The 144179-nt window shown below is 47.7% G+C and overlaps 3 protein-coding genes across 4 annotated transcripts in view; 1 reads left to right on the top strand and 2 right to left on the bottom strand.

Moving 5' to 3' along the window:
• Positions 1 to 7659, bottom strand: part of WNT9B (Wnt family member 9B) — a 23940-nt gene extending 16281 nt beyond the window's left edge. The window contains exon 1 of the mRNA XM_030966481.1: positions 7552 to 7659. Within this exon, the coding sequence (XP_030822341.1) occupies positions 7552 to 7628 (77 nt within the window). The 5' untranslated portion in view covers positions 7629 to 7659. The remainder of the gene's footprint in view (positions 1 to 7551) is intronic.
• A 22639-nt stretch (positions 7660 to 30298) lies between these two features.
• On the top strand, positions 30299 to 62193 carry WNT3 (Wnt family member 3). Its single transcript, XM_030966471.1, has 4 exons — positions 30299 to 30460; positions 50380 to 50621; positions 58491 to 58756; positions 61440 to 62193. Exons 1-4 carry the CDS (start codon positions 30381 to 30383, stop codon positions 61917 to 61919), a joined length of 1068 nt encoding a protein of 355 aa, XP_030822331.1. The 5' UTR covers positions 30299 to 30380; the 3' UTR covers positions 61920 to 62193.
• A 3402-nt stretch (positions 62194 to 65595) lies between these two features.
• Positions 65596 to 138592, bottom strand: NSF (N-ethylmaleimide sensitive factor, vesicle fusing ATPase). 2 transcript variants are annotated; one of them, XM_030966441.1, is made up of 21 exons: positions 138554 to 138592; positions 124675 to 124760; positions 118322 to 118421; positions 115513 to 115552; positions 110993 to 111159; positions 109181 to 109288; positions 108534 to 108609; positions 102843 to 102998; positions 92508 to 92707; positions 90015 to 90180; positions 89484 to 89558; positions 88737 to 88924; positions 85243 to 85338; positions 84355 to 84511; positions 82827 to 82960; positions 81378 to 81444; positions 81109 to 81188; positions 72913 to 73047; positions 71971 to 72084; positions 67532 to 67587; positions 65596 to 67170 (listed from the first exon to the last, which is right to left on the bottom strand). In XM_030966441.1, the coding sequence occupies exons 1-21, from the start codon at positions 138563 to 138565 to the stop codon at positions 67155 to 67157; spliced, it is 2229 nt and encodes a 742-aa protein (XP_030822301.1). In that variant the 5' UTR covers positions 138566 to 138592; the 3' UTR covers positions 65596 to 67154. The 2 variants fall into 2 exon arrangements, with proteins under 2 accessions (XP_030822301.1, XP_030822300.1); XM_030966440.1 differs by having other exon boundaries at positions 65596 to 66982.
• Positions 138593 to 144179: the final 5587 nt, after the last annotated feature.

Raw genomic sequence — 144179 nt, 5'->3', positions numbered from 1 at the left:
GGCAGGGATCGTCCCAAGGACGTCCCCACCAGTGGGATTTAGGAGAAGGTGGCATTGCCATTCTCCAGGCTCTGAAGGATGTTGGGTGCTGATATTTGTAGAAGAAGGGCACCATAAAAACCTTTGGAGAATTTGATTCAATTTCCAGAGCAACCTCAATAGTGCACAGCAAATACAGCCTGGAACCACACACAGAGATACTGAGTCTAATTCATCATTTTCACCATTCAAAGCAAAAGCTTCATGGGAAAAACACTTCCTAAAACTGGATCCAGCAATACTTTAAATTCTGAAAGAGGTAATGGAACATCCTACACAGATAGTTGGCTGCACAGGCAAACTTACTTAATTTAATTTTAATTTTAATTTTTTTTTATTTTAATTTTTATTTTTTAGTAGTAGTAGTAGTAGTAGTAGTAGTAGTAGTTGTTGTTGTTGTTGTTATTGGTGGTGGTGGTGGTTTTTTATTATTGTTGTTGATGTTGTTGTTATTGTTGAAATTCTGAAGCTGCAACACTAAGAGTAACTTGGTTTTTCTCTAAAAAAGAAGGTCAGAAATAACCAGATTGGTAGAACACAGCTGATGAAATAAGCAGTAAATTGGTAAATCCAAGTGGCTAACCTACCCAGAACACACCTATCTGTGACAGCCTCCCTTGTGCAAACTCTCACACTTGTCCCCTGAGGTAGGGCAATGTCAGCAGGAAATAATTATTTAAATTACATCAATAATTCCATCGCTGTGCTGGAGGCTCCCAGGATCAGGAGTCTCACGGTCAGAGCACAGATGCAGCTCCCAAAACTCATCTCTCACCCAAATTTCAGCTTAGACAAGCAGCAGAGGGATTCAAGGAAGTGCCATGCAGATGGCAGGGGCACAGCTGGGAGCAGAAACCACTCTCAGAGCCAGGACAGCCCCAAAAATTGCCCAGAAATTGCTTTGCAGGCTCCCACCAGAACTGTATTTCATCAGGGCAGAGCCAACACGGGATCTGATGGAGATCAGAGCATGCAAACATTTGTACAAGATTAAATACAAAATATGCAGATATTTGCAGTCAGGCAAACTGGATGGTTTTGGATGATTTAGAGTTTATTATCTACAGATCATACAGCAAAGAAAGTGAACTCTTTGAATTAATGCACACCTGCTTGCAATCTGAAAGAACAATAAGGATCTCCCAACTTTATTTCTCTCTCCTTCTCTGCCTAAGCCCTTTGCTAAATTCATTTATTTCCTTTAATCTCCTTCCAGCCACATTCCAGCTTCTTAAGAGACTTTTAATGAGAGCCTGTTCCTGTGCAATGCCCAATGTCCTCTGGATCTGAAAGGTCTTAAAACCCAGTAAAAATATGCCTTTCCTACCTCTCCCAAGTAAGGAGAGAATCAAAGCAGCCCACGACAGGGCTCCATATCTGATTTCAGGGGCCTTTCATGTTCCACAGGAATATCTGCACCCCACAGAGAGCTGCAAGGAGATTTCAGGAAGGGCTGAGAGAATGTGGGGCAGGACAGACGGAACCAAGGGCTGTGCAGGGCACAGAGGTGCCCAGCTCTGTCAAAAACCAGAGTTTTCATCCTTTCAGAAACAGCACAATTTAATGCTCCCCATCTTTCCCTGGAGAAGGGATGGGCTGTGAGTGTTGCACTCACAGGATGGTTCCTCTGTTTGCACCCCCACTTCCTGCAAAGGAGGTGGCAGAAATCCCCAGAGCACCCAAACTATAAAACTCCATAATCAATATTGAGATTTAACAGTTGCTATCAAAGCTCTTCACTTTCCTCTCTCAGAGTTGTCATCTCAGCCCCTCAGGTGTCTCTATACCTGTTACCCTCCAGGTTTGCTATCAAGTTTCTGCTCCTCACAATGAGAAAAAGCTGGAATTAAAACCTCAGATGGGTTCACATGATGCTGTGAGTCAGAATCCTCCGAGATGGATTGTTTGCTGCAAGCCCTCCCTGGGAGCAGTAACAGATGATGTGTCCAGGTCCAGACTCATTTTTTAAAAAGATTTCTCCTGAAATTCCACAGAGAACAGGATATAAAATTCCTGCATCAGAAGAGCTGCCAGTTTGGGAGGAGAGCAGTAACCAGGGCAGGGCTCTCCACCCTCACCTGCTCTGGGCATCCTTGGTTTGACTCCTTCCATGAAGGAAAATGAAATATTTCCATGTGGATCCCAATTCCAGGCCAGTTCCTGTTGGGGTGTTTGTTGCCAATCCCTCAACTTCTGGGACTCACGCCCTCTCAGGGGGCTCCCCTGTTGGGGGAGACCCTCCTGGGGTGGTTTTGTGTCAGGAAAGAGAGACACACTGGATTTTTTCAGTCTTCAGGTTCTTGTTTATTACTATCTTATCTAAAGTTTTGCATGCTGTCCATACCAGGCTCAGCACGCTGGAAAAGCACCACAAAAATGGCCAACAATCTCTTGGTACAAGGTCTTTTAAAGCTAAACTATCCAATGAAGAACTGACACCTAGATTATTTCCCCTTTTAACACAATAACTGATCCCAGTGTGGACTTTTCTGCCCAATTACAAAATGCCACCCAAACCCATGGAGAAGAAGGAAGAAGAAGCATGAAGAAGAAACCCAGGATGACACCCTGTGCCCTCCATCTTGCTTCCATCCACAGCACACTAAAAATCCCAAAACCTCAATTTCTCACCCAGTGATACACCTACACTGCTCTCTATAATCCATTTCACACTTTTGTGGATTCCAGTCTGTCTTGAAGTCTGGGAAACTTTCTCCATGAATGAGGGTCAAAGTCAGAGCTCCCCTGGGGGTCAGGGCACCCCAGAGCAGACACAGAAATACTCCCTGGGTTTCCACAAGTTCCAGGGCTGATCCCAGCCCAGGGCAATGCTGGGCAGTCACTACAGAGGAAAGCAGATTTTCAGTCTAACTCTGCACTGGCCACATTCCCCAGATCATTCCTGGCATGGAACACTCAGCACCCAGTGGGATGGGTTTTTAGAACCTGTGCTACACTAAAATAGTGACTAAAGAGAGTCTGGGGGCTGGGGAAAATCAAAAATCATCCATGAAAATCCTTTCCCTCTGCCCTTCTGCTGGCTCACCACAGACTCCATCCTCAGTCTCCCCAGATCTCAGCTGAAAGTTTCCTTCCCTCTCCCTTTCTGCTCTTTCTCTCTCTTTTTTAAACCCCCAGTACTGTGTGACTGACAGTGACAACAGTGATGCTGGAACCAACCTTCCTGAAAGAGGATTTGTCCTTTGAGGAGCAATGGTGCAGCCTGTAAATAATATCAGCATTTCATTATCAGCTCAACAGGAAGAGAAATTTCCTCAGAAACCATTCCAGGAGCGCTCAGAACTGGATAACAGAGTGTCCAGTTATTTGAGGTGTGTTTGGTCCATCAGATTTATCAGGGGAGTGCTGATATAAGACATTTACCAAGAAAAAATTATGGGATGTGGTAACTGGGCTAATGGGATGGAAACCAAAGCTAGCTGGACACCTCTAGGAGGATACAAGAGATTTGAGGACAGTTTTTTTAGGGATGATCATATTTACTTTATGGTATCATTTTGTGCTGTTTCCAAAATTATGCAAGGTCCTGCTTCAATAGCCCGGCAAGCCATGAACTACTTTTACCCTCTAACAGCCACCAAAAAATCCTTCCAGCAGGGAATGAGCAAAAATTGTGCCTTTTTTAACCTCTAACAGCCCCAAAAATCCTTCCAGCAGGAATGAGCAAAAATTGTACAAGATTAAATATAAATGAGCAAAAATTGTGCCTTTTTAACCCTCTAACAGCCCCAAAAAAATTCTTCCAGCAGGGAATGAGAAAAAATTGTGCAGGAATTTCAGGGTGAATTCTAAAGAAATCTGCCCATGGAGCAGGGGCCAGCCTGGCCCATGGGTGAGACAAGTCCCAGCCTGCCCCACAGGAGAAGACTTTGATCAGCTTTGGTGCTTCCACCTTCCCACCAAACCTCCTGCCTGGGGTGGGTCTGCTCTGGATTCTGCCCTGGGAGAAGCTCTTTGCCCTCCAGCACATCCCAAATGCCTTTTCACCTTGTGAAATGTGAACAAGGAGACAGCAGGAGGCTTTTAGAGCTTTTAATGAGGTCTGGAGACATTCCCAGCACCTGAGGAGCTGAACATCATGAGAGGAAAAGGAAGAAAAGGAGGGAATGCTTTACAGGGGGGTGGGGGAGGATTCAAGCCAAGGTGGAAGCAAAACCAGCTCAGAGGGACCCAGGAGGTGAGGACAGTGAACACTCCTGGATTCCTGCATCCAGAGAGCCCAACACAACCCCAGCAACAGCCAGGCCAGGTTTCACGCACAGCTTTTCTCTCCCTCTCCTCAAAGCAGGGTTTAATTTCCCCCCTGTGACCCAGCACCAGGACCTGCTCAAGCACAGACCCCAGTGAGCCAAAGCTCCAGGCACTGGGAATGGGCTCAGAGCTAAAAAATTTGTCCTAAAAACACAATACAAAAATTGCTACCCATTGCCAGAGGGAAGGGATAGGTGAGATATTGGGAATTAGGAATTGTTCCCTGTGAGGGTGAATCTGGCACAGGGTGCCCAGAGCAGCTGGGGCTGCCCCTGCACCCCTGGCAGTGTCCAAGGCCAGGCTGGATGGGGCTTGGAGCCACCTGGGACAGTGGAAGGTGTCCCTGCCATGGGCACTTTAAAGGTCTCTTCTAACCCAGCCCATTCTGGGTTTCTCTGGATTTCTCCATTGTAATGCTGTGTTCACTCTGGCAAAGCTTTGTTTTGTGTATTTAAAGGTGAGTTCCATTTTTGCTGCACTATCCCACACACTTCATGCTTTACCTCTGCCCTGATGGAATCAAACTTGGCATTTCCTTCACCTTTTGAACAAGCAGTGCTTCACCTTTGCCACATCCCCAGCAGAAAGGGCTCAGCTCCTGTCTCTGCACGTTGCCACCCAAAAGCCTCCTTCATTTCTTCTTAAATCTTTGCAGGTTTTATCCATGAAGTGTTTGGAAAGCCAATATTTGGCTCATGGCCTCAGTCTCTTCTCTTTGGCTAAACACAGAAGCAGACCACTGACCCAGGGTCCCCACCAGTTCAGTAATAATTTAGGTGTGAAATTGGTTTTCTCCCAAACAGCTACATCAAACATTCCCTTCTAAAATATTCAAGTCTATCAGCTCAATTTTGTATCTGAAAGCGCCCATGTATCACACTGCTCATCACCACCAAACTCACTGAGTTCTTAGATTTGGGTTTCTCCTTTTGGTTTTCAGATGAAGAGGTGAGAATACACAGGACACACCTGTGCCAGACCCCTCAAGGGAAAAAAAATCCACATTGAAAATTGACCCTACAGCCTCAGATCCTGAGCTGTGCACAATAAAGAGGCAGCACACACAGATTTCAGGTGCTTGTACCAAATAAATTCTTAAAAAGCCACATCAAACATTCCCTTCTAAAATATTCAAGTCTATCAGCTCAGTTTTCTATCTGAAAGCACCCATGTATCACACTGCTCATCACCACCAAATCACTGAGTTCTTCTTTTGGGGTTCTTATTTTGATTTTCAGATGAAGAAGTGAGAAGACACAGGACACCCCTCAAGGGAAAAAAAACCCACATTGAAAATTGACTTTACAGCCTCAGATCCTGAGCTGTGCACAGTAAAGAAGCAGCACACACAGGTTTCATGCGCTTGTACCAAATAAAATTTTAAAAAGCACATTTAAAATAAAATAAAAAAAAACCAATAAAATTAAAAAAATAATTTAAAAGCACATTTAAAACCAAATAAAGCACACAGTTCTGTGTGGCTGTACACACAGAAAGCTGCTTGTACCAAGCAAATCATTGACACAGAGCAAAGGATCACCCAGGCTGCTTTAACAGAGTCCAGCCTGATCAGTGGTCAGCGACAGCTCTGTGCTGTTATCTGCACAAATTCATCCACTTCCCTGTGCCTGGAAAGCCAAACTCTCCCTGCAGCCCAACTGTGGGCTCTGATTGTGACAGCATGAATTATAACATCTGTATTGTCTCACATGGCCTTCACATGGGCCTGGAAATGGAATAAAAGTTTTTAAATTCTTAAAAAGTTTTAAAAATTTAAATTTTTCAAAGTTTTTAAATTTTTTAAATTTTTCAAAGTTTTTAATTTTTTCCTCTCAGTTGCCCCAGCTCTGGGTCAGAAAAGGGATTAATCCAACACCCAACCCTTCAGGGAGTGAGTGCTGACACTGAGTGAGAAAGGGGAAACCCCCCCAGCAGATGCTTCCATGTGAATTAGGCTGAATGATGCAATTAATACATTTAAAATCCAGATTATTTTATGCAGCAGGAGTGAGAAACCAGTCGTGTCCCAGGTGAGAAGTGCCAAGCCAGCAGAGAGTTCCCAGCATGTGGAGCAGGACCCTCCACGTGTGCAAGGCAGGCCAGAGCAGCCCTGAGTGCTGCAACCACTGAGTCACAAATCCTCCTGTCTATTCTGCCCTCGCTGATGCGTGCACCAACACCAGAGTCTGGAAACCCTGCCTGAGGAGCAGCTCACACAGAAAACAAGGCAAAAACCCCCTGAACACTCTGCATGGGGAATTTTGCATTGACCCAGCCTGTTACAAACCCATCTCTGCCTTTATCCCGAATAAATTAAAATGTGTGGGGAGGACACAAACCCAGGGACAGCTGTGCCCGAGTGATTCTGAGCCTGCAGTGTCCCCTGTGTCCCTGTGCCCCCTACGCCCCCTGTATCCCCTTTATCCCCATGCTCCCTGTGCCTCCTGTGTCCCTGTGCTCCCTGTATCCCCTTTGTCCCCGTGTCCCCTGTGTCCCCTGTGTCCCCCGCGTCCCCGCCTGGTCCCAGCGCTGCCCGGGGATGCTCCGGGGGCGCTGCAGGTGCGCGGCTCGCCCGGGACCCCCTCGCAGGGACGGGGACGTGCCCGGGCACCGGGACAGCCCCGCGGAGCCGCCGCTCGCCCCGCGCAGAGCATCCGCGGGAACAGCGCTGCCACAGCCCGCTGCTGCACCAAAGTACGCCCCAAATTGTCCCAAAGGTCACCCCGACCTGCCCCAGCTCACCCCAAACTGTCCCAAAGGACACCCCGACCTGCCCCAGGTCACCCCGACCTGCCCCAGCTCACCCCAAACTGTCCCAAAGGACACCCCGACCTGCCTCAGGTCACCCCGACCTGCCCCAGGTCACCCCGACCTGCCCCAGGTCACCCCGAACTTTCCCAAAAGGACACCCCGAGCTGCCTCGCGAACACCCCGAGCTGCTCCAGCTCACCCCGAACTGCCTCGGGACACCCCGAGCCGCCCCATGAACGCTCCAAACTATCCCAAAGGACACCCCGAGCTGCCCATGAACACCCTGAACTGTCCCAAAAAACACCCCGACCTCCCCCACGACACCCTGAGCTGCCCCATGAACATCCCGACCTGCCCCAGCTCACCTCGACCTACCCCATGGTCGCCCCGAGCTGCCCTAGCTCACCCCGAGCTGCCCCAGGACGCTCCGTGCCCTCCCCGGTCCCGGTGCCTCCCCGCGCTCCCCCGGTGCCCGCGGGCGGTGCTGACCCGAAGTAGGCGGCGGCGGGCGGCGGCGGCAGGAGGAGGATGAGGAGGAGGATGCGGCAGGGCTTGGCGGAGCGCATGGTGCGGGCGGTGCCGGTCCCAGCTCGCTGCCGGTCCCAGCTCGCTGCGGGCCGCCCGGCGCCGCGGCTCTTTAAGCGGGAGGCGGGGCGGCCCCGTCCCGTCCCGTCCCGTCCCACCGCCGCCGGGAACCCCCGGGGCTCCCTGGGGACCCGCCGCCCCCCCAGCCCTCGGGGACACCGCGCCGGGTCCGGCCATCCCCGCCGGGTGCCTCCATCGCCGCGCAGTTCCTCAAATCTGGCGGGATCCCTTCATCCTCGCTGGTTCTCTCCATCCCCCCGGGATCCCTCCATCTTCTCGGGATCCCTCCATCCCCGCCGGGTGGCTCCATTCCCATGGGATCTCTCCATCCCCGCCGAGTCCCTCCATCCTCTCCAGGTCCCTCCATCCTCGCGGGATCATTCCATCCCCCCGGGATCCCTCCATCTTCTCGGGATCACTCCATCCCCGTGGGATCCCTCCATGCCTGCCCGTGCGTCCATCCTTTTGGGATCCCTCCATCCCCGCGGGCTCCCAACATCCCCGTGGTATCCTTCTATCCACTCAGGATCCCTCCATCCCCATGGGATCCCTCCATCTCCCCGGGTTCCCTCCATTCCCTCCGAGTCCCTCCATCCCCGCGCAGTTCCTCAGTCCCAGAGGGATCCCTTTATCCTCGCTGGGTGTCTCCATCCCCCCCGGGATCCCTTTATCCCTCCCGGGTCCCTCCATCCCCCCGGGATCCTTCCATCCCCTCGGGATCCCTCCATTCCGATGAGATCCCTCCATCCCCGCCGGGTGGCTCCATTCCCTCGGGATCTCTCCATCCCCAGGGGATCCCTCTATTTCCCTAGGATTCCTCCATCCCCATGGGATCCCTCCCTCCCCCGGGACTCGGCTCCAGCCTCCGGGATGCCCGCAGTGCCCCACGGAAGGACAGCCGTGCCTGTGGCAGGGGAACTTCCCCTTTCCAAGGCTCAGCGCTGCCTTCGGGCACTTGTTAGGGCAGGGAAGAGGTGAAGAGGCACCTGCTGCACCCAGCAGCCCCCAGCACATCCCTCCTGTGCTCCAGCTCGCTGCTCTGCTGCTCATGGAGGTCTATCCAAACACGTCCCAGGTCCCTCAGACACGAGTGACCAAACCTGCATTGCACAGGTGACATCTCCTGGAAATGCTGGGGGCAAGGAGACCCTTAGAGGGCTCCAGACAAACCTCCCATGCCGAGACAGGCAGCTGTCAAATCTAGACAAGGGTGGCTGAGTGCCCTGCCAGGTGTGGGGATCCTTTGTCCTGCAGACCCCCAAGGATCCCCACACCTCTCAGGGCACTCATCCTACAGATGCACAACCCTACAGGGGAAGGGGGTTTAACCCAGCCTGATTCCTCCAGGGGAAGGGAATTTAACACCCTCCAGGGGAAGGGTTTAACACCCAACCTGGTCCTCCCAAGGGAAGGGTTTAACACCCAACCTGATCCCTCCAGGGGAAGGGTTTAACATCCAGCCTGATTCCCCCAAAGGAAGGGAGTTTAACACCCAGTATGAACCCTCCAGGGGAAGGATTTAACATCCAACCTGATCCTCCCAAGGGAAGAGTTTAACACCTAACCTGATCCCTCCAGGGAAGGGTTTAACATCCAGTCTGATCCCCCCAGGGGAAGGGGGTTTTATATCCAGCCTGAATCCTCCAGGGAAAGGATTTAACGTCCAGCCCAATTCCTCCAGGGGAAGGGGGTTTAACACCCAGCCTGATTCCTCCAAGGGAAGGGAGTTTAACACCCAGCCTGATCTGCCCAGGGAAGAGTTTTACACCCAGCCTGATCTCTCCAGGGGAAGGGGTTAAAAATCTAGTTAAACCCTCCCAAGTGCAATCACACAAACCTTCACAGAAGGGCTCAGTAGCAAATTTCCAGACCCCCAAAAGTGGCCATTGGGATAAAGGTGCAATGCCTACCCTTGAAAACACTCCCACAAAATGCCAGCACTGTGGAGCTGCAGGTGTGGAAGGGTCTGGACAGGCACTTGAAACCAGCCAGGCAATGGGTGAGTGTAGGAAATGGATTTGTATTGTAATTAAGAAATAGTTGGCTTTTAATTGTGATGGCATTAATTATAACATCTGTATTGTCTCACCCTTCCCATGAGGATGAAAATGGAATAAAAGTTTTTAAAATGCCTCTTGGTCACCCCATCTCTAGACCAGAAAAATCCAACAGATGAGGAGGGCTCTGTGCCCAGCTGGAGGTGCCCTGGTGCCCATCCCACCCTCCTCCTGACCCCAGTGCCTGGGAGGTGCCTGGCACCAGCCTCTGTGTGAGAGGCTGACAAACCCAGCACGTCCTGGAGCAGAGAATCCCAGCAGGATCCTCAGGATGTGGAGGGACAGGACCTGTTCTCTGCTCCTGGGACCAGTCTGCACCTGGGCTTGTCCTTTTTGTTTCCCTTCTGGCCCACCTTTGAAACAACAGTTCAAAAGTAATGCGTCCTTCACTGAAATTGAAAGTGATTAAAGAAAATTAAAGACATATTGCAAGATTTGATCAGCTTTGTCCAGCATTTATGGGCACCCTTAAAATATGGGATCTGAGCACACATCACCTATCTGAATAAGTTTGTTTCAAGTTAAAGCTTGTTTATTAAATAATATTTATGCACTGTTAAACTTCAGAGGGAGAAATATTAAACCTATTACATTATATAAATAACCTATAAATATTATATTAAAAATGTAATATAGGCACCAAAATTGGCTGAGCATCCTGAGCCTTGTCTCTGCCTGGCTGGCAGAGATGACCTGTGTGACAAATATAAATTTGTGATTTTAGGTGATTTTAGGAAAGGGTTTGAGGTGAGCAGGGACAACATCAGCAGTCAGTATCTCACACCAGTCCTGCTACAGGAGGAAGAGGAAGATCTGCACTCCTACCCTGCTCTGTCCTGAGCTGGGCTGTGCCCCTGGCCCTGGTGGCACAGGGAGTTGAGCAGGGCTGTGGTTTGGGAAGGGAAGCAGAGGAAGGTGCACGGCTGGTTGTCACAAAAATCTGTGGCTTCACACAGGGGGCGAGACGGGAGTAGCAGATACCACGAAAAATGGAGAGAAGAAGGGCAGTGTAACTGTGTCAGCCCTTTCAGAGTTGCCCAACACCCAGGACTGTCCCAGGACCCTCCTGACTGCCCATGAACTGCTCAGCTGCAGCCTCATCTCAACCTTGGTGCCCAAATATTCAAGGAGCAGCAAAGTTCTATCTCTGTGCCCTTCTGAAAAGCTTTTCTCCTCCCTGCTCTTGGCAGGGCTCATCGGGTGAGACACAGAGATTTGCTGATTTTGTCCCTCCTGTTCAGGGATATTTGCATTTTAAAAAACCCACTTTTGATGCTATTTTTCAAAGAATCAAGAATGGTTTGGGTTGGAAGGAACCTTAGAGCCCAGCTCACTCACTCCCCTGCCATCTCCCACTAGCCCAGGGTGCTCCAAGCCCTGTCCAGCCTGGCCTTGGACACTTCCAGGGAGGAGACATCCACATTTTCCAGCCAATTGTACAGGAATGGCTGGGAGAGGGAGTTGCTTTTGACAACCTTCTCATTTTCGACTCCTTGCTACCACAACCTTAGGAAGAGGATACAAGACCCCAGGTGAGACCCCAGAGAGGAGGAGGTGACAGGGGAGTGCCACCACCATCCAGCCCTCCCCTCTAATTCAGACACAGTTTCCTTTCGGCTCTGTGCAGCACAGAGCTGGCAGCCCCCATCCCCAAGAGCTAAGCAATATTTCACATTTCTGTCATGCTGGCAGAAGTTTGTCCATCCCAAGGGACAGCTCAGATCTTCTGCAGTAATTCATAATCTCCTTCCTGCCCCTGCCAGCAGCGCTGCCTGGGCACAGCCTCACACAGGATATTTACAGCAATAAAAACCAAAATTCAGGAGGAAGGCCTGAGGGGTTCCCTGATATCCCAACACCCTCAGAGTCTGGGGCATCCCATGGCACTGCCACCCCAAATGTGGGCCAACAGGGAAGAAAAAGCACGCATCTTCCCTGGAGGGAACCCCTCAGGCACCAACCTGCTTGTTAGGGTGAGAAAAAAGCTTCTCCCAGCATGCCTTGCTGTCACATGCAGATGAGATTTATCCCATTGGTCCTTCCCTTTTGCTCCGCCCCTGTGCCCTCACCCCATTGGCCCCAGTGTTCTGCCCCGCCCCTCGAGATCCCTATATAAACCCCTGCTTTCCTCAGTGGCTCTTTGTTCCTGGACTCTCTCATGGAAGCTCAGTAAAGGCTCTCCTTGGAACGCCTCACAAAGATCCCAGAAGAGCTGGAATCACCTGGACTGAGCCCAGCTGTGCCTGCGCTCCCAGGTGTCCGTTTCCAGAAGCTTCCTTGGGAAGGTCATGGTGCTCTGACACCCAAAGACTCCTCCTGAGGCACCTTTGGCCAGCTCATGGTCCTCTTGTTTGTGCTGAGCTCAGCCCCTGTCCCAGCAGTGTGGGGACACACCTGGACCGTGACTCCAGGCCTGGGGGTGGCCTGAGTGTGCCCAGGCTGGCAGAGATCCTTCCCGTGGCTGCCAGGAATTACAACCAGCATGAGTAAAATTGCATTCATCCCTTTGAGAGAGCCCAGCTGAGGAGCTGTTGCGTTGTGATTTCAGGGTTTACCCCAGAACCCCGGGTCCGTCCCCTGATAATTCCCTCCCAGGTGTGTCAGTCACCTCTCCTTTCCCCTCCCAGCGCTGTCTGTCAATCTTGGAATTCCAGAAGGGCATCGAGTGATTGGCAGATTCAAAGGATGCCCTCTACCCCTGGGGGGCATTGGGCCATCCAGGTGTCCTTTGTCCCTTGAGACCCTCTCCTGTCCCTGGTTGGTGGCTCCCTACCCCTTCCCTGCCCCTCTCCCCGGGGTTCAAAGGAGCAGCAACCACGGGCTCAGGGAGTTCTGTTGGAGCTGGTGCTGCATTCAGAGGCCTGTGGGCCAGAATAAAGCTCTGGATCCAAACCCTCCATCAGAACCGACTCCTTTCCTTCACCATCGCCTTAAAGCTTCTCTGCCACAGGGAACCCCAAGGAGCAGCCCCTGTTATGGGGGGAAGCTCCATCCCAGCACCACCAGAGCTCCTGCAGGCCTGGACTTGTCCCCATGAGCCCAGTTGCAGCACCCAGCCAGCCAAAAGTGTCTGTGGGGTGAAACACCACACACCCAGCCAGCCCAAAGTGTCTGTGGGGTGAAACACCACACACCCAGCCAGCCAAAAGTGTCTGTGGGGTGAAACACCACACACCAGCCAGCCCAAAGTGTCTGTGGGGTGAAACACCACACACCAGCCAGTCAAAAGTGTCTGTGGGGTGAAACACCACACACCAGCCAGCCAAAAGTGTCTCTGGGGTGAAACACCACACACCCAGCCAGCCAAAAGTGTCTCTGGGGTGAAACACCACAGTGCTGCTGTTTGGTTCAGCACCAAGGCCCAGACAAGCTCAGGCACGTCCCCATGGCTATATTGGTAATTGTTCCAATAAGGAGCTCCAGGGCCTCTTCAGCCATCCCATCCCTCAGGACCTTTGGTTCCCTTCACCACAGCTCCCAGCACCTGGCCTGCATCTTCACTGGCAATGAGGAGAGCACAATGGCAGATATTCCCTCTATTTTTTCCTGTTTTGGTCCTGTTCTCCTTGCTGACCACTCAGGAGGTTTGAGATGATCTGTTTATAGAAGGCTGTGCTTAATTAAGCCCTTGTTGTTAATTGGGAACTCGTTGTCCATAAGGAGGTGATGAATTAGCTCAGATGTCAACGTTCCCACCCCAGACACAAGACAGATCCTTCCTCCCAGCCCCACTGGCCTGCATCATCCTGTGGTGCTTGGTGCTGAGGAGGGAATCAACCCCCAGCTCATTGCAGGGAATGTTCTGGAGCTCTGTAGCCTCACCAGAACTCAATGGCTCTGTAACCTGGATGATTTGGGGTTTTTCTCTGCTCATCCTAATGGCAAAGAGCAGCAGCTGTTGCCCATGAGCAGCCTGATTTCATGGTGCTTTAATAGAGATCAGATCAGGCCTTCTCCCAGCTCCCACCTCAGCCAGGGGTGCTGGGGAACAGAGAAAAGTGTGGAGAGTCACAGCAGCAGGATCAGAGCCAGAGATCTGGAGAAGGAGCTCCAGGGTTGGGATCCCTCAGTTTGGATGACACAACAAATGCAGGAACAGAACTTGACCAGACCTCTCTGATAGAGAATGGACAGGAACTCACAGTTATTGTGACATTGAGTTAAGCCATTAAATGGCATTTAAAATAGCTCATTTAAGATAAAATACCCCCCTCTCCCAGCCCCTACTGGATGCTGTCCCTCACATAGCCAGGACATTGTCACCAGGAGCTCTGGGACTGCAGGTGACACCAAGTCACAGAAGCCAAATGTTCACATGCAGTTTAAGGAGCGGCCATGTAGATTTATGGAAGGAAAAACCCCTCACTGTTACTAAAGCCATCAACACTACCTTGGGCTGGGGAAGTCCCTAAGCTGCAAATTCTTGCTGTCTGGGGAATTTTTCAGGAGAAGTCTCGTTACGTGCACATTCTGTTCCTGTGATTTTCCCAAGGAATCTGCTTTTGCACAGTGTTGCTGCTGGGCAGGAGCCAAATTTCAAAATCTAAACAGAAAATCGGGGAAATTGTGAAACAGATCAAAAGAAAAATCAAATTACAAAGGTGGCGGAAAATGAAAGCGGGGGGGACATGTCACAGATCAGAAACATGCAAGCCTGGGGAAGATGAAAGGCAGAAGGGAACATGATGGGACTCCTTGGGAAAAGCCCAGTGCTCCCTGACAGCATGCGAGGACCTGGTGGGGATTTCCTGACGTAGCTTTGTCTGGAGATGGAGCAGGTCAGGGTTGGAGCCACAGTCCCCAGAGGGGTGGGGAGTGCCCCATGTTCCTCTTTGTGCCATGGGGAGCAGCTCAGCCAGGGCAGGGCACACTGCTGCCACAGCAGGGTCCAACCTGCACTCAGTCACAAGTGGAAATCCTGGATTTCCAACTTCTTTTGGCAGGATATTTTGGTCTCAGGACATTTTGAGGTGAGCCACGGTGGTGTCACTTGTCCTCATGAAGGGGACAGTGGCCTGTGTTGGGCCACCCAGGAAGGGTGGAGAGGCTGCAGCCTGGTAGGGAGGCATGAGCAGGTCCCTGTCCACAGCATGGGGCTGGAACTTGATGATCTTCAAGGCTTCCTTCAACCCAAACCATTCCCTGATCCTCTAATGAGGACCCAAAATGAGGAGGAAGCAGAGCTGCATCTCTCAGTTCTGATCAGACAAGGGTTTAAACTGAAAGAGTACATTCAGATTAGATATAAAGAAAATAATAAAGGTGGGGAGGCCCTGGCACAGGTTGCCCAGAGAAGCTGTGGCGGCCCCTGGATCCTTGGAAGTGTCCAAGGCCAGGTCACACAAGGGTTGGAGCAGCCTGGTTTTGTTGAAGATAACCCTGCCCATTGCAATAGATGGTCTTTAAAGGTTCCTCTTTTAAAGGATTCATCTTTAAAGGAGGATCACCTCCTTTAAAGGTTCCATCTTTAAAGGTTCCATCTTCAAAGGATGAAAAAAGATGGTCTTTAAAGGTTCCTCCCTACCCAAACCACCCTGTGATTGCTCAGACAGGACTGGGGAGCAGGGGCAGGATAGTCCTTGCACACCCTGGAGAAAACAGGAGAAGAGAGAGGAGCTCCTCCACCCTGGTCAGTCTTTCTGAGCTCCTAGGAAAAGGCCAACAGCCCAGAGAGGCCTTGGTGGAGGTCTCTTGGCTGGATGGAGAAGGATTGTTGATCCCAATTAATAATCATTCCACAAGGAGCTGCTGGGCTGCAGGAAGGGAATCAATGACAAACTGAGCCTGGTGCTGCTGCCTAAAGAGGAATCACCCTCCCTGTCCTTTCTTCATCCCCGTCTGCTCCCAGCTGCAGCCCTGAGCACTGTTTGACACCATTCTCTGCATAATTCTGCACAATCAGGGACCTGAACCAGTCCATGGAGAGCTCTGTGGGCCCCAGCTGGTTCCAGGGGGATGTTTGGGTGGACATCCAGCTTTTGGCAGAGAGGATGGGCTGAGCTGGGCTGAGCTGGGCTGGGCTGGGCTGGCTGAGCTGAGCTGAGCTCACCCAAAGTAGCTCTGTCAGCATTCAGGAACACATAATCACAGAATGATTCTATTCAGGTTCTTTTATTGAGAGCTCTGGGTATCAGGGGTACAGACCCAAATCCAATTCCACCATGGGTTTGGGATGAACAGGTTTTAAATTCTATCATTATATAATTTACATATTAATTATTAAACTTACATTGTTCTATTGATGTTACAATATCACAATACAATGTTCTATTACATTGCTCTGTACATTGATTCCATCCAAGCATGGGTTTCTCGTGATCCCCCTCAAACCCCTAACATAGTTTCTCATGATTCTTTCAACAAAAATGATATCTAATCCCATCTAACAATGATATCATTTATCATATACTGGTTACACAGGTGAAGTTTCACATGATCTAGCAAACACAAGATCATGTGAAAAATACATTTACATTTTTACATGTATTTTTTACAAAAATACAAATACATTTCCCAGGGCCTACTAAGCCTAACTTTCTAACACCCCAAATTTTCTGTGATTTTAAAATCTTTTACTATCAGCTCCAGCTGGCTCCTTTCCCCCATGAGCCCAGCTGGGCCTGCAGCTCCAGGTGCTGCCCTGGGATGAACTGGTGGCTTTGCAGGGAAGAACAAATTGTAATTCCCAAAGCACTGAACACACTCCTCATCCATCAGGTGCATTTGGGTGGATGAGTCAGGCTGAGGAGAGCAAAAATCCAGGGGGGTGCAGCCAAGCAGGGCCTGCCTTGCCCCTTTACCCATCCTCAACCAGTTCCAAGAACAGGATCAAGTCCTGCATCATTTTTGAACACATATCACTTAACAGATGCTTTTGGGATCTGTGTTTTGAGTCCTCTGGGTTTGCTGCCAACCACAGTTTCCTGGCCACAGTGTGTGGGCCAGTGGCTACGTGCTCTGGGCTTCCTTCCCTCCAGCCACTGCTCTGTGGAACGGCCACGGAGGGGACAAACGGGAGCAGGGAAGTGATTAAGAGGAAACAAAGTGGATGTGGATGCCAGACTGGAGGGTTCTGAGAGCAGGAATGAACTACAAACAGCCTCAAATCGATCATCTGCTATTGCTTCAGCAAATAAATGGAGCTGGGGTAGGCTCGGAGGCGAAGCACGGCGCTGGGAGGAATAGAAAAGGACAGAACAGGAATAAATTGGGGCTGAGAGGGAAGGCAGGGTGTGCTGATGTAATGTACACCCAGAAAAGAAGAGGTTAAGGGCTGAATAAATTAATATTTAAGCTTACAGATTAGTAAGAAACCAAGGAAAAAAATGATCATGAACCTTCCCCCCAAATTTGGCAAAGTGGGTCTGTCTGGGGATTTTCTTTCCTTCCTTCTGCAGGTGGAAAAACATCACAGCCCGAATTTACCACCCCGAAACCTCCCCCTCGCGGGGATGCGTCGAATTTAAACTCTAAATGTGCAACCTAAAGGTGTTAAATTGGACCGAACTGACAGAAAACGTGAGTTCTGATTTGATTGCGGCTAAAGCCGAGCTCGCTGCCCCTCTCCCATCTCCGGCTCCGCTGCCCGGCGCTGCCAGCAGATGGTACTGCGCCCCCGAGGATGGCCGAGGACGGCGGATGCTCCGCCAGGGATGCTCCGGAGCTGGGCAGAGGCGTTTGCGGCTCTTCCCGAGCCTCCCGACTCACCCCACCGCCCCTCTCCGAGCCCCCGAGTGTTGTGTTCGATAATTGTATTAGCGACGAGGGGAGGGAATGATGCATCTGACTCCACGGGTATCAAAAGGCTAATTAATTACTTTATTATACTGTATTATTCTATACTATGTTACTCTATATTACACTATTACTATATTACACTATATTATTACTGTATTATACTATATTACACTATATTATTACTGTAGTTTACTATATTACACTATATAATTACTATATTACACTATATTCCCTGCTGCGGACGAGGGGAGGGAATGATGCATCTGACTCCATCTTATCAGATGGCTAATTAATTACTTTATTATCCTATATTATTCTACACTATATTACTAAACTATATTACAGTATTACTATATTACACTATATTATACTATATTACACTGTATTATACTATACTACAGTAAATTACATTATATTATTACTATATTATACTATATTACAGTATATTACATTATATTATATATATATTACACTATATTATTATTATATTACACTATATTATACTATATTACACTCTATTATTACTATATTGCACTATATTATACTATATTACACTATATTATTATTATATTATAATATATTACACAATATTATTACTATATCACACTATATTATCACTAGATTACACTATATTCTCTCCCCCCGACAAGGGGAGGGAATGATGCATCTGACTCCATGGATATCAGAAGGCTAATTAATTAATTTATTATACTATATTATTCTATACTATATATTACACTATTACTATATTACACTATGTTATACTATATTATAATATATTACACTATATTATATATATATTACACTATATTACACTATATTATTACTATATTATACTATATATACTATTATTACTATATTATACTAGATTACACTATATTATTACTTTATTACACTATATTATTCTATACTATATTACATTATTATTATATTACACTATATTATACTATATTACACTATATTATTACTATATCACACTATATTATCACTATATTACACTATATTATGCTACATTACACTATATTACACTATATTATTACTATATTATACTATATTACACTATATTACTCTATACTATTACTATTACTGTGTCGAGGCTGTGAGCAGTCACAAGATTTTATTATCATTCTTCTTTGCTAGCTTTCTGATGTCTCCTTTCCCTTTCTTTAGTACAGTTTTAATATATCACTTTCTTTTAATAGAATATATATCATAAAATAATAAATCAGCCTTCTGAAACATGGAGTCAAGATTCTCATCTCTTCCCTTCGTCCTGGGGACCCTCGAGCACCACCACACCCGTGCAGTGACAACAATGGCTTCCTCCTTATTGCAATGTGTTTTTTAAGTTTTATAGTCCTAACTAAGCATGATCATAAGTCACTAGTTACATCAAAACAGCTGATTGTATTCATTGGACAAAGCAATAGCTCATTGTATTTTTATTGCTCATTGTCATTTATTGGTATAAAGCAATTAATGTCAATAATTAATTGGCATGAATTTACAGCAAATTATTATGGCACATGCTGCTCATTAAGGCAGGTATCCTCTAACTGCAAATATCCCTTATGTGTCTATTTTGTTTCCATGCTAACAGCCTTGCTTTCTTCCTTGCTATGGATAAATTCATATTTTATCAATTTTTTCTTCTGCTAACTCAGTTGTTTGGCCTGCAGACCATCTACAGGCTTGTCCTTCAGGTGTGGTTCTTCCAGACTGATTGTTCCCCTGCACCCTCAGAGCTGGGACACCCCAGTTCCCCAGGACCCCCCAACCTTGGGGAAGGTGTTTTTGGGGATAGACTCTGTGCCAGGCTTGTCTGTGCTGGGGCCAGGGCAGAATCAGTGACCCAGGGCTCCAACCCACACCACAGATGGACACAGAGCTGCTCTGGCTGCCCCTGCATCCCTGGAATGCCCAAGGCCAGGCTGGACAGGGCCACCCGGGATCATGGCAGATGTCCATGGCATGGGATGCTCAGCAGGATCCCTTGCCATCAAAGTTCTGTGACTCTGTGGTGTCACAGCCCACTGGGTGGCACTTGTGTCCCACTGTCCCCAGCTCTCCTGGAAATGTCCCTGTCCAGCCAAGCTTTTTCCCCAGGATAGGGAGCTCATCTACTCAGCAGGAGGGACTGCACCACCCTCACTGTACTTTAGGAGAAAATGCCAAATTAAGATGATCTTTGAGAAACTCAAGTGATTGAGGGTCAGCCACTGGTTGCAAAAGGGTGAGCAGGACACAAGGTGTGCCATTTCTGAATCCCAAACTCAGACTGTGATCACAGACAGAGGGATCCTGCTCCAACACACAGAAACCCTCCCTCCTGAACACATTTACCACCAAAAATGTGATAATAAAATAAATGGAGGAGTAGATAAAGGTGGTACTGAGGTAAACAGAGATTTTTTTCCCCCTAATAAAGGTTATTTTTACAGCTGGGATTCACCACTTAGCTCCACAAACAGGACACCAGGGTAGCTGAGGGGGTAATCCTGGAGGGGGGAATGTGTCTGTGGGGACACAGGGACACAAAAGCCAGAGCAGTGACCAAGGAGAGCCTGAGGAGCTCTCACCTGGGGAACCCTCACCTGAGGAACCTTCACCTGAGGAACCCTCACCTGAGGAGCCCCCACCACTCTCTCTGCATTGGGAACACTGTGGGATGGGCACAGAGAGGACCACACTGATGGAGGATGCTCCTGTTGACTTTTTTTCCTTGTTATGGAGCAGAAGTGGATTTACAGGCATCAAAAGTGAAGCTCTGGTATCTCTTTAGCTCCATGAAGTTCCAGCTTCCCCTGCAGCAAGTCCTCCAAGGGTGGCACACTTGTCAAACTCCATGACAGGAAGGATGATGCTCAGACACTGAGGGGTGCAAGTTCCTTTTATTTTTCACTGAAGACAGCAGGAAAAGCCCTGCAGAAGTGCCAAGCACAGAGCCTGAAAATTATCAGCTGCTCTGCAAAGCAGGAGCTGGGGAGGAAGGGGCTGGGAGCAGGGTGGGATGCAGGGTGGTGTGTCCAGGGAGCACAGTGGGAGCAGGAGATCCAGCTCCAGTCTGTCAAAGGCAGCACAAACCTGTCTGCAAACATTTGTCCAGCTGAGTGTCAATTGATGCAGCTGCTCTTCATTTAAAGATATTAACCTGCCTTCATTTAAGGTCAGTTCTTCCTGAGCAGGGAGGTTCTCCACTGGGGTGGGGTGGCTGATGGGGGGCTAAGGTTGAAAGATTTAGCTGGGCGTGTGTTCTATTGCCATCTGTTAGAGGTGGGGCAGTTCTGTTCATTGTGCACTTTCTTTATCTCTCCCACAACCCATCCTCCCTCCAGGAGATATCTTCTGTTAACGGGCCATTAATTATTAATTATCTTCTGTGATAATTAATAATTATCCCAGAAGTGAGTGTCCCTGCGTGGCTGATCAAATTCCATCATCCCATTGGATGCCAAGCATTCCTACCTGGATACAATCTGAGCTTTGGGACACCCCAGCAGCCTTTGCCCACTGCATTCCCAGAGGAGCAGCTTTCTGCTGCCCTGCATTGCCAGAGGGAGCCCAGGCCCATCTGCAGCAGCCCTGGAGCTGCAGAGGAAAACTCCCCCCTTGTGCAGGATCCCTGCTCCAGCAGCAGCACAGCTGGCACTGCAGGAGGGCTGAGCCCCCATGGGATGGGGCTGTGCCACCCCCTGACACACAGGGGGGCAGGACATGTGCTGACTCTGGCACTTTCTTTTTTTTTTTTTTTTTTTTTTTGGTATTATTGCATTTTTATTTTAAATTTTCCTTATAAAGACCTGTTATTCCCATTCCCATATCTTTGCCTGAGAGCCCCTTAATTTCAAAATTATAATAATTCAGAGGGAGGGGGGTTTACATTTTCCATTTCAGGGGAGGCTCCTGCCTTCCTCAGCACACACCTGGCTTTCCAAACCAAGTCGGATTTTGGCTGTTGGGGAGCTGGGGCTGGTGGGAGGACAGACAGACAGACAGTGAGAGCTGCTGGCCAGCCCTGAGCAGAGAAACATTCCCCAAGAGCAGAGCAGGCAGGGGAGGAGGGCTGTGCTGGGGGAATAATGGGCTGCAAGAGGCAGAGATCTGCCCCCCAAGGCAAAGGATGCACAACTTGTCCTAAATTTCCCTCTCCCTTTTTTTTTTTTTATTTTCTGAGATCTGAATGTATAATTGCAGGAGGGTTTTTTATTACAATTACAAGAGAGAAAATGAGCTGAAGGCTCGTAACTGCAGAGGCCGGTCCCTGTGAGCAAAGGGCCACATGTCCCCTTTTATGGCCAGCCATAATTCCCTCCCTGGCTCAAAGGAGGCTGTGAAAAGAGCAGGACTGGTTCAAACTTCCTTGGGGTCTCCGTGGCAACCAGCCCTGCAGGAGCCTTTTCTTCCTTTCCCCTCTTTCCTCTTTTGTTGTTGTTGTTGTTGTGTCATTAAAACTTCCCGGATTGAATCCCCACCAGGCTGGGCAGGATCCAGAGCTCCAGTGCCCCTGCAGCCCCCAGCCAGCTGCCCTGCACCAGCAAAGCCCAGCCCAGCAAAGCCCAGCCCAAACTCAGCCCCAGCCCAGCAAAGTAAAGCCCAGCAAAGCCCAGTCTGAGCTCAGCCCCAGCCCAGCAAAGCCCAGTCCGAACTCTGCCCCAGCCCAGCAAAGTAAAGCCCAGCAAAGCCCAGTCCAAACTCTGCCCCAGCCCAGCAAAGCCAAGTCCAAACTCAGCCCCAGCTCAGTAAAGCCCAGCCCAGCTTCACACCAGGATATTTTTCCTCTCCCATTCCCTGGTATTTTGGCTCCTTGCAGCTGAGCTCATCCCCAGAGAGCTCAGACAGAAATGGGAACTCTACTGGGCCTCTGGGAGGGGCGTGGGGCACCCCAGCCCTGGCACTTCAATTCTGGTGCACCCCAGCCCTGGCACTCCCATTCTGGGCCAGCCCAGCCCTGGCACCCCCGTTCTGCAGAGCCCCTCCTGCACCAGGGGCTGAAGGGGCTCTTGGGGAGCTGCAGAGCCCCTGCCCAGGCACAGCAGTGCCAGACCCAGCACCCACCGCCCCCTCTGTGAGAGCAGGGCACAGCCCATGCAGGATCTGTGCCCTGTGCCACCCATCCCTCCCTGGCACAGGAGTGCAGGGGATTGGAGCCAGGGAAAAGCAAACCCCTGTGGATTGGAGCTTCTCCTGTGCCATGCTGCCTGTGCTGGGCTGTGCCACCTCCCCAGGGGCATGGCCAGGGCTGGCTGGGGGCAGATCTGGGCTCCATCTCTGCTCTCTGTGACAGTGACAGGAGTCAGGGGATGGATGGAGCTGTGCCAGGGGGGTTTAGGATGGAAATCAGGGAAAGGTTCTTCCCCCAGAGGTGCTGGCACTGCCCAGGGAATGGTCCCAGCCCCGAGGCTGCCACAGCTCCAGGAGGTTTGGACAGCACTGCCAGGGATGCCCAGGGTGGGACTGTTGAGCTGTCTTGTCACCCTGATTTTTTAAGATTTTCTAAACTTGATGATGTTTACATTCTTGTAATGAACTTTCTCACACACTTTCCGTAAATAACCTATTGTTTTACGTTCTTTTATAGAAGAGAAATTTGATGGGCTGTTGGTTTGTCCAGTGTCATTGGAGGAGAGGTGGCGCTTTTACCCTCCAATCTACTGTCACTTTTGGAAATCTATAAATGTTAAAAAATAATCTTCCCTTTTTTCACCTTGAGAGCAGCAGTGTGTGCACTGGTTTTGTGTCCTACAGTGGCTGGGCAGGGCAGGAGCTGCCCTGGGCGATCCTTGGGGGTCCCTTCCAGCTCAGGACATTATTTGAGTCTCATCCATGATTCCAGGTGGGAACATTTTCTGTGGGCACAGCAGCTCAGTGAGGAGGAGCTCTCCAACCCTCACAGTGCTCCAGGGCACTCCCAGCCAGCCACAGCCCACATGGAAATCCATCAAGCTCCTTTTCCTCCACTCACCCACATCACAAGGGCTCCAGCTACAACATCATGGAAAAAATCACAGCCTGCAGCAAAAAAATAGCTGCTCTCATTCTTTTACCAAATTCCAGGATCCTGCTGGGCTGGAGTGCTGGGCAAGGAGAGAAGGAAGGGCAGGAATGACTCTGCTGCTCTGCTCCCCATCCCTCCCCCTTCCCTGGGATGCATTCCTGCAGATGTCAAGGTAGAGCTGCCTCCAACAAGCCCAGGACCTGGGGCATAGTTCCTTCATGTGCTCAGCTCGTCCAATTAGTCAGATTTACTGCAGCCCTGAGAGGCAGCTCAGCCTCTCCCATGGATCCAGGCTGCCCCAAACACCAGGTGAAAACTTCACTTCACTTCCAGCTTCAGAGGGACACCACAAATTGGCTCTTTTTGTGCAGTGGAGCTGCTCCAGGAGACCCCAGAGCTGTCATCACACCTCTGGCACATCCTCACCCAGCCCTGCTCACCCCCAGACCCCTCACACACACCTTGGCCGCTGGGGCTCTGCACATCCCACTCATTTCTCCCCTGGATCCCCAGCTACTGCTTCAAACTGGTGCAAAAATCACATTATTGTGCAAAAAACCCTTCTGAGACCTTTCCATGCTGACGCCTTTCCTTAGTGGCTCAGGTGAAGCCTGAACAGAGCCCTAAATGGCATCTGGAAATAATTTTCCCACTAAGAACTGATGGGAAAAGTGTCCTAGAGGACCAGACTTGATTTCCCTTCACTGCAGAAGAGAGTGGGGATGATTTGGAGCAGGGACAGAAGAGCAGGAGGTGAACAGAGAACATTTTAAAGTGCAACCCAAGCTCTGTCAGCCCAGAGCAGTGACCCCACATGATGCCAACACTATTCCAGTCAAACATAATAAAGTCCTTGTGTTTCCTGAAGTTTGAGATGGTTTCATTGCTCACTCTCTGTGCTCCACGTTGCCATAGCCACTAAAACCCATGAGTTAGGCCTTCATTAGGGCTGGGTTTTTTGGGTTTTTTTGGGTTTTTTTTAACATCTCCTTGGCAAAATAGAGCAAAGATCTGAAATGTAACAGAGTTTGAAGGAATTGAAGTGGATGACATGAAAAAAAAGGTGTTTTTATTGACAGTCTGTAGCTGCTCCAGCTCATGGGCACTCAGGCTCTGAGGTGAAGTGTCCTCAGAGCACTCAGCACTTCCCTCACTTCCTGTGATCCACAGAGGATATTTGTGACTAGAAAGGACAACTGAACCCCAGGCAGCACCATTTCTCCTTTTTCTGCCCCAAAAGGAATGAAATCTGGGGTTCCAGTTCTGCTCCTCTGCTCAGAATTTATCCAGCCTGAGATTCACAGCTGGCCCTGGGAGGCAGCTCCTTCCTGGAGCAGCTAATGGGATCCACACAGAAAATGTGATTTTTCTTCAGGTTTATAAGAAATCCAGGGGTAGATAAAGAACCTGGGCCAGCAAAATCATCTGAGGAACTCTTGGGAAAGTTGAGAAAACAACACGAGTTTCTTGATTTGGATCTGAGAACAGGTTCTACAGCAGGTTACATGGCTGATGTTTTAAAATGCAAGCTTTCCTTTGTAATAAAAATATATATTTTGGGTTTTTTTTTTTAAACTCAAATTTTTAACAAAAATACATCTGTTGTTTTTCCTTTTTAAAGGGAAAAAAGAAAAACCGCAGCAAAACAAAAAAAACCCTCAAAAAAACCAAAAAAAATACTCCCCACACAATTTAAATAAATAAATAAATAAAAAACCCAACCCCTCCAAAAAAAAAACCCAAAAACAAAAAAAAAAAAAAAAAAACAAAACCAACCAACCAACCAACCAACCAAAAAACAAACAAACAAACAAACAAACAACAAAAAAAACAACCAACCAAAACAGAAATCCCAGGGCCTTGGTCACAAGACTGGGAAACTGCAGGAAATTATCTGAAAAGAGTTTCTACCATCACCAGTAGACAAAAAATATCCCAAGTGGAAGAATTCTACTTAGAATAGTTTATAAATAAATGGAGTGGGGCCATAAAGTTATTGCTAAACCAGTAAAAGCAGTGGCAAAGGGTTTTGGGGAGCAGCCCAGGTAACACCAACTCACAGCATCCCCAGCAGAGGTGAAGAGCCAGGAACAGCAGAAGAGCAGAGCCTGAAGAGCCAGAGGGGACACAAGGATCCAGGAGAGAGGTTTGGCCAAGAAAAATGAGAACTGGGAAGTTTCAGAGGGATTGTTTTTGTTACCTGTCACAGGTTAGGAGCAAACAGAGCCCTCAGGATTTCAGGAGTTGAAGATGGAAGGAGTCAGTTCAGCAGGTGTGGATTTTCTTTAGGACTGATGAGTACTATGTCATTTCACCTCCACTTTCAGACTTATAGGCTTGAACCATCAAACCCAGCTTGTTTTATTTACTTTAATGAAGTAAATAAATAATTATTTACTTTAGGACTGATGAGCCATCAGAGTACTAATGTCCTATTTCCCCTCCACTTTATATTCTAACAACAAAATTTAGGTCTTCAAACCATCAAACCCAGCTGGTTTTAGGACTTGCTAACCCTTAAAAGACCATTGTCCAAGAGATCCAGAAGGAGCCAGACAGTTCAGCAGGCTTTGAGGGATGATTTCCTCAGCTCTTCACAGATTTTCTATAATTATTTACTTCAGGACTGATGACTACTAATGTCCCATTTCACCTCCACTTTAGACTCTAACAACAAAATTTAGGTTTTCAAACCAGCAAACCCAGCTGGTTTTAGGACTTGCCAACCCTTAAAAGACCATTGTCCAAGAGATCCACCTCCAGCTCTGCTCCTGGCCACCCCAGACCTGAAATTCAACCTCAGCACCCACCTGTGCCACCCTTCACTGTGACCTGCGGTGGCCCTGCAGGTCCAGCCCTCTGACCCCTCTCACTGCACCACAGGCCTTGTGCATCCCCAAAACTCTGAGCCAGGGCTCTAAACCCCCTCTGAGAGCTCATCCATCTCTGTCAGGTGTGGGTTGTCCTCTGCACATCCACCCTGACCCTGGGGTGGCTCCACCAGGAGGGCTCTGAGCTCCTGGAGCTCCTCAGGGGTTCCTCAGGTTGAAATCCACGCCGAGCACAAATCCAGGAGTCTTCATGGTCCCATCACCTTCCCCAGGCACTTGGTGTCTTCCTGCTGGTGGGTTCAGATGGAGAAAAGAGGAAAAGCTAAAAGAAGGCAAAGTTGCACAGTTAGAGCCCAGGGGGAAGGAGAGGCACGTTTCCAATGGGATCACAGTGCTCCTTTGCTGGAATAAACCAAAGATCCCCTCCAGCAGTGCCACAATGTCCCACAACACACAAGGACCTCTGTGCTGACATCGTAAAGGCAGCAGGACTTTTCTTGAGCAGCCAAAACCTCTCTGACTTCCTCAATTCCTTTCATTTCTGGGCATATTGAAACTGGGCTCTGAGAGTCAATATTGCCAAACTAGACAGAGTGATGTGATTGAAAAGACCCTCAGTTAATAAAACTGTCACTCAGCAGCACAAGGAGGTATCTATGAGGGAAATTTTGAAATTGTGCTCTTTTGGGGAACTGTCATTTGCTCTTAGAAATTACATTTAAAATTAATGTTTGGTGTAGAACTTATAAATATTTGTTCAGGCTAGCATGAAATATGCCCAGGATAATTTTAGCATGAACGCATCAGATTTTCATTTCACATCAGAGGAGACTCAAAGTGAGTCTTTTCCCTTCACGGCCAATGGAGTCTTCATCCCTGGGAGACGGATCCTCCTCCTCCTCCTCCTCCCTGGGGAGCCCTGCCTGCTGCCTCAAGGCTTGGGGGATCGAGGCTGACACAGCTGAGAGCTGCCATTGTTTTTCTGCTCCTTTCACTGGGAGAAACTGGGAGCCAAGAATCTCCTGGAGTTAGATCAGGGACAGGCAGGACCTTCTGCTCCCAGGATCTCCAACCCAAAGCAATTAAAACACACCCCAAACACAACCTCCTCACCAAAGGTGGGGCAGCACAAACTCCTTATGATGCTGGGACAGATGTTCAGAGAGCAGTGGGATGGAGAAGTGGAAGGATTTGGGGGGATGAGCATCTCCATAGACTTCCTCAGAGCCATGCCCATGAATTCAGGGTGCTTGGGATCAGCCCTTCACATCTTTGAGGACCTGCCCACGGCCACATCAGTGTGTGAGAGCTTTGTGTCCCTGCTCTTGCTGTAGCACACTGAGATCCCTGCCCCACCACAGCAGCAAATAAACCTCTGAATTTGGGTCTGGGGTCACTTTCCCTCCTGGTTTCTGCAGAGGAAGCACTTTGTAGCTCATTATTGGCTTGGTTTATAAATAGCAGCACCCAGAAATGGATAAGGAGCCTTTTGTGCTCCCCAATGTCTGATGGACAGGAACGTCTCAGCCACCACGGAATCACTGAAGTTGGAAAAAACCTTAAAAATCATCAAAGTTCAACCATTAACTCACCACTGCCAGGTCCACCCAGACCTTGATGATGGTCTCCAACCAACAACACTTTGATTCTGATTTCCCCAGCTGGATTTCTACCAAAAAACCCCATTTCTGAGGTTCTTCTCCTCTCCCACGGGCTCAGCCACCTGCAGTACCACCTGAGACATCTCACTTCACTCTCTCCGCTTGCTGCCTCTCTAGCAGCGACACTTCAACCACAAAAATTCTGTCCCTTGGCACTTTTAATCCTTATTCTGTTTGTGCAGCTCCAAAACATCCACCAGCACAAACCTGGGCAGCATTTCCAGTTCTGCTTTTGCCAGAGGAGCTCACAGACACTTCAGTGCATTTCACACAGCCCAGGGCTTTCTTTGGGCAGTAAGGGAAGAGTGCCTGGGACCATTCCCTGGCCCTGGGATGAGGCACACAGGGACACCTTCATCCAGAACAAGTGGGTCAAATCTTAAGGGTCTCTTTGGAATATTTCCTGCCCCTGTCTATTTGGAATATTTCCACACTAACCTGAAACTGTGACTAAAATCTCTTTAGGGCTGGGTAAATTGGCTGGGCCAGCTCCACACCAGGGTCCATCTTCATGGTTAAAAAATGGGCAGTAAATGTCAAGATCTGGGGAAGATTTCCAGCTAATGTTAAATTTACTGGAGCAGCTTAAATCCACGTGTCCCCAAATGTCATTGGACAATTTCTGCTTTCTTAGACCCAGTTCAATAAAACCCATCTGGGTTCCAGGAAGATTTGTCAGGACAGGCTACACCCAAAAGAACAAGAATATCTGGGATTCAAAACCCCCCAAAAGAACAAGAATATTTAATATCTATGGTGGGTCACAGTCAGCTGGAAAGGCCATTGGAGTAAGCCTGGGGAAATTTGGCCTCACCAGGAAATTTCACCTCAGCAGGTGCAGGGAGAGATGGAGAGGGAAAATGTGAGCAGCTGCTGTGTCCTCCCTTGGGTGTGCCATGGCCAGGACAGCACCCACCCCTTCTGAGAGCTGCACTGCCCCAGCTCAGCACCCAAACACCAAAATCAGGCAGAACTGGCAATCCAGAATGGCAGGAGCAAGAGGCAGGTGCATCACAGGATCATGGAATGGTTTGGGTTGGAAAGAACCTTAAAGATCATCTCATTCCCCCCCTGCCATGGCACGGACACCTTCCACTGTGTCCAGGCTGCTCCAGCCTGGCCTTGGGCACTGCCAGGGATCCAGGGGCAGCCAGAGTTTCCCTGTGCCAGTGTGTGATTAAACACAACGAGGAATTTGTTTGTGCCCAGAGCTTTAAGATCCAGAGGAGGTCTAGAGCTTTCAAAACCATGAGATGCCTTGAGCTGCCCAAGACAGGACCTTGAATCTCCATTATTGCCACGGCTCTGAAATAAACTGATTTGTTGGCTGCTCCTAAAGCACCTGATCTCAAGCTGGTTCCACCCCAGGGCAGCAACAGAGCTGTGGTTGCTGAGATGCTTTAGGAGAAAAAGCAACTTGTTTGGCTTCTCCCATTTCTTTGTCCCATTCTGTCGAGTCATCTCCTCTGGCTGCACAATAGCTCCTGTTCAAACAGGCTCTCTACCCAATAACGAGGATTTTTAAAGTAAAATCTTTGTTGGGTCTATTTGCAAATCATGAAACTGATTAGGGTTTTTTTTAGGGTTACATGTGTGGGGTTTTGATAACATTTTCATCTTCCTGCATCCAGAGATGCACTTCACAAGCAATCCATCCGTGGGACGCGTCCCCATCTGCCTGCTCCCCTCTCACCACGACATGGCATTTTTTTTCTCAATAGAAATCCACGCTGCCCCTGCTCCCCCCTCTATCCATCACCCCCATACATTGAAAACCTGAGAACTGCAGGTTTCATTTCAACTTTATCACCAGTTTTGCCCCCATTATCACAAGCAGAGGATTTTCTGCCCCTCTGTGCCCCCCATCCCTGTCCATCTGAAGAGCAAGTTCTGTCTCACTCCCTGTGTGAGACTAAGCCACCCCTCACCACAGCCACCCTTCATCCTTACCTTGCATTCAGGGGCAGCACATCCTGGGCTCCAAGTGAAAAAAAAAAAAAATTGAAAAAAAAATTGAAAAATTGAAAATCCTCACCCCAAATCCCAGTGCCCCTGTGGAGTGTGGTGCACAGAGGGTTTGTCCGTGGCAGCCAGGCTCGGAACAAAGTTGTGGGGTGGAGGGGGAGGAGAGGGTGATTGACAGCCCTGGGCTGAGCCTCATCCCTCACCTTGGGCCATGCGGTCTGATTGGCCGCCTGCTGACATCCCCGAGCCCTGCACTTTTTAATAGACGCTTTTGGATGATCTACGGGGGAAAGGCTTGGAGAGGTGTGTTTCTGACAAGCCACAAAAAGTCACCCGAGCCACGAGGGACTTGGCTTCACTCTTTTTACCCCCTTTTTTTTTTTTTTTTTTTTTTTTTCCTGGGAGGAGGGGGATTCTTCATTTTGGCACTTCATGTTTTTCTGAAAACTTCGCGGCGATTTTTTCCCCCTTGCACCAGCCTGGACTGATGGATTACCACCTGCTTGGACTAATTCTGTCTTTTCTCTTCAATGGCACAAAGGTCTTAGCCGGTTACCCAATTTGGTGGTAAGATTCCTTCCTCCCCTCGCCCTTCCTCTCCCTATGATTGATTAATGAATTCATTAATTATTAGCCATGGGAGCCGTGTGTTCCCTTCCTTTTCACCCCTCGCCCTGCGGAGCTGCATGCTGGAGTTGAAGCGTAATTTCTTCAGATTTGACCTGTAATTAATGAAATCTGTGAAAAGTTTGGGGGTTATTTTGAAAGGGCCATGCCTGGGTTTCCCTTTGCACAAATGGAGGCTTCCCTACCACTCTTAATTTCTCCATTTTCGGCACTGTGGCGATGGGCTCTTGGTTCAGATGTGAAAGGATGCGGTTTTATTTCCTCGTGCAATGGGAATTTTGTCTCTCCCATCACTCTGCCACAGGGATTTTCTTCCTTTCCATGAAACTGCAATTGATCCTTTAAAAAAAAAAATTTAATTCTATTTTCTGTTTGGTTGCTGCGTTTTTTTGGACTTCTTTCCCTTCTTTTGTTGTATTCTGTCATGTGAATTTAGTCCGGCAAATAACGTAAATGGCACCTGAGAAAACATTCATTAGTAAAATTGCTCAAAGGTGGATTTTGTTCATTTTAATTATGGAAATGTCGCTAATTTCCTTGCACCAACGAGAAAAATAGATTTTAAAAGAATTTGTTGTATCTTGTAATGAGGCTGATAAGTATCCTGAGTTACTTATTTTAAAAATAAATCCAACTCTATATAAATGAATACAGTAACAAAATGCAATTGGAAGCCCTTTAGAACAAGAATACAGAATTAAACATTCCAGGTAATATAAATCCAGCAGCCAGTGAGTTGCATAACAGAATATTTCAGTTTATTTCTGTCTTTATGTAGGGTTTCTTGCTGGAATATCTCTTGTTAAGTTTCTGTATGTGCCAGGTAGGGGCTGTGAGCCTGATGATCCGTAGGGAAAAGAGGGAGATGGTGGAATTTGGTGCTACTGAGATTCTTGGGTTATTTTCGCCTTTCCAGAAAAGTCTCTCTTCTTTATTACTGAATCAGATCCTTTCAGTGCCAACATGGAGATGGCAAGAAGTAGGTGGGAGTGAACTTGGGAATGGACTGCCATGTCTGGGAATATTTAGAATTCAGGACGGAAAATACGAAATTTTTTAATTTTTTTTTTAAATAATCCATTTATTAGCGTGGACTTTGGGATGAGAATGTGCCTTTCCAGAGGAGAAAGACTGAGAGCACAATGAGAAGTCCCCGCTCAGGAAGCGTTTCAAAGCTCCGCAGGTTCATGAAATGGCTAAATCACAGCAGGTTTTCCTGGAGAATTAAATGATTTCCTCGCCCTGAGCGTGGCTGCCGAGCTTCAGGCCCTCAGCCCTGGGCAGGGGAGGCTCCTGGAATACAGAGAGCAGCACTTTGATTCCTTCCATCCCTTTTCTGCCCCACCTGGGCGCGGGGCACAGGTCAGGATGCCAGGGCTGGGTCTGAGCTGCCTGGGGCAGGGACATCTCACCATGGCATCAGCTCATCCCACCAGCCCCTGAGCTGCCTCAGGCTTTGATATAAATCAGGATTTAACACCCAAATCAAGGAGGGTTTCAAGTCTCAGAGCATTTCAAGTCTCTTTTCTTTTCTCCATGAAAAGGTCTCGTTTTCCCCCGTGAAGCACAAATGTCCCCGTGAAGCACAAATGCCTCCTGTGCCTGTTTGCAGGAGCAAATGCTGCAGACAGGTGTCTGCCCCATGCCCTCCTCCCAAACCCCTCTGAGTTCACCCCAAAGGAACAATACAGAGGATGTAGGGCACGGACAGCAGGGGCATGGCGAGCAGCATCGCTGGGAGAGCAGGGAGTCGAGCACACTCTGCACAGAATTTCATCCACAGATCCAGGCTTTGTGAATTTTTATGTATTTTCATAGATTCTGGCAGCACCAAAGTGCCAGAGAGTCTCTGCTGCTCTGGAGGGACGTGAGGAGTGCCCCATGTAGGGTGAGGTTGCAAATGCTGTGGGGTTTTAGGGGTTTCTTGAAGGCTGAGGGAGCAGGAGAGCAGAAATACCTGGGCCAGGGCTCAGGCACAGACAGTGCTCCCAGAGCACACAAATTCAAGGTTTCCTTTGGTCCCATGGAAGGCTTTCAATGTCTGCTCTGTGGTGGATTCTAGCACGGTGATATCTATGCTCTTAAAAAATAATTTTCCAATTGTCTTCCTGATCTTCTGCTCTTGAGGCAGGCACAGAGGAGGCTTTGGGGGGACGAGCCCCACTTGCAGGGTTCAGCACACCCCAAAACAGGGCAAGGAGAGCAAAGGTGGGGCTCAGCATCAGCCTGGTGCCCTGTGCTGGTGTCCTGCAGGCTGCCCTGGGCTTCCTCACCCCCAGTTAAACCCATCCCTGCTCAACTCAAGACTTTCAGGGGGGCAGTTCATGTGGCAGAGCCTCAAGGATGCTGACAGGCAGTGCCCTGTCCTGCTGGCACCACCTCCCTGGGGATTTTCCTGCTGGATAGGGAATATTTTGGCAGCAACATCCAAACAGATCCTTTCTGCTGTGGGACAGAAAGGAGAAAAGGGTTTGTTTATTCCTGTGGTGGAAGTGTCTGTGTGTGCCCTAGGAAAAGGAAAGTGATGAGAAGGGGGTCTGATCACCTTATAAATGGGTTTGGAATAATCCAAACCCATTTATATATAATATAATAATAATATATATATAAATAATTTTTATATATAATATAATAATTTTATATAATATAATAATTTTATATATAATATAATAATTTTATATGTAATATAATAATTTTATATATAATATATAATACTATATATTATATATTATATTATATATTATAATATATAATTATATAATCTATAATTATATGTTATATAATATATATAAAATATAATAAATATCTATAATAATGGCTGGAATGATGTTGCTGCCCCACTGTGAGCCAGACAATGCCAGGAGCTGGCAGCAGTGACACTGCAGGGAATAAAGGCAAAGGGATGGAGCTGCTCAGGGTTTGTGGGATGTGTTTTGTTGAAGGGCCAGGGAAGGATGTGGTCCTTGACATTGTCCAGAGGGAGGAGAGCCCAAGTGCAGCCCTGCAGCTCTGCAGGGAGGTCCTGCCCCAGCTCCCTGTGCTGCAAACCCAGAGCGTGGGGTCCAAACCCACTGGTGGAACAGGATGGAGAAGCCAAGAGGGGGTTTCGGCCCAGCTGGGATGTTGGAAACCCCCTGGCATCGTCCAGGCAGCTCTGAGTGAGCTCCAGGGGTGGCTCAGGCTGTGGATGGAACCTCCAGTGAGGTATTTTGACACAGGTCCAAGCCTTCTTCACATGCTGCCATCCCATCAGAGCCCTGAGAGGGAACAAACGGGGCACAGATGGGAAAAGGTCACTGAAATGCTGCCTGTGAGTGCTGACAGGAGGAGCTGGGGCCAACAAAGCTCCCTCAGAGACGTGTCCAACACTTGGGCTGCCTGCTTAGTGCTGCTAAAAGAGAAGGAGGAGATGGGGAGCTGTGGTGGGGCTGCAGCTCCTCCTGACCCCCCAGGAGTGCTGGGGGTGTGGGCACTGAGGGGCAAAGCTGGGCTCACCTGGGGCTGAAAACAGCCCTGAGTACCTGGCTGGCCATGAGTGTTCAGGAGCTTCTGTCTCTGAAGGGTTTTGTGGGCTTCAAGGTTTTCTTCAGCGTTTTTCCCAGCCAGGTTTAGCTGGGGAAATCCCTAGCTGGGATGGGCAATCCATGCCATGGAAAGCAGAGTCTGGGAGCTGGGATTGAGGCGGATCCCAAATCCTGAGCAGCAGGACATTGCCAGAGCAGATCTCCAAGGATGCACAGCCTCAGGAGCTGGCAGAGGGCTCCAGGTGACATCTCCTGCTGGTTTTGTCCCTGCCCTGTGCAGAATCTCATCATGGTTTGGGTTGGAATCAGCCCTGAAGCTCCTTCTGTTCCACTCATTCCAGTGGAGTCCTGAGCTCAGCAACAGCTTCAAAATGCTCCCAGGGCATGGCAGCTCAGAGCAATCTGCACTGTCACACTGCTGGCCTTCGGGAGGTCTCAATCCCTCAGAAATTAACCCCTTGTGTCTCCAGGACAAGACCAGGGCAAGCCTGGAGCCCAGGGAGAAGGGCTCTGCCTCACTCAAGAGCCTTTCTGCCCTTAAGACACAAATCTCTGTCTTGTAAGTGAAGTCAGAAATAAATTTAAAGTGGCCACCAGGAGCTCTGAAGAAGCTGCTTAATTGCAACCAGTTCCTTATCTGGCTCCTTCACTAAAAGCAGCGTTTGCCAGAGTGAAGCTGTTGCTAAAGGCACCTCAAGGGAGGGCCCTGGGAATTCAGGAGGGATTTTTGGCCACCCCACCCTCTCAGCTGGAGGTGCTGGGGTAGAGGAGGCCACAACCCAGTGATTTCCATGTCCTGCCTGCTGAGCCACTGCCCCATCACCCTGATGGGGTCAGGGAGGAGCTCAGACCTGGGACAGAGGCAGGGGGATGCCCTGAGAAGGCTGAGCTGAAAGATAAAGGGCAGAGCTAAAGAATAAAGTAGAGATTTATTAAAACACCTCAATAAATCCACCTTGGGTAGCATAAGAGCCCAGCCAGGGCTACACCCCAGGTGAACCCAAAATGGTCACAAAATGCCCCACAGGTCACAGGGTCTCTCACTTTTATAAGCTCTGCTCCATTTGCATAATTGAGTTAATTGCCCAATTACAGCTCCAGCCCATCAAGTCCCAACCTTCTTGTTTTTCTCTCTTCTGTTTGTGCTCTTGGGCCTGAGATATGAATCATTTGTCCTTGGTGCACAGCTGGAGCAGGAATTGTTTTGTTTCCCTGCTCTGTGCACAGAGCTCACCATCCCCTCATGTGAAGCCCAGACTCACAAAAGCAGCATTTTGATATTAAAAACATAAAAACTAAAACCTGAGGCATCAAGGGGATGGCGACATGAAGGAACAGAACTCACAGCTGGGCTCCCCCCAAACTCAGAGAGCTGAGGGGCACCTGGGGCCCTGCACAGCTCAGGAGGATGCAGAGGAACTGGAATGGGGCTGGAAAGGTGGAAAGGGGGGTCCTGGGCTGGTGCAGGGTGACCAGGGAGGTGAGAGCTGCTCAGGGCAGCTTGGAGGGCTCTCACCAACAGCACAGGGCTCATCTCTCCTCTCCAGTGCTGAACAATTAACAAAGGGCAATTGTCACCTGAGCCAGAGATGACACAGAAGGCAAAATGGCAAAGGCCTCATTTATTCCATCCTCTTCTCTTTCATAGCTTAGTTCACTACAGGTGGACCTGATTGGACCTGACCTCATTTAATCAACACATTTTTCTTGACAGGCTAATTAACCAGACACCCATTTGTAAACAATCTTATGAGAAAAACAGCAAAACAGATTGTTAGAAGAACACCCCCTGCAGGTTGTTTTAACATTTTGGCTCTCATTGTTTATCCCCAGCTCCCTAAATCTTCCCAGGCCCATTCTGGGGTAACTTACCTGGCTTTCTCTCTCTCTGACCAGGCTGTCACATCTCCTGTGGCTCCATTGCTGAGGCCAGGGCCACCAAAGGTTGTGCTTGAGGTTCCTCCTGACAGCTCCAGGTCACTCTGTTAGTGTTCAGGAACACAAATCACAGAATGATTCTATGCAGGTGCTTTATTGAGAGCTCTGGGTGTCAGGGGTACAGACCCAAATCTGACTCCACCATGGGTTTGGGATGAACATGTTTTTATATTCTATCATTATATAACTTACATATTAATTATTAAACTTACATTGTTCTATTGATGTTACAATATCACAATACAATGTTCTATTACATTGCTCTGTACATTGATTCCATCCAGCCATGGGTTTCTCGTGATCCCCCTCAAACCCCTAACATAGTTTCTCATGATTCTTTAAACAAAAATGATAACTAATCCCATCTAACAATGATATCATTTATCATATACTGGTTACACAGGTGTAGCTCAGGTCTAGCAAACACAAGATCATGTGAAAAACACATTTACATTTTTACATGTATTTTTAACAAAAATACAAATACATTTCCCAGGCCCTACTAAGCCTAACTTTCTTTCTAGCTCTCTAAATTTTGTGATTTAAAAATTTTTTACTATCAAATCTGTTCCCAGGGCACATTTAATGGGGGTTGTGCCATCACCAGGACCTTGAGCAGCTCCAACTCAGGTGCAGCCCAAGGCTCCAGTGCAGCCCCAGGACAGACCTGGAGGTCCCTCCTGTGTCACCAGGGATGACACAAACTCCAGATCAGGAGTTAAAAGCAGCCAATTTATTGAAACCCCTTATTTTATTCCCTGGTCTGATACAGGTAGACCTGACTGGTCATTTAATCAACTCATTTCTCATGTTTGGTTAATTAAGAAGACACCCTTTGGGGAAAACAACCTGTTAGAAACACCACTTGCAGATAGATCACAATTCTTTCTCTCTGCCTCCCTAAAAGTTTCCAGACCAATTCATGGCAAAGCTTCTCTAGCTTGCTCTCTCTCTCTGAACAGACTATCACATCCACATTCCTGATTTTTGAATTTCACCCTCTAGCTGGCACTCAGGGGGTGTTTGATTATTCCTGTGGCACTGTCATATTTTCTGGAAAAATCCCTTCGCCAGGATTTCTTCTCCTGGGAAGCTGAGAAGCCTCAGAGAAAAAGGAAAACAATAATTATCTGATTTGCTTCTCCTGTGTTTTGCTGCTTTGGAATGTGGTTTGGACATTGTTTATGCAACATGTGAATTGTTTTTACTTAATGATCAATCACAGCCAGCTGTGTCAGACTCTGAGGAGTCAGTCACCAGTTTTTAATTATTATCATGTTAGGCCTTCTGTAAGATCCTTTCTCAATTCTTTAGCATAGCATAATGTGCTATAATATAATATAATATAATATAATATAATATAATATAATATAATATAATATAATATAATATAATATAATATAATATAATATAATATAATATAATATAATATAATATAATATAATATAATATAATATAATATAATATAATCCCTGGGAATGAACAGTATTCCAACTTTTCAATATTAATTTTTAAAATATTAATATTTAATATTAATTCCTGGGAATTAATATTATTCCAGATTTTAAACATATTATTTTTAAAGTTAACATTTAATATTAATTCCTGGGAATTATTATTTTTCAAGCTTTTAAAATATTATTTTAAATATTAATATTTAATATTAATTGCCAGGAATCAATAGTATTCCAGCTTTTTAAAATATTCTTTAAAAATATTAATATTTAATATTAATTCCTGGGAATTAATATTATTCCAGCTTTTCTTACTATTAATTCCAGCTTTTCCTGGGATAAGCTTTCCCCTTAGGACAGAAGGATCTTGAGATCCCCCAGTTCTCCTCCTCCATGAACCTTCTCTTTCTGGGACCATACCCAGGACTCCTCAGAAATCCCAAATTAACCCCAAAACCAGGTGTTTGTTTGCACACCGTGGGGTCTTTTACAAACCCTGCTCATTGCTCTGGCTGGGGTCCCTCTCTCCAGTCCCACATCCAGACACCAGAGCTGCTGCTGAGGCAACAGAACATCCCCAGCAGGGACTGGGAGCCTTGGCTGGAAGGGATTCCAGGCCTGGAAATGCCTGTTCATCACCAGGCCTGTCAGTGCTGTGTTATTTCTTCTTATGTTTAAAGTAAAAAAGTAAGTTTTTGGGATTTTGGGGGGTTTTAACATGTATTTTTTATAGAGGAGTGTTTAATTTTTTAGTGGCAGTTTTGTAATTTTTAAAATGTTTTTAATATAAAATTATTGCATTTTATTTTTTGATTCTGTGAAATATATATGTTAAGAACTATATATAAAATTATATTTTATATAGCTATTCTACATTAAAATTGTATTTTATATATAATTTTAATGCAGAATAGTAAAGTGCCACCCCTGGAATATGAAAGGACCACGCTCTGAAAAGGAAATTTGCCCTGATAAAGGAGCCAAAATCTCTAACTCCTTTTCTGAAGATGCGTTTCCTGATTTCCTAATTTGCTAATTAGTCTTGTTCACAATTCACTGAACCTGACTGCTTTTAATTAATCTTACAAATCTAATCAAGTCTAACTGGCACCTTTCCCAGTGCTCACAATTTTAAACGAGAAACTCTTTCCCTCCAGCCCCACCCTGGCTCAGGCTCCAGATCTTCTGCCCCCTTTTCAACAAAAGGATGATAAAACCTTCAGGGTTTTTTATTCTGGTCCCATTTCTATGTCACAGACTCAAGTTTCCTGCAGTTACTTTCTAGAAATTGTGGAGGTTTATAATTAAGAAATTTGCAGTGAATGTCTCAGGAGTTTCTTGCAGCCAGGGGCACATTTGAAAGGCAGATTTTACCTGCAGAGGTCTCTTAGATTTGAGGGAGGGTTTCTTGTTGAGTTTTTAGGGGTTTTTGTTGTTGCAAAATATTTCAATTGTGGTTTTAAATTCTGATTATTGCTCAGGCCTGATTAGGTTTGGTAACAACCAACTCCCCTTTAATAAGTTTTTAAATGAAATTCACCTGTTGTCTGTCTGGCAGAGTTTGTGCAGAACACCAAGCCATGGCTGTCTCCATAGTTTTATTTTTCCTTTCAATTTGCTCATTTTTACCCCTTACAAACCTAAAAATAAGATCTCCAGACAACAAATCCTCACATATGGTTTTGGTGGGGCTCAGGCTGCTGCTGTTGGTGAAGTGAGGATGTAAAAAGAGTGGATATAAAAGAGCCTCCAACAGTGGTGCAATCTCAGGAGCACAGTTTTGGAGGCAAAACTCCCAAAGGAGACCCTTCCCTCGTGTGCTGGGGCTGGGGCTGTGATTTTCAGATCCTTTTGGGAGCAGTGGTACCTTTGCGACATCCCTCATCCCAATGCCAGGAGGGTTGGGAAGAGCCAGACAAGACGGGGACAGCACCACCAGGGACACTCCCAGAGGCTCTGGAGGTCGCCAAAATCAGCCTTTGGTGCCCAGAGGACACAGATGAGCTGCTCAGAAGTGCTGTGAGCCCGTGGAGTGCAGATGTTTCCTCCCACCACAGCCCTGCTCTGCAGGAGCTGCCTCTGTCCAGCCCAGTCCAGTAATCCTGGCTCAAGGGGTTTTAATTTCAGTCCTAACACTGTCCATGGTCCTTGTGTGTTGGATTTGTGTGGTGCCCCGTGGCAGGAAGGAATGATGAATGTGATTCCATGTTCTCAGAAGGATAATTTATTATTTTGTGATACTATATTATACTAAAAAATACAATACTAAAGAATACAGAAAGGATACTTACAGAAGGCTAAAAAGATAATAATGAAAATATGTGACTTTTTTCCACAGTCCCAACACAGCTTGGCCCTGATTGGCCAAAGAGTCAAAACAACTCACAGCAGAATCCAGTGAAACAATCAACTGTGGGTAAACAATCTCCAAACACATTCCAAAGGAGCAAAACACAGGAGAAGCAAATCAGATAATTATTGTTTTCATTTTTCTCTGAGGCTTCTCGGCTTCCCAGGAGAAAAATCCTGGGCGAAGGGATTTTTCCAGAGAATGTGAATGCCACACTTGTGGGACAGGAGTCTTGGTCTGTGGTGTAAACTTAAGCTGAGCTTTAGTTGTGGCTCCTCCTAGAGCCACTGTGCCCAGCACCCAGCTCCTGAGGCTGCTCCAGGGACCAGGGATTGGTGCAGGAAACATTTGGGTTCCACCTCAAGCATCAAGACCTCAGCTCAAGGTGTTCCTTGGCTTCTCTGCTTGGCTGTAAACACACACAAAGTGGAAAATCAGATTTCTGGTGGGGTTCTGAAGGCCGTGAATTCAAGGCTTGCTGGGGAAATGAAGAGCTGGGGGTAAAATCTCCCCTGAGTGCTGGGATGAATTACATTAGGGAAGTGTTCTGTGGGACAAGATGCTCAAAGAACATTTGCCTTGAGGTTGGGCTTTCAGGTTCTTGAGTCAGATCAGGCTCGAGCAACTCCCCAGTTCCCTGGCCTTACACAAAATTTCACCTGAGGGAGGATCCCCTTCCCTCACAGCCCCTGAGCAATAATCCAGAGCCAACCTTCAGCTCAGGCCACCCTGATGCCTTGTGCAGGCTGGCCTAGAACAGAGACTGGACAGAGCTAAAGAATAAAGTAGGGATTTATTAAAAGGACTCAATGGATCCACCTTGGGCAACACAAGAGCCCAGCCAGGGCTACAGTCCAGGTGAACCCAAAATGGTCACAAAATGAACACCAGGTGAGCCCAAAAGTGTCACAAAATGAACCCCAGGTGAGCCCAAAATGGTCACAAAATGCCCCACTGGTCACGGGGTCTCTCACTTTTATCAGTTCTGCTCCATTTGCATCTTGCTGTTCATTGTCCAATTCCAGCTCCAGCCCATGCAGTCCCATCCTTGTTTTTCTCTCTTCAGCCCACGGTGTTTGTGTTCTTGGGCTGAGATTTGGATCATTTGTCCTTGGTCCCCAGCTGGAGCAGGAATTGTTTTGTCTCCCTGCTCTGTGCACAGAGCTCTCCATCCCTAAATATGAAGCCCAGACCCACCCACTAAAGCAGCACAGAACCTGAAAAATAGAAAAGCTAAAACCTGAGGCATCATAACTCACATCCCATCCCTGCTGGGACCTGAACTGAGCTGAGCCAAATTTTACCCTTGCCTTGAGTTTCCTCAGAAGGAGGCAGCAGCACCCACACTGAGCTGTGGAGCAGAGCCAGGGTGGCACATGGTTCAGTCTTTCCTGCAATATTCATGGCAGTTTGTGTCTCACACCTTTCCAGAGCCCAGAACCTTCCACTCCAAGTGCTTTGCTCTCCATGGAAAGAGGATAACAGGACCCAGTAGTAAAGCAGCCTCATTTTTCACCACAAGAAACCACCAGGACTGGTTCTAGGCCTGGTTTGTACAAGATTCAATTTGGTTTTTCCCCACAAGAAACCACCTGATCCAGGACTAATTCTAGCTCTGATTTCCACAAGATTCAATTTGGTTTTTCATCACCAGAAACCACCTAATCTAGGACTAACTCTAGATCTGGTTTCTACAAGATTCAATTTGGTTTTTCCATTCTGGATCTTTAAGTTCCACTTTAAGTTCCACTTTCTCCAGCTGAGACAGAACTGGTACCACAGTGCCCAGGATGGGCAGCCCAGCTGACCACTGTCCCCTCTGTCCCCTCTGTCCCCTCCCTGCCAGGCTCCTCCTTCCCCAGGCTGTTCATGGGAGCAGAACCAGCCTGGGCGCTCCAGTCCTGGTCTCAGGGCTCAGAGAAGGACTCTCCAAACAGAGGCAGCCCAGGGATCCCCCTTAGATCCCACCCCAGGCTGTGGCACAGCTGAGTGGATGTGGCAATTCCCACCCACGGGGTGTTTTCCTTCCGTGATGTTTGGGTGTTGGGAAGCTGCTTCCCAGTGCCAAACTGTGACTCACCATGGGTGATTTCGGCACAGTTGGCACCAAACACTTCTTGAGGCCACCCACCACCACCCAGGGACTCCCCAAAGTGGAATTTGCCTCTCCAAAGAGACTCCCCAGACTCGAGTTTGCCTCCCCACAGGGACTCCCCAGACTGGAGGCATGGCTGGAGGGCTTGGCTGACCAGTGGGAGATGACCAGCACCCTCGCTGGCCTCAGTGGAGAGCTGTTCCTTCCTTCCCTGGGTTTCTGATGCTCGTTCTGGTCCCAGTGTCCTGCCCCCTGTCCCTGGCAGGACACATTTCCCTCCCCAGTGCCAGCTTTGGGAAGGAGGCAGGAGAGGAAGGTGAGTGCTGCTGGGAATGGCTGGCAGTGGCAGCGAGGGGACAGCAGCCCAGGGAGGTGACATGGCCTCACTCACAGCCCTGCCAGGACCCAAACAAACCCCAGCATCTGTCTTTGGAGGAAAGGTTTTACAGCACTGAATATCTCACTGTGTTTACTGCACTCACAGCCTGGAAGCCTGAATTTGCATATGCAAATCATATGCATTTATGTAAATTCCAGGTCGAATAATATTATCACAGTCCCTGCAGAACAGATCCTCTGCCATGGCAAATCAGTGGATTGTGTTTTCCAGGCGAGAGTGGCGCTGCTTTGAGCAGGCATTGCTGAACAGAACATTTCTGTCTGGGGGGGGGAACAATGCAGGACCCGCTCCTGGGCACACCCGGTCCCCTGGCAGCAACTTCATTCAGGTTCCTGAGGAGGAGAAGTGGCTCCAGTCCCATCCCCATCCATCCCCAACCCCAGCTTTAGCCCCATCCCCATCCCCAGCCCTGTTTCCAGCTCCATTCCCAATCCTGGTCCCATCCCCAACCCCATTCCCCATCCCCATCCCCATCTGTGCTGGTGTTCACAGGGGTCCCAGGCAGAGGGAAGACATGAGGATCTGACTCCATGTTTCAGAAGGCTTGATTTATTATTTTATGATATATATTATATTAAAACTATACTAAAAGAATAGGAGAAAGGATTTCATCAGAAGGTTAGCAAGCAAGAAGAATGGAATGATAACAAAATCCTGTGACTGACCGAGACAGTCTGGACAGCTGGGCTGTGATTGGCCATTAATTAGAAACAACCACAGGAGGCCAATCACAGATGCACCTGTTGCATTCCACAGCAGCAGATAATCATTGTTTGCATTTTGTTCCTGAGGCCTCTCAGCTTCTCAGGAGGAAAAATCCCAGGAAAGGGATTTTTCAGAAAATATCATTGCCACACCCATCCTCATTCCCAATCCCATCCCCCATCCCATCCCATCCCATCCCATCCCATCCCATCCCCGAGCCCATCCCCATCCCATCCCCACCTCCCCTCTCCCAGCACGCCGCTCCCAGCCCATGTTCGATGCCCAGACAAAGCTCTGGCAGCAGATGCCAAAATCACCTCCCAGCCCATGACAGAGCCCTGAGTCACCCCAAGAGCAGCAGCTCCCCCAGAACGGGCTCGTCTCACTAAAGTGGAGTTGCTGCAGCAGCCCAAATCCGCAGCCAGTGCAGAGGGATGAGGCACTGCCCCACTCATGGGGGCTGCTGCTGTCCCTGCTGCTGTCCCTGCTGCCACTGCCATTTTCTCCAATTTGTGGAGAAAAGAATTTGTGGCTGAGCAAATAGGTGACATTTTGGGGATGAGACTTTCTCCCATCAGAAAGTTAATGGCTTTTAGGGCAGGATTTTTCACAAGAGATTTTGGGTGTTAGAACCCAAACTGGAAATGAAAGGCTTTTGGGGCCAGGTGTTCAAAAAAGCAGGAGGTTGGGGAGTTTGAGATTTGGGATCATTCCCATCTCAATATTCACTAAGGAGGACACAGGAGGGAAAAGGGAGAAAGGAGAGGTGGGGAGGAGGAGCTGCCCGAGTGTGGAAAATGGATTTGTAAAGAATTTTTTAAACTTGATAAAAAGTTTATATAGATCTGTATATTTGAATGTAAACACTGGGAGAGAAATGTCCAGAGTGGGTGATACCTCAGGTCTTAGTTTTTCTATTCTTCAGGTTCTGTGCTGCTTTAGTGGGTGGGTCTGGGCTTCACATCAGGGGATGGTGACCTCTCTGCACAGAGCAGGGAGACAAAACAATTCCTTCTCTAGCTGGGGACCAAGGACAAATGATCCAAATCTCAGGCCCAAGAGCACAAACACCGTGGGCTGAAGAGAGAAAAACAAGGATGGGACTGCATGGGCTGGAGCTGGAATTGGACAATTAACTCCAATTGTAAATGGTGCAGAACTTATAAAAGTGAATGACCAGTGGGGCATTTTGTGACCATTTTGGTTCATCTTGGGTGCAGCCCTGGCTGGGCTCTTGTGCTGCCCAAGGTGGATCCATTGAGGTCTCCTAATAAATCCCTGCTTTATTCTTTAGCTCTGTCCAGTCTCTGTTCTAGGCCAGCCTGCACAAGGCATCAGTCAGGGCTAGAGCAAAACCCACAGGCTGGGAGAATTAGGGCTGTTTAGCCTGGTGAAGAGAAGGTTGCATGAAGACATAACAAGTTTTTTCCTAGAGAAGCACAAAAAGAAGAAGAGAAAACAATTCTCATCTCTACTTGCTACTCCTGTTATTTTCACACATGTAAAATGTGTTAAGAAAATTATTTACCTAAATTAATTTAGTTAATTGAACAGCAGTAAAAGTTATTTTATTGCCTTAACCAATTAAATCAAAGATATATCCTATCTCAAACAATCACAAATTTTTCTTTAATATATAGTATAATGTATATAATGTGATAATAAGATATATATGATATGATATGATGTGATACATATAATATAATATAATATAATATAATATAATATAATATAATATAATATAATATAATATAATATAATATAATATAATATAATATAATATAATATAATATAATATAATATAATATAATATAATATAATATAATATAATATAATATCTCTCTAACATAATTATAATAAATAGAAATATAACATAATATAATTTTAAATACAAATTATTCAATCTTCTAAATCAATAAAACCAAATACCAATCATTCCCTACACCAAAAACTCCCTAAATACAATAGGGAACCTCTATCCTTCCTCCACCACGGGGGAGCCTGGGATCCCTGTGTGCCTTGCAGTTACCACAATTATTATTTGAAATTTGAATTGCCTTGGACTCATGGTTTGCACAACTCCCGTGCCCTGGCCATGCCCTGCAGAGCTCAGGTGTTTTACCAAAGGCTGCTGGAGGACTTTAGCTTCAGTCAGAGAATATTGATATATTCAGGAATGTTGATAATATTGATCCCTACACACACAACAGCTCCTGTGCCATTCTCCTCTGCTAGCACAGGCTGGATTTGGGGACGCTCAGTGTAAGAGAATCTCCAACAAGTGTTGGGCACTGGTGTTTTGCTTTGAGGTTTGTGCCTTTGCACCCCCCTGGTCTGAATTCCCTCTCAGCAGCCATTGTCCTGCCCTCTCCGGCTGGACACAAAGTCTTAATCTTCCCCTTCTTCCCACTGTAACTAAACAATCTCTCAGAAGTCTTTCCAATAGACTGATCAAACTGTCAGCATAAGCCACTGCCTCAGCTCGCTGCTGTTGCTCCTTTGTCCCCTGCCCGTGTTTAACATCCCATTTACAACAGGGAGGAGGCTTAAACCCACCCCAGCTCCTCCAGCAGTGCTTGAAGGAGAGCTTAAACCACCCCAGCTCCTATAGCAGTGCCTGGGTGAGAGCTTAAACCACCCCAGCCACAGCTCCAGGGGGAAACAGAAGGACAGAACCACCCTGGACACGTCCAGGAGGGAAGCTGTAGGAAAATCCAGAGCTGAGGAATCCAATTTCATCAACACCACCCTGTCCTCCTGCCCCTGGATGTCTCTGCTGAGGGTGAGGGGGTGGCTGCACTCCCCTGGAGACGCCACTGAGGCTGTGCCACGTCCTGCCTGCTCCCACAGAGGTGACATTTGTGACATTTGTGGCTCACACCCCCAGACACCTCACCAGGCTCCTCTGGCAGCATCTCCTGGGCTTTGCTCAGTGCCAGGGGGTCACGATGGCTTTTTCTGGAGCTGGTCACGCCTTCCCCAGCTCATCCTGCCTGGTGCTGGAGGAGAAGAGAGGTCCCTGCTCCCCCCAGACCACCAGGAGAGCATTCCTGATCCTCTGGCATCCCCCATTCCTCTTGTCCTTTCAACAGGAATTTCTGAGCCCCCCCATGTTTCAAACACAGCTCCAGTTCCAAGAGTTGGACTCTGCAGCTCAGGTGCCCTCTGGGGGTTGGGTTTACATCTCTTCAGCCAAACTCAGCTGGTTTCCACCCAAAGGGCTTTGACGCAGCAAGGTCAGGGTAACAATTCCCCCTCTCAGAAGGGCTCAGACCTGCAGCTCCATCTCTGCTCCCTTTGAGGACACTCAGTGTAAGAGAATCTGCAACAAATGTCTTGGTTTGAAATCCAGGTGTGTGCTGAGGAGGGCAGGAGCTTCCCTTGAAATGGAAAATGTAAACCCCCTCCCTCCAAAGTATAATTTTTAAATTAAGGGGCTCTCAGGCAAAGATATGGGAATAGGAATAGCAGTTTTTAATTAGGGAAATAAAAAATAAAAATGCAACTGTACAAAAAAAAAAAAACCATAGAGTTAGAATAGACCTGCCCCCCTGTGTGTCAGGGGGTGGCACAGCCCCATCCCATGGGGGCTCAGCCCTCCTGCAGTGCCAGCTGTGCTGCTGCTGGAGCAGGGATCCTGCACAAGGGGGGAGTTTTCCTCTGCAGCTCCAGGGCTGCTGCAGATGGGCCTGGGCTCCCTCTGGCAATGCAGGGCAGCAGAAAGCTGCTCCTCTGGCAATGCAGTGGGCAAAGGCTGCTGTGCTGTCCCAAAGCTCAGATTGCATCCAGGTAGGAATGCTTGGCTCCTCCCCTGGGCGGAGCATCTCCCCATGGGATGATGGAATTTGATCAGCCATGCAGGGACACTCACTGGCCATGGACAGAAGGTAATTAATAATTAATGGCTCATGAACAGAAGAGAGCTCCTGGAGGGAGGATTGGCTGTGGGAGAGATAAAGAAAACTGAGAATTCAACATTCAAACCCCACATCCCATTCCTGCCCTGCCCTCACCCTGGCTGGGCCATCAGCCTCTAATGCTCAGGCAGCTGAACCTCCTTTCACAAAATGAATTTTTAGTCTGTTTTGGTGACCCCCAAGGACTGCAGAGCTGGGTGGGGAGTCTGTGGTGACACAGGTGCCCCCTCTATGGAAAAGCTCCAACCTCCAGACTCGTTCAGAGGGGGATTCCTGAGTGGAAAGCTGCTATCCAGTCCCTCTCCTCATTGGAATTCTGTCAGGTTGGGTCTGTTCTCCACATTTAGTCAAGACCTGACATTTCCCCTCTCAGTTGTGAGCATCCATTGCATGCTTTGACTTGCAAAACTTTCCCTGCTGCTGCTCCTGATCTTCAGGCAATCCCAAGAATTTTTGTGTTCCCCTGCCCACAAAGGGCTGCAGTCAGCACAGCACCAGAATTAAAACAGGTGAATATTGCAGCAGGTGTGATGTTGAGTTTGCTGGGGTCCCCAGGACGAGGTGAGATGTCTCTCTCAGCAATGTCTGTCCTGTTCCATGACATTTCCAAGTCAGCATTTCTCATCTCCAGGTTTGCACACAGATGCACACTGGGTGAGCCTTCTGCCAGACTTGGAGAATTCCCTACAAATCCGTTTCCCACACCCCTAGGAATGGTTGGAGCAGGCTTAGGGGGATTAGTGGCACCAGGACAGGGCATGGACAGGCATGGGGGGGTTCCCCAGCCCTGACACTGTCCCCTATTGATGCAGGGTGGCCCTAATGTAGAAATAATGTGTTCTGACTCCATGATTGAGAAGGATGAACAATTGCTTTATTAAGCACATAATATATAATATATAATATATAATATATAATATATAATAAGTATAAGTATTTAATATATAAGTAGAGAATACATATAAATATAGTATAAGTATATATAAGTCTATAATACATATATATATTAAGAATACTACACTACACTAATACTATACTAAATTACATACTAAAGAGATACTATACTAAAACTACTAAAGAAAAACCCATGACTGTCTGAGACAGCCAGGACACAGCTTTTGACTCAGTTAACCAAGGAATCAAACCAAATTCCACTGGTGTCTAATTAACAAATCGCTTTGGGTAGACAATCTCCATAACGCATTCCACATGTGCCAAACAACAGGAGCAGTGAATAGAAATAAGAATTGCTTTCTCTTCTTCTGTGAGCTTCTCTATAAGAGCCAAAATGAGAGATGCAGGACTCCAGGTGGCTCTCCAAAATGCAGTTTATTCCATCCAAGACGTTCCAGCAGTCTGGGTGGCAGAGCCTGTGCCTACAGCTGCCAGCTCCAGCTGCAGGCAGGCCTGGACAGCCTTTGGTTTTGGTTACATTGCATTATAGACTTTTCTTTGCTGAGCATCTTCATACAGTAGAACCAATCTATACCTTAACTTTTATCTATAGCCTATCATAACTACTGTAATTACCATATTCATGTTACTGTTCTCCAATCACTACAAGTTAGTACATTACAGTTTAAGCTGGAAGTTGTTTTTCAGTTTTCTTGCAGTGGAAAATACTGAGACCTTTTTTCTACTGACTTGTTTGCCTGTGCTATCTTCCTGCTTGGTAAAAACATCTTCTTGTTTGAGGTGGGATTATCCTTTGCTCTAAGTCATAAAAACCCCTTCTAACTAACATACTCTTAGGAAAATTAATCTACAAACACCAGAGGTTTATGTCCAAAAAGGAGACAGAGGAGTCCTTTGACTTTATTCCAATAAAGGGAGAGGCCATGGGGCACTCCTCTGGGATCTCTCAAATTTTTGGAGGACTCAGCCTCCCTTTTTATCCCTATTTCCCACATTTCCCTCTCTCTTTCCCCATTGGCTGAGGCACTTGAGAGGTTCAGACTTCCCGGAACGCCTGATACCAAAGATTTCCCTCTAATGTATAACCCTCCCTTTTAAGGTTTAATTCTTATAGAATTTAGGACTTTTTCTTCCCCATTGTTTTTTCCATCTCTCAATGTCTAATTTCATTTATCAGCAAACCTAAAGTTTATTTGTGAAATCAAATATGTTTTTCCATTCATCAATCAGTGGAATCCTTCCCATTGTTTCTTTTATCTCCCAGTGCTGGTTTTATCTACCAGCAGACCCACAGCTTGTTTGGAAAGACAAATCTGCCATTCCTCTCAATATCCTTTGCCTCCTTGGTTGGGGCTCTGTCCCAAACACATTTTATGAAAAATCCTTTCTTTAGGATTTTTCCTCCTGAGAAGCTGAGAGGCCTCAGGAACAAAATGCCAACAATGATTATCTGCTGCTGTGGAATGCAACAGGTGCATCTGTGATTGGTCTCCTGTGGTTGTTTCTAATCAATGGCCAATCACAGTCAGCTGGCTCGGACTCTCTGTCCCAGCCACAAGCCTTTGTTATCATTCCATTCTTTTTCTATTCTTAGCTAGCCTTCTGATGAAATCCTTTCTTCTATTCTTTTACTATAGTTCTAATATAATATATATCATAAAATAATAAATCAGCCTTCTGAAACATGGAGTCAGATCCTCATCTCTTCCCTCATCCTCAGACCCCTGTGAACACTGTCACAGGGCTCAGCAATTCTTTTCTTCTATATCAAAACTTGCTTTCATTTCTATTCCTTCTTCAGATTCTGCATTCAGAAGAATGCTGCCAAGCACACATATCTGTGAGACCTTCTTGTCAAACTTTCATCCTTCCCAACTGTAGGAGTGTCAGGGGTAGGACGGTCAGGACAGACGGAGATGAGAGATCTCTGCAGCCAGGTCAGGAATTTGGGGTTTATTGCAAAGGGCCTGGGTGCAGGGCCCTGCTGGGAGCTGCCAGCCACAGCTCAGAGCAGGCTGAGAGAAGAGAGGGGTAGAGAGGATGAGAGGGTAAGAGAGTAAAAGGGGTAAGAGTGAAGTTCCCATTCCAATACAATAAATCTTCTTCTGTGCTGAATATTCTCATTCTCACTAACCAATCTAGTACAAGATACAAATCCTATAGCATTTCCATACAGCCTATAAGAATCATTACATTACCATCCTGTGTTACATTTCAAACCCTAAAAACTCCTCTTTGGGCCCCTTCTGCCAAGCTGTAGGGGCTGCTCTGACCCTTGGGCCTGTCTGCAAGCAGAGGGTGTTGTTCCATCAAAAGGGGATCACCTTCAGCTGGCCACACCATTGTTTTCCAGTTGTTCAGTAACTGAGGAATCTCAAAGCTTGCTTTCATTTCAATCTCACTTATAGTTTCTATATTCTCAAAATCTTTTGCCAGACAATCATATTGATAAGGCTTTCCTGTTTCATCTTCCCCAACACCCAACACTTCCCGCTGCTTTCCCCTAAGAGAAACCCTTAGGACTCTGTCAGTGACGAGAGCTGCTGTCCCTGTCCCTGCAGGTCCCTGGCCCTGGGCCAGCAGTACAGCTCCCTGGGCTCCCAGCCCATCCTCTGTGGCTCCATCCCCGGCCTGGTGCCCAGGCAGCTCCGCTTCTGCCGCAACTACATCGAGATCATGCCCAGCGTGGCCGAGGGGGTGAAGTTGGGCATCCAGGAGTGCCAGCACCAGTTCCGGGGCCGCCGCTGGAACTGCACCACCATCGACGACAGCCTGGCCATCTTCGGGCCTGTCCTGGACAAAGGTAACCCTGGGGGGCAGCTGGGCTTTGGGGTAGGGCTGGCACAGCTCCCCTGGGCTTTGGGGTGCACCAGGATTGGGTATTGGGCTCCTCTGGGCTTTGGGGTGCACCAGGATTGGGTATTGGGCTCCTCTGGGCTTTGGGGTGCACTAGGATTGTGCATTGAGCTCCCCACAGCTCCTCTGGGCTTTGGGATGCTCCAGGATTGTCCTGCTGGACAGGGAAAGGGTCTAATGTGTCCTTGCAGTTGTGTAATAATTAATATTGATTCTATGATTGCAAAATATTGATTAATTGTTTTATTATACTATATTATTAAGAAGCTTGTAACTCGTACAGACAGTCTGATACAGCTTCGACTTAATTGGTCAACTCTTCAAACACCGTTTGCTGTCCAATCCTTTGGTAAACAATTTTCATAACACATTCCACATGTGCACAACAACAGGTGTGGCAAGCGGAGATAAGAATTGTTTCCTATTCTTTTCTCTGTGAGTTTCTTCCCAGGAAAACCCTGGGACAGAGCTGTCTCTCTCTGTTCATTACCACACTGATGTGCCAGCTTTCAACCCCGATTTCTCCAATTTCCTTCTCTTCCCAGTTTTTGGTGTGTTCCCATCACAAGGAGGGAAAGGGTCCCATCCCAGGAGCTCAGAAGGGCCAGGGAGGATAAAAAGGAGGGGAAGGTTTGGCCCCAAGCACTCTCACATGTTCTGGGATCAGGAACTCCACCTCCCTGTCCATTTCCAAACTGGGTCCAGCAGACCCAGGGAAAGGAGAGGGGCTGTGGTTGAGCTCTTTGGGATCAAGGCAGAGCCCCTGAAGCACAAATTGCCCACCCCAGGAGATCCCTGGGCTCAAGTTTCCTCTCCATGGTTGAAATCCATGGTCCTGATCAGCCTTACTTCAATAAATCTTTTTTTTTTTTTCAATGGGATTTCAATGAATATTTTCACAAATGAGCCCAAAAAGCAGGAAATAAGGAGAGGTTATAAATTCATTTTCCCTCTCTTCTCTCCAAGCTCCTCTTCATCCCCTGCTCCTGAAATGCCACTTTTCTAAACTGGCATGGATCAGGCGCACTGGAGCATTGATGAGGCACCAGAAAATTGGGATTCCAAATAAATGATGGGGCATGGATAAGGCACCAGAAAATTTGGATTCCCAGTGAGATCATGGCCATTCCCAGTGACATCATAGGGCATTGATGAGGTACCAGAAAATTGGGATTCACAGTGAGATCATGGGGCATTGATGAGGCACCATAATTTTGACATTCCCAGTGACATCATGGGCATTCCCAGTGAGATCATGGCCACTCCCAGTGACATTGTGGGGCATTGATGAGGCACCAGAAAATTGGGATTCCCAGTGACATCATGGCCATTGCCAGTGAGATCATGGGGCATTTCGCTGGAAAAAGTGAGAAAGGGCCCCAGAACAGCCTGGAAGGAGAGGCTGGAGGGACAAATCATAAAATCACAAAATTCCCTGAGTTTGAAGGGACCACCCAGCCCAGCTCCTGCCCTGCCCAAACACCCCAGCAATCCCACTCTGGGCATCCCTGGCAGCGCTGTCCAAACCCTCCTGGAGCTCTGGCATTCCCTGGGCAGCCTGGGCAGTGCCAGCACCTCTGGGGGGGACAGAACCTTTCCCTGAGCTCCATCCTGACCCTCCCCAGCACAGCCCCATGATAATCTCAGATGTCCCAGAGCCCAGATGAAAAAGGCATCCCCACAAATCTGAACCAAGTGGTGAATTAACAACTCCCAGTGGATAAAAATCTCCATTTTCTCCCCTGGATTCTGTTCACTCTGTGCCACATTCAGCACAAGGGACATCCACAGGTGATATCTTGGTTTCACAGCTTTGTGAACACAACAAAAAAACATTTCCCCCTCCTCTTCCTGGGCATTGACACCACTGGGTCCCTGCAGCCCAAAATCTCTTTATTGCACAGAAATTATTGTTTCCAGTGGTGCTTTGGAAATGGGAATTTTATGGTACAGACTTCAAGGAACTGGAGAAAGAGGGGTGAGAGCAGGACTTTGAACTCTTTCCCGTCAATCCCCTGCAGAATTCAGGAGTTCTGGTGAATCTTTCCTTCAAAGCCCCAAAAATTCTGCAAAGAAACAGTTCATACAATCCTTTTTTTTTTCAAGTTTCAGCCTCCCAGTAAGGGTAGGTATCGTTTCAGATCCCAGAAATGTCAGTTGAGAATTTCAGTGAAAATCATTGCTTTGTGTTAATGTGGGATTCTTTGCAGGAGCCAGGATTGTCAAACCTTATTAGAGCACTAATAGGCACCATGAGATTCATTTCCCCTCTGTTGTGCCAGGCTGTATTTTGGGGTAACTGTTGTATTTACTACCAAATAACTTGTCAGCAGGGCTCAACACATTCTGATTTTCTGCCTAATTAAAGCCTGTCCTAAATTTCAGCACTTAAAAGATCAGAAAGTTTTAATTTTCTCTAAAAACGGTCACTAAGAAACTGTCATAAAACTTCTAAACAAGTTATGAAAGAACTGCTCAAGCACCGAGACACTGAAAATCTCTCAGCACCATTTCTGTCAGCAGGAAAGCACTTAAAGATCAGATTTGAGCCATCCTCCCTGTAATGAGCAAAGTGAACTTTGAATTTGTGGAGAATATTTTAAGATTCTTTTCGGCTGCAGGGACTCGAGCAAAGCCTCAAGTGTGGACTTGCCTCAGCATCTCCACACACCCCGAGCTGACAAGGTAAAATATCACCCAGAGCTCTGAAAATCTTCTGACAGATGGAGAAAAATGAGCGAGCACGTTGGATATGTACTGATTTTCCCACTCCAGACAGCCCTGCCAGGCTCCCAGGGTGGATTTATGCTGGTGTCTCACTCACCTGTAAGTGGAGCAGTTAAAAATAAACAGCATCATCTGCAAAGGAGGACACATCAAAGCCCAGCCCATCTGATGCTGGGGATTATTCACATTTTTTTGAACCGTGCTCGTGTCTTTTCCCTGCTGCCTTCAAAATTAATGAGCAGATTGAGGATGGGATTGGTGTCGCTGTGTGGCACTGAGGAACACAGGGAGCCTTTGAGATTCCCAGGGTGGAGCAGAAAAAACAGAACAGCTCCAGGCTGTGAGGGAGGAGAGAAGGGGATGTGGTTGAGCTCAGAGGTTGGTGACAGAGCTGAGAGGTCCTGGCAGAGGTGAGCAGGGTGGGAGCAGCTCTGATCATCCCTGGGGATGCTCCTGGGCCTTCAGAGGAACAGTCTGAGCTGGAAGGGATCTTTAAAGAGCATCTGGTGCCACTCAGCTTCTCCCTTGGATGGAACAGGAGTCACAGACGGGGTTGGGTTGTGTGACCGTGTTCACAGGGGTCCGAGATGAGGGAAGAGACGAGGATCTGACTCCATGTTTCAGAAGGCTGATTTATTATTTTATGATATACATTACATTAAAACTATACTAAAAGAATAGAAGAAAGGATTTCATCAGAAGGCTGGCTAAGAATAGAAAAAGAAAGAATGATAACAAAAGCTTGTATCTTGGACAGAGAGTCCGAGCCAGCTGACTGTGATTGGCCATTAATTAGAAACAACCACATGAGACCAATCACAGATGCACCTGTTGCATTCCACAGCAGCAGATAACCATTGTTTGCATTTTGTTCCTGAGGCCTCTCAGCTTCTCAGGAGAAAAAATCCTAAGGAAAGGATTTTTCATGAAAAATCATGGCTACGGGGTTGGGTTGGACAAAACCCACCCAGTGCCACCCCTGCCATGGCAGGGACACCTTCCACTGTCCCAGGTGGTTCCAAGCCCTGTCCAGCCTGGCCTTGGGCACTGCCAGGGATCCAGGGGCAGCCCCAGCTGCTCTGGGCACATGTGCCAGGGCACAATTCCCAATTCCCAATATCCCATTCATCCCTGCCCTCTGGCACTGGGAGCCATTCTCTGTGTCCTGTCCCTCCATCCCAAGTCCCTCTCCAGCTCCCCTGGATCCCCTTTAGGTGATGCTCAAACCAAGAGTTTTGGGCCCATAATCTGGATAATAATCCATAAGTATGGATTATATTATATTATATTATATTATATTATATTATATTATATTATATTATATTATATTATATTATATTATATTATATTATATTATATTATATTATATTATATTATATTATATTATATTATATTATATTATATTATATTATATTATATTATATTATATTTATTATATTATATTTATTATATTATATTCTGGATCCTGTGGCCACCACTGCCACGTTCCCTTTTCCTGACCTCCAGCACACCCAAACCAAACCCAAACCCAAACCTGGACAATCCCTGTCCCAGCTCACACTCTGCATTTGGCCAACACAGGGTTGGGGTTTCACCTCACAAACACCTGGGGGAAATCCCCTGTCAGCTCCCACTTGGATCATCTCAGCTGCTGCTCCCTCAGGTAGATTGAGGCTGTTTTGGAAAAGCTTCAAAGGTGCAGCTCCCACTACAGCAGCATCAAAAATCTCTTCTAATAGAGCCTGAAAAGAAACTGGGGGTAATTTCATTTTAAAGGAGCTGCAAACACGTTAACCACGGTCACTTCCAGTGGAGGAGGGCTCAGCTGAGCAGACCCTCGTGTCCAAATGTGTGTCCAAACCTCCCTGGGCTGCTCCTCCCTGGGGCATCCTCCAGGCTGTGAGCTCTGCTGCCACTGTGGGGGCACAGGGCTGCCCTCCCTGAATTCCCTGAATTCCCAAGGGATTCCTGCCTCCCATCCCTCCCCAGGGTCACCCACAGCCCCAACCTCTCCTCCTGCAGCCCCTGGCAGGGCGAAGAACACCAAAGGCAGCTCAGGGGCTCAATCCATTTGGGAGCTGCTGAACAACACCCCTGGTGAGGCTCTGCCCTCACCCACCTGGATTTCTCCACATTTCCCACCCCAGAGGCACCATCACAAGGTTTTGGCTGCTGTAGCTGCCCAGGGTTTGGTTTGCTGATGATTCTCCTGCAGGAAAGGACAGGCTGGGAGAGCTGGGGGGGCTCACCTGGGGAGGAGAAGCTCCAGGGAGAGCTCAGAGCCCATAAAGGGGCTCCAGGAGAGCTGGAGAGCGACTGGGGACAAGGGATGGAGGGACAGGACTCAGGGAATGGCTCCCACTGCCAGAGGGCAGGGATGGGATGGGATATTGGGAATTGGGAATTGTTCCCTGGCAGGGTGGGCAGGCCCTGGCACAGGGTGCCCAGAGCAGCTGGGGCTGCCCCTGGATCCCTGGCAGTGTCCAAGGCCAGGCTGAACAGGGTTTGGAGCCCCCTGGGACAGTGGAAGGTGTCCCTGCCATGGCAGGGGTGGCACTGGGTGGGCTTCAAGGTCCCTCCCAACCCAAACTGTTCTGTAGTTCTGTGATTCTGCATTTTCTTTTTTCCCCATGTCTTATTTTCTAGCCCAGACCATAAAGAAACCCAAAAAAGCAACCCCTGCATGTGGGGTAAGATCATGTTTTTACAAGCAGATTCCCCAGGATGATTTATACTGCAGGTGTGCAGTCTGGGATAAGGAGGGAAGAAAAACCTGCTTTGCCCTTCCCTCCTTTCCCTTTTCTTTGCAAAGTAAGGTCAGCTCTTATCTGAAGCCAATGGCTCCTCCAGCCAAGCCCTGCCCAAACCAGGGCTGAGCCAGCAGCCACACATTGCTGGGAGAGGGGGGAACAATCACCATTTTCTGGGTAGTGATGGAATCCAGGATTTTGGTTAAATCTGGCCAAAAGATCTGGTTAAAAATCTGGTTAAAATCTGGTTAAAAATCTGGTTAAAATCTGGTTAAGTGTGGCCTGAGAAGAGCAGGTTGAGAACATGAGAGAGGAGCAGCTCTGCAGACACCAAGGGCAGTGGAGGAGGAGGAGGAGGAGGAGGAGGAGGAAGAGGAAGAGGAAGAGGAAGCAGAAGAGGAAGAGGAAGAGGAAGAGGAAGAGGAAGAGGAAGAGGAAGAGGAAGAGGAAGAGGAAGAGGAAGAGGAAGAGGAAGAGGAGATGTTCCAGGCAGCAGATCTGAGATTCCCCTGCAGCCTGTGGTGCAGACCATAGAAGAAGGATGAAGAAGGATGGAGGAAGGTGAAGGAGGATGAAGGAAGATGAAGGAGGATGAAGGAAATGAAGAAGGATGAAGGAAGGTGCAGAAGGATGGAGGAAGATGAAGAAGGATGGAGGAAGGTGCAGACCATAGAAGAAGGATGAAGAAGGATGAAGAAGGATGAAGAAGGATGGAGGAAGGTGCAGAAGGATGAAGAAGGATGGAGGAAGGCGCAGAAGGATGGAGGAAGGTGAGGAAGGTGCAGAAGAATGCAGGAAGGTGCAGACCATAGAAGAAGGATGAAGAAGGATGAAGAAGGATGGAGGAAGGCGCAGAAGGACGCTCCCTGCAGCCCATGGAGCGCCCCAGGGATGGTGGTCCCCAGTCCCCGAGCTCCTGTCCCCTCTGCCCCGGGGAGATGCTCCAGAGCAGGGCAGGTGCAGGGGAGGCAGCTGGGCCCGGGCTGCCCTCGGGGCTCCCGGTGAGCTCGGCTAAGCCCCTGACACGAGCTGTGAAAAGGCAAAGACCCGCGCCACGATAACCCAGGGCTTTTCTCAGCCATGACACCCGCAGTCATTTGCATCTAAACAGGGGTGTGTGGGATCAGGGGGCCGGCTCGATATAAACTCAGCAGCTTAAAGGGAGGGGGGGAGGGAAAGCAGAGAAGGGAGAGAGAGAAAAATAAGCTTATAGCGATGAGAAAGAGCTAAGCTTCCTCCCCTACTGTGAGGCAGGGCGAGCGATACCATCGCAGCGCCGCAGTCGTTTCAAATCGCTGCCGCATTCACACGCCCTTTAGCCATTCTGGGGGGCTGGGGAGCGCCTTCAAAAGGGATTTCCCAGCCGGGCTGGCGGGATTGGAGGGTGACGGCAGGACAGGGGAACATTGCCGCGTTGCTACGAGGTGCTCCTGGGGAATGCCAGTGCTCTGTGCCGTGGGTACGCTGGCCGGCGGAAACATTCCGCATTATGCGGGTAATACAGTGTGACACCGAGGGAACAATGGCAAATTGAGTGTCCCAGCAGGTAACGGGGCTGGCTGGGAGACAGTCGCAGTGGTGCACTGTCAAGGCGGCTCTAATCCTCCCTCGCCAGCCCCTCCCCTGGTTCTGGGAACGCCGCTCCCGCGTTTCGTCTCTGGGAAATTCTCCCGGCTCCTCGCCCAGAGCCCGGCGAGAGTTTCGAGGCGAGCGGTTTGGTGGTGGCAGCTCGATCCCCCCCCGCGCTGGCACCGAGCGGGGGACACGGGGACACGGGGGACATGGGGTACAGGGGACATGGGGTACAGGGGACATGGGGGGTACAGGGGGCACGGGGGGTACAGGGGGTACAGGGGGCACGGAATGTACAGGGGACACAGGGGACATGAGGGGCATGGGGGACACAAGGGGTACAGGGGACATAGGGGACACAGGGGACACCGGGAGTATAGGAGACACAGGGGACATGGACGACACGGTGGGTACAGGGGACATAGGGGACATAGGGGACACAGGGAGTACAGGGGGTACAGGGGACACGGGGGTACAGGGGACACAGGGACACCGGCAGTATAGGGGGCATAGGGGACACGAAGGACACAGAGGACACGGGGGGCACGGGGCAGCTGCGGGAGCTGTGTCCATCGTGGCCCTGCCCGTCGGGTACTGCCAGCCCAGCCTGGCTCTGTCCCAGCCCGGCTTGATCTCAGCCCAGCCCAAAGCAGCAAAACACAGGAGAGGCTGAGGCTTCTCAGCTTCCTGGGTGAAAATCTTGGGCAAGGGGGATTTTTTGCAGGAAATACGACAGCGGCACACCAGCCCGGCTCTGTGTCTTGCAGCCACGCGCGAATCCGCCTTCGTGCACGCCATCGCCTCGGCCGGGGTGGCCTTCGCCGTCACCCGCTCCTGCGCCGAGGGCACCTCCACCATCTGTGGCTGTGACTCCCACCACAAGGGACCCCCGGGGGACGGCTGGAAGTGGGGCGGCTGCAGCGAGGACGCCGACTTCGGGGTGCTGGTGTCCCGGGAGTTCGCGGATGCGCGGGAGAACCGGCCGGACGCGCGCTCGGCCATGAACCGGCACAACAACGAGGCCGGACGGACGGTGGGTGACCACTGGGGACAGGCTGAGTGACCACTGAGACAGGCTGAGTGACCACTGAGACAGGCTGAGTGGCCAGTGGGGACAGGCTGAGTGGCCCGTGGGGACAGGCTGAATGGGGAACAGGCTGAGTGGCCATTGGGGACAGGCTGAGTGGCCAATGGGGACAGGCTGAATGGGGGAACAGGCTGAGTGACCATTGGGACAGGCTGAGTGACCACTGGGGACAGGCTGAGTGGCCAGGGGGGACAGGCTGAGTGACCAGTCCTGCATGGACAGCCCAGTGCAGCTCCTCCTGATGCAGTGGGACCGCAGGAATTCCCAGGCAGAGACTTTCTAGGATTATTTTCCAGGGCATGGCATTTCCTCTCCCTCCGAACAGGTACGTGGGGTTAAGAGCTAAAATCTTCCTTGATTCCAGGGCAAACAGAATTCCAGAATGGTTTGGGTTGATGGGACCTTAAAGCCCAGCTTGTTCCACACCCCTGACATGGGAAGGGACATCTTCCCTTATCCCAGGCTGCTCCAAGCTCCATCCAACCTGGCCTTGGACACTTCCAGGGATCCAGGGGCAGCCACAGCTGCTCTGGACATCCTGAGCACCTTCCAAGGCTGTAGAAACCCAACCCCAGGTCAGCACTGGATGAAGAGGATTTTCCTCCCTGTGCCTCCGTCCTGCACATTCCCTGTTACAACATCATCCCACCCCATGATTCCTAGGAGTAGATGATAGTCATGGCCCCATCCAACTGGAATATTCCATTCCATTCCATTCCATTCCATTCCATTCCATTCCATTCCATTCCATCCCATCCCATCCCATCCCATTCCTGCAGTCAGCAGGTACCCAGGCCTCTGCCTGCCCTGGGTCATTTGCAAACCCATTGGAACTTTTCCAACCATGCTTGAAGCCAACACTGATCTGGGTTTTCCACACCACAGCAGGTAGAGGTGGAAGGAGAGAAGCCTGACAGCTTCCAGTACCAAATCCCCCCACCAAACTCCAGTAATGTTATTCAAAATCAGTGATTATTTTGCTCGGCACAAAGGAGATTCTGGTGAAGAGTCCTGCCTGTAAATTCCCAATTTCACGCACTTTTTAGTACAAACTTCACATAAATGAAGTCATTACCAAGAAGAGGACAGGGATCAGTCTGCATCCACAGGGCTCAGAAACATCTCCAGCCCTCAGCTTCTCTGGGCTCTGACTGTCCACACACACAGGACAGGAGGGACCCCCACAAAAGGATCAGACATTGGGATTAGAATAGACTGGATTGGGTTGGGTTGGGTTGGGTTGGGTTGGATTGGGTTGGATTGGATTGGATTGGATTGGATTGGGTTGGGTTGGGTTGGATTGGGGTTGGGTTGATTTGGATTGGATTGGGTTGGATTGGATTGGATTGGATTGGATTGGATTGGATTGGATTGGATTGGGTTGGGTTGGGATTGGGGTTGGGTTGATTTGGGTTGGATTGGATTGGATTGGATTGGATTGGATTGGATTGGATTGGACTGGATTGGATTGGATTGGATTGGGTTGGGTTGGGTGGATGATCAGAGCAGCTGCCCACCTCAGCTGTGCTTTTGGAGCGTGACCTCTCTGGAGATCTTTAAAGCCCCCCAGCATCTCCAACCAGCCCATGCTTACAGAATCACAGAACCAGAGAATATCCTGGGCTGGAAGTGATCACAGGGATCATTGATCCAGCTCCTGCCCTGCCCAGGCCCCCCCAACAATCCCACCCTTGGCATACCTGGCAGTGCTGTCCAAACCCTCCTGGAGCTCTGGCAGCCTCGGGGCCATGCCCATTCCCTGGGGAGCCTGGGCAGTGCCCTCTGGGGAAGAACCTTTCCCTGATATCCAACCTAATCCTCTCCTGGCCCAGCTCCAACCATTGCCTTGGGTCCTGTCACTGGTCATGAGAGTGAAGAGATTGATGCCATCCACTGCTCCTCTTGAGGGTGCTGAGGGATTGATGCCATCCTCCTCTTGAGGTGCTGAGGACCTCAATGAGGTCCAACCTCATTCTCCTCTCCTCCAGCTGAACAAACCAAGTGCCCTCATACAGCCCCTCCAGACCCTTGTTGCCTCCTTTGGACACTCTCTAGTGCCTTAATGCCTTTTTAATGTTGTGGGGCCCAAAACTACCCCCAAAACTCAAAGTGAGGCTTCCCAGAGCAAGCTTAGATCAGACATTTAAGCCCAGGCGGCACAGGCGGGTGATGGAGAGCAAACCCTGTGACCGTGTTCAGAGGGGCCGGAGGATGAGGGAAGAGATGAGGATCTGACTCCATGTTTCAGAAGGCTTGATTTATTATTTTATGATATATATTATATTAAAACTATACTAAAAGAATAGAAGAAAGGATTTCATCAGAAGCCTAGCTAAGAATAGAAAAAGAAAGAATGAATAACAAAGGCTTGTGGCTCGGACAGAGAGTCTGAGCCAGCTGATTGTGATTGGCCATTAATTAGAAACAACCACATGAGACCAATCACAGATGCACCTGTTGCATTCCACAGCAGCAGATAATCATTGCTTACATTTTGTTCCTGAGGCCTCTCAGCTTCTCAGGAGAAAAAATCCTAAGGAAAGGATTTTTCAAGAAAGATGTCTGTGACAAAACCCTGTGTTCCATTCTGTGGGTGTTTCTGCTGCTGACTGTGCTTTGCCCCACACAGACCATCCTGGACCACATGCACCTCAAGTGCAAGTGCCACGGGCTCTCGGGGAGCTGCGAGGTCAAGACCTGCTGGTGGGCCCAGCCCGATTTCCGAGCCATCGGGGACTACCTGAAGGACAAATACGACAGTGCCTCGGAGATGGTGGTGGAGAAGCACCGCGAGTCGCGGGGCTGGGTGGAAACCCTCCGGGCCAAGTACGCGCTGTTCAAGCCGCCAACAGAGCGGGACCTGGTCTACTACGAGAACTCCCCCAATTTCTGTGAGCCCAACCCCGAGACGGGCTCCTTTGGGACGAGGGACAGAACGTGCAACGTCACCTCGCACGGCATCGACGGCTGCGACCTGCTGTGCTGCGGGCGCGGCCACAACACGCGGACTGAGAAGCGCAAGGAGAAATGTCACTGCATCTTCCACTGGTGCTGCTACGTCAGCTGCCAGGAGTGCACGCGGGTCTACGACGTCCACACCTGCAAGTAAAGCACATGTGGGGCTCCACTGGTGGAGGTGGCTCCAGAGCAGGGTCCCAGGGGTCCCTCAGACCCACACGTGGCCTCACACTGCCGGAGGATGGCACAAAACTCCTGGTGGCCCCAGCCAGGGCACTGAGAAGGCTCTGGGCACCTCACCCAGGTGAGATGGGACTGCTGGTGCCTTGGGCAGGACAGACTGCCTGGGGAGGGCAGGGACAGGACAGGGAGAGCAGGGACAGAGAGAGCAAGGACAGGACAAGATGCCCTGGAGAGCAGGGACAGGACAGGCTGCCTGGGGCGGGCAGGGACAGGACAGGGGGAGCAGGGACAGGACAGGGGGAGCAGGGACAGGACAAAATGCCCTGGAGAGCAGGGACAGGACAAGAGCAGGGACATGACAGGGAGAACAGGGACAGGACGGGGACAGCAGGGACAGGGAGAGCAGGGACAGGACAAGAAGAGAAGGGACAGGACAGGGAAGGCTGGGACAAGACAGGGAGGGCACGGACAGGACAAGAAGAGAAGGGACAGGACAGGGAAGGCTGGGACAGGACAGGACAGGCAGGGACAGGACAGGGAAGGCAGTGACAGGACAGGGAGGGCAGGGACAGGACAGGACAGGCAGCAGAGAGCAGGGACAGCTGGGTCCCAGCGAGGCACAGCCCCACGAGGCAGAGCTGCTGCCACAGCAGCCCCTGAGCTCCCAGCTCTGCCCTGCTCCACAGGCCCAGCCCCTGCAGGCACCAGCACGGGGGCTCAGGTGGAAATGAATTGGGTTGGGTTGGGTTGGGTTGGGAAAGCTCCCCCAGCTGCTGCTGTCCTGGTCTCAGCAGATGCAGGGGGGACAGGAAGGAGCCCCCAGCCCAGCCCAGCTCCCTCCTCCCTGCTCTGAGGTGATGCTGGAGAGCCAAACCTGTCTGAGCACACCAACAGAGCCCACGGGTGGTCCCTCCTTCCCCCTCCCCTCTGCCCTCTCTGTTCCCCCTGCCCCACATCTCCCATGGAGCTCTTCAGGAAGGCAGAGCCCAGGGCTGTCCCTCTGGCACCTGGCCAGGACAGGAGCAGGGCACAGGGCACTGCTGCCACCTCCCACAGGGGACAGCACTGTCCCATCAGCTCCTCCCCGTGCAGGTGCCCAGGAGAGGATTTTAAGGATCAGGTCAGCACCCATTGACTGAGCATTCCCCAGCATGACTTCACATCCCAGGGGGAGCTCAGGGATCTCTCTGGGGACAGGTCACCTGCCAGGTGAACATGAGAGACGCCAGGGAGAGAGGAAACCTCTGTCCCAGCCTCCTTGTCAGCCTTGTCAGTCCCACAGCACAAAGCCAGGCAGAGCCTTGCCCTGCCAGGGGATTCACTGAGCTGTCAGCAATCGTCCAGAAAGTTCCATGAGCAGGGATTTGGGCTCCCCCCTCACCCCATGGAGCAGAACCAGTGTTTGTCCCCCCTGCTCCCCAGGCCATCCCCTGTCCCTGGGTTCACCTGCTCCATGAGGACTGACCTGTGAAATTAAAAAATGAATATTCCCTCCGTCCTGGAGGGTTCCAGAACCAAGAGCCAGGCTCAACCCCCCCCCAGGCAGTGAATTCCAGGGAATGGTGGCCCCTGGGGCTGGGGCTGCTGCTCCAGTCTCTCTTTTCCTGGGAATGAGCAGCCCCTGGAGCTGCACAGAGCAATAAAGGGCAGAGACAGAGCCTCTGGCTCTGGCAGAGCAGAAACCCAGGTTCCTCCCATGCAGAGCTCCAGGGCCCCTTCAGAGAAGCCTTTGCTCCCAAAAATTCAAATCCCAGAGAGCTCCAAAAGCCTCCCCCAGCCAGAGCCACGCCGTCCTCTGATATGCATCTATTTAAAGTATATATTAAATCCCATGGAAAGACTCCCAGGACCCGACTTTAAACAAAATCCCTTCTTTGTTTGTTTGTTTTTTAATCAAGAAAAGGTATTTAATATTAAATAGAACATTTATTGCCTTGTAATTATTTTACTGTAGCCAGGTATTCTAGCACTGAATGGAAGATCTTTTTCCATCAATCTGCTGTATCCAAAGTTTTGTATAAAGTTGTAGAGGTCGATTTTTTTTTATTTTATATTCAGAAAATTTCTCTTTTTATAAGCATTATTTATTATACAATGTATATACTTGAGTTAACTAAGATTATATATTATATAAATATATATATTTGGAGAAAAATATATTTCAACTTCAATTTTTTTTTGGTGGTACATCATTAAAGAAAAGGTAAAAAATTCAAAAATATGCACTTGCCAGCTTGTGTGGTTTGGCTCTGAGGGTCAGCCATGGAATCATGGAATCCCAGGGTGGTTTGGGTTGGAAGAGACCTAATCAATGGATTAAGATCAAATTTATCAATGGACCAAGATCAAAATAATCAATGGATCAAGATCAAATTAATCAATGGATCAAGATCAAAATAATCAATAGATCAAGATCAAATTAATCAGTGGATCAAGATCAAATTAAGGAACAGATTAAGATCAAATTAAGCAATGGATCAAGATCAAAATAATCAATGGATCAAGATCAAATTAATCAATGGATCAAGATCAAAATAATCAATGGATCAAGATCAAATTAAGCAATAGATCAAGATCAAAGGAATGGATCAAGACCAAATTAATCAATGGATCCAAGCAGGCTCCAGACTTTGCACCCTCCCCACGTGTCACAGGCTGCCTCTGAATCACCTTCCAACACTTTGGGCAGACCAAAGTTCACATTTTCTCATATAAAAACCTGTCCTCCTGTCCATGAATAGTTCTGTGGGTGTTTCTGCAGCACCCCCCTTGCATCAGCAACGCTTTTAAGTGCACACAATTTTCCACTGCACTGGCCTCCAGTGTACCTGTCTGAAGGGCAAAATAAATACAGAATCACTCATATTCTTGCCCTGATCCCCAAATTACTCACAAAGCCATCCCATGGACCCACCTGCATGGCCAGGGTGTCTCTGCTGGTGCCACCACCCCTGACATGTCCTACCTCACCAGAGCACCAGGCCCATGGAGGGTTCTGGACTTCACAGCTCTGGGGTGAAGCTCTCCCTGTGTGCCCACCTGCCCCAAACCTCCCTCCACCCCACACTGTGCCCCCAAAACCCATCCCAGCACCTTCCAATCTGCCTCTGGTCAACAACTCCACTTCAGGGCCACATTTCTGGAAAGTTCAAGACGAAACAGGGTAAGGAAGGGGGTGAAGAATCCAACCCTTACATTGAAAGCAATATTGTGTATTTATTATAGATTTAAAGCCTCTCTGCCAGGAGGAGCCATGGAGAACACACAGCTGGTGGGAAGGTGCTGCCCTTCCCTGCAGGGAACATCTCAGACCTTGGAACAAAGCTTGGAGTGGCTCAGGTGTCACACCCAGCAGCCCAGCCTGGTTTTCCAGCCCTCCCCAGGGGTGGGATACTTTCCATGAATAATGGAAATTAATAATTTCCATGGATAACCCCACCCCACACACACACAGAGCCTCCTCAGCCCTGCAGAGCCCACACAGCTCCAGAACGGGCTGGAGCAGAGTCCTCTCACTTAATTTCTGTCAGAGTAAGAGGTGCCAGCTGCTCAGGCTGGGCTAAATTCAATCCATCCACACTCTGAGAACCCCTCTGGCTGCAGCAGTTCTGCTCCTCACACACATCAGCAGCAGACACAGATCATCACAAGGAGTTGTGCTTTTTATTGAATCCATTGAATGTGCAATTAAACCAGATATTTATTCATCAATATAGCTCTGGACACAGACACGATAAGGTTTACATCATTTACTCTGAAATATAAGTTACTGTGTGCTGCTGTCACCTGGACTGGCAGAGGGAAGGGAGGAACAAATAAATTCACAAGATCCTACACAAAAAATGAGAGGGAGCCACCACTGGGACTCACAACAGCATCACAACACAACAGCACTGCCAGAGGAGCAGAGAGGAGTGCCTGGAACACTCCAACTGCTGTGAGCACACTGAGGACAACAGGACCTGGAAGGACATGGGGACCCTCCTCCCCTGGGAACACCCCCTGCATACCCTGCTAGCCCTTCCAGTGGGTCTGCTCGAGGTTAGGAAGCTACACTGACTAACATCTGCTAAATGGCTTTGATTTCATGCCCCACCACACTGAGGTATGTTCCAGGAACCTTCTGGAAGGAGTGGAGCCTCAGCATCTCCCTGAGGCCACAGGAGCAGGGGAAGGAGCGTGGAGCAAAGGTTTGATACATTCCTTTATTTCAGTGCAAAAACATGGCAACACACATCTCCTGCACCTGCAGAGCTTGGCTTCCTCTCTGTCTCTAAGGAGGAATTTCAACCTTTGGTAACATGGCAGGAAAAAGGGATAAAATGAGGCTGGAGGATACCAAAGCTGCCAACTACAGAACTCAGGAAGAGCTGGAGGCTGGAACCAGCATTGCTATAAGGGTTGTTGGATTAACAACAAGGTTTGGTGCCTTAAATACTGGATTTGGAAATTTCCTCTACTCTGATCAACACTTCCCTGGCCCTCTTCCAGTGCCCAATCCCACCAGGCCCCGAAATACCTGGATATAAATGAAGAGGGTGCAGCATCCAGGCACTCCTGGAGCTCTGTCTGTGGGCATGGGGCTGGCTCAGAGCTCACTGAGGGCTGGGGTGGCACCACAAAAAGTCTTCACCTGACCAGGATCACACACAGAGCAGTGCTTCAGCATCCCTCCACCAGACTGGCAGGTTTATTAGAAGCCAGGATCTCTTTCCTGCTGCAGGAATGCTGGACACAAGTGAGGGTCAGCCCCAAAGCTCCCAGGACATTCCCCCTGCTCACCCCAAAATGCACAGAGACAGAAGCACAGGGCTCCAGGAGACACTTCCACGTGACATCAGGGTATGAAAGACAAAGAATAAAGAATAAAGTATTGCACTACACATGCAGGTTCCACATGGGGCTCTGGGGATCAGGGGAGCATTTCACTTTGTCCAGAAGAGTAAAGATCCCAGTGTTTGTTCTCCAGGTTGGTCACTTTTCCAGCTGTTGATCTTGCACTTGGTCCACCTTCAGTCTAGGGTAGGGACTCTTGCAAAAGAAGCCAAATCCATCAGGAAAGCATCATGCACATGTATATAAAGCATCAAGCACACACTGGAACCCACTCACATGGAGCCAGGATAGATAGTTTGGTGTGAGTTTCCCCAGCACAGGTACTGCCCTACATGATTAGAAAGTCATTCTGTCCCACTGGGCTCAACTACTCCCTGTGGCACCTATGGGGAAAGAGTAGGACATCCTTCTCTCAGACAGCAGACACAAGAAACCAAAATTCCAGATTTTTTAACTCAAGCAGAATCTCTTTTGATTTACTTTAGTTAAAGAAAGGTCAAATTTTGGCCCAATATCTCATGGAAACTTTAGAAGTTAAAGGTAAATTCAGAAAAGAAGAGAATTCAGGCATGCAGGTTCCCGAACTTTCAGGAGCTCCCCCCTCCCAAATTGTTGTAAGAACTGACCAGATACAGCTCTGACAATACAGAGGGGCCAACAATGAGAGCAGATCCACCCCACTGCAGGCTCATTTCTGAGCAGAAAAGGAGAATTCAAGCACTGCTTTAAAATAAAAGTACTTACGTTCCTTCTTCTCTCAGAAGAGCCAAGAACTTCTTCACCCGATACTCAGGATCCATCTAAACACCAAACAGATCCCCATCAGTGCCAAAGAGGAAAGCACAGAATCAGAAATGTCCTGAGCTGGACAGGACCCACAAGGATCATGGAGTCCAAGCCCTGGCTCTGCACAGACACCCCAACAATCCCACCCTGGGCACCCCTGAGAGCTCCACAGACCAGTGAGGTGAAACCTTAGGGAAAGAACAAAGATCCAGCCACAGAGTTCTGCTAAAAACCCAGGATGACCTGGCACACTGAGACAAATCTCTCATCAGCCTTAGAAAATCTGTTCTAAAGCCATCAGCTGGAATTCAAACTTGCCAAGGCCAGTGTTCTGTTCCCAAATGGAAGATGCTGCCTGCCACCCCTCTGAGTCCATAGCTGAGTCCATAACCTGCACTGGCTCCTGGGGAGACACAGCATTTACCTGCACACACAGCTCCTTCTCCAAAAGAATACAGCTGGCAGCTGAAAACAATTGCAATTTGAAAATTTGAAAACTCAAACTCGATCAAATTGCTTATTAAAAATGCAGGCCCAAACCCCAGAGGCTGATCTGCTCAGGAAGGAGCAGAAGCTGGAGTGCAGCAGAGGGGCAGCAGGGTCAGGACTCCTGGACACAGCCTCTGGTGCTCTGGGAAACAGAAATGCTGCTGCCAAACTGGGGGGGAGATCCTCTGGAACAGAGCTCAGAGAGGGAGAACATGGATAGTTCAGCATCCCCAGGACATCCAGGACCCTCCAGAAACAAAGGAGTTGAAGTTTCTGGAAGTTTTTAATCTCCAGTCCAGAGAAGAAGATCCTCCACCAAGATGTGATGAGCCCCCTGAAAACCTGCATGAACCCCAAACCCTCAGCACAACCAGGTGCAGTGTCTGGTTTAAAATAAAACAAGCAATATTCTATGGTGATCTTTCAAAGTTGCCATGAAAGTTAAGATACATTAAAGATAAGCACCTTAGATTAAGTTTTATTTATGCTGATTAAGCTTTATTTATGCTAATCAGGAAAGCCTGGAGGTGCCAGAAGGGGCTTTTGGGAACATTTCCTGACTCATCCAGGCTCAGGAGGAGACCTTGGCTTTGGGAGTGCTGCCAGCAAGGTCCAAGAGCAACAACACAGGGAGAGGGAGCAGGAGGAACCATGGAGAGAAAGAGCAGCCAGGGCAGGCTGAAGCCAAGGTGGGACCCAAGAGCACTGGAGGTGGCCCTGTCCTGCAGCCAAGGCCACTGCAAACACCTGGGGATTCACATGGCAAACCCTGAGTGATCAAAGGCTTTGTTTGAACAAGAATAGAATCATTCCAGGACACTCAGTGTACACAAATGTATTTTAAAGAAAGCAAAGAACTGCAATAACAGAGTTTGGGGGAAATTAGGCTGCCAGAAATTGTGGGGTTACACAGCTCATAAACAAGGTGACAATTCACCCAGGGCACCAGAGCAGTTCAGGTATCCCAAGAAAGGATTTTGATATTGACGGTCTGGTTCTCTGTGACTTTAGTGTGAAACACACTGGAAGGTTTTTGACCAGCTCAGGAATCCCTGCAGGGAGCTGAGGGTGGGCTCACTGCTTTAACAAAGCAAAACCCACCACTAGATTCAGAGGAAGACACAATGTGCACATTTTTTACAAAGAATTCAGTCACCTGGCATCCAATCAGCTGAATTCTGAAAAATTTCATCCATCACTTGGAATTCTTAAGTGATTTCAGACTGAAATCTCCCTCTGAAAAGCTGTGGTACAGCTCAGTGACAACAACATGCAGCGCTGCATTTCTTACCCAGTGCAATTGTGCTTTCCTGTCAGGGCCTGGCAGATCCCAGCTCTCTGTGAGTTCAGTGCTCAGATCCCAGCTCTGCTCCCTGTATTTATAGCAGTTCAGCAGATGGAGTCATGGAAACACCTCAGACCTTTTGCAACAGAGTTGCTGCATATTTAGCTGCCATATGCTGCTACCTCTGCTGTTACACAACCACCTGAAGGCAGTGCCAGAGCAGGAACCACCCTGCTGCCAACCCTCCATGGGCAGCAAAGGGACACCCCCAGCGGCCCTGGGGACAGTGGCAGCACTTCATGTGTGATGTTCAGTGTGTTAGAAAGGGCACATGTGGTGTTGTGAGGTCCCCAGGACGAGGTGAGAGATAAGAGTTGACTCCAAGTTCTCAGAAGGCTGATGACATTATTATATTATATTATATTATATTATATTATATTATATTATATTATATTATATTATATTATATTATATTATATTATATTATATTATATTATATTATATTATATTATATTATATCATATTATATCATATCATATTATATCATATTATATTATATTATATTATATCATATTATATTATATTATATTATATTATATTATATTATATTATATTATATTATATTATATTATATTATATTATATTATATTATATTATATTATATTATATTATATTATATTATATTATATTATATTATATTATATCATACCATATTATATTTTAAAACTATACTAAATAAAGAGAAAGGAGTCATCAGGAGGCTAGAAAAGAATGAGAATAAAAACCTGAGACAGACTCAGAGTCTGACCCAGCTGATTGTGATTGGCCAGTAATTAAAAACAATTCACATACTGGGTAAACAATTCTCCAAATCATATCCCAGAGGAGCAAGACGTGCAGAAGCTGAAGCTTCCCAACTTTCCAGGAGAAGAAATCCTGGCCAAGGGGTTTTTGATAAAATATCAGAGTGACAGGCACAGTCCCAGCTCTGCCTGTCTCTCCCAGCCTGGCTGGTCCTGCACTCACCTACCCAACAATGGTCTGCTGGAAAAAATTAACACCCCAGAGCTTGGCTGCACAGCCTCAGCAGAGTGAGGACTCTGTGTCACTGGTCACAGGATCATGGAACAGCCTCAGTGGGAAGGGACCCACAGGGATCATCCAGCCCAACCCTGAAACTGCACAGACTCCCCAAAATCCCATCCCTGGGAGTGGTATCCAAGCTGTCCTGGAGCTCTGGCAGCCTCAGGGATGGGACCATTCCCTGGGGAGCCTGGGCAGTGCCAGCACCCTCTGGAGGAAGAACTTTTTCCATATATCCAACCTAAATCCCCCATGCCCAGCTCCAGCCATCCCCTGGCTCCTGTCCCTGTCCCAGAGCAGAGACTGGAGCTGCAGCCTCACTGAGCTCTGCCCTCACTCTGCTCCAGCTGAACAAGTGGCCTCAGCTGCTCCTCCTATGGCCCCTCCAGACCCTTCCCCATCCTCGTGTCCCTCCTTTGGACAGTCCCTAATTCCTTTCTATCCCTATGACATTGTGGTGACCAGGACTGTCCCCCAGGAAGGGGCACAGGGCTGGGTCAGCACTGAACTGCCCCTGATTTACAGAACCTCCACTTCAGCTTTGAAAAGAACCAGCACTTCAGGAGAAAGCAGCACAAGAGCATGTCCTGAGTCAGAAGAAGGGAACCATTGTCAGGGCTCAGGGAGCGGGGCAGCAGCCCCTGAAGGGCAGCACCCCTTAAATCCATTTCATACATGTGAGCAATGACTTACTGACTTGCCTCCAGGTATGGAATTAAAAGCCAAGGAAGAAGAGGAAAAAGTAATCTAGATAAATGACTTTATTCCCCGAGGTGACATGCAGTCAGAGCATATCCTCAGAGCTGAGCAAGTTTTAACAGAATTGTGAGGAGTGAACAGAGGGGTACGCGACTCGGAGCTCTCAGCTACAAGTCTCTTCACTTCTGCCCTGCCTCTGAGAGGGAGATCTGAGAACAGCTCACTCAGCTGCACTAAATCCATTTGATGGGCGCAGAGGGGGGCTGGGGGAGCGCTGGGATGTCAGGGGAGGATTAGGGCTGCACCCTCAGCCCGTGTCAGCATGAGCAGGAGCTTGCTGGCTGGCTCCAGGCATGGGTGCTGCTGCGGGGGAGGGCTCAGAGCTGCATAGTTCTACCCTCTGCAATTATTTTCTTTAAAGTGCTGAAAGTGGTAAATAAAGAGAAGAGCAGCTGAACAGCCTGACAGATTTATCTTCTTCAGGGAAAGAGCACATACACCTGCACAGGCACCTTCTTCTTTAAAAAAAAAAAAAAAAAAACTGAGGTGATTGCTATCTGCAATCTTAACATGCTGGGTGGAGAAAAGAAATTCCATGAAAGGTGAGTTAATCCAACCTCTCCCATAGCCAGATGCTCTTTAAGTGCAGCTCTGAACACCCCATGGGCACGAGGGGGGGATTTAAAGATCTCTGTGGACCAAGCTGAGGTGATTTCTTTGTTCTGAACATTTCCCCTCACTGCAACTCTTTTCCCAATGAAACCAATGCAAAGGCTGCCACCAACACCCTGCAGAGAAGGGAACCTCCAGGAGTGCTCCAGGAGCCCAGAGCCATTCCTACCTGTAAGGACATTTCTATCAGCATCAGCAGCTTCTTGATCCCGATCCACACCGGCTTCCCTTTGACGTTCTGAGCAATCGTGCTGCGCTCTTTGTCTTTGAAGTTACCCAGGAGCTGGGGGGAAAATCACTTTAAAAAATCAACAACAGGAGGCTGACAGTAGCAATAATGGTACCTACCTTGGGCCAAAGGGAATGGGAAGCTAGAAGCATTTTACTAGCTAAGAGGAAAAATTTGTTGCAATGTAACTTAGACAAGGCAAAACACACAAAAAAAATTATTTAATTCCTTCATGGTTTTTTCCATAATATCCCTTATCCAACAGTTAGTGCTGTGCTTTTATGCTGCACTCCAGGTCTTCTCCAGACCAGGGTCTACAAGGAAGCAATGGTTCAAGCCACAGGGAGTTTCCACACCTGCTGCAGGAGTGTCTCTGTGTCTCAGGAGTGTCTCAGTGTCTCTGTGTCTCTCAGGCTTCAGTGACACCACCACTGGGACAAGTTTGCCAATGGCACCAAAGATTTGCCTGTTCAGTTTATTTTAACAGCCTTCAGCACTCACTACAACTCCCACTAGGGCACAGAATAAGGGGGCACTGAAGGCAGGAATTTATAAAGAACTTGTAATTCCTCAGCACCAAACACCTTCAGTTGATGCTGCTCCAATTCACCAGAGCACCCTCTGGGCACATTCAATTTAAGTGCCCCAATTAGGCTCATTACCCACTTCCCTGCCCTTGGAATGCTTCAATCCAGACCACAAACCCTTCCCCAGACCTACTGTTCTCTAATTTTGCCTTAATTTAATTCATTAAAAAGCAAATTTAAAGCCTCAGAGCTGCTCTGTTATGACACGATGACAAGCGGGATGGTGTTACCAGACACAGCTACTGCAAAATCCCTCAAGTTTGGAATCTTTTGTCATCCTTGAACTTTTGCTCACCTCTAAAGCCTCCATGAGCTGCTCCCCTGTGGCAATGTTGGGCACGTGGATGGTGGTGCTGAAGGCATTCAGCATCTCCATCTCCTGCAGCACGTCCTTGCGGCTCGTGGTGCCGATGATCAGCAGCTTGCGGCCCTGTCCAGGCAAAGGAGCCACAGTCAGGAAAGGAAAACCTGGAGAGAAGCAGCCTGGGGAAGGTTCAGCTAGCTACAGATGACAAATGGCCATTTAAAAACCCACTTCAAACAAAATTAATGGGATTAAATGTGTCAGTAATTGAAGGGGCCAAGAGCAGCCACAGGAGACAGGATCAGCTCTCGGAGCAATGCCACCAACAGGGTCCAAGAATTGTGGTGCACAAAGCCCCACCACACTCACAGCTCCTTCTGAACCCAGCATTATAAATAGCTGGATCCTCATTAAATTTAAAAGCCTGAGCGAACTCCCACTCCCAAAAGCTGAATTACAAATGACTTCTCAGGGGAACAGCCTGTCTTTAGGAATCTGTGGGTACAGTGAATTCCCTGCTCCTGCACAGGCAGTTCCAGTGGATTTCCAGCTCAGGCTGTTGAGCAGAGGCTGCTGTGAGTCCCTGAGTTCCCCCTGCAGCTGTCCAGGACAGTCCCACTCCAGCAGGCTCCAATTCCCAATGCAGAGTGCACAGAGCCAGCCCAGGCAGTAACAGGGCTTGTGAATAACAGAGCAAATTGTGGAAAACATCAGCTGCAAATGCAAATCCACTGCTGTTTGTTCACCTTGCAGAGCCCTTCCCAGTGCTATCTGAATTTCCCTGTGCAGGGTCTGGACACTGATCAATACTGGCTGATAGCAGGAGCTGCTGGGATTCTCAGGCAGGATCATCATCAGTCCCTTTTCTGTCCCAGTGCACAGGGAGCCCATGGGCTGGCAGGGCCTGGCTGGCCAAGGACACCCCTCAAAAAGTTGGCTGAGGCTCCAGGAGTGAAGGGAATGTCCAGTGCTCACCTAGAAATGACCAAGGACCCCCTTTTTTTGCTGTCCAAAGTTTGGTGAGGCTCCAGGAGTGAAGGGAATGTCCAGTGCCCACCCCGAGGGTGCTGCCCTGGGCACTGCCCAGGCTCCCCAAACAGCTTCACTGCCACACAGCTGAGGGGTACCAGGGCACACAGGAAGCCAAGGACAGACTCCTGACCAGAGCTGAGACCTCCAAAACACAGAACAACCCCTCCTGCAAGTGCTGGAACACCCAGACCTGTCTGCTTCACGAGTGTTCTCCTAAAAACTTGTTCATTACTGGATGGAACTCAGAAAATCCCAAACAGTTGGGCAAGGGGCTGTGTTAATGACAGTTTCCCATGAACTATGAGCATTTAAGAGGGGAAAAAACTGCTCAGCTGCACCCAGGCAGTGTCTGTTCCCCAAATATAGCTCCCAGCATGTGTACAGAGCCTGGCACACTGATCAGGCATCAATCAAGGGATAACTACCTCAGAGAGGCTGCCTGAGGGATGCTGCCCTCATACATTAATGAAATCTGTGCCTGATTACAAGAAAAATGGAATTTAGCTTGGAGTTTCACCAGGAAAGGACACAGGCAGCACAAGAATGTCACCACTAAGGGGAGTTTTACCTGCTGGCACTTCAGGTGTCCATGACTGATGTCACTGTCAGCCTTTCCTTGCCCAGATGACACATTCCTCCTCCCAGGAAAGCTGCCCACCCTCTGGACTCACCCCCAAAAATTCCCTAAAGGATCAGCTCAGAAAAGGATCCGTTCACTGCCAACCTGGGCAGTGCCACCCTGAGCCAGCTGCACCCAAAGGCAGCAGGGCAGTGGGAGGTGCCTGCACACACAGAAAGGGCTTTAAAGCCCCATGACACTGAGGGAACCACTGGCATTGCACCCTGTGGGAATTCTGTGGGAAGAGCAGCTCAATCTCACTCTGTGTGTGACCACTGGGACAGATTTAGAACAGGAAAAAGCAAAACAGGATCATCATTCTGCCATGTGGATCCAGGATTCTTTCCTGTTCCAAATACAACTTCAAATCCATCATTTCCTGGAGAAGGGAAGGGCCTGGGCACAGCTTAGAGCCCCTTCCAGGAGAGCTGGGGAGGGACTGGGGACAAGGGAGAATGGATTCCCACTGCCAGAGGGCAGGGATGGATGGAATATTGGGATAAACTGTTCCCTGTGAGGATGGGCAGGCCCTGGCACAGGGTGCCCAGAGCAGCTGGGGCTGCCCCTGCATCCCTGGCAGTGCCCAAGGCCAGGCTGGACAGAGCTTGGAGCAGCCTGGGATAGAGGAAGGTGTCCCTGGGGGTGGCACTGGATGGGCTTTAAGGTCCCCTCCAACCCAAACCATTCCATGTTTCTGTGATTCTGTTTAGTTGGAGAAGTCAGAGAAAGGTCAGAAACAGGGAATAACTTCCCTAAATAGATCCTTGGTAAAAACAGAGAGGTTTATAAATTCATAGCTGGTGTAGAGGGAATGAGGGAGACACTGCTGCTCATCATTACAGAATCCAGGGAGCACAAGAAGGAATTCTCAACCATCAGATAAACTGAACTAAAGGGGGTTTGCTCTCACCAACAGCTCAGCTGGACTCAGGCACACACAGTGCTAAGAATGGAAAGGTTTAACAAGGTTGAAAAGCACCAGGATGAGTTTCCAGAGGGCAGATCCATCAGCAATTTTTAGATATCTCTGTTAAAATCTATTCCCAGGTCCCTGAACCACTGACGTGGTTGGGAGCTCCTCAGAACAGATGGCTACTTCTCAAAAGTGCTTCCAATTTTTAACAGCTCCACCCAAAAGATCCTGATTTTTCCCTGTTTTCCTCGAAAGAAGCCATGCCTTCAACTCCCTGCTTTAAACCTGACCCCTGGAAAGCAGCCACAGTGACCTGACAGGGCAGGAGTCCCTCGAGCTCCTCCAACTTTCAGGCAACCCAACAAACAAGTGAGAATTCCCAGGGCAGCACTGCCTGCCCCAGGAATTATGGAGGCAGCAGGAAAAGCCAGCAAACTGAAAAAGCTGCCCTCAGCCAGCTCCTCTGCACTGATTTGCTGGAATTTGTTCCTGTTGCAGGATCCCAGGATGGCTCAGGCTGGAGGGGGCCATGATGGCACCCCCTGCTCCTGGGGCTGTGGGCTCAGGGAGGGATGGAAGGGCAGCCCCAGGCAGGAATCTGACTTTGAAAGTGGGGCTGGGAGCTCAGGGGGCAGTGGAGCCCCAGGAGTGGGTTTCCCTTGGAAGGAAGGGGCTGGGGGCTCAGGGAGTGATGGAAGGGCAGCCCCAGAAGAGGGTCTCCCTTCAAGAAGAAGGGTTGGAGGCTCTGGGAGTGATGGAAGGGCAGGCCCAGGCAGGAATCTGACTTTGAAAGTGGAGCTGGGAGCTCTGGGAGGGATGGAAGGGCAACCCAGGAGTGGGTTCCCTTGGAGGGAAGGGGTTGGGGGCTCTGGGAGTGATGGAGGGACATCTCCAGGCAGGAATCTGACTTCGAAAGTGGGGCTGGGAGCTCAGGGGGCAGTGGAAGGGGAGCCCCAGGAGTGGCTGTCCCCTGGAGGGAAGCGGCTGAGGGCTCTGGAAGCAGTGGAAGGGCAGCCCCAGGAGAGTCTCCCTTCAAGAAGAAGGGCTGGGGGCTCTGGGAGTGACGAAAGGACATCCCCAGGAATGAATCTGACTTTACAAGTGGGGCTGGGGGCACTGGGAGTGATGGAAGGACATCCCCAGGAATGAATCTGACTTTACAAGTGGGGCTGGGGGCACTGGGAGTGATGGAAGGACATCCCCAGGCAGGAATCTGACTTTGAAAGGAGGGCTGGGGGCTCTGAGAGGGATGGAAGGGCAGCCCCAAGGGCAGCCCCAGGAGAGGGTCTCCCTTCAAGAAGAAGGGCTGGGGGCTCTGGGAGCAGTGGAAGGACACATCCCCAGGCATGAATCTGACCTTGAAAGTGGGGCTGGGGGCTCTGGGAGCAGTGGAAGGGCAGCTCCAGGAGAGGGTCTCCCTTCAAGAAGGGTTGGGGGCTCTCAGAGTGATGGAAGGACATCCCCAGGAGTGGGTGTCCCTTGGAGGAAGGGGGCTCAGGGGGAGTGGGTGTCCCCTGGAGGGCTCCTTGCCCAGGCACACATTCCCTGAGCCTGCCCAGCCCGCTGGGGCTCGCTGGGGATGCCGAGGTCCCTCCCTCCCTCCCTGGCAGGCCGATTGTTGGGAAGCAGCAGGGAGGCACATGTGAAACCTCGCTGGGGCTGGGCAGAGCCTCCAGGCCCCGTGTGACTCTGCATGTAGATGAAGCAGCCCCGGCTTTGGGAGCTGCTGCTGCTCAGTTCTCAGGGAAGGCTTTTTCTGCTGCTTGGCTCCCTGCTGAGACAGCCCTTTTCAGCCTTTCCATCCCCCAGTCCCTGCTCCTGCACAACACAGGCAAACTTGATTGAATTAAAGACCCAGGAGAACGTGGTTTATTTTCTCCTCTTCAAGGCATTTCAGAAAAGATTTTTAATTGGTTTAAAAAAAGATGCTGAACAAAATGCAATGGTTTTCAGCCCTCTTGGAGCAGCAGTAACAGATAGCACTATTTAACACTGCTGAGTGGAACCACAAGCAGAAGCTGTGACTGGCAATTTAAAGCAAGCTCAGAGTGGTTTCTAGTTTATTTAAAGTCTAAAGTGTTTACCCTCAAAAGAAAACCAGAACCTTCAAGTGTTTGCCCTTCCCACACCACGTTCCAATAATCCAGCCTGGGAGGAAGAGTGGAGCCTGGGAGGCAGCTTCAATTCAACAGAGACACACACCTCGATGCATAATTAATAACATTTCATCCCAGAAATGCTTCTCTTCCACACAGAGCCTGCAGTGATTGCAGGGAGCTGCTTGCACATCAAGAATATCCCTGCAAGTGACGTTGGCACGCCAGTGAATTCATAATCTGGGCCACAGCAGTGGTGACAGGACAAGGGGGAACAGCTTCCCCCTTGGAAGGGCAGGGCAGGCACAGATGGATATTGGAAGGAAATTCTTCCATTCTCTGGAATGGAACCCCCAGAGAAGCCCTGGATCCCTGGAAGTGCAGGGCATGGAATGAGATGGGCTGTAAGGGCCCTCCCAAGCCAAAGATTCTTGGAAATCAGCTCAGAATTTCAGGCGCCCCCCACGAGTGAAGCAAAGGGTAACAGGTATTGTCTCCCCAGCATCCTGCCAAGAATTCCTCTCTGCACATTGTTTTTACAAGGAATGATGCTAAACCATGATCCCAGTCCCACAGAAATCCAAAGTGCTTTGTCCCCATGCAGGTCAGTCCCACTGATGCACTTAGAGCCTGTACCTGCATCTCAAATTTCAGCAAAACCTGAGCTCAGCCATTCCCTCCAAAAAAACTGCTCCTCAAGGCAACCTGTAATCTCAGAGAGGACTTGGAAGGTGTTGATTAACCCTCAGGATTATTTCCATCATGGGTTCCTTCCTCAAGTCAAAACCCCCAAAGAGTGTCCATGCCCAAATCCAACATTTTTAACATTAAACTGTCACAGCAGAAAAGGCCTTTCCTGCACAACTCAATTTCTTACACACAGCTTTGGGTTTTTAAATGCCCAAGATCCCCACATGCCATGGCTATCCCAGGGAACTCACTACAAACACACCAAGGAAGAGCCAGAAGTGCCAGAGCAGGGCAGCCCAAAGTCCTGATTCCCACAAAACCAACACTGGACACTTAAAAAAGAAAAAAAAAGAAAAAAAAACCCCACATGATCAATCAACCAGTGACATTTCCTCAGCAAACTCACTCTCTATCCTCCAACAATTTATGGCTTAAGTCACCATAATATTGGCTGTCAAGGCAGAGTCTCCCAGCCTCCAGGGCATTTCAAACCCTGCTGAGCACAAATCTCTGCAACAAGTGCAAACTTGGCAAATATCTGTGAGCTGCAGCCTGTGTCCTGCTCCTGGGAGCCCCAGGTGCCACCCAAAGGGCAGGAAAAGCCAGCAAACTGAAAAAGCTGCCCCCAGCCAGCTCCTCTGCACTGATTTGCTGGGATTTGTTCCTGTTCCAGGATCCCAGGATGGCTCAGGCTGCAGGGTCATCCCAGAGCACACAGCACAGGGTTCATGTACTGATGATGCAGTCCCATTTTCAGAAGAATTCACTTTTTCCATCCTTCATTTCTACAGCAGCCATGGTGAAGGCAACGTGCCACGTGTTCAGCCCACAGAAAATCAGGATTCAAGCCAAACTTCCAAAAATCAGGCAGAACATGGGAGTAAATTTCCAAGGAAGGAGGAACAGCTTGAGATCATTTGGTGTCAGATTCACAACCAGGGCACTTCCAGCCCAGTTCTTCCCTCACCAGAGATCACACACAGGCACAGCCTTAGGCTGCATTCATCCTGTCCATTTTAAAGCAAAATGCCCCAATTTGGAGCCTAAGATCCCTCAGTGCTAACAGAGGGACAGAACAGAGGTGTGGTCCTGCCCTTCTGCCTTCTAGAAAAAGGATGAGCCCAGAGCTGAGCCCTCTGCTGCGGGGTTTTACCTGACTGAAGGTGTTTTCATGCAGCCAGCACCAGCACACATCCAGGATGCAATGGGCAAATGGACAATTCAATACTTTAGGTTCCTTTGAAATCATGTTCTGTTTTCCCTACTGATTTTTGGGAATAGCCTGTAGCAGGTCAGAGATTACAGGAGATGAGGGGACCAGGAATGGCTGTGCTGCTGCACACAGGCAGCTGCTCTGCTCCAAGCATGTGATAAAACTTGGATGCTGCTGTGTTACAGGCTTCACATGGCCTAGAAAGCTCACTGGGAAAATCTTTGTTCTCCCAGGCTGACACTCACACAGGCCTGTGGCATTACAATTTAGTTCAAAGTCCTGGATTTGAAAGGTCTTTTCACCAAACTCTCTAATGAAAACAACACTCACACACTCCTGTGCCAGGATATTAAACATGACAAAAAACTGACTTCACCCAGACTGAGCTTCTCTGCTTTTTTCCTGACACCAACTTTCAAGGTGTTCCTGTTAGGATGTTATTTATTCATGCAGATCTCTCACACACAGAGCAGAAAGGCAGTGAAGGACAAGAAAATGGCAAACAAGAAAGGAGGCTCAGCCAGCACTAGCTGCAGAACCCTCAGCACTTGTGATGCTCCTAAATCTCATCGAGCCACAAAGTGCAAACAGACAGGATCAGCACGAGAGACAAGATCTTAAGCTTCCCTCAATCACTGTAATTAACACCTGATCATTTCAAGTTAAGAAGAAATTAAACCCCTGACAAGCACAATCACAGATTACACAGAAATTGATCTATAAATAGGGAGGGAGCACGTGGCTGAGCCAGGGCTGGGTCTGGCCTCAACAGCTCCTCAGAGGGCACAGCTGGCACAATTCAGCTTTACATGGTGAAGGTTAAACTGCTTTCCTTTGTCAGTGTTTTTAGGACTAACTGCAGAAGATACAGCCCCCAGTAATTAGATATTTCAAGCTGAATCCTTTGTGGTTATCCTAGAAATGTCCAAGTGAATGAGGAGCAGCAGGCTGGGATTAAGGTGGCTGATTCAGACAAAGCATTAACAGCACTGGGGCACGCTCCCACTGCCCACCTGCAAACAAAAGCTCCCACTGTCACCTGCAAACAGCGAAGGACAGGGACAGGGACAGGCAGCTCCCACTGCCCATTCCTGCAGGAACAGGGACAGGGACAGGGACAGCTCCCACTGTCCAGCCCTGCAAGAACAGGGACAGGGACAGGGACAGGGACAGCTCCCACTGCCCATCCCTGCAGGAACAGGGACAGGGACAGGGACAGGGACAGCTCCCACTGCCCATCCCTGCAGGAACAGGGACAGGGACAGAGACAGGGACAGCTCCCACTGTCCATCCCTGCAGGAACAGGGACAGGGACAGGGACAGCCGGACAACCCCCCTGCCCATCCCTGCAGGAACAGGGAAGGGACAGAGACAGGGACAGCTCCCACTGTCCATCCCTGCAGGAACAGGGACAGGGACAGAGACAGGGACAGCTCCCACTGTCCATTCCTGCAGGAACAGGAACAGGACAGAGACAGTTCCCAATGTCCATCCCTGCAGGAACAGGGACAGCTCCCAGTGTCCATTCCTACAGGAACAGGGACAGGGACAGGGACAGCTCCCAGTGTCCATCCCTGCAGGAACAGGGACAAGGACAGCTCCCACTGTCCCATCCCTGCCTTACCTGAGGGGGAGCTTTCTTCAGCAGCACCAGAAGGGCTTGCAAGACCAGATTGGAGAACCGAGGTCCAATTGGGACATAATCTGAAAGGAAAAACTCATTTTAATGTCCATGGAGCAGGTGCACATTTAATCCACTTCACTGTAGCAAAACCAGTTCAATGCTCCTGCAGTAAATGGTTCCAGATATTTTCCAGTCTGCAATCTTTCAATATTGGAAATGCATCAATATTTTTGCAGCATCCAGCACAGCTCTCCCTCCTCCTGACTCACCTAAAAGTCGCTCAATGTCATCCACAACCACACAGCTGAGCTGGGACTTGTAGGCATCATCAAAGATCTGAAAAACAGTGAAATATCTCAGGGTTAAACCTCAGCCACAGGACTGGGACAGCCACAGCTGGGCCTGCTGATGTGGGTTCAGCTGAACACAGCAGCACTGAGAGGAATAATCTGAGAATGAAACAGGTGGGTAATGAGAGATCAGGCTCCCTGCAGGCAACAAAACACTGCCATCTCCACAAATTTGGTTTATTTATTCATTTACTCCCCACCCTTGGCAACAAGCAGCTGCCCTGAGGCTCACTGTAAGCCAGGGAGAAACCAGCACCATTCCTCTGTTTTAGGAGCTGGGGCAACACTGATAAGGTGACACACACACACAGAGAACCTGCCCAGCTGTGACACAGCTGTGAAGCTTTTCTCCTCAGGTTATTGGGCACTGTGCAGAACAGCCCTGCAGGGAGAAGGGACTGACTCAGGGCTGGATCTCACCCCAGTCATCCTTGCTGGAGCAGCTCTGGGTGTGAGCAGGAGGCAGCACTAAGGACAGCAGTGGTGCTACAGCCCTGCTTCCAGGAAACCCTGATTCCAGTGAACCCAAAGGCTCCTTTTGGAATCCAGATCACAAACTGGACCTCCACTGCTTCTCCTAAGAACCTTCCTTCCCTTACAAACTCTACAACGCTGCACCAATGTGATCAGAGTAACATTCAGTTCACATTCAGTACCATTTCCAGGAAATGAGAATGTTCCACTCATTCACATTCCCTGGCTGCCCAGGCTGCTAAACCTCGTATTTAAATAAAATCCCCACCTCAGAACAGGTCCCAGTCCCACTCAGGCAGGATCTGCCCTCCCCAGGTGCAGCTCTAAGCCCTCCCTGGCTCCCTCTCCAGAGGCAGAGCACCAGCCCTGCTCACCTCAGATCTGCTCTCCTGTTTGCCAGGATCTCACACCAGAACTGAGAACTGAAACCTTCCCTGAGACACTCAGTGCCACAAAAACATTGGGACAGGAGTCTGGTGTGACAGGACAGGAGGGAATGCATTCAAACTGCCAGAGGGCAGGGTTAGGTGGGATATTGGGCAGGAATTGTTCCCTGGGAGGGTGAGAGGACCTGGCACAGGGTGCCCAGAGCAGCTGGGGCTGCCCCTGCATCCCTGGCAGTGCCCAAGGCCAGGTTGGATGGGGCTTGGAGCAGCCTGGGACAGTGGAAGGTGTCCCTGCCACGGCAGGGGTGGCACTGGATGGGCTTTAAGGTCCCTCCCAACCCAAACCATTCTATAATTATGTGATACATTCAACCCTATAAATAAATATCTGCAGGATTTCCAGACCTAGAGAGAGCAGAAAACATCATCCCAAAGGTAATTGACCTTTCCCTGCAGGAGAGAACCCAGAACTGGGCTGTCACCAGAACAGGGGGTGACACACACGTACCTTCTTCATGGCCTGGCACTTGGCTGTTTCAGAAAACCCAATCATCTTATCAGGAGAACAGATCTTGATAAAGGGGAAGTTGGATTCCTCTGCTATTTTTGCTGCTAAAGCAGTCTTCCCACTGTGGGGAGGGCCTGAAGCAAAGGACAAACAAGGAATAAACAAGGGAGAAAAAGCTCTGACAGTGCTCAGTGTGAATGATACCAAGGGTATGTTTAGAATCCCATCCAGAGGCATCTGCAGTGTGAAATGAATGTTTTTCCTGCTTGCAGAAGGAACACATCAACTCCTGCTGCAACCCAATCCTCCACATAAAGGGAATTAATGGAACTACCTGAGCATATGCAGAATGATTTGCCGGGACACAAAAGGGGCCATTGCACTTTCTGTAGGAGCAGCCGTGGCACCAAAATGTGTTTAGGATAAACTTCTTGAGCTTATGTCCTGTCTCAGTATGATCTCTGCTGGCACCTTGGCAAACAAGCCAGCAGCAGGCACACCAGGGAAACACTGGCAAAGATAATTTGTTTTTTGCCTGAATTCACACCAGGATAATTCAGAGACCAAAGACACACCTGAACCCATGCAGCCAACATCAATCAGTTGGGAGGGACAGAAGAAATTTCTGGGCACTAACACAAGGAATTACTCAGGGTTAAGTCCAAAGCTACAGACCACAAGCAACAGTGGTAATGCATCTTTTTGGACTTTGGGGAAGGAAAAAGGGAAGAGATAAATAACAAATTCTATTCCAAAATAACAAGTTCTCCTCCAAAACCTGTAACACAGATACTGGAACCAGCTTCCAATACCTGAAAACTCGCCTTAGGCAGAAACTGGATAGAGGATAGGCAGTCTGGATAGAGGGAATCCACCTTTAACTGACAGAGACACCCAAATGTGGCTGTTTGAACTCAGTTAATTGCCCTGATGAGCTCTCCAGTGACTTCAAAGAGAATTTAGACAACTGACTCAGCTAGAGACATCTCCACTGTAAACCAGCCAAATTCTGTTACTCACTGGGTACATTTTTGTTATTCACTGGGTACATTTTGGTTATTTAGTGGGTACATTTGGGTTCTTCACTGGGTACATCTGGGTTATTTAGTGGGTACATTTGGGTTCTTCACTGGGTACATCTGGGTTATTTAGTGGGTACATTTTGGTTTTTCACTGGGTATATTTGGGTTATTCACTGGGTACATTTTGGTTATTTAGTGGGCACATTTGGGTTATTTAGTGGGTACATTTGGGTTATTCAGTGGGTACAACTGGGTTCTTCACTGGGTACATTTTGGTTATTTACTGGGCACATTTGGGTTATTCACTGGGCACATTCCCTTCTCCCTTGTTCCAAGCACAGGATCCCTTTGGCTGAGCAGTTTGAACATCCAAACCAATTTCACCCAAGCAAACTGAAAGAGCCCAGCTCCATTTGTCCCCCAAGGTGTTTCCTGCAGGTGCAGGATGTCAGAGGCGAGCAGGAGCAGTCTCCAGGGGGGTTCCCAGGTGATTCCCCCAGCTGTACCTTCCAGCAGGACGCTGACCAGGGGAGTGCGGTCGCTGTTCTTGGTCTGCTGCACCAGCAGCTCCCCATCATCCAGCACCCTCGTCACTGGGTCCCCCCACTTGATGATGCCATTCATGATGTAGCTGGCATAGTCCTCCTGGTTGGTTCCAAATGCCTGTAGAGAGAGGGAATACTTCTTTTACTAAATAATTTTTCATCCCATTGAAAAACCATGAAATAATTAAACAAAAATGATCAGGAGCAAGGCTCTGGGAGATGCTGAAGTGAGACAGTCACAGCCCCTGGTGACTCACAGCATTCCTGCTCAGAGGGCTGAACACAGGTGGAGACCAGGCATGTTCAGAATCATCTTTTCATAGGCCCTCACAAGCAGTTCCAGTCAGTGCAAGTTGCCAGTGGGTTCTGACTCCACACTGTGTGGAGACAATTCTCAGAAATGAGGCTTAAACCTCCTCCTACAGCCCAGGGTAAAGCTGTCATTCCAGCTCCAAGAACTTCACCCCAGGTGATGGTCAGGTCAGTCCCCATCCCTGCCTTCACCTCTCTGAATTGTCTCTCCCAGAGGACACCCAAAATTCCCTGGCATCCTGTGCACTGACATCCTTCCCAATGCCCCCTGCACATCTCCACTGGTGATCTTTTTCTTTATACCCCCAGGAACTGAAGTGGCCTAAAAGGAAAAGCTGTGACAAGGAGAAGAAACCCTCAGCTGTCCTTTATCTGTTCTGGTTCTCTTTATGACTCTCTGGGCAGCAACAGAGAACTCAGAGCTCTTCACATGCCAGCCCAAGGGGCACCACTGCTGTGTGACCCCAAAGGAAGTGTCCTTCCCTCCCATCTGACTGCTCTGGTGGCTGCTCCTGCAGCCCCACAGTCCCCACTTACTGGTTTGATGTCGTTCTCCAAGGATGCAAAGAAGTCTCCTCTGGTCACTCGCAGGCTCTCTGCCTTCTCCATGTCCACCTCCACTTTGTTGCTGGCCTAGAAAGGCAATAAAAGACACTGAGCTGCAGCAGCAGCACCCAGCTCCCCCCAGCCCCAGCACTGTGGGTTCAATAATAAAAATCCTCCTATGGGGGCGTTTGCTGGGCACCCTGGAGCCACAGCCCCACAGAGGCACTCAGGGCAGCTGTCCCACCCCAATGTGCCACCGTGATATTTTCTGAAAAATCCCTTTGCCAGGATTTTTCTCCTGAGAAGCTGAGAAGCCTCAAAAAAGAAATGTAAACAATAATTATCTGATTGCTTGGAATGTGGTTTGGAGGTCCTTTACCAACGGGAGCATCTTTGATTGATTCCAGGTGAATTGTTTTTAAGTAATGACCAATCCCAGTCCAGCTGTGTCAGACTCTGGTCAGTCACAGGTTTTTATTATCATTCTTTTCTAGCCTTCTGATGTCTCCTTTCTCTTTCTTCAGTATAGTTTTAGTCTATTGTTTTCATATAATATAACATAATTTCATATAACATAATTTTGTATAATTTCATATAATTTCACATAACATAATATGATATATAATGTTATATAATATAAACTATAATATATAATATACCATATAATTTCATATCAAATTTCACATATAATTTCATATAATTTCATATAATATAGTGTAATGTAATGTAATGTAATGTAATGTAATGTAATGTAATGTAATGTAATGTAATATATCAGCCTTCTGAGAACTTGGGAGTCAATTCTCATCTCTCCCCTCGTCCTGGGGACCCTCACAAACACCACTGGGTGATGCTGAAGTGCAGAGGAGCTCTGTGACCCCCATTTCAGAGAAGCCACCCCAGCTAAGAACAGGGCTGGAGCTCTGGCCCACCCTTGCTGTGCTGCAGAGCAGGAGCCAGTGAGGCTGTTCAAACTTCTAGAACTTACTGGGATTCCACAGGTACCCTTTGGAGCTGGGAACTAAGACAAATAAACTACATTTAACCCTCAGAGATGTGTCTCAGACATTCCCCTCCAACAGGGACCTGTAAGAACAGAGTGCACCAGAGCATGGGAAGGAAAAATAACAATAAAAATACTGACATGGGGCTTGTCTAGAGGAGCAGCAAATGCAGCTCCTGAACAGCAAGCACAGGACCCCAGCCTGGGCAATCCTGCTGTGCCACAGCATGGCTGAAATGAGAGTCTCTTCTCCCAAAAACACCCACCAAGCACAAACACAGGTGCCAAATAAACAACTGAGGGGATCTTTAGTACAGGTGATCACTTTTCAACTTTGCAGAGGGAGATGAAGGGAACTGAAACACTCCATAAATTCCTGAAGTTGTGTGTACACTTAAAACCAGGGGGGCTCTTACCTCCCCAGCCTTTAATGAGCTCATGTTTTAATTTTTCACACACACACTTTGAGAGATAATCACAAGAGTTTAAATGATTCAGAAGACAATGCCCCTTCATTTTCCATTTGTGCTCTCGCTGCTCACAGGTGCTTCTGAAAACTAGGTCAGGCCTGTGATGTATATTTTAAGTTTTCAGTACTTGCAGGAAAGAATAAAGTATTTTACTGCTTCATTTAGCTAAAAGCAATTTCAGAATAAAGAATATTACCCAAAATTACTATGTCAAAGTGTCTGAAAAGCAAAACAACACGTGGCCACTTCCCATGTGGAAAACACAGGCATACATTGCTGAGATGTGGATCACAAAGCTCCCCAGAGGAGGGGACTGCTCTTTCACATTTGCACATTGCCATCTCCCCTTTTCCCACATGATTTCTGGGCACAACAGGGAATAGATCAAAACACCAAATCACCCAAAACTCAAACACTGAGAAAACATCAGCTATAAGCAAAATTAATTATTTAAGGAAAATGTTTCGCCTGCAAAAGGAAGAATCCAGAAGTGCTATTTTTTTGGTTTGTTTTTTTTTTTTGAGACAGAGCACAAGAAAATGAGAAAGTGATGATGTTTGTGGTTTTCTGCTATGTGAAACAATAACTTGTCAAGTATTATGGTTATACAAGACTAATTAGCAGGAAGAGTAATTTTTCCTTTGGAAAGAGCACTCCCAGGAGATACAAATGTCTAAGCAGCAAATGATTTCTCACTTAAATGAAACTGTGATTTGCTCTTGTCACATTTGAGGCTGAGCAGATTTTTACAGTCCCTGTGCTGTGGCACTGATGTCCAGGGCTTCTCCCTGCAGGAGCTGCCCCCAGTCCTGGCCAGGGGAGCAGGGTTGTGCCTCAGGCTCCTTCCTCACCACCTCATCATCTCGTATTTCAACACCACTGAATACTGAGCTTTGCATCTGCCTTCCCAGCCCTGACATTTCATGGCCCTGAGCTCCCTCCTGCAGCCAGAGGGACTGGGAGGGCAGGGAGGTGTTCCCAGAGAACAGAGGGACGTGGGAAGGCTGCATGAACCAGAGCATGTGGGGTGATCACCAAGTCAGCACTTATCTGCAGTGGAAGGTTTTGTACAAAACCCTCTGAATCTGGATTTGGAGCAGAGGATTCCTTCCATGGCTGCAACACTTCTCCACACAAAGCACATCTCCTCTGCCCTTCTGGTTCTTGCATGAGGAAACAGTGAGGAGCCATCCCCATTCCCTGATCCCAGCCCCCTCTCCATGACCCTTCCCATGCTTTTTCAGGCTCAGAAATCCCAGTTTAATAATTTTTCCAAAGAAAACCCTCCTGCACCTCTGACGCCCTGCTGCCATCCCACACCCTGGTTCCAGCACGATCTAAGCACACCAGGGATTTTATCACAGCCCCAGTTTTGCTCTTTATCTCTCCTGGTAAATTCTAACCTTGCTATTTTGCTATTTTTCTCTGACAAGGACTGAGCTGGGATTTCCAGACCATTCCAGCTCCAAGAACTTCACCCCAGGTGACAGGCAGGTCAGTCCCCATCCCTTCACGTGTCTGAATTGTCTCTCCCAGAGGACACCCAAAATTCCCTGGCATCCTGTGCCTGGACATCCTTCCAAATGCCCCCTGCACACCTCCACCTTTGTCTTCATGCCCCCAAACCAGCTCTGAGGTTGTAACCTTCTCCTCCTTACAGAACATTTACCAACACATTGAGCTGCTCAGGCTCCAGCAGAGCCTCCCTAGAAATGGCTGTTCTGATTCCCACCTCATCTCCTGGGTCCAATGCACAAACTGTGCTCAGGACTTTCAGTTTTTAGCAAAACATCCTCAAAAATCATCCCTTCTACCCCAGCAAGCTGTGCAAGAGGCACCTGGAGGGCAGGAGAGGGAAGAGGGAATTCAGAATGAAAGAAAAGCACAGGGAAAAGGTGAATTTGATCTCCTAAGGTACACTGATAGGCCACTTTCATTTGGAGGTAAACATTTCATATTCCAAACATGATTATTTTCCCTTTTTTGCCCCAGTAGGAGATAACAGGACTGACCTTGATGTGTCTGTTCATGGCAGTGGACTGAGCAGCTCGAACCAAACCTTCCAGCTCAGCACCACTGAAGTTTTTGGTCTCCACTGCCAGCTCTGCAATGTCCACATCCTCAGCCAGCAGCTGGTGCTCCCTCATCCTCACTGTGTGGATGTGCAGGATCTGGAATCGGCCCTTCTCATCTGGCAGGCCTGGGATGGGGGAGAAAACACATCCAACCCCTGAGCACAGCACTGCAAACCCCCTGGCCCTCCCCTCAGTGTTGTCACTGTCATATTTTCTGAAAAATCCCTTTGCCAGGATTTATTCTCCTTGGAAGTTGAGAAGCCTCACAGAAAAATGAAAACAATAATTATCTCATTGCTTTTCCTGTGTTTTGCTGCTTTGGAATGTGATTTGGAGATTGTTTACCAACTGATCATTGTCTCATTGTTTTAGTTCACTCAGTGCTCTTACCTGCCCTTCCTGCAATTTCCACCCAGGAATGACCTGTACAATTATTTTCCTCCTTTCCTTCACACAAATATTCAGGGTCCTCCCTGCCCACCCCGCTGGGCAGGAACTCAGATCAGGTTTATCACTAGGGAAGTCCAAAGTGGCGCTTTATTGGTCTGATTTAATTGATGTGCTGGAGGGAGCTGCAGGAATTTCAGCACCTGAGCCATGCTGGGGATTGCTCACATTAGGATCTGTATTTGCTTTGCTGCTGTAGGTCCATGGAGCTGAGGAACAGGGCTCTGCAGTGCTTACCAATCTCCATCTTCACCTCCAGCCTCCCCGGCCTCAGCAGGGCCTCATCAATCAGGTCAGGTCTGTTGGTCATCCCTGAAGGCAAAGTTAAAACAAAACAGTTATCTGAGCAGCTTGAGTGGGTTTCCAGCCCCTGGTACAGCCCACAGAGGTAGGGAGACACTCAAAGAGTCCCAAGAAAACAGACAGAAGGCATTAATCTTCTGAAATGCTCAGGGAGAGTCAGGGCAATAAGGATCAAACCTGTTCCTGTGGCTCTACCTGCCTGTCCTTGGGCTCCTGCAGCAGGACAAGCACAGCAGGAGCATCCCCACTCCCCAAAGGCTGATACATCCATTCTATCAGTCCTTGCACGTTTCCCTAAACTATGAAACCCTCCTTACCAAAAGCTAAATAAGGAAATTGCTGACAGCAATTTGAAAGCTGCCAACCACAGCAGCACCTCCCTTTAAACCTGCTCCAACAGCAGCCATGGCACCTGAGCTGACCAAAACCCCAGCCCTGAGGACAGAGCAAGGCAGCCCCACCTACCAATGACCAGGATGTTGTTGAGCTGCTCCACACCATCGATTTTGGAGAGCAGCTGGTTCACCACGGTGTCGTGCACGCCGGTGCTGCCAGCCATGCTGCCCCTCTGCTTGCAGATGGCATCAATCTCATCAAAAATGATGATGTGCACCCCACTGTTGGCTCCAAGCTGTGGGAGAGAGGACAGGAGTGTTACCAGATTCCAAAATCAACACCAAGCTCAGCCACACAGACACAGTATTGTATTTGTGGGGACCCTTGTGGCAGGAAGGAATGATGAATCTGACTCCATGTTCTCAGAAGGATAATTTATTATTTTGTGATACTATATCATATTAAAGAATGCTATACTAAACTATACTAAAGAATACAGAAAGGATACTTACAGAAGGCTAAAAAGATAATAATGAAAACTTGTGACTCTTTCCAGAGTCCTAGCACAGCTTGGCCCTGATTGGCCAAAGAGTGAAAACAACTCACACCAGAATCCAATGAAACAATCACCTGTGGGTAACAATGTCCTAACACATTCCACACGAGCAAAACACTGGAGAAGCAAATGAGATAAGAATTGTTTTCCTTTTTCTTGGAGGCTTCTCAGCTTCCCAGGAGAAAAATCCTGGGCAAAGGGATTTTTCAGAAAATGTGAATGTGACAGACACAGCACTGAGAGTCCCTGTGTGCTCAGTAGCACACCTGTGTGTGTATCTCACCCCTCTCCAGGGCAACATCCTGCCCATCTCCACATCAGGGGCCTCTGCCCAAACTCAGGACTTTGCAGCTGCACAGGTTTTAGAAGAGCACAAGGCTGAGCAGGCCAAGCAAAGGCCAAAGCTCAAAGGGTGCCAGCACTCAGCACCTGGGAAAGGGACAGGTACCAGGGAAGGGAACAAGGCCTGTCTGTGGAGGGAGGGATGCACCAGGGGGAAAACACCCCAGGCTGGACTGAACTTGATAAATACACAGCTTGCCAGAGCAGCTTTGTTGATAATATTTTTAAGGAGCCCAGTCAGCCCCAGCACTGCCATTTCCAGGTTCACTCAGGGGTGAGGCAGTTGCAGCTGGTAAGAGAACAGGATACTTTTTGTGACTGCATTATGAAGCTTTTTCCCTTCAAATTCCACCTCTAAAACATCTTTTGTGGCCAGGGCAGACCATGTTATCACTGGGTACATGTGCTGGCCCTGGCAATCTGCCCCAGACACAGGCAGCACAATGCCAACCTTTTGGAGACCTTTTTAATCTCCCAGCTGTCATCAGGCCCAGCCCCTGCAGCCAATATTGAGTGGATTTTAACAGGTGTGTTATTGCCAAGGGAAAGCAGCTCCCAGAGATGCTGCAGCCACCAGGAGATTGCTCACGTGGGTCTGTGTTACCACACAGAGCTGATTGACTAATAAACCTTTTGCTGAAGAAATGAAATTATTTCAAGTCACCACCAAAGTCTGAGTCTTGTGAGCTGAGTAAAATTAAGGGATCATCTGCTAATGACTTCTAAAAAGACTTCCCTGTATTTAACTGTGACTGGCCTGACATTTGATTTTCTTTATCAGAAAAATCCATCAAGATCAAGTGATCCACAGCAGAGAAAAATTACCATAGCACACATGAAAGGAGTACTTACACCATGAAACTAAAGATTGGGGTTTTAAAAGCCAGCTAAAGCAATGGATAAAAAAGATCACTGGAAAAAAACAGAATCTTTAACTTCACTTCCAGTTTCAAAGATCTCTAGTTTCAAGACATTATTCTCATCCATCGCTTTTCTGCTGAGAAAAATTAACCACATATTGATTATAACACTTCAAGTGCTGTAACATATCAATATGCCTGCAACCTAAAAACCTGAAAGCTTATGTGCCAGCTTAATTTAGTCAGGTAAATCCAAACAGATTCAATTATGTATCTCCCACAAAAAAAAAAAAAAAAAAAAAGACTAAAAACAGAGGAAAATTTGCACAATCTGAATTTTAGGGAGCCCAGCTGCCTTTTCCAGCTTCCAAGGCTGTTTTCACAGCTGATAGTGAGTGAGCCTGCACAACACCAACAACCCATCCATATTATTTTATATTATGTGATATAATATTATGTGATATAGTATGATATGATATATAATATAGTATGGTATATTATGGTATAATAATATAATATGATATAATACAATATGATATGATATGGTATGATATAGTGTAGTATAACGTAATATAATGTAATATAATGTAATATAATGTAATGTAATATAATATAATATAATGTAATGTAATATAATGTAATGTAATGTAATATAATGTAATGTAATATAATGTAATACAATATAATGTTATATAACATAACATAACATAACATAACATAACATAACATAACATAACATAACATAACAATATATCAGCCTTCTGAGACCATGGAGTCAGATTCATCTCTTCCCTTCTCCTGGGGACCCTCACAAAGACCCCACATGGTCTCATTCCCACCACCCCCACGGCTGTGTGTCCTTACCCTCCTCTGCTCCTCCTCTGCATCAGCAAACAGCTTCCTGATGTTGGCCTCGGACTCCCCCACGTATTTGTTGAGGATCTCGGGCCCGTTGACCACCTTGGGCTCCCTAGCATTGAGCATCTTCCCAATCTGCCGCGCCATCAGCGTCTTCCCACAGCCCGGGGGGCCGTAGAGCAGGATCCCCTTCACGTGCTTGCAGCCTGCAGGGACAGGGAAGGGATGCCTGAGAAGGCTGAGCTAGAACAGAGACTAGAGGAGCTAAAGAATAAAGGAGGGTGTTGGGAAGGAGGAAAGTTTGACGAGAAAGTCTCACGGGCATGGATGCTTGGCAGAAAGATTTTTGAATGTAGAATATGAAGAAGGAATAGAAATGAAAGCAAGTTTTGACATAGAAGAAAAGAATTGGTGAGCCAGTCTTACTGGATAACCACTTAGAGTTAGTTAGAAGGATTGGGTTTTTTTTATGACTTAGAGCAAAGGATAAACCCACCCGAAACAAGAAGATTTTACCAAGCAGAAAGATAGCACAGGCAAACAAGTCAGCAAAGTCGCAAGTAGAAAAAAGGTCTCAGAATTTTCCACTGCAAGAAAACTGAGAAACAACTTCTAGCTTAAACTGTAATGTACTAACTTGTAGTGATTGGAGAACAGTTATATGAATATGGTAATTACAGTAGTTATGATAGGCTATAGATAAAAGTTAAGGTATAGATTGGTTCTACTGTATGGAGATGCTCAGCAAAGAAAAGTCTATAATGCATTGTAACCTAAACTAAAGGGTCTCCAGGCCTGCCTGCAGCTGGAGCTGACAGATGTGGGCACAGCTCTGTCACCCACGACCCTGGACTGCTGTGACATCTTGGATGGAATAAACTGCATTTTGAAGAGCCACCTGGAGGCCTCAGGAGTGCTTGGAGAATGGTGGAGCTCAAAGGGATTTTTCCATTTTTTAATGACTACATGAAAATCTGATTTTACTCCATTTTTGTGGATTGACTTCTTTAAGAATGTGACCCATCCATGGTAACCTCACCCCATCCCACAGAGCCCTCCGGGCTGTCACACCTCAGGGCAATTCTGCCTGTAAAGGACAAACACCCCTTATTGTCACGGACATATTTTATGAAAAATCCTTTTGTCAGGATCTTTTTTCCTGAGAAGCTTCAGCTTCTCCATGTTTTGCTGCTTTGGAATGTGATTTGGAGAACTGTTTACCCAGCATGTGAATTGTTTTTACTTGATGACCAATGACAGCCACCTGTGTCGAGGCTGTGAGCAGTCACAAGATTTTATTATCATTCCTTTCCTTTTCCTTTCAAGCCTTTTGATGAAATCCTCTCTTCTATTCTTTAGTATAGTTTTAATGTTTCATTTTCTTTTAATATAATATAGATAATAAAATAATCAATGAGCCTTCTGAAACATGGAGTCAAGATTCTCATCTCTTCCCATGTTGGGGTTGTCTGCAAATTCCACACCTTATCACTCTGCTGTGGTTTCACTTACTCCTGAAGGTGATGGCAATAAAGAATTGATTTCAGTCTGAACAACTGCTCAATATTATTTAATTCCTGTGACCCCACAGGCTCTCCTCCCTCTCTCTCTGGTTCATTCACTGCAGTGAAGCTCCAGGACACTGCCATGAGGAGCAGCTGATCCTCCCAAACCCCAGAGAGCAGCAGTGCTGCACTGGCTAAGCCAAGCAATAAAGCTGAGAGGGAAAATAAATCCTGCTGGGCTTCTCTGCAGATAAAAATTTACTACAGAAATCCAGAGCTGTGCCTAAGAACTCATGAGTCAGCACTGAGGCATCTGTGAGTCAAAAGCATAAACAACATAAACTGAAGACAAATCTCACAGGGGAGGGATGAGGCACAGATAAATTAAAAGCTCTTCCTGTCAAATCCCTGTCATGAGGGCATTGTTACCATGGGGGAACAGGATCTGCCCTGTAACGAAACTGCACCAGCCAGGGTGGTGCTGACAAAGTGATCTCTGCAGGGAAACCCCAGCACAGCAATGCTCCAGCAGCTCCTGGGCTCCAGCACGAGGCCACCAAAGAGCTACAGAGGTCACCAAAGGGCTACAGAAGCCACCAAAGACATGCAGAGGCCACCAAAAGGTTACAGAGGCCACCAAAAGCCTACAGAGGCAACCAAAGGGTTACAGAGGCCACCAAAGGGTTGCAGAGGTCACCAAAGACATACAGAGGCCACCAAAGACATAGAGAAGCCACCAAAGGGCTACAGAGGCAACCAAAGGCATGCAGAGGCCACCAAAGGGTTACAGAGGCCACCAAAGAGCTACAGAGGCCATCAAAGACATACAGAGGCCATCAAAGACATACAGAGGCAACCAAAGGGCTACAGAGGCAACCAAAGGGTTACAGAGGCAACCAAAGGGTTACAGAAGCTAAAATCAAAGTTTTAAGGACAAGCAGGACTTCATTAAAATAGACAGGTGATGACAAATCACAAATGTTACCTCTGAAATCACAGTGGGATCCTCTGCACCACACAGGAATTTTGATTAAGTTTATCTCCCCCTCTGCTGATTTCACCAACATGGCCCAAATGTCAATACTATTATGAGAATCTTTCTAAACACAAATTACAGCTGTGCAGACATCTCCAACCAGCTCATCATTTGATGAGCTCCGAAAAAAGGTCATTGCTGTAACCTGAGCCTTAAATTCTGCCATTCAATGACAGTTAGAGGCTGAATAGGGACATTAACAGGAACTCAAATATGGGAAACAAAATATGAGGGAAAATTCATAAAAACTGCTGAGAATGGGAGAGTTACTGGTGTTACCAATGGAAGTCAAACTCTGTTTTGACCCAGAACATCACCTGCCCAAAGACAAGATAAAGTTTATTTGTTCAATTCTCCTTCTTCAATTTATTGGAGAGATCAGAAGAACTGATTTAGTATCAGAGGGATTTTCTACTTGGGAGTGTAATTCGCCTTTTAATTAAAATCAAAGCATTCTGGTGGGATTGGATCACTCAGATGCACCACCAGGAACCTGCATGGATAGGAAGGCCCCAGCACAGAAAGAAGATTTTTATCTCTGCACATTCATCTTGGGGCAGGTTACAGGAAGTTCAGGGTTCCCAGGCTTCACCTGCCACACAGGCAAAATTTCCCTACAAGTAGAGCTGGGTGGAATTTCCCTCTCCTCTCATGCTGTAAGCCCAGAGTGTCTGATAGCTGGGGCAGGGAAAGGGCCACACATGAACCAGAAATTTTATTTTCTCAATGGTCAGAGTTTTGATTTATCAAATCCTTTGCCACTGGAAAGAGAAGACCAAGTGAAGTTCTCCATGGATCTCTGGAAAGGGATTCCTCACCACATCCCACTAGCTCTGAGGAGCTCAGTGCACACATTGAACAGGAGGCAATAATGAGATTTATGACAAGGGCATTTATCCATTTCTGAAGGAATGTGCTAGAAATAAAAATAAATCAGCATCTCAGAGAGACACTTCCAACAGAATGCCTCTGGCTACAAAACCAGCATCAGGACACTCAGGAAAAGGGATTTTGGTAAGAGTATAAACAAGAAAAACCAAGCACTAAGGGAAGTGAGCACAGTAGCAAAGAGTAAATGTCTCTTAGGAGAGCTGCAGAAAGACCCCAAATTCCAGAGGCAGGTTCTGTGGGAAGCTGAGCACAGCCAGGATGTTCAGAGCCCCATCCCACCTGGAAACCAGGAGCACAGATCCCACCAGCATTCCCTGCATCCTGGGATAGAGCTGGGTCATTCCCACCTGCTCAGAAAGCCAACACTGGGATTTGGGAATGCTGCTGAACACTTCTGCCTTGTGAACACACACAGACACCCCAGGGCGTGGGGACATACAGCTGGGGACAAAGTGGGGGTGCCAGACCTTGGTGATGCCACCAACCAACACCCCTGCAGCCACCTGGAGCAGGAGCAAAGCCCTCCCAGAACCCACTGATGGCTCATGCAGAAATTCCTTGCTGCAGGTTTGGTTTAAGGCCCCTTCCCCTCCCTCCATCCCATTTCCTCATTCCTGTGTTAAAACGGAATCATTTCCTTTGGTGACTGTGCAGAATTTGGAAGCCCCATCTCTCACACCCCTCCCAGGACTGAAGTCCTTCAAGTCAGCTCACTCTGTGCCCAGAAGCTTTCCTGCCCCCCACCCTGTTCCCTCCTCCAAAGGTTTCCAGTTGTACTCATCCACATGAACAAATTACATCAGCAATTCTGATTAATTCAGCTCCTTCACTTTCCTCCCCATCCCTGGAAAGTCAATCTCTGATTTTTAGAAGGAGAAGCAAGTGACAGAGGTCAGAGACTTCCTCACTGCTCTCCCCAAAGGAATTCAGTGCCCAGACCCAGCCTGGCAGGCCCTGGATCCAGGTGCCTCAGGGTGAGCAAAGCACTTCAGGTTAAATCCCTTTAGGATGAGAAGGACAGGAAAGCATTGGTCCCTCCTCCAAAGTTTGCCAGTTGTATTGCATCCAGCAACCCAGCACATGAACAAATTACATCAGAATTCTGATTAATTCAGCTCCTTCACTTTCCTCCTCACCCCTGGGGGATACCAAAGTCAATCTCTGCTTTTCAGAATGGGAAGCAAGTGACAGACTTGTCACTGATTTCCTCACTGCTCTCCCTAAAGGAATTCAGTGCCCAGACCCAGCCTGGATCCAGGTGCCTCAGGGTGAGCAAAGCACTTCAGGTTAAATCCCTTTAGGAAAGCACTGGTCCATCCTCAGCAAGGAAGAAGAGTTAACAGCAGCAAATGCTGAGTTCAAGCTGTTAAATACTTATTTACACCAGTGAAGAGTTGACATTTTCTGTGACAGGTGATATTAATAAAAGTGACAAATGGGTAGGAACAGGCAACAGAAGCAGAAAAAGAACAAGGGACACAAAAGCCCACAAGTGTTGGATATTGGCAGATTACTTGGACATGGACTTCACCCAAGGGAGCTCAGAGTGGGTGAAATCATCTCAAAATCAGTGAGAACCTGAACAGGGTGGGTGAGAAACCAGGGGGGAGATGGTGAATGTCATCCCTGGTGTTGTAAAGGGAAAAGGGAGAGAACTCAGGGGTTGGACTCAATTGAGAGGTCCCTTTCAACTCAGCTGTTTTCTGATTGTGTTGTGCAGAGCTAGCACTAACCTGATGGTTGGAAAATTCTGAGATAATGTCTTTTAAGTAGGTAGAAGAAAAGAAGACTACAAGAAGTAGCCAGAACAACTTTATTAGGCCAGTCTGAGACAACTTCCCTGCAGGAAAACATGGGGGTTCCCACACAGAGGGTTTGAGGAAACAAAGAAAGCAAGAGAGGGACATTTAGACTTCCCTAAAGATATAAATATGTGTTAGACACCCTCCTAGACATGCAGGAAAAGCACAGGCTGAATGAAGTTAGAGGTGGATGAAAAGTAGATTAAACCCCACAAACTTTAAAGCACAGTGAGAAATGATCCCTCCTGAATTTAGTGGCATGTGGTGCCTGGGAGATGGAACAGAACAGAATGCTCCAATTAAATCTGCACACTGCAAAGCCAAGAGCTACAAACACACAGACAGGCAGGATTAAATTCATCTGAAATCCATGTAACCTGATGCATGAGTGTCTAATTAGGGAAAAATAAATTAATTGCATGATGCAAAACAAAAAAAAATCACCCCAGTGAGGATTCTGCCCAGCCCAGACAGAGAGGCACAGCCAGAACGTGGTGATCCAGAATGGATCCATGGTTTGGGTTGGACACCACAGTCCTGAGCAGGGAAGGGAGCAGAAATAATGATGGGTGATGTAGAGGTTATAGAAATGGCCTCAGAATCCCAGAGCTGCCCTGGAGAATGCTGGACAGACAGGAGCAGGCTGGATGCAAAGGCTGAGAGCAGCAGGGCCTGGCATTCCCAGCACCCCAGCTGAGGTTAAACATGCCTGACACTGATTTTTCATTACAATTACCCTATTTTCAGAACAGCTGGGTGAGAACCTTTCCATCATTATTCTTCACTTACAGTACCTGAGTACTCTGAGAACATTAATGCATGAATTTTTAAGGCAGCTTAACAGACAAGCCTCTACTTCAGATAGAATCTGAGGAAGAAAATAATCTGAGTGTCTGCTCATTTCAATATTCCCCTTGTGTTCTTGATACCTCACTTCTCCATCATGAGCTGGACTTCAAAATTACAGAGCTCTGAGACGAAGAGGGCAGGCCAAGAACAGAGGTTAAGATGATTCCCAGGAAACAGAAACCACCATCAAAAAGTTTGATTTAATTTATTTATGGAAGCAGGAGAGGATGGGGAATCTGGGGTCCATTTCAGTCTCTTAGAAGGAATGTGACCTGTAAAACCAAACATTTCTCTACCTGTTGTTAAACAACATGTCCATGCAGAATTTGCTCTTGGAGGCCTCTACAACAATTAATGTGCCACAGGAGTCAGAGAAATCCCTTTTCTGCTGCAAGTCAAGACTCTGTTTCAAAGCTTGGGGTCACCAGAGTGTTCTTAAATAAGGAAAAAAGGGGTCAGCACAAGTGTTTTGTTTTCAAAAGGGTCAGCACAAGTGTTTTGTTTTCAAGTCTGAGAAGGGACTTTACAGTTTTGTTGCAAGTTACAGCTCCAGGCACCAAATATCAAAAATGTTGTTCCAAGTGGATAAACATCTGTTGGAGTCAGGGGGAAAGAAAAAATAACAAGGAAAGAGAACAGTGGAATGAGCTGGGTTTAAAGGCTCAGCAGAAAACCAGCACCTACCATGGATGGGAATAAACCACAACATTTGTCAAATAAACAGAGGAGCTTCAGCTGGAGCAAGAGGATGCAGCAGAGAGCAACCAAAGGCAGACTCCCTTCAGCACAGAGTGACACAGCTTTACTCTGAGCTGGCACAGACACCCTGAAAGGGCTTGGAAAGGAGGAGGATTCCCTGGAAACCAGGCTGTGAAGGGCTGTCCCTCAGGGAGAACTGCCTGGTATCTCCCTCCACCAGTGCCCCAAGGTGTGAAGTTCCTTCCTCAGAAGTGTCATTCCTATGAGTGAGGCACCAATGTTTCCAGACATCTTCCTGAAACCTCATCCAGGTAAGGATTTAATTCCATTTGGCAGCCACAGGATTGGCACCAGTCAATCTTCCCTGTGAGGCTGGGCAGGCCCTGGCACAGGGTGCCCAGAGCAGCTGGGGCTGCCCCTGCATCCCTGGCAGTGTCCAAGGCCAGGTTGGACGGGACTTGGAGCAACCTGGGCCAGTGGAAGGTGTCCCTGCCACGGCAGGGGTGGCACTGGATGGGCTTTAAGGTCCCTTCCAACCCAAACCATTCTGGGCTTCTGTCACATCACACAACCATGGAGCTGATCTAGACGAATACTGACCCTATAAACTGTCTCTATTAATAGCATTTTTTGCTGCCAGCTGTGTCTGCTCCCTACAGAGCCATGCAAGCCCAAAGCCACCAGAGCAGGGCTGGGACATCCACAAATGGCAAAAAAGCAAACTGCCCCTTCCAGGCCAGGGCTGGTGCCCAGCTGGGGCTGATCTAACATTCCTGCTCTTGGATAAACCAAGGCTTGGAGAGACCAGCAGAGCAGAGTTTCCCCCCTTGGATGACATGGTTAACTAACATTGATTTATGTGCTCCAAACCCAGAACATTCCATGGAAGTTAGATAAACCACACACAAATTGCAAGTAATGCTGGAAGGGTCTATAGAGCCTCTGTGTAGTTCTGGACAGAAATATTTATTGCATTTGGCGTGGAAGCTGCAGTCTGGGAGCACTGGGCAAAGAACACAACTGGGTGAGCACTGCAGCACCAGGCAGCAAGCAAATTCCATCTTTTCCTTTCCCAATAAATTATTCACAAAGGTGAACAGCTGTCACGCTGACATTTCAGATCTGAAATATAGTTAAGAGCAAGTTATAACTAAGGCAAAGAAAATGAATGTCAGAAAGTTTTTGTTTTTTTCATATTTCAGATAAGCTCTTTAGCCCTGGGGTTAATCAGAGCTCAGGAGCTCTGCTCCCAGTCCAACTTCTTCCCTGAAAAAAGTCTCTTTGTGCAGCCTGGGTGTAAACATGCACAGTAAGAATATTTGTACTAAACGTAATTTAATGGGGCACACCTTTAATTCATTGCCCAGGGTAATCCAAATACAGTGGTCCTTCACAGAATATTTATCTTCCTTTATTAAACAACACCAATTATCTTTTACCTTTTACCTTCACAAGTGGTCCCAGCCCAGGGCTCTGTACTGCAGCCACAGAATCAGAGAATCCCAGAATGGTTTGGGTTGGGAAGGGACCTCAAAGCCCACCCAGTGCCACCCCTGCCATGGCAGGGACACCTTCCACTGTCCCAGGCTGCTCCAAGCCCCATCCAGCCTGGCCTTGGACACTGCCAGGGATCCAGGGGCAGCCCCAGCTGCTCTGGGCACCCTGTGCCAGGGCCTCCCCACCCTCCCAGGGAACAATTTATCCCAATATCTAACCCAAATCCCTCCTCTGCTGGTTTAAAACCACTCCCATTCTTGTCCATGTAAAAAATCACTCCCCTCTGTTTTGTAAGCCCCCTTTAGGCACTGGAAGGGGCTCTAAGATATTCCTGGAGTCCTCTCCAGGCTGAACAGCCCCAGCTCTCCCAGCCTGGCTCCATGGGAAGACTTTATGAATACACACAATAGCTGCTTCAAAAGGTAAAATATTTCAAGTACAGGAGGCTGAGCTGGCCACCAGTGCCTCTGGGTAAAAACTGTTCTTTCCACAGCCAGCATAATTTCTCTTCTTTCCTCTCTCTGCAGAGCAGTTAAATATTTAACAAATTTAAGCATTTTATGTTCTCAAGCAGGAGCACAGAAAGTTTTATCTCGCCCACAGCCACAAAACACGAGACCCAAGAGCATCCCCCAAAAGGCCTCAGCTCTCACATCAAGAGGAATTAAAAGGCAGGAGAGAGAGAGAATCAGCCCTGGGGTTTCTCCACAGCTCCTCCATACGTGCCCAAATCCCCAAGACAAGACTGAAGGCACATCCCAGGGAAGTTTATTTTGCATCAATTCCACAGGCACTGGAAGCTCCACACACCCCCACACAAACAGGATGTAGCTCCTGATGGAAATCTGGTTTGTAATCAAAATCTTGATTGCTTCATTTGTGGGGAGAGGGAAGGTGGATCAGAAACATAAACACACACAGAAATGATACAGCTCTGGATTCCAGGTTCAAATAGGAGCCCACACAGATTATATTCCCAGAACAAGGAGCAGCCAGAACATCCCCAGCCACGTTCTGGGACACAACCAGACACCTGCAGCTGCACACTGCTTACTAAAAATTAAACCCTGCACCATTTATCTGCCTGCCAGCAGATGTTTACCAAGTACTGGGACTGCCTTTCCTTCCCTTGACCCAAAAAGAGAAGTTATATTTAGAATCTGGGTTTTTATTTCACAGACTCCATGAGGTGCCATGGCCTGTCAGCACTTCAAACCAGACCAGCAGAGCTCACAGCCCATGCTGGGTTTACTGGGCTCATGGTGCAGCTGCCAGGAGAAATGGGATGTGAAAGAGATTATGGCAGGAGCATTAAAACAAAATTTCCTTTGAGCTGTATGGACAGACATGGCCAGGCAGTCAGGAACAGGAGCAGTGTCAGTGCTATGGATAAATGAAGCATTCAAGGAGCGAAGGTTTCACAGAACCATGGGATGGTTTGGGTTGGAAAAGACCTTAAAGCCCATCTCATTCCAACCTCCTGCCATGGGCAGGGACACCTTCCACCAGACCAGGCTGCTCAAAGCCCCAGTTTCAGTTCCACCAGAACAGAATCCAGTTAAACCATTCCTTCAGACATTCCATGTGCAGGGCTGAGTGTTGGTGTTGGGTTTGTCTCCTTTCCCCAGCCAAGCAACAAGAGCCCAAAATACATCTGGAAGCACCAGGGGAAGAAGAGGCTCTGTTGGATCCCTCAGAAACTGCTGTGTTACAGCAGCACCAGGGTGTGTCCAGCCCTCACACACCAGGGACTGTCCCCCAGCCACACTCTTCCAGGTTATACTCGGAAAGGTTATCCTCAGTGTAATCTTTTCCAGGTTATCCTCATTAGAACCTTTTCCAGGTTATCCTCATTCTAACCTTTTCCAGGTTATCCTCATTAGAACCTTTTCCAGGTTATCCTCATTAGAACCTTTTCCAGGTTATCCTCATTAGAACCTTTTCCAGGTTATCCTCATTCTAACCTTTTCCAGGTTATCTTCATTAGAACCTTTTCCAGGTTATCCTCAATATAACCTTTTCCAGGTTATCCTCATTCTAACCTTTTCCAGGTTATACTCACCCATTTGTTCCACAATCTCAGGTGGGAAAACTCGTGAAGCAAAAGCTCTTCGGAAAATATCAGAGAATTCTTTATCCAGGCCTCCAATGCCCATCTTCTCAAAATTCCAGTCAGGGTTGATGATTGACTGCCTGTTCTCCTTGGTCTTTGATTTACCTGCAAAAGCCAAGAAATGGTTTCAAACACACAGTCCAGCAGAAGTGCAGCACACACAGGAACAGCTCTGCAGGTCAGACCCCATCCCACAAACTCTGTGCTCAATTTCAAACATTGGCCAGGAGGACACAAGGACAGGACACCAGGGACCCAGCTTGGTAAATGATCCCCAGCCTTCCCACTGCTCACATCAGGGGTTTCTCCAGCCAGGTGTTGTTCCTATGTATTAAAGAATCCACAGATTCACCCTGGAACCACATAACCTCAGCACCCAGCCCATGTGGCTGCTGCCAGAACCAGTGTCCACCCTGTTCCAGGCCAGCTGGGATGATGCAGGTTTGTCCTGCATCCTCCTCAGTCCTGCCTTTCCCAGTGCCAGCTGTTCTCCCCTGTGCAGCAGCAGCTCCACACTGGAACCCTTGTTCCTCTTCTCTCTTCCTCCCACACCCTCTGACAGACAAATGGACCTGCAGGTGCTGCAGTTTGGTTGTACCTTCAGTACAGGTACAGAATGATGGATGCTCTGCTTTGTTCATATCCCTCCAGAACAAGATGTGATCATTCTTAGCAGCCAAGTTTAACAGCTCCTAACAACAGGAACACACCGCAAGATGGGTGCAGCATTCATTGCCTTGATCCTGCTGTCACATTCACATTCTCTGGAAAAATCCCTTTGCCCAGGATTTTTCTCCTGGGAAGCTGAGAAGCCTCAGAGAAAAAGGAAAATAATTCTTATCTCATTTGCTTCTCCTGTGTTGTGCTCATGTGTGGAATGTGTTTGGAGATTGTTTCATTGGATTCTGGTGTGAATTGTTTTGATTCAATGGCCAATCAGGGCCAAGCTGTGTCAGGACTCTGGAGAGAGTCACAAGTTTTCATTATTATCTTTTTAGCATTCTGTAAGTATCCTTTCTGTATTCTTTAGTATAGCATAGTTTAGTATTCTTTGATATAATACAGTATCATAAAGTAATGATTGTTTCATTGTTAATGACTGAATCATTGTTTTGATTCAACGGCCAATCAGGGCCAAGTTGTGTCGGGACTCTGGAGAGAGTCACAAGTTTTCATTATTATCTTTTTAGCATTCTGTAAGTATCCTTTCTGTATTCATTAGTATAGTTTAGTATAATATTCTTTGATATAATATAGGATCATAAAGTAATAAATTAGCCCTCTGAGAACATGAAGTCACATTCATCATTCCTTCCTGCAAATACAATAATCCTGCCTGGGATCTGGGCCCTCTACAGCCACCAGTTTTACCCAGGTCAGGAGAGCTCTTCCTCCCACACATCACTGACAGTCCTCTGCACTGAATCTCCCCTGCCATTTCCTGCCTCCAGTCCCTGAGCTCAGCCAGAGCCAGCCTGGGCACCTCATTGCTCCAGCCTTTTCCCAGCTTATTCAATAACTACAATGAACAGCAAAGAGATTCCCACTGAACTCCACTGCCATCAGCCATTTCCTCCTTCCCTTTCATCACTCACTGACTCATGCAAGGACCTTCTCTCCCACAGATCTCTGTTTTGATTCTTTCCTAAGGAACTTTGACAAAGAACTTTGCTGGAGGAGCTTTGACAATCAGCCCATGTCAGCCCTGCTGCCAGAGCTCTCCGATTCCTGCAGGATCACGAGGTAGGACTGCCCTTAGACAAGACAGGCTGGCCTTTCCCAGTGCATCACCCTTTTATTCTAATTTAATGCCTTATTACAGTTTCTGTTGATTTTTTCTGTACAGACCTCAGGTTCTAAATCTGCACCTCTCCAAACCTTCTCCAGAACCCCTTGGAAAGCAGCAGCACACTCACCACTCAGTCCCCAGATACTGGAGCAATCTGCAGCAAAGTCACACAGAACAATTCCTTTACTACTCAGAAGAACCAAGGCCAGTCCTGATAAACCCTCACAGTTCATTGTCTGCTCCACAATCTCTTCCCAGACCCCTGAGCACAGGTCTGCAGCCCTTCAACCACCTCCTTTCCCTGCTGCTGCTCAGCCACTGGCATCACAGAGCTTCCCACCCCTCTGCAGGGGAGATGGGGAGTACTCAGAGTGTTCAGGAAGCAGAAAACAGGCACAGATGCTCCTGGAAGGATGCTGGCAAACCCATGTAGTCTCAACTTAGGTTTATTCAAGCCTATAAACAAGCACTGACACTTTTATCAGTCAGATCAACCTTCAACGTGGCTTTCAGCACCCTCAGCTACCAGGGAAACACTCAGAGATCCGACAATCCAGAGAAAAAGCAAAGAGCTGCCAAATATCCTTAATTACTGCAGAAATGGGATGTTTCCTTAGACTTGCACACTGCTTTAAGGGTTGGCCCTTAATGGTTTTCCCAATGGGGGCCATTCCCACCCTAGAACATCACAGAGATCACAGAGTCCAGGTGGCTTTGGGTTGGAAGAGATTTAAAACCCATCCAGTGCCACCCCCTGCCATGGCAGGGACATTTTCCATTATCTCAGGTGGCTCCAAGTCCCATCCAGCCTGGCCTTGGGCACTGCCAGGGATTCAGGGACACCCACAGCTGCTCTGGGCACCCTGTGCCAGGGGCTCCCCACCCTCACAGGGAACAGTTCCTAATTCCCAATATCCCATCCTAGCAAACAACCAGTGTGCATTTTGCTGCTCTGTTCCACAAGCTCTTCTAAGAGTTATTTCAAGTTCAGCCAGATAATGAATGAGCAGCAAGAGTCCAGGAAGTACAGCAAACAGCAGCTCCGTGTGAGCTCAACCAGACTCTTTAATCCTGGTCTAAACACATCTGGAATCAATATTTCAATTCCAAGGGTAGCAAAACAAACAAACAGGAACGTGCCTCTGGGTCAGATGCCAGGGACAGCACTTGGGACACAGAGCACCTACAGCCCTGCAGGGAGATCCACAATTCCCCTGTGTTTATTATCCCAGTGCTGCACTCCAGCTTTTAGGTCAGACCCTCAGCCAGGGCTGTTCCTGCTCCCACAGAGCTTGGCCTACACTCCCCCCTTCTGGCTGCACCTCAGCACAGGAAAATTCGTGCAGATTGGATTAAAACCTCTTCCAGTGGTTTCATAACACAATTTTATGCTAAACAGAACAAACAGAATTGGCTTTTTAAAAAATTACTACAATTCTTCTCTATTGAAATAATGCAGGCCCTTTATTGAAGGCAGAGCTCAGTGACACTCACTTCACTTTCATCTCCTCTCTCACAATTTAATTATTCAGAACTTTACAATTCCCCAGAGACCAACACAGCACATTAAGCAGCTCTGCCTCAGATCAATGAGGAGATTAAATGAAGTACCAATTTGACAGAAGTAAATTGAGGCACAAGAAGCTCTTTTGTCTTGTCTGAAGACAACGAAACAGAATCCTGGGGAAGGGACCCTATTCCCAGTGCAGCAGCTCTCCCACACATGCCAAGAGGGAGATGCCAGGGCATTTTATGGCTCTGAATATTAACCAGGTACAATCCCCTGCTGAAATAACCCTCAGTGAACAGGGTTATTTCACAGCAGAGTGAAACCTGAATGGGTGTGATCCCACAGTCACAGGTGGGAGCTCACTGCCCTGCCCCTGCAAGTTCCATTTGGTGCTATTAACAGCTGTACCCTCGTTAGGATGCTTAATTACAGCCATCTGCAGCCCACAGAGCTGTGTTAGTGTCATATTCACATTTTCTGAAAAAATCCCTTTGCCCAGGATTTTTCTCCTGGGAAGCCTCAGAGAAAAATGAAAACAATAATTATTTCATTTGCTTCTCCTGTGTTTTGCTCATGTGGAATGTGTTTGGAGATTGTTTACCAAAGGTGATTTTTAAATTGGATTCTGGTTTGAGTTGTTTTCACTCTTTGGCCAATCAGGGCCAAGCTGTGTTGGGACTCTGGAAAGAGTCACAAATTTTCATTATTATCTTTTTAGCCTTCTGTAAGTATCCTTTCTGTATTCTTTAGTATAGTTTAGTATTATATTATATTATATTATATTATATTATATTATATTATATTATATTATATTATATTATATTATATTATATTATATTATATTATATTATATTATATTATATTATATTATATTATATTATATTATATTATATCATATCATATCATATCATATTTCTTTAATTATATTTCTTTAATTATCTTATTCTTTAATAAATTAGCCTTTAGTATAGTATAGTTTAGTTTAGTGTTCTTTAATATAATATAGTATCATAAAATAATAAATTAACCTTCTGAGAACATGGAGTCAGATTCATCATTCCTCCCTGCCATGAGGGTCCCCACAAATACAATAATTTAGGGTTTCAGCACAGGCTGAGTGCTCAGCCCAAAATTCTGCTGAGGTGCAAGGTGTGGTTACACAACAGCCTCACACCCTCCCACTGCCTGCACTGACTGTGGCACAAAAAGCAGCTGCAGGACACAAAGTCCCAGCCCCAAATGTGGCCCCAAGTGTGGCCCTTCAGGGCAGCATCAAACCTCAGCCCCTGCCACAGGCTCCTGCAGTGCTGGATGAGCTGAATTCTCCTTTCCTCAGTGGCTGCTCCCCTCAGAGGGTTTATTCCTGTACCAAGTACTCCCAGCACTGAGCACTTCCAGCCAAGCAGAGCTGTGCTTTGCAGCAAAAATAAACCTCATGGCTCCCTGAGCAGCCTGCAGCTGCCACTCCTGATCTGTGCAACAGCAGCAGCAAAAGGAGGAGTGGCCCTAGCTCATGGATTCTGGGAGGAAGGAACAAAACAGGGAAGAAAAACAAGAAAAAATTAAAATTAAAGTGTGTGTTTGGCCTTGAATCACAGCCAGGGAGGGATCTGCAGCTGAAGCCTGGAAAGAGTCACCCACCTTGTACCATTGGTAAGCCAAAGGAAGAGCTAAAGGAAGAGCAGGTGTCCCTGGTGCCCAGGAAACGCCCCAGCCCCAGGGCACACAGAGCCACTGCAGGGAAGGGCCCAGGTCCCACCACTCCCACTGGTGCCTCTATGGAACACTCCAGATCCAGCCCAACCCCTGCAGCAGTTTCTCTCTAAAGGAATGTGTGGAGGACACACCAATTATTCCCCACTTTCTTCGATGGCCAAGTGTGATATTGCACACAGGGATTTGAAACTCTCTCTTTAAATCAGTTCCCAGTTGTGTGAATAAACTCCTGGAAGTAGTTCCACACAACCCCCAGTGCTGTTCTGCAGCTCCTTCCAAAGAGCAGGACTTTGACATTTTGACCACACATTTTAAAAGCTCTTTATTTCCCAATCCTTTCTCCTTTAATTAAATTTAATGGGAGAGCTGTTGGCTTGTTACTGTCCCTGAAAACATCATTCTCTGATGAAATAAATATTAAAATATTAAATAAAATATTAAAATAAAATAAAAGAAAATATAAAATATTTCAAACAGCTGCTGCCTCTGGATCTACTGGTCCATTTGGCCTTGCTAATCTCAGCCTAGGAGTGAAGACAAACAACAGCCTGGAGGCAATGAAGTCTCCCTGGCCTGAAAAGCAGCAGACCTCAAGCATTATTTCTCTGTGGGTGCAGGAACTCACCAATCAGATTGAGAGAGGAGTTCTCAGCTTTCTCAAAGGCAACTTGGCTGTTTCCAAGAACCAAACCAACCTCTATCTGCAAAGGGAAGGGAAAGAAATAATTACATTAATTACCATTAGACTCAGCTTCAGATTGTTCCAGGTATCTCCAAGAACTTCTCAGAAGGCAGGAAAAAGCAGCAAGATCTCCACTTCCTGAGAAGAATGAAAAATACCAACTGCTCCTCTAAAACAAACAGCACTGAATGGAGAAGCTCACCAGGTACAACAACCTGGCTTTTAGAAGTTCCTGGTTTAGTTCAAACCCAACTATTTTATTTCAGCAAGTAAAGGAGAAAATAAAATCATGTCCTTTCTACAGAAGGAAAAATCAAAACTGGACATATCTGGAAGACAAAAAACTCAAGAGAGGCTGTTTCCATGAATTAGTACCTAAAACCCAAAATTCCTGTATCCTCCCCAGCTCTGCAGTTTAGTGGAGGCTGCACTGAACTGCAGACAAGGCTCTTTGTCTCTCTGACACACAGATGAGGCAGATGTGTGACTTCTCCAAAGGTAGGTCACCCAAACTGCCCTTGGTGGCATTGTCTGGTAGACTTGCAGCTCTGCAGTCCCCAAGGAATGCACAGGAGTTCCTGGGAGCCCACCTTCTGCTTTTTGCTTGTTCCAGACTCCCCTTTGAGAATGCTGGGGTCCATGGCTTCCATGTCCTTCACCAACAACCCAAACAGCTTGTCATTAAAGCTGAACACCAGCTGTGGAAAGGGAAAACAAATCTCATTAAAAAAAAAGTTTAAAACGATTTTGACAAGACTAGTAAGATTTGAAGGGAGAGAGGCCTGAAGACTGAGTTAAACACCCAGCAGCTCCCTGTAAAGCTCTGGATTCACAGGAATCCCTGCAAAACTCTCAGTCTGGAGTGCTGACCATGTGCTGTCCCTGCCCCAATATCAGAGTAACAGACCTAAAGTCACAGAACACAAAGTCAGCTGGAGAAGCTCAAAGAAAAATCCTCCTTCCAAGAAAATCATCTATTCCCCCCTCCCCTTCTCCCCAGCTCAGTGTTCTGTATCATCTGATGACATTTCCCTCTCACTTCAATAATTGCTGCTAGTCATGGAGAACAATTTAGCTCAAAACTTTCCGATATTTTCCATTTCAGCTTGACAAGGACACTCCAGGAACAGTGCTAATGAGAGACAGAACGAGTGTAATGAAAAGTAGAGTCCATCCCACAGAAAAGCAGGCTGGGTCTGCAGCCTTGCCTCCCTTTCCTTGAGTTTGTATTTCCAACTGGCATAAGATTCACACTCTGCAAGGTGTAAATGCTATGAGAGACCAACCTTGACCTGTTTTGAGAGCAAGGCAAAGCAGAGACAGTCACACAGGGCTGTGCAGGGGCTGAAGTCCCTCTGCTGCAGACCCCTGCAGGCTCAATTACAGGGACATCAGCTTTCCAAGCTCCCCAAGTAATATATTTCATCCCTGTTTCTCTCCTGAAGTCCCCAGAGCAGCAATAAATCATGGAATCCCAGAACAGTTCAGGCTGGAAAGGACCCTAAAGCTCATCCAGTGCCACCCCTGCCATAGCAGGGACACTTTCCACCACACCAGGCTGCTCCAAGCCCTGTCCAGCCTGGCCTGGGACACTTCCAGAATAATAAAATACATTGCACTTGGGAGGTGCCACTGAGAATGAATTAAACCTGGTGGTTTTCTTGATCTTATACAGAAGGAGGCAAAAGTGACTTCCTAAAATACTCCACGAGTTGCTATGCTCACATCCAACCAGGCACAACACAGAGAGACCCAAACTCTCCCAAGCCCTGGGATTTTCCTCACAGATTTAGGATAGGGCAGATTCTAAACTCCTCTGCCTATGCTCTCTGTGAAAGTCACAAAGGTTTTACTGTTCATAAAGACATCCTTGTGCAGGCTGGCCTAGAACAGAGACTGGACAGAGCTGAAGAATAAAGCAGGGATTTATTAAAAGGACTCAATGGATCCACCTTGGGCAGCACAGGAGCCCAGCCAGGGCTACAGCCCAGGTGAACCCAAAATGGACCACGGGGTAATGGGGTCTCTCAATTCTATAAGCTCTGCTCCATTTACAATTGGAGCTAATTATCCAATTAACAGCTCCAGCCCATGAAGTCCCATCCTTGTTTTTCTCTCTTCAGCCCACGGTGTTTGTGCTCTTGGGCTGAGATTTGGATCATTTGTCTTTGGTCCCCAGCTAGAGAAGGAATTGTTTTGTCTCCCTGCTCTGTGCAGAGAGGTCACCATCCCCTGATATGAAGCCCAGACCCACCCACTAAAGCAGCACAGAACCTGAAGAATAGATAAGCCAAAACCTGAGGCATCCCTTCAAACAAGGAACAATTCCTGCCCCTCACCCAGCCTTTGCAGAGCTCTTGGTACCCTCAGATGGTCCCTCAAAGCCCCAGAGCACAGCTCACCTGCTGGCCCACAGAGAAGGCCTGGCTGTTGAACTGCTGGATGAACTCTGCAGCCATCTTGTCTGTGTCATAGGGGTTGGAGTCAATGTTCTTCTTCTGCAGGAAGTCAATCTCGATGGTCATGGTGCCAATGCACTGCTTGGTCTTGTCAAAAGTGTATAAGGAAACTGAAAAAAACACAAGAAACAGCACATTTAAGGACAGCAAGGTCCCCCCAGTGTATTAAATATGTTTGGCAACACACACTCTTCCCTTGAGAATTTCACTTGGTAAAACTGAATATATTATTTCTGCTAGAGACCCGTATTTCTCTTAACCCATGTTCAACTAAAAGGTTAAAAATACAGTAAAATTGCTACTGAAAAGTCCCATTTTTCACTGAAAATGCCTGCATTGCTCTAAAAACTCTTAATAAACCTTTAAAACAGCTCAAACATCACACAGACTTTGGGGGATGAGGACAATGAAAGCAAATCAAGATGTGCTATGGTCCCACATGGCTGTATCTCCACCCAAGGGTTTGGACACATCTCCAAGAAGCCCAAAAGCAGCTTTAAGTGTTGCCTTGCCCAAAGGCAGTGACAAGAGGCCATCACTGGGTTTCTGTGACAAGGTTGCTGAGCTGTTCTCCAGATGAGGCAGCAGAAAGTGAATTACTGCACATTCAAATGCAGCAATGCAATCTGTCAGCCCAAAACAAAGCACACCCCTGACACTGAGGAAACAGCCTCCACCCTAGAGGTGCCCTTGGGCCCACACTGACATTTCCAGGTTCCCTTCAGTGATGCAGAATCCCCTGGACAGAAAGCCAAGGGGCAGGGAAGGCACTGCACAGCCACTGCCACCCTGATCCCACAGGCACAGCACATGGGAAACAAGAGCCCACTCAAGGTGGAAAGAGGATGAAGAGGATGGAAAGGAAAGAGCAGCACAACCCACAGCTCCAGGGACTGCCCACATGGGTGCCCCAAGAGCAGGACAAACAGGCAGGCCCAGCAATGCAGAAAGCAGCCCAATGATTCTCCAGAAGAGTGAGGAACATTAAAGGTTTGCTTTGAATCTGGAGAGCAAAGAGCAGCAAGGATGAAGTAGGAGGAGGGGAATGTGGGAAAGGCTCTTCACTCCATCTGTGATTTCCTGTCCAGCCCCTGGCAGCAGAATGGCTCCAGAACAAACCTGCAGCTGCTGAGGCTGATGGCCAAACAAGCCCCCAGGATTGTTCACTTGAAGGGAACAAGGAGAGCCTGTCCCTGCTGAAGGTGTGACCAGAACACACAGCACACCCCAAACATCCTCCCTGGGAGGAGCTGCCACAGACAGATCTTCAGCAAATAGGGATAAAGATGAAAACACCACTCCTGATCTGCTGCACTGAGTTCTTTCAAAAGCAGCAGGGTGATCACTTTGGGCCTGCAAGCAAACACCAGGAGCTCCTGTCACCTTACAGGTCACCTCTGAGCAGTTTCCTTCTCCTTGCTGAACCTCATGGCTCTGTCAAATAAAAGTTTCTGGAATATCAGTCCCTGGATTTGGTCACATCATGAGGTGTCAGCAGCCCTTACAGCCAGGACTGAGTGCTGAGGGGATGCAGCAAACCCAGCAGAGCACAGCACCAGCTCCAAGAGCCTGAAATGTCCCAGAGAGAGGCTGGGAATGTAGCAGGGACCTCCTGGCTCTGGGAAGGCAGCAGGAACCTCCCTGGGATGGGAAGGCACAGCCTGCCCTGGCTCCAGCTGGGCATCTCTGCTGGGAACACAGGAGCTGGTGCAGCTGGAGTGCACAGAAGGCAGGACAGACACATCCATCAGGGCACTGTGCCTTCCCACCAGGAAAATCACTCACCTGGAAAACCTTTACTGCATCATCAGGGGCTCAGCAGGACTCATCACTGCTCCACAGAGCTGTGGGCTGCATTTACACTGACATTTAAAACACAGCTTCCACATTATCAGGGGACCAGGACAAAGCAGGAGCCCTGGGAAATCACTGGCTTTGTGAACACTTCTCCCTACCTGCAGAATGTTTTTACAAATCCCTTCCACCCAGCACGGAGTCAGATGACATTTAGTCACTGTGCACAGAATCACTGCATTATTTTGTTAACACAGGCTCCCACGTAGCTGGGAGGTTTTACAGCAAAGCCCAGGACAAGGACAGTCACAAACTGCTCTGAGAGCTGATCACACAGAATATCAGTGCTTCTTTCCCCAAAAGACCTGAGAACTGAAAAGCATTGAAAGAGAGTTGGCACATGATCAGCCAAACAAGGGTGAGAAACGAATTAATTTATGAATTAATTTTCCCCTGTTATAGGTTCTTCTTCAGTTAAAACAAGACCAGCAGGCAAAAAAATCACAGATTAACAGAACCATCAGATTGGAAAAGGCCACCAGGATCAACTATCAACCCAGCACCAGCACCATGGTCAGCACTAAATGATGTCCTCAAGTGCCACATCCACCAGTTCTTCAAACACTTCCAGGGATGGTGACTCCACCACTGTCCTGGGCAGCCTGTTCCAAGCCTTTACAACCCATTCTGTGAAGAAATTCTCCTTAATATCCAACCTACACCTCCTCTGGCACAACCTGAGACTGTTTCCTTTCATCCTGTCCCTTTTCTCCTGGGAGAAGAGACCAAGCTCCTTTCCAGGTCACTGTATGGAGCAGGAAGGTCTCCCCAAGGTTCAAATCCTCGTCTGTGGGACATCCAGAGAGGCAGAGACACCCACTCCAGCTGTCCCACAAACACATCTGAGTATGATCTGTGCTCATGCAGCTGCTGAGACCAAAGGAGCTGGGAAAACAACCAGCCAGGAGGGAGCTGCCCCAGGAGCACCTCACACCCACAGTGTCTGAGGCTGGAAATGGGGATGTGAATTCTATCACCATCTGTCAGAGGTGGGGCAGGTATCTTCTGTTCATTGGGCAGTTTTCTTTATCTCTCCCACAACCCATCCTCCCTCCAGGAGATCTCTGCTGTTCATGGGCCATTAATTACTAATTATCTGCTGTCCATGGCCAGTGAGTGTCCCTGCATGGCTGATCAAATTCCATCATGCCATGGGAAGATTCTCCGCCCAGGGGAGGAGCCAAGCATTCCTACCTGGACGCAATCTGAGCTTTGGGACAGCACAGCAGCCTTTGCCCACTGCATTGCCAGAGGAGCAGCTTTCTGCTGCCCTGCATTGCCAGAGGGAGCCCAGGCCCATCTGCAGCAGCCCTGGAGCTGCAGAGGAAAACTCCCCCCTTGTGCAGGATCCCTGCTCCAGCAGCAGCACAGCTGGCACTGCAGGAGGGCTGAGCCCCCATGGGATGGGGCTGTGCCACCCCTGACACACAGGGGGCAGGGACTGCTCTGACTCTGGCAGTGGCTTGGATTGTATTTGTATTTTTAATTTTCTTAGTAAAGAACTGTTATTCCTACTCCCATATTTTTGTCTGAGAGCCCCTTAATTTCAAAATTATAATTCTGAGGGAGGGGGTTTGCAATTTCCATATCAAGGGAGGCTCCTGCCTTCCTTAGCAGACACCTGGCTTTTCAAACCAAGCCACAGAGCCACAGCACTGCTCAGGCCCAGCCCTCCTCATCCTCACAGAGGATGCAGCCACCAGCTCTGCCCACAGTCCCAAAGGAGGGAATTCCTTGAACCACTGTGAGCTACTCCAGAGGCAAAGCCCCTTGAACAGTGACCTCCAGTGCAGGATCCCAGCAAGGCAGAGGAGGAGCTGCCCTCCCCAGGAGCACAGAGGTGACTCCTGATGGTCCAAAGAACAAATGTGATCCATTACCTGGACCTGCTGTAGCAAAGAACACAGAGATCCTCCTGGAACAACTCTGCCAGGAGTCTGCTCAGCATTCCAGCAGCTGCACCTGAAGCTGACAGTGATCCAGGCAAAGGGAATAGTGATACACAGCACAAAGCAACAAAAGAGCTAATTGCTCTCCTCCAAACATTCACCAAGGCTTGCAAGGCTCAAGGAAGACTTAAAATAGGAACAGAGATTCACCTCAGCCCTTCACCTTGCTGCAGAATATTGTGGTCAGTTACTGGTGCAAACATCAGAGCTGCTCCCAAAGCTCAGCACTGCAGGGCACACTGCTGCTCCTGCAACTAAAACATCCCCATCCATTCCACTGCTGGTGCCAAGAAATTCCCCAAGGACAAGAGCTGCCCTCTGTTAGTGGGAGTGTTCTCCAGAGACCCAGAACAGGCTATCCAGGCCATGTTCTATGTTCATATCTGCATGTGGACGCTGACATCCCACACAGAGCCAGGCTGAGATACCAGCAGGTATCTGGAGAAACTGCCAAAACAGCCTGCCCAGGTCTGGAAAACATTAAAAGCAGAAAAGCTGCAGAGAGAAGAGCAGCTCCTTCACTAACAAGGAGCTGAGCCCCCATGGGATGGGGCTCTGGAGAAGGACTGGAGCTCTGTGAGTTCCCAGTTCAGTTTCCCTTCAGGATGGAAACATGAATTCAGCTTTATGAACACATCCCAATTGCTCTGACTGACTCACCATCGATCTCCTGCCCAATGGAAAGGCCGGCCCATTTTCTCTGAAAAATAAGAGAAAAAGGTCAGAATACCTGTCCTGCAGAGCACCTGGCCCTCAGAACAAACACCTGTCCTGCAGAACAGCTGCCCTCTCAAAGGCAGCCTCCTCACCCAAAGGAGCAGGATCCCCCAGAGAACCTTCAGCAGCAGAAAAAAGGGGCAGAATGGAATATCCCAAAGACCCTCAAATTAACAGGAAACAAGTCAAAAACATTGAATAATCTCTCTAAATAATTCTTGTGACCTCAGAAGGTTGTTCTGTCCAACCTCCTTCATGTTGCTGGTCTCCCCACCATGCTGGAGGCAGAAGTTGCGGCGCTGGATGGGGCTTTTTGTCCTTCTGCTCATTTCCTACCAAAGCCCAGGTTCTGAGCATCCACAGGTACCAGAATGGCTGTTACACACCCCATGAGCATTTGAAAAGCTTGTTCTAATGTGCTCCAAGGTACAATATTACCTGAACCAAGAGAACCAATAAAAATGAAACTGTTCAAATCCTTAGGTCCCTTGGATATTCCTTTAGAGAGGCTTGTGCTGCATGGAACTGCAGAAGTAGGAAATGGTTCACGAATTATGTGACACAAAAAAATCTATAACCTTTACAATTCCAACAGTTCTGGCTTGATGACTGCAAAGTTGTGGCTTTCCCAGTGGCTGCTGCAGTGTGTTCTCAGCCCTCATCACAGGCTGTGCCATGTTTACAACCCCTCAGGTAACAAATAGAGGCACCAGGCACAGGTAGGGGTCATTACAAACAGCTCTGGGGAGATCACATTGGAAAAGCTGTAGTTTATGGTCATTTGTGTTTGCCTTTTTGTCTGGGAGAAGGAACACAATGACTTTGCTTAAAAAGTGAACATTTCTCCCTTTACACCCTCTCCAATATCCACAGAATATCCTGAGTGGGAAGGGACCACAAAGGATCATCCAGTGCAGCTCCTGCCCTGCCCAGACACCCCAACAATGCCACCCTGGGCATCCCTGGGAGTGATGCCCAAACCCTCCTGGAGCTCTGGCACCATTGCCTGGGGAGCCTGGGCAGTGCCCAGCACCCTCTGGGGGAAGGTTTGTCAAGATCTTCTCTGTGGATTTTCTTCTTCTTCAACCTCCACCATGCTCACCTGGCTGGTTTCTGCTAAAGGTTTATCATCACTGCACAGCAATTTGTGTTTTAGGCTCTCAGGATACAAAATTTGTCACAACTTTCAGTGTTAGGAGTCAAGATTACCACAGAATAAAGGTGGTCAAGAGCTCCATGTGAATAGTGAGTGTACAACAAAGAGATGTTCTGGAGGCCTCAGAGCACAGACACCCCTGAACAGGAGCAGTAAACACACAGTGGGTGTCAGACTGACTGCAACTATCCGAGGCTCTGGGAAATACTGGGAATTTTAAAATTAAAACCCAGTATCAGGAATGGCCAATGCTCAGAGGGCTGAAACAGCTCTGCTGTGGAATCAGGCTGAGGGAATGGGCATTGTTCAGCCTGGAGGAGGCTCTGGGGGATCTCATTGTGGCCTTTCAATACTTAAAGTGGGCTTAAATCCTTTCAAGTGAACAGGCTTTTTAGTAGGGACTGTAGCAAAAAGAAAAAGGGGAAGTGGCTTTCAACTAAAAGAGGGTGAATGAAAATGGTAAAACCCTGCTCAGAGAGGTTCCAGGGAACATTCAAGGTCATACTGGACAAGGGCTGCAGACAAAGTGGCCTGGTGGGAAATGTCCCTGTTCTGACAGCCTTTAAAGGCCCCTTCCAACCCCAAGAGCTCTGTAACCCTACACACCAAGCACTCACCTCCCAGAGGCTGCAGCACTCCCTGCACAGCCCCTTCTCCAAGGGGAGCACCAGGCCTCCCCCCTTGGCTCCACAACAACCACAACACTCAAACATCAACCCCAGAGCTGAGAGCACTGAGCTGACCAGCACCAACATCTCCTGCTGGGCACTGTGGGCATCACAAACCACAAAGCACAGCCAGACACTGGTGAATATAACATCCCCCAGCCACTCATTGGGACAGACCCAGTTCCAGCAGCACATCAAAAGGCAAAATGTCATCTGGGGGCTTGTGCCAAGATGTGCTCTGAAAAAAAAAAATCTGCTATGTTTGCAGCACAGAGCAGAGAGTGGCAAGGAGATATTAAAGTACTGAAACAGAGACCACAACTGCTGCAGGTTCATGGGATGAGACTCAGTGTGAGCAGTAAAAAGCTACAAGCTTCATTTTTCAATTTGGAAGTTAATTATATTCATTATTTATTCTAACCATCATTTAACATCTGATGATGACTTAATTAAGAAAGAGGAGACAAAGGGGTTTGGGGTTTTTTTTATGGATTTCATTGCACTTTTCATCTAAAAATACTAATAATGACTGAATGTGGTCAATAAAACTTCCAGCAGGTCTTAAAAATGAAAAACACAGCAAAGAAACCCTTTAAAGCTAAGGGAAAATGGGGAACAATAAAGATTCACAAGGAAGGGAAGATACTGCTTAGGCTTTTCCTTTTCAAATAGGTTCTTTCTGGTGGATTTTTAAAAGGTTAAATTACACATTTTCCAGTATCTTTATCCCACCATGCACTAAAAATATATCAAAGCCACATAAGCACAGTCACTTCACTTGCAGCATGAGCATCCTTGAACTTCTGCTGGCAGAAATCAAATTTGCAGCACACATTTATTCCAATTAGAGAACTTATCATCAATCCTGATCGTAAAAAAGAGATTTTGCTTATGGTGTAGCAGAGTAGAAAGTCCAACCATGCCATACCTGGGGCAAGCTGAAGGCAATGCTGCCAGGGACAACGGAGGGGTGAGTTCTCAGAGTGAAGATGTACTTGTGGTTGGGAGAGGTCTTCACCACAACATGCCTGGAAGAGAGATCAGTATTTTATTTTGATGTGTACCAGAAAGGTTCTGCATTGCTCACAGGGCTGTGGGAGCTCAAAAGGAACACCCAGCTTACCTCTAGGGTTAAACAAGAAAACCAAAAGCACTGACACAGACACACAGCAGGGTGACAGAGCCCACCACCCTCACTGGTACAATGTGATCTCAAAGCCCAACTGCAAGACTTTGCACCAAAAATCAATATTTACATCCTGTCACTGTGATATTTTCTGGAAAAATCCCCTTGCCCAGGATCTTCTCCTGGGAAGCTGAGAAGCCTCAGAGAAAAATGTAAATAATAATTATCTGATTCGCTGCTCCTGTGTTTGGCTGCTTTGGAATGTGGCTGGAGATTCTTTACCAACAGGTGCTTGTTTGATTGGTTTCATGTGAATTGTTTTTAATGACCAATCACCATCAGCTGTGTCAGACTCTGAGGAGTCAGTCACCAGTGTTTATTATTCATTCTTGTTAAGCCTTCTGTCTGTATTCTTCTCTTTCTTTTGTATAGTTTTAGTAATATCATATCATATCATATATTATATATTATATGATATATATTATATTACATAATATATAATTTATAATATAATATATAATATATAATAAGATATAATATAATATATAATATAAACTATTATAAAGTAATGTATTATATATTATATATTATATTACATAATGTATAATTTATAATATAATATATAGCAGAATAGAACAGAACAATATATAATATAGTAATATATATATAATATAATATAATATAATATAATATAATATAATATAATATAATATAATATAATATAATATAATATAATATAATATAATATAATATAATATAATATAATATAATATAATACAATATAATACAATACAATACAATATAATACAATACAATACAATACAATCAGCCTTCTGAGAACACAGAGTCAGATCCTCATCTCTCACCTCGTCCTGGGGACCTCACAAACACCACAACATCCCCCCAGTAGCCCTTTACTTCAGGATTGCACTGTCCAAATGAGAGAGAACCAAACCACAACCACAAACACCACAGCTAAAAATCAACACAGGTTTCACATCTCAAGCACTAACACCAGAGCACCAATATTTTACCCCATACAAACACCCCCCAGCAGTGATGCCAACAAGAAGTAGATGCATAGCCCATACAGGGATCTGAGTGTATTGTTTAGAAATTTGATAGTAGAAAAAAATGGGAGGAATTTCTGCACAAAAAGTAAAATCACACAGACCCTGGGGCTGTTCCTCCTGGCACAAATGACCAGCTGAACTTGAATTCATCTGTGTGGCTGGAAAAACAGCACCAGTGCTGGAAAGTGGCCCTGAGGGTGCTGATGGATAGCAGGTGAACAGAAGCTGATGTGTGCCCAGGTGGGCAAAAAGGCCAAGGGCACCTGGCCTGTACCACAAACAGAGTGGCCAGCAGACCCAGGGCAGGACTGTCCCCTGTGCCAGGCACTGGTGTGTCAGGATAAATCAGACTCCATTTTCTTCATGGTGGGAAAAGCTCCCTCTTTATTCACACAGTTGGTTTTTATCCAGTTTTACAGACCCTGTGGGTGACTCCAGTTGGTCAGGAGCTTTCTTGGCATTTACTTTATTGGTTAGAAACAAGCTGTCATTCTGTACTGATTGGTCACTCAAACCCCTGGGGTGTACATGCAGAAAAAGTTGTTTATAAGAGATAGTTTTAATTTTTCTATCTAACAGTATAAAACCACTTTATACAGGTGCTACTGTTTTTCACCCAGAAACAGATTGATATGCTAATGAACTGCTCACACCAGGATTCCTTGCACATGGGAACTTGCAAAATGCTACCTTGACAAGACCAGCCACTGATTTTAGAAGAGCTGGCTTGATTTTATGAGGCCTTTCTTTATAATTTTTTTTACCTTACTGTAACACTGGTGATGCCACACCTCGAGGACTTGGGTCAGTTCTGGCTCCTCACTGCCAGGAAGACCTTGAGGGGTTGAAATGCGTCCAAGGAATGGAGATGGGGAAGAGTCTGGAGCACCAGGGGTGGCTGAGGGAGCTGGGGGGGCTCAGCCTGGACATTCTCACTCTCCACAACTCCCTGGCAGGAGGAGGCAGCCAGGATGGGAGGGGGGTTGGCCTCTGCTCCCACGGAACAGGGACAGGATGAGAGGAAATGGCCTCAAGATGTGCCAGGGGAGCTTTGGATTGAACTTGAGGAAGAACATCATGGAAGGGGCTGCCCAGGGAGGTCTGGAGTCCCCATCCCTGGAGGTGTCCAAGGAACACTCAGTGCCCTGAGCTGGGGACAAGGTGGGCACTGGGCACAGGTGGAATTCAGTGATCTGGGAGACCTCTTCCTCTGTGATTCCATCACAGAACAGTTATAAAACCAGAGCAGTCAGGAGCAGACACAGCAGCAGCCACGGCATGTGTCTGTCTGTCTGTCACACTCAGAATTGAAGCTGTCAGCAACAAAGATCCTCAAAAGCTGCTTACAGCTTCCTCAGACTGTGCCTGATAGCTCTTATCATGTGACAGGCAGACAGCTGGCTGGCATGAGAAAGCAAAACCAAAGGAGGCTGGGATTTGTGTGCTCTGGTAGCAGGGTGATGCTGGAATCAGGGCTCACCTCATCTTCCTCTCACAGCTGCTGGCACTGTGAGCACGTTTGGGGTACCAAGGCACCATCTCCATGGGATTTCATGGGAGGAAGGGCAGGATGAGCTGTGCTGGCAGCCAAGGTGCTCGCTCCTGGCCCTCCTCCCTCCCTGCAGCCCACGTTTTCCATGCACATATGCTCCCTGTATTCCACTTGCACATGCCCAGCCAATCCAGCACCATCCAAGGGAGGATCTGCACTGGCTCCATCCTGTGTGCACAACAGCTCCAGCCACACCACAGGAAGGAGCACACGGCCCTTGGAGACAAGAGGAAATGCAACTCAAACTGGGAGCTGTGGCAGCACAAACTGGGAGCTGTGGCAGCCCAAACTGGGAGCCATGGAAGCCCAAACTGGGAGCCATGGCAGCACAAACTGGGAGCCATGGAAGCCCAAACTGGGAGCCATGGAAGCCCAAACTGGGAGCCATGGCAGCCCAAACTGGGAGCCATGGAAGCCCAAACTGGGAGCCATGGCAGCCCAAACTGGGAGCCATGGAAGCCCAAACTGGGAGCTGTGGCAGCCCAAACTGGGAGCCATGGCAGCCCAAACTATAAAATAAATAAAATAAAATAAAGCCCAAAAATAAATGCATTTTCCTACACTGATGTTCACAAGGAAGGAGCTCAGAGAGCTCATGGATTCACAAAGGGGAAATCTCAAACCTATTAAGAGCTTCTGGTTATACACAAACAAAAGGAACAACAAATCACCAGGGCCAGACAGCTCCCAGAGCTCTCCCAGGAGGAATTGCTGCTCTGTTCTGTGTGTAAATCCTGTCAGGTCCAACCCATGTGCTGCCAGCTCTCAGGAAGAGCTCCAGGAAACTGGGCCCAGGAAACTGCTGGGCAGTTTTCTGGCCAGGCTGAGCAAACCAAGAGAAAATGCAGCAGACATGAATTAACCTGTGAGTGCATCAGAATTTCTGGTGCTGAAGCACGAGCAGGGCTTCTGTGAGGGAGAGGATGACTCAGGTATCCATGAGGAGGTGCCAGCAGGGATCTCATCCCATGCAGGGCATGTTTGGAAACCCACAGTAATCATTCAGCAAGGGCTCCTCAGAAAACTAAACTGGCCTAGGAGGGGTGGGCTTCCCATGTGAAAGGGAACAAGAAGCTCTCAACAGGAACAAAAACCTGCCCTGACTGCTGTCCCCTCAGCCTGGCTGTGCTCAGAATTGGTTTCTCTCTCTAAACTGCACCAAGAACTGTTTCTCTCTCCAAACTGCACTCAAGGTAGAAGCAGGATACAGGAGCTGAAGATGCTGCCACTCCCCAAAGCATCACACAGCACACACTGTGTGTGCATGGCCTGGTGTGAACTCATCCCTGACTCATCCCTGCCCAGCTCAGGAGTGCAGGAAGTGAAGCATGGGAAGATCATCAGCAGCACCCTGGGTTTAAAGCATCTCCTTGATCCAAGGGCAAACCCCAGCTCTACAGCCCCAGCTGCAAACAGAGCAGAACCTTTGTGGAGGTACCACCAAAAACCCTCCTGAGAAGGCAACATGGTGAGGGACCTGAGACAGGGGATCTGCAGCAGGGCTGGCCCAGGGATCTAATGTGACCGTGTTCACAGGGGTTCTTGGATGAGGGAAGAGACGAGGATCTGACTCCATGTTTCAGAAGGCCTGATTTATTATTTTATGATATATATTACATTAAAACTATACTAAAAGAATAGAAGAAAGGATTTCATTAGAAGGCTGGCTAAGAATAGAATAATAAGGAATGATAACAAAGGTTTGTGGCTCGGCTCTCTGTCTGAGCCAGCTGGGCTGTGATTGGCCATTAATTAGAAACATCCAACATGAGACCAATCACAGATCCACCTGTTGCATTCCACAGCAGCAGATAATCAATGTTTACATTTTGTTCCTGAGGCCTCTCAGCTTCTCAAGAAGAAAAATCCGAAGGAAAGGATTTTCCATAAAAGATGTCTGCGACAATCTAAAGCCAGGGATGGCTCCAGGGATCTGCAGCCAAGGATCTACAGCAGGGCTGCCTCATGGGGATCTGCAGCCAGGGATGGCCCCGGGGATCTGCAATGCAGCACCAGCTGCAGCAGTGCCAATGCCAGGAGCTGCCCGTGCTCCCTCTGACACTGAGCAGCCATCTGCAGCATCTGCTCCTGACCAAACACACTGCTGGTGTGGGAGCACCACTGCTAGAAATGAACAGCTCCCAGGGGCACAGGAACAGCCAGAATCACATCCAGCCTGCTGAGGCAGCACATCCCAGGGCACTGCTCCCTGCATGCTGCCACAAATGCCAGGGGAGAAGGTTCTGGAAGCAAAAGGAGCACAGCCAGCTGCAGGGCTGGCAGCTGGGTCCCTGCAGGACATCCATTCTGGAGGAAATTAAAGTTTTTATAATGCATGAGGTACAATGCTCAGTTCAGGTATTTTTGTAACTCAATTAAGTTGGAAAAAAATCAACCTGGGGGAAACCATACTTTGAAAAGACCAGGAGACTTTTCTGCCCAAGCAGACACTTTTGCCTGCTTCTGACTCCAAAAGTTCTGCTGGTTTAGCGGGTGGCTTTGCTTGGTTTTGGCATTTTGTACTGCAGTTGGGTTCATGAAATCACAGCTCAGTTCATCCCTCCAGAGCCATGAGAGGTGCCAGGGCAGCAGAGCTGGCTGACAGCACAGACAGGCTGAACACATCCCTGCATTGCAGCTCAGCACTGCTGAGCTCTCCACCCTTAGCAGGGTTCACCTGGGGCAGGTATTTTATATAAAGGTGGGCAAATCATTCAGTATCTCCTTTATCATATCATTCAGTATGCCCTTTATCATTTTTCCCATTTTGCAAACCCAAGCCCTGGTGCTGCACATGATATTCCCTTTCAGCTGAAATTAATGACTTCTGTCTACAACCTACCTACTGAAATCTGTCAGAGCTTCCCTAAAGCTGTAGCAAAGCAAAGAATCTGAGTATGTGAATTGGCTTCTTGCAATCCAAAAGCCTTCTGTGTGGGCTGAGCTGAACAATGCAGGTGTTTTCCACCTAACAGAAGTAAACCCCAGAGCTGGGTTCCATCAGCCACCCCAAAACTGCAATTAAAGAATCCAGCTTGTGGTGCCCACACTCTGGCTGCTTCTCCCTTTTGTTGTTGTGCATGAAAACCCTGAGAAAAGAGAGTTCTCCTGGCTCTGCTCTGCACTCCCATATGATGTGAAAGTGAGAGGATGCCCCAAGTAACACAATAAAATGATAAAAACGTTTTTGAAATAGTTCAAATATTCTCACTGTGTAACAGGAACAACAGCAAAACCAAAACAAACAAAAATTATCACAAGAAGTACTTCATTAAATAATTATTCTATTAGTTAAGCAGATGCAGTTCCCAACAAAGAAATACTTTGGAGAAACAGTCACCCTTCTTCCAGTATCTGCCATTTCCAGAAAGAGCCACACTGAAAGTTCTGATCTCTAAAGACACACAAGTTTTGTTAATCAAACTGCTGTGCTCACCTTTCCAAACCTGAAATGTCATTCCCCCTCCACACAAATTCTGAAAACAATTCCTTTTTGGTTAAAAGCTGAAAGAGCAACAGCGCACACTTACTGCCCAGACTGGAAGTCCTTCTCATTCACCACAGCACAGTTGGTTAAGGACAGCTCATCAGTGGGACACCTCGCTGCTTGCATAGGCTGCAAGAGAGGAGTAAATATAAATAAAATTGATTGGAGAAAATATCAAATAAAATTCTATTTTTCCTTTACCAAGCCAAGCCTCAAGACTTCTGCAAAAGCACAAAACAGATCTCCTGAGTCCTGGCACACTCTCAGAGCCCACTGGTATCAACAAGCCCTTCTCCCAGGTTCCTCCAAACATTTCACATGTCACAGGTGTTTGTATCCCAAAGCTCTGCATTTTGGGACTATTATGTACTTTGTATTTTCTACCCTACCTATACAAATACTTTAAAATTAGCTGGGAGAAAGCCTGCAAGGCAAACCCTGTTAACTTGCAGGTGAACCCTGGCACTGAGGCAGGAGCAATCAGCATTCCCTGGAAGGTGTTTCTTGCACAGGGCACTGCGATTTTCTGGAAGCTGCTAAGGAAAGCAGCCTGGAGCCAGAGGAGCTCCCTACAACCCTGTCTCAGTGCTGGGCTGGGTCACAGAGCCCATGTGGGGAGGAAGGGAGGGATAAAGATGTGACCTTCCCTCTTCCCTGAGCACAACTCAAAAAACTGGAATTTCAGCATGTCCATTCTGCATAAACCCCTTCACCCAGTGCAGTGAGAGTCCACAGGAAGGTTTGACCTCAGCCAGCTGCTATCCAACCCCACAATCCCTTTGTATGACTTCTCAAAAGAAATATCACATGTGAGTATTTTCCACTCTATAGGAAACATCCCAGATCCGTAACACACAGAAGAAAATTAGGTAAAATAGTTAATTCCAGCCTATTACTATGAAAAAATTACTGCAACAAATTTTGTGGGGGAGTCCTCCCCCTCTTTTTATTCTCTAATGTCAGAGGACCAATCCTTTTCCAGGAGTATCTGCTTGTTTTTGTTCTTTCCACTGTTACTCATCAATCAGCAATTAAAAACTGAAATAAGTTTTTAATTTGTCAGTTTTAATTTTGCCTGCCCAAGCTGCCCATCCCCATCATGAGGCAGGATGGAGCATGGGGGGAGCACACAGAGGGATCTCAGCCCCATCCTACACCCTCACCCCACCTGCTCCTGCAGAATTATACCACAAAACAAGGGCTGAACGATGAAAATTGTGATCAAAATGCCTCCAGAAGTGGAGAAAGGGATGGGAAAGGCAGGATGTTTCTGTCATTAGAAGACATTTCATTTGGGGAAAAGCTGAACTTGCTCCCCAAGGTGTCATTTGCAGAATCAAAGCACAGCTACCTCTGTCAGATACAAATTTGCAGGCAGTGCAACAGAAACTATCTGACAGCCTCAACCTATTGCTAAAAGTAATTCAGGAGGGATTTTCTCTTAAACCACCCTTAAATCCCAGCAGCAAGCACAGGAAATGCACTGATCCCAACACACACATCTAAATCATTTCCCAGGAGTTCCTGCCCTGCTCAGCCTTCCTCCCCCAGCCCCTCTGGGACAAGAATCAGAGAAATTTCCCCCCAGAAATTCCCCCCAGCCTGCTCTAAAGTTCAGATCAACTTTTATGGCACAATGAGATTTGTCTCAAGTACTTGCTATTTAGAAAAGGACCAACTCATTACTTTTACTAAATAATGCTCAATTGCCCTTGACATATGTGACAACCAAAAAAGATTCCATTTTCAGGCCTGAAGCAGATTTATCTATCTGAATGCTGAGTGTAATAAAAGACTCAAATGTTCTTGTAATAAAATATATGACATCAGTGGATTTATGAGATACACAGCCTGTGTGCTGAGGCCTCTTGGCTTGGGGCACTTCACAGCATACATTCACCATTTTATCACTTCTCCCTTCTGCGGGGCACAGTTTTGTGAAGGACATGCCCTGATAAAACGCATTACAGGGGATATTTCTGGAGAAATATCCCCTGTATCCCAGCTCCTCTGGACATGGAGCTCCTGGATTAAATCTTTTTACAGCACTAGTCCTCGAGTGCATTTTTAATCCTCAGTGACAAACTGCACCCAGCCAAGCTGCTGCTCCTGTCTGCACTGGGAACAGAATCACAGAACCACAGAACCACGAACCACAGAATCCCAGAACCACAGAATCCCAGAATCAAAGAATCACAGAATCCCAGAATAATGAGGTTGGAAGAGGCCTCTAAGATCAAGCCCATCCTACATCCCAACACTTCAAGTAGACTATAGCACCCAGTGCCATGTCCAGTCTTTCTTTAAACACATCCAGAGATGGTGATTCTACCACCTCCCTGGAAAGAGCATCCCAGTACTTTATTATTCTTTTGGTGAAAAATTTCTTCCTAATATCCAACCTATACCTTCCCTGATGTAGCTGGAGCCTGTCTCCTCTGTTTCTGTCAGAGACCAACCCCACCTGTCTGCAGCCTCCCTTCAGGAAGGTGTAGAGAGCAATAAGGCCACCTCTGAGCCTCCTCTTCTCCAGGTATTGCTCTGGTTTATGCAAAGAGAAGACTGCAAGGACAGCACAGTCCTGAGGAGGTGACTGCACACTGCTAAAGCATTGCCAGCATCCACCATCCAGCATCAGCCAGGCAGCACCTGCTATTAAACCCAGACCTGTTCCAGCATTTCTTCTGATTGCCAGGAGGAAAACAAGACCATATAAGGCACTGATAAATCTCACTCTGAGAGACAAATACGAAGGATTCCACCTCTGGGTTTGTGACAAAGCAGGAATGTTGCCTCAAAACACAGGAGGCTTAATGACACTGGCATATTTTATTTTTACAAAGAAAAACTGCCCCTGAAGAACAAACAGCTACTTAATAGAAACAATCACCACAACATCTGATCTTTCAGAATTTTTTTTTTCCTAAAGCTGCAAGGACTCATTTTCCTCCACAGAAAATACAAAACTCAAGTGTGCACAAAATCACAGAATAGTCGGGGTTGGAAAGGCCCTCTGGAGATCATCCAGTCCAAACCCTGCTAAAGCCCAGAAAGTGGGGCTGCTATTTGGATATTTTCACATATACATAAACCACACCTCTCAAGTTTTGTCAATTCACCTCCTGTGAATCATTGAGGCTGGCGGCAGAGGAAGCCAAGGAAAAACATGTTTCCCCCCACAGAGATAAGGTGGTGGCAATGACTGAAGAGCACTGCTGACAGCTGGTACTGAGAAGAGCTGAAACATTAAGTGCTAAGGCAAAGATGCTCCTCATCCAAGATAACTGAACTCATTTCATTTCCTAATGCTGAGCAAGAGATTATGAAACAGCCTCTAAAGCTGAGGCAGGTTTGGTTCTGTGCCCTGTTCTCACATGATTTGTACAAGACAAATATTGTTCAAGTATTGCATGTTCAAAAATCTCCTTTGTGTAAAACAGACACAGATACACATCCCATGTACATGCAGGTGCACAGAGATGGAATCTCTGGCACTCAGGTGCTGGCAGAGAGAGGAGTGTTAGGAAACACTCTGGGTACCAGACATTTCCATTTCCCCAGCAGAGCTGCATTGAGATGGGGATCCCTGCTCCAAAAAGCACCCAAGCTTTCCTGTAACAGCTGTTGGGCACCAAAATGTGGGAATCCACAAAATTAGAAGGTTTTGGGAAAGCTGCAAAAGGCAGGCCCCAGAGACAGCAGAACTGTGAGCAGAGCTAAGCAGCAGCCATGAGATAGGTCACCAGAAAAATTATTTAAACTGTAGAAAAGCAAAGATAAATAGAACAATGGTCTGTGTATTAACGCTTGTCTAGAATAACTCTCTAAGCTACAGAAAAGTTTATCTAGCAAGATATTAGGAAGGTTGAAACTTAATAATGGAGCTCTGTGTGTTGTGTTTTAAGGCTTACAAGCAGGTATTGTATTCAAAATAACCAAGCATTGTTTTAACCAAAGGTACCTGTGCTTATAGTGGTTGGATAGAACTACTGTCAATGTGCTTTTGCTTTGTGTGATTGGTCAAAAAACTTATAAAGTGAGTTGTAGCATTAAATTCTTAGTCTGCTGCCTGAGATGTGAGCTGCTGGCATCTTCCCATTGTCATCACCATGTAATGAGACTGATGCTGAAAAATAAAACAGCTCAAGGCAGTTCCACAGCAGCCCCGTCCCGTTTGTGATCTGTAAATAGCCCCCTGCCAGCGTCACCAAAGCCTCTCTGAGCCCAGAGCCTCATCACCCAAAGAGGGCAGAGAGGTGCAATACACCTGCAGAGCTGTAATTCCTGGTGAGCAGGGCAGTCCACACTCCCCAGAGCCCCAGCAGTGGTTCCTCTGTGGGTGGAACCACGGCTACCTCCAAACCAAACACTCACTCAGCACCACGGCTCTGCCAGTAAAATGAAGTTTGAACACTGACAGGAAGAATTATGATGTCAAAGGGGCTCTGAAGATAAACAGGGAACTGACATGATGAATCACAGCTCCTACACTCCTCTCCAGGAGTATGCTCCTGACAGGAAACACAAAGCTCTGCCTGCATCTCCACATCCCAGGGACACCAGACGTGGACATTACACCTGGGGACATAAGGACAAGCAGCAGCTCCAGCAGGAGGAGGAGCTGGCTCAGCACCAACCAAGCTCCCAGCACAGGGAAACTCAAGGACTGTGCCTGCTCTCTACACCCACAACACACCACAGAGCTGAGCAACAGCTCAGCACTGCAGGACACAAGAAATGGCCATAAAACAGCAACACCAGCAGAGCTCTGGGCTGCCAGGTGAGAGTGGGGTCCTGACCTGGAGGGGAAGCTCTGTGACAGGGGAAACAGTAAAGACAAAACCAAGGCTCCTCTAAAGAACAATTCTGTAATATTCATAAAAGGAATGACAATGTGCTGTCACCATCTGGGACACAAGTTGTCCTAAATGCTGTGGTGTCACAGACACATTTTCTGAAAAATCCTTTCCTTAGGATTTTTTCTCCTGAGAAGCTGAGAGGCCTCAGGAACAGAATGTAAACAATGGTTATCTGCTGCTGTGGAATGCAACAGGTGCATCTGTGATTGGTCTCATGTGGTTGTTTCTAATTAATGGCCAAACACAATCAGCTGGCTTGGACTCTGTCCGAGACACCCGATAACCCTTTGTTATCATTCCTTCCTTTTCTATTCTTAGCTAGGCTTCTGATGAAATCCTTTCTTCTATTCTTTTAGTATAGTTTTAATATAATATATATCATAAAATAATAAATCAAGCCTTCTGAAACATGGAGTCAGATCCTCATCTCTTCCCTCATCCTAAGACCTCTGTGAACACCATCACACTGTGGTTCTAAATAATTTTAAAAATTAACTAAGGAAGTTTAGTAGCTTGCAGAGGGTTTTTCTGGACATGTCAAAAAAAACACTGAATAAAGCTTCCATATTTCTGCAGCCACAAGAGGAAATCAACCTACAAGGATCTTTTTGGACCAGCAGGCCTGGCCAGACAGGCCCTTCCAGATCTCCTGGCTGTGCCAGGATAAGCTGCTGTCCCTGGAACACACAGCCCTGCTCAGGCCTGGCCATTCCAACCGCTCCCCATGACCTCTAGTTGTTTGCTGGAAGCTTTTATTCTCTTCAGAAAGGAGCTGCATTCTCTCTCAACAACAAACTCAGAAATACCAATTTTCTTCTCTTATTAAAGAGGACTGCATTGGGAAGCTCAAATCTCAGAAGTAATATTCACATTTTTGACAAAGGCAGGGAACGCTGAGTGAGCTGCCGCCAAGGCAGCCTCAGCACAGCATCCAGGGATGCCTGGGTGAGGTGGATCCCTCCTTCCCACCCCCCTGAGCCACTCCCACGCTGTGAATCACCCCCCTGTGATCGTGCTGCAGCACAGAAACCCAAACAGCTCCCAGGAAGAGAGAGGGAAGAGCTCCCATCAGCTCCTCCTGCATCAGCCAGGGCTGGAAATGAAACAGGGTGTCACTGTCATATATTCTGAAAAATCTCTTTGCCCAGGATTTCTCTCCTGAGAAGCTGAGAAGCCTCAGAGAAAAAGGAAAACAGTATATGTCATTTGCTTCTCCTGTGTTTTGCTGCTTTGGAATGTGGTTCAGAGATTGCTTCATTGGTTTCATGTGAATTGTTTTTACTTATTTGCCAATCAGGGGTCAAGCTGTGTCAGACTCTGGGGAGAGAGTCACGAGTTTTTCATCAGTATCTTTTAGCCTTCTGTCTGCATCCTTTCTCTGTTCTTTAGCACAGCTTAGTATAGAATTTTTTAATATAATATAGTAATATAAAATAATAAATTAGCCTTCTAAGAACATGGAGTCAGATTCATCATTCAATTCCTCCCTTCCTCAGGGGTCTCAGAAAATACAACATAGGGAATGTTCCCTGTGTTGTCTGCCCATGGCAGCGGTAACATCCCTGCCTGGGAAAAGCTCTCCCCCAGCACAGACAGGAGTAGGAGACAGGAAAATTTCAGCTTTCATATTTTCCAGATTCTGCATTAGTATTTAACTCTGAACTTCATATAAAGTGTTAGCAAGTTCTCTTCATAGTTTAGTTGGACAAAACAATCCTTTTCCAGCCCAAGAACACCCAAGAAGTACAAACAACAGCAAATTGAGGAGAGCAAATTGGGAGGATGGGTCTGAATAACCTGAAGCTGTAATTGGACAATTAACCCCAATATGGAAATGGACCAAAACTTATAAAAGTGTGTAAACTCGTAACTCTGAGTCCATCTTGGGTGGAGTCACAGCCAGGCTGCCCAAGGTGCATCCTGTGAAAGCCTCCCAATAAATCCCTACTTTATTCCTTTACCACTGTCCAGCCTCTGCTCCAGGGAGCCTCTCAAGGCACCAGCCAGACACTCTGCACTGAGCACTCTTCATCAAACACTCAACACATTGCCCAGTTTGTGTCTCTGAGCGCAGCCCTGCACTCTCTGGGTCTGAATCCGGAAATTACTGCCTGTCCTGGCACTCCAGAGCCACTTTATCAGGGCAGAGGGGCCTCTCCCACAATTAAAGGATCCTGGGTTTTACTGCTGCTTCCCTTTGTTTGCAAAGTTGAAATAAACTCAGGTCTGCAGGGGCAGCTCTGTCACTCCAGCACTGTTTACCTGCAGTTACCAAGTGCTCACAGCTTTAATACCCAGCTCTGCTATTGCCACTATTTGCCAACATCACAAGAAAGACAATTCACAGTCCCAAGAACAGAGTTCCTAGTGCTTGCCTGATCCAACAGAGCAGAACAAACAAGAGTGCTAAAGGAGAGCTTCTCCAAGCAGAACATCTACAGAATTACACAGATTGCTCTGCCCAGAGATGTCCTTCTCCAGATCAGTTGTTCACAATATGATCAGTGATTTTAAGAAATGCACCTAAAGCTGCTCTGACACAGCACAGGGAGCTGCTCTCTGCCAGCTCAGCAGGAGCAGCAGCTCCACCTTCCTATTAAGCAACAATGACCCAGGACGTGTCCATTTTAATTAACACATCCATTTTTTGAGTGCATGTTGCCTCACATTCCTTCCTCAAGCCAGGATGATCAACAATTTAATTACAGGGAATTGTTGCTTGTTGTGTTGCATCTAAACATCTTTAAAAATGCCAAGGGAATGAACCAGAGTAAGCTGAGGTCCTGGGATGCAGGTCACAGGATTTTGCCACATGAGCAGTGAGGACACCTCATGGATGCAAATTTCATCCCATTTATATTTAGAAAAGTTACCCAATGACAATGTGAATATCTGTTAATATTAAAAATATCCCCCTTGGAATTTGCCCTGTGACAGCCCAGGATGCTGCTGTCCCTGGCACTGAACTCCCCAGGATTCTGAGGTCCCAAACATCACACAGCCATCAGCAGCTTCAGACGCAGCAGCTTGCAAGTCTTGCTCTATTTTTTACAGAAAAAGCACATGACACAACTCCAGGGCATCAATTACTCCAGATTTTTTGATAGAAGGTCAGTGCTTTATTGCATCCCAGGAGACCAGAGAAAGGTGTTAAATCTTTTCATCCTTCAAACCTTTGGCCTCCCTGAGGGCAGGATGTGCCTGCACAGGGAGGAGCAGAGCAGCAGGGCCTGAGGAGCTGCACACCCAGCCTTGGTTTATGAGCAGCAGCACAATCAGCTGGCTCAGACACAGCTCCAGGGCACTGCAACAGAAGCTCTCCCATTAATTTTAGCAACTGGGTTCCTTGTTTTGTTTTTTTTTTTTTCTGTTCACAGAACCTTCTCCAACACAGCTCTCCAGTTCCTGGGGGTCTGAAAAACTTCTGGAGATGATCAATATGGGTGTTCCATCACCAAACTCTGGTCTTTGCCAGAGAACCTCCCTGATGTGAGACAGCATCCTGAACACATGATGCAGAGCCCCCAGGCTGAACCTCATCCTTCCAAAAGCCACTGCAGCTCCCAAGATCCCTGTCCCACTGCTCAGGGCTGTCACTGCACCAGCTCTCATCCCCTCCTGCAATTGTGAGGGCACCTGAACATTTCCACCAACCCTGGATCAAAAAAAGATCACTCCATGACAGGAGGATCAACATTTTAGTTGTTTTCCTGTAAAAAAAGAGATCACTCCATGACACAAGGACCAACATTTTAGTTGTTTTCCTGTAAAAAAAGAGATCACTCCATGACATGGGGATTGACATTTCAGTTGTAAAAAAAATGAATCAAAGGTAATTTTATTGCACTGAATCTACATCCTGCCTGGTGGGGAATTCAGCAAACAGAAGTGCCACTACTTTCTAGCAGCTGCTTTTCTGTGGACTCAAGCAGATCTGTTTTTATGGCAGAATTTCTTCCAAATTCAGTCAGGGTTTATCCTGAGCCTGAATGACCTCTGTGGTCTGAGGCACAGAACCCAGAACAGGAGAGGAAAAGAAAAGATCTTGCTGTGCTCTAGGGGAAAAATAAATTAAAAGTAATACTTACAAAGTTCACACTTTAAATGATCCTCAAAAAGATTCTCTGACTTTTTTAAAAGACTTTTTCCTATTACAAAAAATTATTAGCTAAGTTTAATTATTCAGGCAGGTCCACATAATAGGTGCGACACAGCAGCACCCCAAAAACTGAAGATGGAGAGGCAGCAGTGACATCTCCCTTTGGCAGTGACTTTTTAAGCACAAGATTAGGACGCACAGCTTCTGCAACACTGAGCCAAGAAACAAATTAACCAAAGATGACAGGGCCAGATATGCCCACAAACATTCACACGGTCTTCAAAATTTTATTCTAAATAATTTTGGGGTTTTTAACAAATTATGTGGTTTTATTTTAAATAATTCAGCAATGCAGAAGTCCTGAAAGCAGGCCACAAGCTGATTTGTGATGATTTCACAAGACAGTTATGAGGTTGCAGAAGTGATTACAGAAACAGAGATTCAAGATAGAGTTTTCTCCCATTTCCCTGAAGCATTGCTAAAAACCCATTTCTTCATATTAACATGCTAGGAAATACTAAAAAAAACCCAAGTGACGATAGCAGGAACAGAACCAGGCTGCAAGAAGGAGCTAAGTGGATTCACAAACCTTTCTTTAGTTGCCTGACAACCCCTGCATCTCTGAAGGCTGGTTCCATATGTTATCAGAAATCACCTTCCAGCTTTAACCCATCAACACAAAGCCCAGCCCCCATTATTTCAAATCCCTACCCCAAACCATCCAACCTAAAACCACATTGTCTACATTTTAAGTATTTTTAAATAATTCAAGGAAATAATAAGCCAAATATTATTAATTGTCTAGTGCTGTTTCAGCATTATATATTCTATATATATTCTATAATATATAATATATAATGATATATATTATATATTATATATTATATATTATATAAAACATATATTATTATATACATTATATATTATAATATATAATACATTTTAAAATTATAATATATTATATATATTATTATTATATATATCATATAATAGATAATATATTTTATATATTTTTTTTATATATATTGTGTGTGTGTGTGTATATATATATATATATATATATATAATATACATTAAATGTTAGGAATTGTTCCCTGTGAGGGTGGGCAGGGTGCCCAGAGCAGCTGTGGCTGCTCCTGGATCCCTGGCAGTGCCCAAGGCCAGGTTGGAGCACCCTGGGACAGTGGAAGGTGTCCCTGCCATGGCAGGGGTGGCACTGGGTGGGAAAGCAGCCCCAAAGAGCAGAGGAACAAAAATGGGAGTTTTACACCAGGGACACCCCTAAAACAGCCACTATTTCTAACCATGGACTGTTACACAAGTTCAGCTATTAGAAATCTCAAATCCCTCCAGAAAACCACACCAGTGTCTGCACAAGAGCACCCTGCACACACAGGGTGTGTGAGGAGCAGGCTGCCCCTGTGCAGACACAGCAGAAATGCAGCTTGTAGTGGATCCACTCACTGGGACAAGGCACAGAAATCACCTGGCATTTCTAGATCCCTTAGGGAACTAATTCCTGATGTAGCTCAAATCAATTAGTTACAGACAGCCCCAGGGAACTTCCAGGGGTTTTCTTGGTACAAGAGGCCCATAACCAGCTACAGACAGAGCAGCCTCCCACCATTCCCTCTCCTGCAGATGCCTCAGTGCTCTGTGTGCCTAATGATCCCCATGCAGAGATACAGAATAAATTATTACAGAAACAGCCATTATTTCTAATCACCATAAACTGTTTTTCCTGTAAACTTCAATCACCGCTAATCACCATCTCTTCCTTGCCATGGAGAGCCCCAGTGCAATTAGGGGAGCACACCTGAAACAGCATCACACAATTAATCAGATTTGGCTTATCATTCACCCGAATTATTCAAAATGTTTCAATATTTTGTCTCTCTGGTACATCAGGACAGCCATTCACTTCTCCCTGTGAGACTGTACGTGCACAAATCAAATCACACCAGCCCAGCAAAAGAGATTAAGCTCTAAATGGCATTGCAGAACAGATTTGCAGGGCAGGAGGAGTCACTGAAGCTCCTCTTCCCACCTTGCAGGTTGAAGCACCTGTTAAAAACGCTGACAACAGAACAGCACCTGTGTTCCAGCATCAGCTCACCTGTTGTGCCTGGAGCTCTCACACACCTCCATCCTCCCACCAAGTGCTCTGTGTTTACCCAGACACAGCTCTGGGTCACAGCCCAGGGGGCTGCTGCCTGCCCCCCCTGCCCTCAGCCTCCCCAGCACTGCTGGAAGGAGCAGGCAGCTCCCTTGGAAAGCATTTGAAGGATCAGACCCAGCCTGGAGAGTGAGATGGAACACTCAGTTTAAGGATCCTCTCTGCAACATTAAACAACCTGGTAATTCTGCAACAACTGCATTTGTAGGCAAATCATGAAAACACTGTGAGGAGCTTCCTGATAACCCAAGCAGAGCATCACTCAACCAAGTGCCAGATTAGGAGGCAGCTAAACATCAATCTTTCCTCTAAATTCACATAAATCCCCCTTTCCTACACCAGGTTTCCAAGTTGGTCAAATTTTTCTCACATTTTTTAGTAGCAGAAAAGCTCAAAGCAGAAGAATAACGTTGAGGTTGATCTTTCTCCATCCTCCCCACATGCCCAGTCCCAATTCCTGCACTCAGCACGCACCAGGGTGTTCCCTGAGGACACAGCTGGGAGGGCCCAGGGAGCCTCAGAACCACATCCAGTGTGAGTAAAATGATCTCAGCACTGACCAGAGCACTGAGCTCCTGTTCTGGGCAACAGAATGCTGAAAAAATCCAGACAAGGCTCACAGATTTCCCTGGGTAAGTGCAAAGGGTGAGATGAAGAAAAGAAGGCGCAAGGAGGGATGTGGAGCAGAGGAAAAGCTGCTAATAAGAGACAGACCACAAAATGTGGGGTTTTTCTCAATTACTCAGCACATTTCAGGGGTGGCTGTGGATGCACAGCAGATTCCTCAGCCCTGCTCTGCACCACAGCACTGCACCAGCTGCCCTCCATCCACCAGCCCAGCACAATGAAAAAAGCACTTGGAAAACCAATTCCCCAGCACTTCAACCACTGAATGACTTGGCCAAGAATGAAAAATGTGACTTTCCCAGGCTGACACCCAACAAAGCATGACTGAGCTCCTGGCAAAGAGCAGAGCAATGCAAACACATCCTGCAGCACCTGGACACCTGAAAAAAAAGGGGATGTGCAGGCACCACAAGAAGGGATTTCATAATCAAAGCTGTTCCTTCACATTTTAAAGCCTTTCTGGCCACTTGTTGATGTGATCTATCACTAAAAAGGGAGTTTTTAAATTTTTTAATTAATACAGAATAAAATCACTGCACAACCCTTAAGGTGTTTCCACACAGCAAAAGTTGGATCCACATTATAAAACAGCACGTGGCTGTTTTATAATGTGAGAAAATCTCCCCAAATCCCACAGCACCAAGGGGTCACCAGAGCCTCACAGCACCTTTAGGGGACCCTAAAATCTTGCTGCACACCCCACGGAGACTGGGGCACCCCAGATTCACAGAGACCCCTCAGAGAATCCCAAAATTCTGCCCCACATCCCACAGCACCAAGGGCTCACACCCCCTGTCACAGCATCCCTAAAGGTCCTTGCTGACAGGAAAAGGGGTTACCAGAGCTTCACAGCACCTTTAGGGGACCCTAAATTCTTCCTGCACACCCCATGGAGACAGGAGCACCCCAGAGGCTCCTCAGGGAATCCCAAAATTCTGCCTCACATCCCAGAGCAGCAAGGGCTCACACCCCATGTCACAGCATCCCTACACAGGGACAGGGGTCACCAGAGCTTCACAGCACCCCGGGGACCCCAAATCCTGACAGCAGCACTGAGACACCCCTGGGCTTCACTGCACCCTCAGGGGACCCCAAAATCCTGCACCACAACCCCTGAGGGAGCCCTACACTCATCCCACAGCACCAAGGGGTCACCACAGCCTCTGAGCACCCCCAGGAAACCCCAAAATCCAGCTCTGCACCCTCAGGAAACCCTAAATGCTGCCTCACACCCACAAGGAGAAGGGTCCCCTGCTCCTGAGGGAACCCCCAGTCCTGCCCCACACCTCAAAATGCCAAGGGGCCACCTGGGTCCCAGAGCACCCCTGGGGGACCCTAAAATTCTGCCCCACATCCCAGAGCACAAAGGGCTCACACCCCCTGTCACAGTATCCCTAAAGGTCCTTGCTCACAGGGACAGGGGTCACCAAAGCCTCTCAGCACATTTAGGGGACTCTAAATCCTGACAGCAGCACGGAGACACCCCTGAGCTTCCCTGCACCCTCAGGGGACCCCAAAATCCTGCACCCCAGCTACTTAGGGAGCCCTACACTCATCACAGCACCAAGGGGTCACCACAGGCTCTGAGCATCCCCAGGAAACCCCAAAATCCAGCTCTGCACCCCACAAGGCCACTGCAACCTCACAACACCCTCAGGGAACCCTAAATGCTGCCTCACACGCACACGGAGAGGGGTCACCGTGCTCCTGAGGGAACCCCCAGCCCTGTCCCACACCCCACATTGCCAAGGGGCCACCCGGAACCTGGGGGACCCTAAAGTCCTGCCCCACACGGACACGGGTCACCCTTGCCCCGGCTCCAAAGGAACCCCAGTCCTGTCCCACATGCCACATCACCAAGAGGCCACCTCAGGCTCCGGAAAGCCCCGGGGAACACCGAGAGAGGGGTGACCCCCCCAGGCCCCCACACCGCCGGGGGTCTCCACACCCTCACAGCACCGCCAGGACCCCTCACACCGCTGGGGGCGAGGGGGTCCCCACAGCCTCACAGCGCTGCCGGGGGACCCCCCAAGGGCTGAGCGGCCTCTTGGCAGCGGGGCTGCGAGAAGCTCGCAAAGCCGCGGCGGCGCAGGGAGGAGCAGGAGCGGAGGAGGGGGCAGGGGATGGGCGACAGCGGCCGGTCCGTGTCCCCCCCACTTACCCGCCCCGCCATGTTGCCGCAGCGCCGACCGACAGGCCCTGCCCGCGGCCGCCAGGGGGCGGCGCAGCGCAGGCGCCACGGCGCACCGGGGCGGGGCCTCGAGGGCGGAGAGGCCACGCCCCTTGAGCAAATCCGCCTTCTGATTGGTCACTCTGCCCGCCGCTCAAGGCAATGACGGGTGCGTCACGTAACGCCCCGCCCATCGGGCTGGCTGTGAGGGGCGGGACGTTCTGCTGTCAATCTTCAGGAGAACTGCGGGGATTGGTCATCTGGGCGGGGTGGGCGGGGCCGAGGGTTCCGGCCGGTCCCGGTATTCCCGGGGATCCGCGGGGTCGGTCCCGGTGCCGGTCCCGGGATGGGCCGAGTGCCGTGGTGTGAGACTGAGCGGGGCCGGGCCACCAGGCAACCCCTGCTTTAATTATTTGAATTATTTAATTATATTTTAATGTGGTTTTGATTAATTAATAATGCAAATAATAACTATTTGTGGTAATATTGTTATATTAATGATAATATTTACATTATATATTGTGTAGCATATTGTATGTTATAACGCATAATATATTACATTACATTATATTATATTATAGTATATTGCATTACATTATATTCTATTATTGACCTGTTATATTATATTATATTATATTATATTATATTATATTATATTATATTATATTATATTATATTATATTATATTATATTATATTATATATTATTAACATATTATTTATATTATTAACATATTATTGTATGTTATAATATAGGATGCTATATTTTCATGTATAATAAACATAATATGAATTTAATTTTTTAATTGTACATAATTTTTTAAAATTTTATTCTGTTTTCATTTATTTATTTTAATTTCATTTTTCATCTGGCTTTGATTGTGTTCCTGTTCCAAAGAGGCTGCACAGCAGCTGTTGTAAACCAGGGATCGTGGTCTCCTGCAATGACAGCTAATGGTTTAACTTTCCCTGACGGGCCTTCCCTTTCAGCAGCACCTGGCTGACACTGATGGTTGTTTATATTTGATAACAATCCCAGGTGAGTGAGCCTGAGGGGCAGCAATGGGAGCTCAGAGGTGTCACCCAACATCTCAAAGGTGTCACAGCCAGGCCTGGCTCGTCCCCACAGGGCTCAGGGCTCCTCCAACCCATCCCCTGTACCCCCACATTTCTCTTCACAAAGAAAAGCAAGGCACAATTCTTCCCAAGAATATTCTTCTTTTCTGTGCCTGTGTTTGTGCAAAAGTAGAATGTGTAGTGGTGTTTGCAGGGGTCTCAGGACAAGGGAAGAAATGAGAATCTTGATTCTATGTTTCAGAAGGCTGATTTATTATTTTATGATGCATATTATATTAAAAGAAAATTACATACTAAAACTATACTAAAAGAATAGAAGAAGGGATTTCATCAGAATGCTAGCAAGGAAAGGAATGGAATGATAATAAAATCTTGTGACTGAGCAGAGTCCAAGCCAGCTGACTGTGATTGGCCATTAATTAGAAACAACCACATGAGACCAATCACAGATGCACCTGTTGCATTCCACAGCAGCAGATAATCATTGTTTGCATTTCGTTCCTGAGGCCTCTCAGCTTCTTAGAAGAAAAATCTTAGCAAAAGTATTTTTCAAAAAATATGTCTGTGACAAAATGCAACATGGAGATTGTTTACCCACAGTGATGGGGTTTTGTTTCCTTGGCCTGTCAGGGCCAGGTGTGTGTGTGTGTGTGTCAGGACTGTCACTGACAGCCACGAGATTCTGTGCAGTGTGTGCAGAGTGACTGTTTGGCAGATTCAGTTTAGATGTAATGTAATATAATATAGAATAATATAGTATAATAAAGTAATTAATTAGCCTGCTGATATCCATGGAGTCAGATACATAATTTCTCTCTCCCCTGTCACAGACATCTTTTCATTAAAATCCTTTCTTTAGGATTTTTCTTTCTGAGAAGCTGAGGGGCCTCAGAAACGAAATGTAAACAATGGTTATCTGCTGCTGTGGAATGCAACAGGTGCATCTGTGATTGGTCTTGTGTGGATGTTTGGAATTAGTGACCAGTCACGGCACAGCTGGCTCTCTCTCTCTGTCCGAGCCACAGACCTTTGTTTTCATTCTTTGCCATTCTGTTCTTAGCTTAGCTAGCCTTCTGAGATGAACCTTTTCCTTCTATTCTTTTTAGTATAGTTTTAATATAATATATATCATAAAATAATAAATCAAGCCTTCTGGACATGGAGTCAACATTCTCGTCTCTTCCCTGACCTGACAACCCCTGTGAACACGGTCACACTCCCCCTTGTTGAGGTTCCCTGCAAATTCAATAATTCCCAGCCCATTGCTCACCACTGCAGATCTGCTCCTCTGGTCCTGCCTGAGCACCAGGAGCTTCCAGCCAGACTTTGGGATGGGGATCCCCATGGGATTCACTGGAAATTGTGTTTTGCTCTGGAGAAGCAGCTCGCACTGCAGGAGTGGTGCTGAGAGGTGACAATGGCTCCTTCACAGAGCTCATCCCCCTGCGTGGTGTTCAGAGAGATGAAATCATGAAATCCCAGCTGTGCTCTGAGGTTTGTGTTCTCAGGGAGGTGATGGCAAACAGTCCGACCCCAAAGCCAACCCAAACATCCTGGGAACTTTAACACGTTAGCAGCCTGTCCCAGCAGCTCCCTGCGTGGGCTTTGACAGCATAATAAAATATTAATGCTGATTGTAACTGCTGCTTACTGCCTTGAACAGGTACCAGGGTGGTTTTTAAAATTTTAAATGTTTAATAGTAATAAAATGGTTATAAAAATAGCAATATAATTTGAGTTAGCTGGGACCCAGAGGGATTGCCAGGACCATGGAAAACTGGCACCGAAGAGAATTCACCAATCCCTGCCCCACAGCTCTGTGGATTTGGGACACACTCTGTGTGAAAAACCCTGTGTGAATCACTTGTTTTTAAAAATTTTAAATGCTTAATAGTAATAAAATGGTAATAAAAATAGCAATATAATTTGAGTCAGCTGGGACCCAGAGGGATTGCCAGGTCCATGGAAAACTGGCACCGAGGAGAATTCACCACTGGCCAAAGTGGTCAGTGAGGGGAAGAAGAAATTGGGGTCAGTGCCTCAAACTGCTGTGGGCTGATTCCAGCAGTGCAAGGATTCAGTTTCCTGCAGTGAGACCCTGCTGCCCCTGCCTGCAGCTGAGCACTTTCATTGTCCCTCGACAGAAATCACAGAAAGTGGTTGTTAAATATTGCAAACAAGCTTCAGGATGGCAGTGGCCAGACCCCAGCAGGTGACAATGCTGACACCTTTGTCCTGCACAGCTGGAGAGGTGCCCAGGCAGGAGGCTCAGCCAGCAGTGAGATCTGGCTCAAGGATGAGTTTTGGGGAATTCTCAGTGCTCTCAGCTTCCCAGATCTCTGCTCTGTGGCCTTAAGGGAGTTCCTTGCAGCAAGAAATGCAGGAAATGCAATGTATTAATTTATAGGGAATAGCTGTGGCCATGCTTCCCCACTTCTCACCATCTCAAAAGAGGGGGAAAAACAAAGCAAAGCTCCCCCAAACCAAGTGCAAAGATCACACTGACTTCTCTGCAGATCTGGGACTAAGGGGGACCACAGCCCACACCTGAGCCAGCCCCAAATCCCTGCCCCACAGCTCTGTGGATTTGGGACACACCCTGTGTGAAAAATCCTGTGTGAATCACTTGTTTTTAAAATTTTAAATGTTTAATAGTAATAAAATGGTTATGAAAATAGTAATGTAATTAGAGTAATAATAATTTTGGACAATTTGGATTAGGACAATGTGAGACAATAAAAACAAAGAGTTATGGACAGTCCAGGTACCTCTTTCTGGGCAAAATAAGCCTGATAAAGGACCCACGTTAACAGAGGGTTAACCCTTAAAAGCAACAGCCTGTTGCATATTTATACACCTCATACATGATGGATAAATTCCATTCAAATACAGGATTCTGTCTGGTCAGTGTCAGCTTCTTCCTCTGAATCCTAAGGTGTCTTCAGAGCTGAGAAAGGCGGGAAGAAGTTCATTTCTTCTGATAAAGGAGCAATAAATTCTTTTTCTCTGAAAGATTTAGGTGTCCTGTGGCTGCTATCTCGCTGTGAGTCCTTTCTTTAAAAAAGTATCCTACATAGCATCGTTTCTATTTTAACCTTATAGCCTAAAACTATATTTAACACATTACTTAAGAAAATTAATACAGCATCACTTTCTAACATAACACATATAATATTCATTTTAATATTTGCCAAAAGCCAATCATAAAATACACATTTTTCACACCCTGGAACCAAGACCTTCACTGATGACCCCCTCATCTCCTGGAGTGAATCCTCTGCCTTCCAGCAGAGAGAACATCTGTGTCTGCAGTCCCTGGGTGGATTTAGGAAGGGGCTGGGCAGAGCTGGCTGCCCTCCCCATGATCCTGAGGGCTGGCAGCACACACTGAGGAAGTGGGAGATGTAAGGCAGCACAAAAAAAACCAAGATTCATAAAATAACATCTGCTTCTTACTGCCCTGAGTGGCCCAGAGAGGGGTGGCAGCAAAAATGCTGTCACAGACATCTTTTCATGAAAAATCCCTTCCTTAGGATTTTTCCTCCTGAGAAGCTGAGAGGCCTCAGGAACAAAATGTAAACATTGATTATCTGCTGCTGTGGAATGCAACAGGTGCATCTGTGATTGGTCTCATGTGGTTGTTTCTAATCAATGGCCAATCACAGTCAGCTGGCTTGGACACAGAGCCCCGAGCCACAAACCTTTGTTATCATTCTTTGTTTTTCTATTCTTAGCTAGCCTTCTGATGAAACCTTTTCTTCTATTCTTTTAGTATAGTTTTAATATAATATATATCATAAAAAATAATAGATCAAGCCTTCTGAAACATGGAGTCAGATCCTCATCTCTTCCCCAATCCGAAAACCCCTGTGAGCACTGTCACAAAATGCTGTCTGCAGGTTCCTTAAAACAGCGGGAGGAGTGCAACACAAAGTATCTTTAGAAGTGAAAACAAGTTGGGTGTGGCTTCAGAGCCTTTCTTAGTCATTTTCTGTGAGAACAGTGACAGTCCTGCGCTGGCAGAGTATCTAAACCAGCAGCAACAATGAAAAGTATAAACAAACACGGGCTGTGACCCCCTGCTTGTCCCAGCTCCCCTGCGGATTCTCTGCCAGCCCAGCTGCCCTGGGGCTCTGGGACACCTCGCTTGGGGACGGCTGTGTCACCTGTGAGGAGTGACAGAGGGCTCCTCTTGCTCCTGTGAGAGATGAGCAGGACTGAGGAGAGGAAACCCAGTCAGGGCTGCCATGGAAGGGCTGTGCCACCATGCAGGAGCCACTCTGGGTGTCACTGTCACCACCTGAGCTGCCACCAAAGCCCCTTTGCAGATACAGAGTCTCAGCCATCCCAATCCAGGTTATCTAATCTTGGTGCAATCATTAAATAGCAAAATTACAGCTCAAATTGAGGAAATCCTCGGCTTGTGTACCTTTACAGGTGTGCAGAGTCTGGGGTCACCAGCTCCTGGGTGGCAGTCCCCTGGCCAGGCCACAGCTCCCCGGGCCCAGCAGCTGTGGGGGGCTGAGGGACAGGGCCGGGGG

The sequence above is a fragment of the Camarhynchus parvulus genome, chromosome 27 (assembly GCF_901933205.1).
Source record: "Camarhynchus parvulus chromosome 27, STF_HiC, whole genome shotgun sequence".
NCBI lineage: Eukaryota > Metazoa > Chordata > Aves > Passeriformes > Thraupidae > Camarhynchus > Camarhynchus parvulus.
This window is presented reverse-complemented; position numbering and strand designations above follow the sequence as displayed.

What these genes read in the sequence shown, in the direction of transcription:
- WNT3 (XM_030966471.1), top strand. Translation starts at nt 30,381, where the DNA reads ATGGATTACCACCTGCTTGGACTAATTCTGTCTTTTCTCTTCAATGGC. An exon ending in GCCGGTTACCCAATTTGGTG is followed by an intron (nt 30,461 to 50,379) that starts GTAAGATTCCTT and finishes CTGTCCCTGCAG; the next exon opens with GTCCCTGGCCCTGGGCCAGC. An exon ending in ACAACGAGGCCGGACGGACG is followed by an intron (nt 58,757 to 61,439) that starts GTGGGTGACCAC and finishes TGCCCCACACAG; the next exon opens with ACCATCCTGGACCACATGCA.
- NSF (XM_030966440.1), bottom strand. An exon ending in AAGGACTTCCAGTCTGGGCA is followed by an intron (nt 118,422 to 124,674) that starts GTAAGTGTGCGC and finishes TCTCTCTTCCAG; the next exon opens with GCATGTTGTGGTGAAGACCT. An exon ending in TGATAGAAATGTCCTTACAG is followed by an intron (nt 67,588 to 71,970) that starts GTAGGAATGGCT and finishes TTTGGTGTTTAG; the next exon opens with ATGGATCCTGAGTATCGGGT.